The following is a 119,642-nucleotide window of genomic DNA, read 5'->3' as shown; positions in this document are numbered from 1 at the left end:
TACAAAGATGAAATAATCCATACGACGGGGAACAGTGCAGAGAAGAAGGAGAGGAGGACAGTTTTTAGACGTGGTTGTTGATAAATGATGGTCACTAAGTTTAATCTCTTTAGTTACAGTATCATGATATTTACTACAGCTCGTTAAATATTAATCACATTAAACAAAATCACACGAATAAAGTAAAAGATCCTGAACGTCACAGGAAGTCTATGAATCTACAGTATAAAAACACACAGGTGTGAACAGGGACAGAGGAGCAGACAGGTGAGCGCCCTCACAATAACATCACTTCCTGTGCGCAGATAAAACTTTGTTTTGTCTACACGCTGATAAATCTGTGTGTGTGTGTGTGTGTGTGTGTGTGTGTGTCTCAGGCGTGTCCGTACTCGATGTTCTCTCTTCATCTTGTCTCTAAAACAGTGGATCTGAACCCGCATCACCCTCAGTCTGTCTGTCTGTCTGTCTGTCTGTCTGTGTTTTCAGCTTTGTCCTGACAGAGTCTCTGTGAGTCAAATATTACCTTGCAGTTGATTCCAGGTGTTTCAAAGTGTCTGTGTTTCACTCGTTTGTCTCTGGAGAGAAAATGTTCCAGACTCCCTTAAAAAGTGTCTGAGTTTTGAGAGTTGTTGAGTCAGAGGAAACTTTGTAAACTTTGTTCAACACTGTCTGTGACAGAATCTGAATTATTTTCTCCCCTGTTGAAAATCCGGCGAATGTAACAGCTAACTTACAGTCGCTCCTATGGTGTTAAGTTGATGTGTTTTTCAGCGCATTAACAGACCTGTGTCTTTTCCTGAGTGGTCTGTGTTCTGTTCACTGAAGACGACCATGAGTTATAGATCCTTCAGACGTTCTCACCCGCCACATGATTGACTGCCTCACACTTTGAGATCCCGTCTGAAAACACACTTTTTTAAGCTGCCATATTAAGTCCGATTTAATGATGACACACATATCAAGACTTGTACTGAGACTAATCTAATAATGTCTAGTTATTTTATTAACTTCCTATTGTATTCATTTTCTGTAACTGCTTATTCTGGTGGAGCCTATCCCAGCTGACACTGGGCGAGAGGCAGGGTTCACCCTGGACAGGTCGCAGGGCTGACACATAGAGACAGACAACCATTCACAAGTTGAGCTGGCCACAACTTTTGCCAGCGCTCCAGTGACGCAGTGAAGCGTCCACTAATCATATGTTTTGTGACATTGAAATTGGGCTCAGATATTGATATTGATATCCTCACTCTGTCCTCTTCGTCTTCCTCTGTTTAATCCTCAGGTCGGAAGTTCTGAAGACTGTTTAACTTCCTCTACAGACCACCCTGGGAACTGCACTGCTAACAGCTAGCAGCTAACAGCTAACAGCTAGCCAGCGGGGCAGTCCTGTAGTTGGTGTTCAGGCTGTTGGATGGCAACAGGAGTGAACTACTGGAGCTCTTATGAACCCAGTTACAAGGTGAGATTTACTGATTGACTGATTAAAAAGGGAAATGAAAGGAGATAAAGATCCATTTTCAGCCTCTTATGTGGGAGGTGTTGGCAGCAGGTTAACGTCCAGACGTCCCTCTCCTCAGCACCGTCCTCCAGCTCCTCCTGGAGGATCCCATGCGTCCCCAGACCAGGGGTCTCATTTATAAAACAGAGCGTAGGGTCCACACTAAAAACAGACAAAAGCCAAAAATGGCGTGCACGAAACATATTCGACAGTTTCTACAATCAGGCTCCACCTCACCATCTCCAAAATCTTGGTCAGCGTGGGTCAAAGTTTCTCCCATCAGGTCTGATTTATAGATCACAGCTCTTACATGTGAAGTGGCGTGCGCCTGAGGCGAGGCCTGACAGAGGCGTTGGAGGTGTCTTCAGTTGTGGTCAGAACCTCTGCTGGTTGAGATGTGAAAGGTCTTAAAGAGAGTCAAGTCCAGCTGTGTGCGATAAAGCACTGAAGATCATGTGAGAAGATTTTGTTGAAGATCATTTCCTGGTTATGTGACATGAAGTCTGTGACGTCATGTGACGCTGTCAGCTGTTCTGGGTTCAGTTTGACCTCCTGTGTTGTTGTTCCTCTTGTTGGTAATAAAGGTTGAATTGAATGTGTTCTACAGGTGAGCGAGTGCGTGTGGGGCGGCGAACAGGAGTCCAGCAGTGAGGAGGGAGGAGGCGGGGTCACATGGGACACACACGCCATGGAGGTCAAAGGTCAACTCATCTCGGCACCTGGTGAGAACCGTGCATGTGTTCAGGTCCAGACACACTGAACTGACTTCAGAAAGCAGACGGTTGTGTCGCCTCACGTCAACATGTCTCATGTGTTCACAGACATGGATGTAAACTGTCAGACAAACTTAACTGGTGGGCGGAGTCAAGCTGCAGCGTGGTTATTGTAGTTTCTATCTGAAATGAATCTGGATTCACTGATGAGCCTGTAGCTGATTGTTATATAGACCTCTGTAACATTTTATTTCAGGGTATTTTAACTGATGTGTGAGATCAAGAATACGCTTCACTCATTCACACATCACCTGCTGTCCCACTGAGGCATGATGGGATGTTCAGGTCCAGTTCTTATAGGACATGTATGATGAGAACAAACAGCAACAGAATGATGTTTAATGTGTGTGTGTGTGTGTGTGTGTGTGTGTGCGCGTGCAGACCCTCTCACCTGTCCTGACAGGAAGCAGAGGGAGCGAATGGCAGAGCTGCAGGAGAGGAGGCGGGGCCTGCAGGCGCTGCTGAGCACACGACTGGCTGAGCTAAGACGCATCTGTCTGCAGGAGGCGGTGAGTGATGTCGTCATGTAACAGGGATTGTCCAATCAGAATGGACCGTCCTGTGCTGAGTAAGATGTAATGTGCGGTGTGTGTTGACTGGTCAGGAGCTGACAGGTGCGGTGCCCAGTGACTTCCCCCTGGAGGCGGGAGAGAAACCCCCCTGTGTCCGCCGGAGAGGGGGCGCGCCTCGCCAAGGAAACAGGAAGTGTCGAGTGGAGGTGAGAGTCGTGCTCCTGTTACCAAATCACACGTAGATTCTGATTGTGAAGAAAACACTGAATGATCATGATGATCGGCTATAAAGGGAAATTTCGGTTTATTTCAACCTGTCTCCTATCGTCCTAAATTAGTTTCAAGTGACTAGTGACATAGAAATAATAGTTAGCATGTTAGCCGTTAGCCTAGATACAGCCGGGGCGCATAGTAGCGTCAGACCTGTTAAAACGTAAGTGAACGGGCAACCTTCAAGTGCAAAGTTAGTCCACTAAACAAGCTTTTTCTCCACAAAGACCGCCTCATATCGTTAGGATAAATGTCAGAGAACATATAGAAAACGACATGTAAACGTGTTGTCTTACCTTACCGGTGTGCTGCCATGTTTGTTTACCATTTAGCTCTGCTTTCCAAAGCGCGGCCGAAATATATCTGGTGAGCTCTAGATAAAGCCCAGCTGGATACTACTCCAGGTGGAGGTGTCTCGTCCTCGGTCACATCCAGACCTTGAAAATAAGGCTGCAACCGGTCCCATTCCTTGCAACAGAGGCATTCCTCTTCTGTGGGCACTGGGGCACAGCATTCACAGGTACACCACCAATCTCCAGAGCTACGCAGCCTTGCAGCAGCCATTCCTCCTCTCTCGTCCTCTACCTGTTGCGCCTCTCTCTCTCTCCTCCTCCGTTCTTCAATTTCATATCTTTCATTTCGTATCCTTCCAGCTGTTGCTGCTTGTTCAGGCACGCTATGAGATCGCTGCTTGTTCTTGCAATATTTTGGCCGCGCTTTGGAAAGCAGAGCTAAATGGTAAACAAACATGGCAGCACACCGGTAAGGTAAGACAACACGTTTACATGTTGTTTTCTATATGTTCTCTGACATTTATCCTAACAATATGAGGCGGTCTTTGTGGAAAAAAAGCTTGTTTAGTGGACTAACTTTGCACTTGAAGGTTGCCCGTTCACTTACGTTTTAACAGGTCTGACGCTACTATGCGCCCCGGCTGTATCTAGGCTAACGGCTAACATGCTAACTATTATTTTTATGTCACTAGTCACTTGAAACTAATTTAGGACGATAGGAGACAGGTTGAAATAAACCCAAATTTCCCTTTAAGTGCGCCCACTGTGTGACCTGGTAGAGCAGGTACCTCATGTACAAAGGCTGTGTCCTCACTGCAGTGGCCGCGGGTTTGATTCCCACCCACAGCCCTTTGCTGCATGCCCCTCCCCCCTCTCTTTGCCCCTTTCATGTTATATTCATCCAATCAAATAAAGCCCCCAAAAAATCTTTAAAAACAGGCTCTGAATCAGAGACAGCATCACAACTATTTTTGTAATTTTCGCGTACCCTCCCTCACAGTTTCACAGGGAAAAAAACCTCGTTACATCACGCGTCGCAATTTTTAAAAAGAGCTGCCGTGAAATGAGACATTACCACAAGGCTGTCATCACCCTTCAGGCTCCATTGATCAAAAACTCAAAAGCATTTTTCATAAAAACTGAATCCAAGTTGTGAACATTGTCCTCAGTGTGTAGGCTCACTTCGTTGGTCGAACAGACCACATAAAAGTGTCCCACAGGTTTTTGGTGTATTTTTCACCCGCAGACAGCCCCTGGAGTAAAGCATGTGCTCCCAGGTCAGAGGGCAGATGGGCTGTGTCTCGTATCTCTGAGACTACGTACTGCAGATTAATGTCTCGCTGACAGTCTTTATGTAATGTGTCCTATTATGCTGAGTATATGGAGAACAAAAAGAATGCTGATATCAATAGAAAGCTAAGTCTTGTCTTCCTAACAGTGAATCACTCCTTTTTTTTATACTAAAACAACTTATACTTTTCATTTTAATTGATTTATCATAATATGTCATGATTTATTATAATTACGGCCGAGCGTTTCAGGCTGCGACAAGCCCAAAAACAGCCCGCGAAATCCTGGAGGGAGCAGATTTCCAGTCAGTATGTCTGCCAAGTCATTCCACCTCCTGTCTACTATTGTCCTGTGTGTGTGTGTGTGTGTGTGTGTGTGTGTGTGTGTGTGTGTGTCCAGGAGGAAGACTCTCAGCGTTCGAAGCCGAAGAAAACTTTATTTAGTGGAGCTCTGAGGAAACACAGCGACCCTGAACACAACACACACACACACCACGGCAAGAGGACCGTACACAGAGGCTGCCACACAGGTAACACGCACACACACACACACACACACACACACACACACACACTCAGCTGGCAGCAGATGAGAGGCCATTGTTTCAGGAAGGCGAGGAAACTTGTTTCTTCCTGCCTTTATTCTGAATCTGACTGTGTGTGTGTGTGTGTGTGTGTGTGTGTGTGTGTGTGTGTCTGCAGACGACACAGTGAGGTCAGAGAGCAGCTCCACGTCAGACTCAACAGGACTGGATAACGGTAACACTCCCCGCTGCAGCGCCTCCTGCTGGCTCACTGTGGAAACAACACACATTATTATCATGCTCTTATTTTGATAGTCTGATCCAGGATGTGATGTGTGAAAACACCAGAGGAACTGTTACTGAAAATAAACTGTTCCTTTGTCTGTCAGATGACGGCGTGTCTCAGTGTCGCCCCCCGCTGGTCGCTGCTGGTTCTCCAGTGGAGGTTTTCTACCAGAACAAAACCAGGAGGAACTCACTGCACAACAGGTACACACACACACACACACACACACACACACACTCACTCACACTCAGTGTTCTTGCTGTCTTAGTGGGGATATTATGACGGACAGACGTGCAATACATGTTGTACAGAACAGATCAGCATAATAAATTAACAGTGATCTATACGACACAATGATTAGAGATGCATTATATCTATCAGGCTGATAAATTATCAGCTAATAATGGGACATTTTTATGAGTATGCATTATTCTGATAATTAGAATTACAGCTGATAAATAGCACCGATGATATGAGGCCAGACAGCTTTTAGTGACTAAACAAGGGCAGAGTCTAAACACCGGACACAGTGGGTGGAGCTACATGTGCCTTTCAACTTGGTTGGTGAGCCGCCAATAAACACAGAGAAGAAGAAGAACAGCTGCAGCAAAACATGCCACAGTGTGGACGTCTTTCATAGTTCGAGGCGCCGAGGGTCTGATCTCCAACCGCCAGACACAGGTTAGACGCAGCGCTGAAGGACCGTCTGTGTTAGCACGAGCTAATTAGCAGCAGCAGCTAACATCCAACACCGAGCTTTTAAAAGGCTCGACTGTGTTGTTAGACTTATTAATAACCGCTCGTCATGTGACGCTACAGTTAGTGATTATTTGTTTCATTACCACTCTGACTGCGTGTGTGAGACACTGTGTGTGTGTGTGTGTGTGTGTGTGTGAGACACAGCTGCTTGTTTGTAACACTCAACTCAGTAACAAGCGGCTCTGTCTCACACACACACACACACACACACACACACACACACACACACACACACACACTGTGTCTCACACACGCAGTCAGAGAGGTAATGATACAGATAATTGTAGCATCACATTGCGAGCAGTTATTAATAAGTTTAACAGCAGTCGAGCCTTTTAAAGCTTGCTGTTGGGTGTTAGCCGCTGCTGCTAATTAGCTCGTGCTAACACTCTGGAGACGGTCCTTCAGCGCTGCGTCTAACCTGTTTAAAAGCTGCAGGAAGTTTGTTGATCTGGTGTGGTGTCTGGTGGTGGGATATCAGACCCTCGGTGCAGTCCTGTTGTCTACGTCCACACTGTGACATGTTTGTTCTCTAGACAGCTGCTGCAGTTGTTCTTCTTCTTCTCTGTGTTTATTGGTGGCTCACAAACCAAGTTTAAAGGTACATGTAGCTCCACCCACTGTGTCGGGTGTGTAGACGCTGCTCTTGTTAAGTCAGTGAAAGCAGTCTGGCCTCGTATTATCAGCACTATTAATCAGCTGTAATTTTAATTATCAGACAAATGCCTCCTTATAAAATGTCCCATTATCGGCCTGATATAAATCGTGCATCACTAGTTCACTCTGCTGGGTCTAAACGTTTGTATTCACTCGCAGCAGCTGCTCCTCTCATCCATTGATCTGTTTTGATCAGCTCTGAATGGATCGGCAGATCAATTGACCCTTCGCTAAGCCCCGCCCCCCTTAGTTACTGTTGCCGCGTCAGTCAAGCTTTCGCTCCTAGCATAACAAATATGGAGTTTTCAGCGATATCAGTGAGAGATATTCCAAAGGAAATAACATCAAATTTCCGGAAAAACTGTTCAGAGATATCAGAGAGAAGCCGACAGAAAGGTCTTCAATTTGCATGTGAGAGCTACGTTCACAATATCATCTGCTGGCAGTATAAACCATGAGAACATTAAAATAGAGGGAGCAGCTCACCAGTCGCAATGCAAGCGTCAGGCACCCCACGTCTTGACACTTCACGTGAAGGACAAAGAATGTTCTTGTACAGCAGGGTAAGACAATATATGGTTTAAATTTAAGTTAATGTTGAGTTATGTTCCCTCCTTGGGGCAGACAAAGGGAGAGCAGCTAGCACACAAAGCTAGCGTCAGCTAACGTTAGTTAGCATCTTAACTTTGAACAAACATATGTGTTTTTATTGATCTTTGCTGGATTCAGCTGTTCGTGTGGTCTTCCACACTGTTTTAGCCATATCTTCCTTGGGTCTTGGGCTTGGGGAAGGGGAAAAATTCAACACCACCTTTGACACTTTTTGGGTATCAGGTGTTGGACTTGAAGGTAACGTTACCGTGCGCACGCCGCTTTGGCATATTAGCTTCTGCTGAAAGCTTGACGGACCTCCCAGTTGCTACACACGGTTGCTAACGTAGGATTGGACAGTGACTGATTAAGGGAGAGGCTTAGCGAAGGGTCAATTATCCGCCCTGCCAGTCACAAACTCATGGAGAGCTCCGCCTGCGCTGCGTTCACTGACCCACATTAACTCTGCGAATTTAGAGACTGGACACAGAATGATACAGAGAGACACACGGGCATTTACAAAAGTAAAAACTAGTAGGTGGGATAACGGGGTCTCCTTCTGACATCATCATGATGTCATTCAGTCTCTCACCCGTCCCTCTTCTCTTTCAGGACTGACCATCCAGAGACTCTTCAAAAGCCCCCACCCCTGCCCCCCTCCCATCCTCCCCCCCTCCATCCTCCTCCTCCCCCCCCTCGCTCTCAGGACTCCTCCTCCTCGTCCGGCCCCTCTGATCCAGGTCCAGCGGGGGAGGGCAGGGTCAGGGTTAACGCAGCTCGCCACAGTAACAGCTCCGACGGCCTCCTGGAACGCATCACCCCCCCAGAGGAGGAGGGAGGGGCACAGCAGGGAGGATTGTGGGTAAATGGTCTGCAGGGGTCCAGAGGAACGAACACGGCAGGAGCACTGAGGAGCTCTGAGACACTGACGGACGGTCGGACGAGAGGAAGGGCGAGGACAAATAACAGCCTCACAGAGGGCGGAGGAGCGGGGCGAGGAAGAGGAGGAGGCAGAGGAGGAGGAGGAGGGTACAGCGAGGTCCTGCTGGACTACGTCTGGGGGAAACAGCAGCAGCTGCAGCGACAGCAGTCCCAGCCCAACAACAGGCAGCCAATCACATCACAGCAACAGCTGCTCTACAATGGCTACTCCTCCCAGCAACCCTCTGGAGCCCCGCCCACCTACCGCGGTCCCCTAGGCGACCAGCGGCGAGTCAAAGTGACCCGCACCAAGTCCTGCGGCCCCTTCCTCCCAGTGCAGCAGAGCCAGACTGATACCCATAATCCTCCTCTGTCTGCCATCCAGCCAGACCCCCACCCCCATCTGCTGCCCCCTAGACCACCACAGCTGCCCCCCGCCCAGGACGCACAGCTGGAGGAGGCCACCAGGAGCCTCCACAAGGCCCTCGCCCTGGAAGGTACGCATCAGAAAAGTAGTCTAACAAGAAAGTGTAGAGCCTAACCCTAACCATGCCCTCTTAGGTCCTCTCAGGCCCCCTCAGGCCCCCTCAGGTCCACTCGGTCCACTCAGTCCCCCCCAGGCCACCTCAAACCCTTTAGGTCCCCTTCAGCCCCTCCAGGTCCTCTCAGGCCCCAACAGGTCTCCTCAGGCACCCTCAGGTCCTATCTAATCTCTGAGGTCCCCTCAGGTCCTCTTCAGGACCCATCAGGTCCCTCAGGCCTTCTCAGGTCCTCTCAGGTCTTTTCAGGCCCCTGAGCGACCTCCTCAGGTCCTTTCATGTTCCTTGAGGTCCTCTAAGGTCCCCTCAAGCGCCATCAGGCCCCCGCAGGTCCTCTTAGACTCCCTCAGGTCCTCTTAGACTCCCTCAGGTCCTCTCAGACCCCCTCAGGTCCTCTCACGTCCTCTCAGGTCCTCTCACGTCCTCTCAGACCCCCCTCAGGTCCTCTCAGACCCCCTCAGGTCCTCTCAGGTCCTCTCAGGTCCTTTCAGGCCCCCGAGCGGACTCCTCAGGTCCTTTCATGTCCCTTCAGGTCCTCTCTAAGGTCCCCTCAAGCCCCATCAGACCCCCTCAGGTCCTCTCAGACCCCCTCAGGTCCCCTCAGGTCCTCTCAGGTCCTTTCAGGCCCCCGAGCGGACTCCTCAGGTCCTTTCATGTCCCTTCAGGTCCTCTCTAAGGTCCCCTCAAGCCCCATCAGGCACCCGCAGACCTGCTTGCTGCTGCTGTTAGTGAACAGATTGAACCTAAAGTTGAGCAGGTTATAAATCTGAGTGTGTGAAGATAAAATCTCATAAATGTTTAATGCAGAGCTGAAACTGGGTCACTGCAGCAGAAACCGTCTGACGGTCTGCTGCACCAAGGTCTCACTGCAGAGGGGAGGGGACGCCACCTGGTGGAGCTCAGTGAAACTGACCTGGACTAACACACAGAGACGACTCAGTTTGATGTCAGTTAAACTGTGATTCTGGGACACCTGTAATAAAAATACAGTTTTAGATATAAAAACTGTCCCAGGTGGACAAATAATGGAGGCACAAAGATGGTGTGTAGGTGGAGCTTACCTGCACACACACACACATTAACACCTACTGTACTGTTAATGTTTGCTGTGTGTGTGATTGACAGGTCTGAGGGACTGGTACCTGAGGAACACAATAGGCTCCACCCACCAAAACCAGACCAATGGAAAGGTCAACACGGGGGTCAGTACAAAGATGAACGGAGCGGTCAAAGGTCAGGCCGGAGGGGGAGGGGCTCTGCAGGGCAGACGGAGGACTCACGGTGGCGTCCAGCAGTCGACCTATCAGACGGAGACGAATCATCATCACGTTCCGACGCATCACAAAAAGACGCTGCCACATTCAGCCACATTCCACGGACATCCACTGCATGGCAGGTAGGTGTCCGCTCACCTGTACAGGTAGAGATCCACTGCTGTGAGAACACCTCTACAGGTACGGATCTCTCACACCTGTCTTACTCTCTTTGTCTCTCTCAGGTCTATGGACGGTTCTCTCTACCACGACTTCCCTCCTCAGAAACAGGAAGACCAGCCGTCTCCTGGAACTCTGGTCTGAGTCACCGACCAATCAGGACGCTGACGGACAGACACATGGGCCAATCCCGGGCTGGCTTCCTGGGATCACCACCTGTCTGGACTGTGTCCCGTAGGATCTTCAGGGGAACCAGGGGAACCAGGGGAACCAGGACCATGGTGGTTCTCATCAGGTCACACCAGCAGCTGCGTCCTGCAAACCCTGCCCACCATGATGTCACACAGTGGATGATGATGTCACTGTCCTGTTGGCGGCTGCAGTCTGACCTCAGGGTGGGGTCTGGACTGGACTCAGGAACTGGAAATGAGTTTAATGACATTGATGTGTGAACATCCTTGAACTGACCGGCCCAAAGGGTTTCTGGGTAAAAACTCAGCTGTCACGTGACACGTTAAAACTGACCTGCAGTTTTTTTTCCTGCGGAACGTTTTCTAAATTTTCTACGACGACGTCTTTGATCTGACTCTGCTCAGACAATCAGGACCAAACCAGAGTTTTATATCAGCTTTTGATAGAAGTGATGATGATGATGATGAAAGTGTTGCACTCTCACCAGCTGACATCACCAGCTCCGCCCACCAGACCAGCAGTTTTTAAAGAGTGAACCTTTTGATAATCGGACCTGTTTGATCCCTCAGGTGAGTCCAGGTGAGTCCAGACAGAAACCAGCAGGTGACACTCTTCAGGTATTCTCACGTCTCTGCACTAAAAGTCTGACGAGGTCTTCGGTCTGAGAGCAATAAGAGGACGGCGGAGTCCACGTCGTGTTCTGGTTGAACCCTTTTAACTTTTCAGGACGAAAATCGTTTGCAGCGACAATCAGACGATGATGTCACAGTGTTGATTGATTGATTGATTGATTGATTGATTGGTCTATTCATCGACTGAACGGAGCTTCAGTGAAACTCTTTTGTACAGATGTCCGTGAACTCAACTTGAATGAAATGCAACTTTTAAAAAACAAGTGAAATCAGTGTTTAATGGAGGTCGGATGGATTCTGATCTGTCAACATGTTGATTATTGAATATTGATTAGTAATCAATAACACGTCTCTCTGTGTGTTGTGATGAAAATGTGTTTTAGTTCCTGACTGATGACGTCTGTGCTTTTTATTCTGAGTCCACTTCAATCATTCAGCTCCATAAAAACCAGTCTGACCTCCAGCTGCCTCCGACAGGAAGCCACGGTCACATGACGCGTCACACGATGATGTCACACGATGATGTCACATTCAGACACATGAAGAGGAAACTCTTCACCCAGAACCAGAGATCAGTGGTGCCCTTCATTATGCTAACTTATGTCTCCTCGCCTCCTTTCTCCTCCTCTGTCATAGTCGTGCCTCCTCTTTCCTCCTCTCTCCTTCTATGTCCTCCTCTCTCCTCCTTTCACCTTCTCTCACCTTCTTTCTCCTCCTCTGTCCTCCTCTCGCCACCTTTCCTCCTCTTTTCTCCTCTTTTCCTCTCCACTACTCTCGCTTCCTCTCCCCTCTTTTCACCTTCTCTCTCCTCCTCTCCTAATCCATCCTCTTCTCTCTTTCTCTGTCCACCTCTCACCTCCTCTTTCCTTCTCTCTCTTGCCTCCTCTGTCCCCCTCTGTCTTTGTCTCTCCTTCTTTCTCCTCTTTCCTCCTCTGTCCTCCTGTGACCTGGAAATCTTTCCCCCTCCGCCATGATGGAGGGTCTTCTAATCCCTCAGACGCACCTCAAGGAGATGAGGAGAGAGGAGACATGGAGAGAGGAGGCTTCAGGAGGAGTTTAGAGTAAGGAAACACAGGTGTATCCTATACAGAAGTCTTTTATCAAGTGGTGTGACTACGGAGGCCCTCGAGGGTCATGGTCAGAGTTTTTGCTGCGGCACACAATGAATCTCTCTCCTCAGTCCTCACGTCTCTTCCTCGTCTCCTCTGTCCTCACGTCTCTTCCTTGTCTCCTTCACTCACATCTCCTGTTGGCAGGACTAAGCTGAGAGGAAAGGAAGCGAGTGAGTGAAATGAGGAGACATGTTAGCACGATGAAATGCACCTCGACCGTAAACGTCACACAGCGCCCCCCACAGGACACATATATGCAGCTTTCGATCCTTATGGCCAAACACAAGCCCCGCCCACCTCCAAAGGTTGCTGCTGCTGGCCAGCGTTAGTCTTCACGTCTGACTGGGTGATGTCATTTAACTTGACATCTGATTGGCTGCAGCAGCTGTCATGTGACCGCAGCTTCAGAGGAGCAGAAAGAGTCCCAGCATGCACTTCTTCTAACTCACACCAAAGCAGAACAGAAACATGTAAATACTGAACTCTGTGTCCGTCTGAATCTGATACGACCCTGCAGCTCAGACGCCCCCGCAGAACGTCACCAGCCACAAACCAAACCCTGTACGCATTTCTAAAGACGTCTGTTGATCGATGTGACTCACCTCTGTCTGATGTGTCACAGTGTGAAGTGTTTCCTGCTGCTGAGGACGACTCCGACGTGTCCTCAGTGTCCTCACAGTGTTTGTTCAGAGTCCATCAGGCTCAGTACTGTACAGTACCAGTACCAGTTCTGGGTACAGTGCTATGTCATACCAGTATTTGTTCCATGTCCCCCTTCAGGTCCAGAACCAGCTGTTGTCCAGCCATGTGGACAGCCTGTCAGTGTGACATCACAGCGGTCTCTGCGGTGATGCGTTCAGGTGCACTCTGTACAGTCCAAACTCTCTGTAAAAATCATTTTCTATCTTTTTGGACTCTTTTGTCATTTGTACTTTTTTCACTCTTTCCGCTGTTCGAGGTGAAAATTAAAAATGTAAATAGATGATTGACACACTGTAAACAGGATGTTTTTAAATAAAGCTTTCTCTTTACTGTTTCCAGATATCTGCCTGATAATAAATCAGTATGTACAGTTTCATTTGACGAGTGAGTTCACAGTCATAAATATATGAAGCCATGTTTATCCACGTGTGTAATCTTTGATTCCTCTGGGCCAGAGTGGAAGGACCCTGAATGCCACATGATAAGAATACTGTAAAACTTCAGTTAAACACCCAGTCCCTTTTACCAGCCAGGTGTGGCTGAACACCTGTCTCAAATAGAGGCCTGGTCGGGTTTCCAAGCAGTTCATTTTTATAGAAGGTCTTTGGATGTATAAATCCGCTTGTCGGCTTTCCACCTGAGCTAATGTTAGTTAGATCGTGCATACAAATATAAATGTGTAAACTTCTGTCATTATGCACATCGTTAGCTCTGTTAGAGCTTAAAGAGGTGACTCCACACGTTACCTCTGAGGGCTAAAACTGTACATTAGTAGTTGAGGTAGCACGTTGAAAGGCAGATAGTTAAAGTGTTCATATGTTGTATTGAATTAAAAGTGGGGCGCACTGGTAGACTGACTGACTGACAGAATGACACACTGACAGTTTCCGTGATTATGTACAGCATACCATACCATGACTTAGTCATACCAAACATTAGAAACAACACCAACATTGGTCCACAGGGGGAGCCACAGCGATCGGTCGCATTTTAGCCATTTTGAAGCATTTTTCTGTTGTTATAGCGCCACCCAGTTGCCAATTAGAGTTAAATTTCTCCAGGCATGGGTGAAACCCTTGAGATGTTCTACACCTTTATGTGATGAGCCACGCCCTCCGCAATATTCATTGCCTTATAGAAGCTCAGTTTTAGGAAGTTTTCCAACTTTTGCCAAGAGGGAACTTTAGATATTGATCCCTAGATTATGTTCACCCAGTTTCATGCAGATCGCTCAAACTTCCTAGGAAGAGATCCATTTGAAGTGTTTTTCAAAAAATTCAAAATGGTGGAAAATCTATATAAGCGGAAGTTATGGGTTCTTGAGGCAAATGTGTTCCTCATGAGGAGAGGCATCTCTGTGCAAAGTTTCATGTCTCTACGACATACGGGGCATGAGATATGCCCATTCAAAGTTTGACATTTCAATGGGTTGCTATAGCGCCCCCCTTTGGCCAACTGATGTAATATTGCTTCATTGGCATCCTCCCATGACCCTCTACCACTGTGCCAAATTTCACATGGATTGACCAAGTCAGTGAGGAGAAAAACGTGGAACAGACACACAGAGTTTTCCTCATTATATAGTAAGATACACAGACAATAATAATACAACATGACATAAGAAAACAAAAGGAGGAGAAAGATATACTCAATGTAAATAGATAGATAGATAGATAGATAGATAGATAGATAGATAGATAGATAGATAGATGATCTGTACCCACCTGAAGAGTTAAATTAAACAGTTAAACAACTGCACAGCTGTGTTTCCTTCAAACACATCAGAAATACTGAGGAAGAAGGTAGGATGTGTGTGAAGGAGAGGAAGAGATGAGGGGAGGAGTGAAGGAGTGAAGGAGGAGTGTGTTCAGTATTGGGATGCGGCCCGTCCTCTCAGGTAAACAGAAGTTTGTTCCGCGGTGACATGAAACACTTTAAACCGGTGAAATCTATCTAACGGTGGATGTGTGCGGAGCGGGGATGTGTCCCGGTGCTGTGTCGGTGCTGAGGGCTGATGTGGGTCAGATGAAGCAGATCAAACCGTTAAACTTTGAACTCTTTTCATGTTCACATCACACAAAGTTCCTGCTGTGTTAGCGGTTAGCTTCAGTTAGCATCGCTCCGTTAGCCTGCCGGGGATTAAAACCCGGGCTAAAGTTTTAGTTCGGTTTAGTGTCAGCTCCGTGGGAACCGGGACTAACGTTACCAGGTGTAACGGTACCGGGTACCTGTTGTCCACCGTTATTTAAAGTATGTGTGTTCATGCGGAACTCAGTTAATACCAGTTAGCTTTGTGCTGTTAGCCAGCTGCTACTCGTGGAAGCTAACTGAACTGTAACCGGAGCTAACTAGCGTTCAGTGACCGGAGCTAACGGGGGCAAAGTGACCGGAGCTAACGGGGGCAAAGTGACCGGAGCTAACGGGAGCTGTCTGCCCTGAGCTGGACCGACTTCACCGCTGTTGGTTTTATTCGGTGTTACCGGGTTTCCTCAGGCTGAGTGTTCAACAGGTCGCTGACTGAACCAAACTCTGTTCATATTGTGGTGAGTTTAACGGACGGAGACACAGACACACACTGTGAGTACCTTTATATAACTCCCATGAGTAGTGTTATATCTTAGGGACTGTTCGTTATTTATTGTGGGGGGATTAGGGCCAAGTTAAAGAAAAAAGACAAGTAGAATAAAGTCATAAATCTACAAGAATAACATCAAACTTTTATGAGTTTGTAATTTTAGGAGAAAAAAGTCACAGATTAAAGATGGAGAGTCGGTAACACGATATAAAAAGTGACAAAGTGTGTACCTGCAGTGTTTGGGTGACAGTAATATATCGTGTGGCAGTACTGAAATAAGAGTTCAGGTGACACAATTACATGTATGATGTCACATAACATGTTACCACCTAGAACAAAGTTTATTGTTTTTATTTTTCATTCATCCACACCGCTCCACCTCTGTCAGTGCACCAAGAGACAAAACACCATCCCAAGGTTGTTGTGTCATGGCACAGACTACATTATAAAAGGGTGCCGCCGGTGCTCAGCACCCCTAGGTCATGCTGCACTGTGTGTTATCATGTTCACTGTGTTTACATTCATCAACCCACACCGTATCCTGTTCAGCCTTTGTGCCCTGAGGCTACCTGAAAGCAGCGAGGATCAGGAGCTGGCATCTGGTGTGTTTTCCTCGTCCCAGTGATCAATACATCTGGGTGAAGCCATCGCATGTGCGTTTGTATGTTGGATGTGTTTCCATTCACATCTACAGCTGCAGAGCAACACCAACACACACCTGTTAGTCATAACTCTCTCTGTGGTGCTGCTGTAGCTGACCGGCACACTGGGAACCGGCAGACTTTGATCCTCTCTGCCTGTCCCTGTGTCCAAGGCTGTTGGTCACAATAGGCTGTCACGTGTTACATAACATATCACCTGAAATCTTGTTGGTAACACATCATATTACTCTGGTACTGCTGAAACATACATTACTGTCACCCCAACACTGTTTGTCACTTTTATACCGCGTTACCTGACTTCATTCATCTTCTAACCGCTTCATCCTCTTGAGGGTCGCGGGGGGGCTGGAGCCTATCCCAGCTACATCGGGCGAGAGTTCACCCTGGACAGGTCGCCAGACTATCGCAGGGCTGACACATAGAGACAGACAACCATTCACGCTCACACTCACACCTACGGACCAATTAACCTAGTCCCCAATCTGCATGTCTTTGGACTGTGGGAGGAAGCCGGAGTGTCCGGAGAGAACCCACGCTGACACGGGGAGAACATGCAAACTCCACACAGAAGGGCTCCCACGCCCGGGATCGAACCGGCAACCCTCTTGCTGTGAGGCGAGAGTGCTAACCACCACACCACCGTGCCGCCCCACGCGTTACCTGACTTTATGGTTTTAATCTGTGACTCTTTCCTCCTGAAATATAAGTTTAATCGCATAATATTTTGACTTTATTCCCGAAACCTAAGATTTTTTTTAACATGACTCTCATCCTCCTTTGTATAAAATAGTATATATGTTGTAATGTTTTCTTTTAAAATGGCCAAAATGACACAATTTATCAGCCAGAAACTGTAAAAACAGAAATTATCATTTGATTTTTAAATTTCTGACAGTCTCTGAACACATCATGTGTGATGAACGCTTCTGTCAGATAAAAACCACCATAACCAAATCTGATCTTAAAATAGTGATATTTCATAAAAATCACTTTATTCTATGTCTCATTTGAAATTTGTCCAAAAATAAACTGTTTGCACAACAAGAGTGAAAAACTGAGACTTTTTCCAACTCCAGGATTTCATCTTTTAACTCTCAAACATCAAAGGGTAAATTTTAAAAATCTAATAACTCATTTATGGAGGAGGGAGGGTCATGGAATAATATCTGGAGCTTCAGTCAAACCCCAGCCGCCCCCTCCTCTGATAAATAAAGAACAGTCCCTTAGTATGTACTGGGAAGATCTTGGTTTCTAAACTAGATTCAAAACTGTATTGACATTTTACTGAGGTGATGAGAAATAGCTTCAGCTCACAAACTGATAAACACACAAATACTGACCAGAGATTTCAAGTCAACACTTGTTTTTGCTCCCATTTTTTTTCTACGTTTAAGTTTAAGATCTCAGACTATTTTATGCACTCAGTAGATATATTGATTATTTGTTCTTTTCCCAAGATAGTCCCTCCACCTGACAGGTGTGGCACATCATCAGCATCATTACTACACAGGTGTGCCTCGGGATGGCTACAATTAAAGAATGTACAGTGTTGATCACCTGGTATATTTACAGTCACACTGTAGATGAGATCAACAGTAGAATTAACCTCACAGACAGAAGCCACGACTCTGTAAACAGCTGATCCAGGTGTCGTTCTGTCTGCTGTCTGAAACCAGGATCTGATGTCTAATTGTGCAAACACACAAACAGGATCATCAGTGTGCTCGTAAACACTCCCACGTGTCAGGGCTCAGACTCAACTGTGAAAAGCTGAGGAAGTATTGTACATAGTAAATGTAAGGATTACTCTCATCATTATGTTCTCCATTAATTGATCATCACATGTTCCTGTTTTAAAGCTCACAGCAACAACATCTTCAAACAGCCTGAAAATACTTTTATAGTGTATAGTTTATTAAATAGTTTTTTTTCCCACTAAAAAATAGACGAGATGAGGAAATGAGAACATGTTGGTTCCTGTCACTCTGCAGGTGGAGCATAGCTCTCTGACATCATCATGCTGTTTACGTGACGACCAAACTGCAGCCCGTGGTGGACCCCTCTGGGACCGTTACTGTCCTCTGATTGGTCGTCTGTCACCTGCCCATCACCATGCAGCTGACCTATCAGCAGCTGCCGGCTCAGCTGAGGCGGAGCTCCAGGCTCAAGAAACTGACGGCTGCTTTACTCGTCGCCTATGCCGTCAAGAAGCTGTCACCACACGTCTGGAGGAGGATACAGGTGAGACACACACACACACACACACACACACACTGTGACAGCCAGATGATGAAGAGTGATGGTGACATGTGTTTGTTTTGTTATCAGGGGAGTGCAGCAGGTAAACAGCTGGGTGGAGCTAACCTACCTGAGGGCGTGGTCAGCAGCTCCTCCTCCAGCTCCGTGGACAAAAAGAAGACAGACAGCAGGTGTGTGATATCTGTCCTGTCCTTACCTGCAAGCTCTTTAGAAGCGGCTGCAGCTGTGATGACAGCTGGCACTTTGTTGAACACTTTCAGAAGTGAAAACTAGCCTGTAAAACAGAAATCCATGAAATGACCATCTCCATGCTCTCTGCACTGTTTGGTGGAAATGTTATCGCAGGTCCAGTTTGTTCTCCTGGTCGTCCGTCATATATGTTACTGGTGCTGTCACTCTGGGTATTCAGACGCCAACCTCATCAGCTCCTCCATCTTGTCTTCCTTCTCCTTCTGTGATGCTGTTTGATTGGCCAAAGTCAGACTGCTACTCACAGAACTTCAACATGGTGAACTTTGCGCAGCAGAACAAAATCTGTATGTGGGGGGAAACTGATTCACCCCCCTACAGCTGTGTTGGAGACCACTTCCTCTCTGCCGCTCTCCCCTCACTGAAGGGATTCGAGGCGGCGAGTTACTGTGTGGTGGTGTGAAAGCTGCATCAGGCCCAAATCACAGAAAGCAGTTTGCAGGTTGCCAAACGCAAGGCGCACTGTAAGATAAGAGGAGCGTCTGTAGTATTATCCTACATAGTCATGAATTCAGATGGATTTAATGAACCTTAAGATACAAGGTTATTGTCTCCCGGCGGTCCCTGGGGACCTCTGTGCCACCTGCTGTCTTTACCAGGGAGTGGTGGCACACCTAACTGGGACACTTATCGAGCCTAATGCTATTATGGCCCTGTTCGGCCTTTGCCTAGACTTGAAGCAGATCTTGTAGCTTTTCTAACATTATTGGCGAGACGTCTGATACTAATGAGATGAAAATCATCAACACCGCTCTCCCACATTTTGTAGATTAAACAGATTCTCAGTAATTTACAGCTTGAGTCGATCCGATAAACACTGACAGGCTCTGCCAGTAAATTTAAAAAGATGTGAGGCCGTTCTTTGCCTGTGTGAAGAAAATGACCTTTCCAGCTGTCCATGAATTATAACCCACTGAATCTTGTCTGTTCTTGTTTCATATCTTTACTCCGACTCTGACTTTAAGGGCAAGTTCATTATTTACTGTAATAAGTGAAATATGACCAGGCTGAAGCTTCGAAGTATTGTATGTTTTTTTGTTCGTTTGTTTTCCTTTGTACTGCGCTACTGTTACATCACACTGCCATTGACGAGTGCTTTAACACTATTATCTATTTGTGTGTAAAAATCTATAAACAAAGTTTATAAGAAAAAAAGAAAAGAAATGGCGGCGCACCGAGCTACAGAGAGCCGGGGGCAGGAGGTGGGCGGGTGGACAGGTGTCAGATCTGTGCAGAGCACCAGAACACAAACACAGACACATCACAGACAGTCTGATAGTAACATCCAGAACACACGTTTCACTGTCAGCGGTTTCTGTGACATCATCAGAAATACTTCCAAAACTAGTACAGTCACCTGACGTCACCGTTTCACCACCACACGCAACGTGTGACAGCACATGTAAGGATACTGTTAATCGCAGCTCAGACCGTCCTCTGCGACACCTCTATCACATGTTGACGTCGTGACGAAGGTGAATTTTGGATGAATCAAAACCAGCTGACACACACCAGTTAGACCAGAATGAAAGCGAGCTGGTGAACTGGTCTCACTGCTGTGGTTCTGTCTGTCCTCAGGTCTCCATCAGTGAACAGGGACTTTCTCCTCAGACTGTCTCGTCTGCTGAAGCTGTTGTTTCCACGGTTACTGTGTCCAGAGATCGGCCTCCTCGCTCTGCACTCACTAACCCTGATGACCAGGACCTTCCTGTCCATCTATGTGGCTTCTCTGGACGGTCTGTCTATGTCTGTCTGTCCATCTATCTGTCTGTCCCTCTGCCTGTCTGTCTGTGTCTGTCTGTCTGCCTTAATGACAGGTGTGATATTGAAGTGTATTTATTGATGGTGCAGGTATGATAGTGAGGTGTATAGTCCAGAAGGATCCTCAGGCCTTCATCCTGCAGCTCCTGAAGTGGCTCCTCGTCGCCGTTCCTGCGACCTTCATCAACAGCGCCATCAGATTCCTTGAAGGTCAGCTGAGCCTCAGCTTCAGGAGCCGATTGGTCGACCACGCCTATCAACTGTACTTCACCAACCAGGTAACACACACACACACACACACAGACACACACAGACACACTACAACAGCACCTCATTTGTCCTCTCTGTCTCTCTGTCCGTCCCTCTGTGTTCCTCTGCAGACTTATTACCGTGTCAGTAACATGGACGGCCGTCTGTCCAACCCTGATCAGTCTCTCACGGAGGACATTGTGATGTTTTCAGCCTCCATCGCTCACCTCTACTCCAACCTGACCAAACCCATCCTGGACGTGGTGGTCACCTGCTACACCCTGCTGCGCACTGCCCAGTCCAAAGGTATATCTGCTACACCTGTTTACACAGCTGTCGTCCTGATGAGGAGTGTGATGACTGTCTTCTTCCTCTCTGCAGGAGCAAACACCACGTGGCCCTCCGTCATCGCCGGCCTGGTGGTGGCGTTCACTGCCAAAGTCCTGCGCTCCTGCTCGCCTCGCTTCGGGAAGCTGGTGGCCGAGGAGGCGAAGAGGAAGGGAGACCTGAGGTACATGCACTCCCGCATCATCACCAACTCCGAGGAGATCGCCTTTTATGGGGGACACAAGGTGAGTGCCCCCAAGTGGACAAACTGAACTGTAGCTTTAAATCATTACTAGAGTTTTATCAGGAAGTCATTACTATTACTTTACGATGTTTGGGTGTGTTTGTTTCGTAGGTGGAGATGGCCCAGCTGCAGAGGAGCTACAGGTCCCTGTCCTCTCAGATCCATCAGATTCTGCTGAAGCGTCTCTGGTACGTCATGCTGGAACAGTTCCTCATGAAGTACGTATGGAGCGCATCCGGTCTAGTGATGGTGGCTGTGCCCATCATCACCGCCACAGGATATTCCAAATATGGTAAATACACACCAACCAAACATCACACACACTCCTGACATACTTTATGAAGTGATAAAGAGCTTTCCCTTCTAGAAAAACACAAAGTGAGGTGAAATACGAGAGGCCTTTACTTTTAGTCCGGTGCTCCACTGACTTCCCACTGGGAAGGGCTAGCTAGAGGCACCGCTCATTTGGCGATTACGCTAATAACGCTTCCCCGACCAATGGTGGTGGGAGGACATTGCAGCAGAAATATGGTGTCCATCTTCTGGTCTCTCCCCCTCAGGTCATCACGGTGAGTAAGTGTATGTTAGCATTGTTAGCTCTATTAGCACCATTAGCCATGCTCACACTGCTAACAGAGCTAACAGTACTAAACAATGCAAACTACTACTCACTCACCAATGGGGACCAGAGGATGGGCACAGTGTTTCCACAGCAACTCCACCACGAGACAGGACAGTGTTACCAGCTTATTACCGAATTAGCTGTGATGCTAGCTAACTCCCGCTTGATCTTGGTGATGCACAGTGAGCTAACCAGTGTAGCATTTGTTGTAGCATGGTGCTGGTACAGCTACTAAACTAAAGAGCAGCAACATTACCTTTTAGACCAACATACGTAACAAGCGATTAATGCCTGACATTCCTCATCCTGTGCGACCCGTGACCTCTGACCTGTCAGACTCTGAGGAGGTGAAGCAGGCAGCCCTGGTGATGAAGGAGGAGGATCTGGTCAGTGAGAGGACTCAGGCCTTCACCACCGCCAGAAGCCTCCTGAACGCTGCTGCCGATGCTGTGGAGAGGATCATGAGCTCATACAAGGAGGTGCACATCCTTCCTACGTCACCTCCTCTTCTCCTGTTCACCCCCTCCTCCTCTCCTTCCTGCTGTTTTCCTCCTCTTTCTTCACCTCAATCAAACTCAAAATGGCAGTCCTTCATTTTCACACCTTGGCTGTGACTCCTCTCTGTCTCCTTTCAGCCTGTATATAAACTCCTGTGTGTCCTCCTCTTCTCCTCTCTGTCTCCGTCAGCCTGTATATAAACTCCTGTGTGTCCTCCTCTTCTCCTCTCTGTCTCCATCAGCCTGTATATAAACTCCTGTGTGTCCTCCTCTTCTCCTCTCTTTCTCCGTCAGCCTGTATATAAACTCCTGTGTATCCTCCTCTTCTCCTCTCTGTCTCCATCAGCCTGTATATAAACTCCTGTGTATCCTCCTCTTCTCCTCTCTGTCTCCATCAGCCTGTATATAAACTCCTGTGTATCCTCCTCTTCTCCTCTCTGTCTCCATCAGCCTGTATATAAACTCCTGTGTGTCCTCCTCCTCTTCTCCTCTCTGTCTCCATCAGCCTGTATATAAACTCCTGTGTGTCCTCCTCCTCTTCTCCTCTCTGTCTCCATCAGCCTGTATATAAACTTCCTGCCTGTGTGTGCAGGTGACGGAGCTGGCAGGCTACACCTCTCGGGTCTCTGAGATGTTGGACGTGTTTGAAGATGTGAATCAGGGAATATACCGGCGCTCTGCAGACAGAGAGGAGGTGTCAGGACGAGGAGCAGCAGGAGCAGGAGGAGCAGCAGGAGCTGTGGTCCAGCATGGTCAGAGAGTGTGTGGTCCTCTGGAGATCAGAGGTGAGAGCTGAGTTAAGTCACATTAATACTGTGCACTGGAAGACATTTTCCCCCTGGGTTTGAGCTGTCAGGCTGCCTACCTGCAGACACTACTCAGGGCTGAATATTAGAATATGGCGTAGTTATTTTTCCTGAATATCATACAGCACTCACAGAACGGAGCATCAGTCAGAGACGAGGCAGGAAATGAGAGACGTGAGAGTTACTGCGTTAATAAAAGAGGTTTCCCTCCTCAGTTAATAATTAACTTTATTTCACATGTCTTTTTCTCTACTGTCCTCATGAAGCACAATTACTAATTTAATATCACATATATAATGTTCCTGTGCAGGTCGGGTGATCAGTGTGGAGAAGGGGATTCGCTGTGAGAACCTGCCAATCATCACACCGACTGGAGATGTGGTGGTTTCCAGCCTCAACATCCAGGTAACACACACACACACACACACACACAAACACAGAGCTGGGTGATGCAGTGTGTGTTGGTGACCACATGGTGTCAGTGTTGAAGAAGAAACCGTTGATGACCACAGATGAATTGATGACTCGAGTGTTGATGACAAACAGCTGACTGTCAAACAGACTGTGTACTTAAATGTAATTATATTTTATCTGTCTGTTTTAATAAAAAACAATCAGGAAGTTGATTCTGATTGGTGCTGACGTGTTTATTGAAAATTAAATGAGTGATACAAATGAATATAAATCAACACTGAACACTTTCAGACAGTAACGACTGATTATAACATAAGTTTTATTGATTCTATCCACATAGGATGGTGATGATGTCACTGCGGTATGGAGCATGCTCAGTGCAGTCAGCCCTCTGCCCTCCTTTAATCTCTTCTTCTTCTTCTTCTCATTCTTTCCATCTCTGAGGTCAAAGGTCAGAGCAGAGACTGCACTCATTAGCATTTACTGAAACGTGTGTGTGTGTGTGCGTGCGTGTGTGTGTGTGGATGCACAGTAACACAATAGAGGGATTATGGAACAGGACATTTTTGTGGCACAGACTCAGACAGAGAAGAAGAGAGGAAGAAGGAAACAGAAGAAGAAGAACATTGATGGAAACAGAAACTCCTCTCTGTCGTCTGATTCTCGACCTTTGACCTGTGTGCTCTGACAGACGCTCTCTGATTGGTCCGTTCTGTCAGACTGCGGTCTTGAGGAAGAGTTTAGGGTCTGCAGTCCTCCTAGTCTCTTTTCAGCTAATACCATTACATGTGTTTATTATATTTTTTCCTATATCTGTTCATTAATCTATTATAATATTTTTTTTCCATCGTTGCATTCATGATTATATCTATACTTCTATTTATTCTAATATATACATTAATTTATTATACTGTAATTATGTTTATACACAAGGCTGAGCGGTGTGATTCACTGATAGTTTAACCTCAGATTCAGGAGGAGAGGGGGATCATGGGAGTTTGCCCATCCAGTCTACATGTGCTTTGTGGACCATGTGCCCCATGAAGTCCTGTGGAGGGTACTGGGGTTGTTGCTTAGAGCCATCCTGTCCCTGTATAACCAAAGTGAGAGCTGGGTCCGCACACTTGGCACAAAGTCAAACACGTTTTCAGTGGGTGTTGTTCCTCCACCAGGGTTGTTCCTTGTCACCGATTCTGTTTTTGATATTCATGGAGAGGGTTTCAAGGTGCAGCCGGGGGGAGGAAGGGGTTCAGTTTGAGATGAGAGTCAGTACCTCTAAGTCTGAGGTCATGGCTCTCTGCTGGAAAACAGTGGATTGCCCCCTCTGGGATGGGAGAGAGTTAGTGCCTCAAGAGAAGGAGTTCAAGAATGTCAGGGTCTTGTTCATGATTGAGGGTAAAATCAAGTGTGAGATGGACAGATGATGACAGGTGGATCGGTGCAGCATCAGCATTGATGCAGACACTGTGGCATGTTGTGGTGAAGAAGCAGCTGAGCCAGAAGGCAAAGCTTTCCATTTCCTGGTCCATGTCTGTCCCAACCCTCACCTATGGTCATGAGCTCTGGGTAGTGACGGAAAGAATGAGGTCACAGATACAAGCATTTGAAGTGAGTTGTCTCTGAAAGGTGTCTGGGCTCAGCCTTAGAGATAGGGGGAGGAGTCAGACATCTGGAGGGAGCTCGGAGTAGAGCCGCTGCTCCTTCATGTTGAGGTGGTTCAACATCTGATCAGGATCCTCCTGGACGCCTCTTGCTAGAGGATTTTGGAGCACGTCAAACTGGTAGGAGGTCCCGGGGCAGACCCAGAACACACTGGAGGGATTATATATCTCTGCCTCGGGATCGTCCAGGAGGAGCTGGAAAACGTTGCTGGGGAGAGGGACGTCTGGAGTATGTTGCTAAGCCTACTGCTGCTGATAAGCAGAAGATGATGGATGGATATCTGTGATAATATATTCTCATTATGTCTGTACATTTAGTTTTAAGAAGGTGGTCTTGTCTCTGTTTGTCTCTCAGGTGGACGAGAAGATGAACGTGTTGATCACAGGTCCAAACGGCTGCGGGAAGAGTTCTCTGTTCAGGATCCTCAGCGGACTGTGGCCTGTTTATGAAGGAGTGCTGTACCGTCCAGACCCACAGCACATGTTCTACATCCCTCAGAGGTACAGCACTTCTCTTTTTCCAAGATAATTTGTCCACCTGACAGATGTGGCATATCAAGATGCTGATAAAACAGCAACATTACGACATGCTCTAAAATGTGACATGATCACAACACAGTGGACCTGGACCTGACAGCAGGTCATCATTCTGAACGCATGACTTGTGAGACTGGTTGGATGTACTGTGAAATTCAGCGAAACTACATTGGACACTGCTTAAGGTTGTGAAATGAACATTCAGTTCCCGGGCAACAGCTCTGGTGGACAATTCTGTCGTCACAGGGGCCCCTCAGAGACCAGCTGACCTACCTGTAGTACTGTATTAATACTGTAGTACTGATGTTGTACTGTGCACTGTACAGGCCCTACATGTCAGAGGGGACCCTCAGAGACCAGGTGATCTATCCGGACTCAGTGGAAGAGATGGTTCAGAGAGGAGTCACAGATTCAGATCTGGAGCAGATCCTGAAGACCGTCCACCTGCTGTACATCCTGGACAGAGAGGGAGGTCAGTGTGAGTGTGTGTGTGTGTGTGTGTGTGTGTGTGTGTGTGTGTGTCAGTCAATAATAATGCAATTACTGTATTTCTGCTCTCCAGAAAGAGCTGAGGAAAGTTTGATGACATCATGTGGTACAGAGTTTATAGTGTGAACAGAATGAATGTGAATGTAAACACACAGTACTACATGTACTACTGTAATATCTGTATCTGTGTGTGTGTGTGTGTGTGTGTGTGTGTGTCAGGCTGGGAGTCGGTCAGTGACTGGAAGGACGTCCTGTCTGGAGGAGAGAAGCAGAGGATGGGGATGGCTCGCATGTTCTACCACCGGTACACTACAACACATAGTACTTTAATGGTCACTGAGACTGATAATAATAATAATAATAATAATAATAATAATAATAATTGTATAATACTGTGAAACCCTGATATTTTCTGAGATAGTTTTCGTACAGTAAAAATCTCATATTGTTGCATATACACGTGTTAATATGTATGTATCCTCCTGAGACCCGAACTTTTGTTTGGTTTGTATTTTTAATTTCTCCGAGCTATTTGGGATCAGTAGGACCTGATTAGTATGAAAAACTAAACATTGTCAGTGATAATTAAGTCCCAGTGTCTTCATATGAGTACTTTCTAATTAACAGTGTCTTAGCTTGTTACTGTTCCTAAAATTAGTCACATGTGTATTCCATATCAAAGTACAAACATAATTAATCATAAATAAAGTTTCAGCCTTGACCTGTGATCAAGTTTTGGACCTTGTCCACTTGTGTGTCGGGGTCGGCTGCAGACTGACTTGGCAGAGATGGCTGCCATCTTGTTTTTACATGGATTATTGTATTGTGCAAATTATCCTTCCACATGTTCACAGATGGAAACCTTGTCACGACTTTACTTCCTCTGGGTAGTCACGTTTGGTCGTACTCTCGGTGCTGCGCCAGGCCCACTAGATGGCACAAAAAAAGTGGCCACGAACGAGGACAACAGGTCTGAGTTCAGCAGAATGAAGTATGAGGTCAAGTAAACCCAAAATGAGACGTCCTCATATGAGGACACAGGGTCTCAGGAGGGTAAAGGTGGACGACACATCTCCACTTCCTGCCAATGTACAAAAAATGGCCGCACACGGCTGCTGCCATGTGACGCCGGTGATGTCATTTTTATAGCATCCAATAACTAATGAGACCAAAGTCATGAGAGAAACAGACACAGATCAGACAGCAGCCTGATAAGAACGACCTGAAATGACGGAAACCATCTTTGGGAAAAATGTATTTGACATGTTTGAGTTTCTATGTCCCGTCTGCTCACATGAAGGGGGCGGGGCTTATGACCTGTACAGCATATACCTGTCTGTCTCTGCAGGTCTGTCTCTTTCCACCCATCTGTCTCTCTCTCCACCTGTCTGTCTCTGTAGGTCTGTCTCTTTCCACCCATCTGTCTCTCTCTCACCTGTCTGTCTCTGCAGGTCTGTCTCTTTCCACACACATCTGTCTCTCTCTCCACCCGTCTGTCTCTGCAGGTCTGTGTCTCTCCACCCGTCTGTCTCTCGCCACCTGTCTTTCTCCACCCGTCTGTCTCTGTCCACCTGTCTGTCTCTCCACCTGTCTGTCTCTGCAGGTCTGTCTCTTTCCACCCATCTGTCTCTCTCTCCACCTGTCTGTCTCTGTAGGTCTGTCTCTTTCCACCCATCTGTCTCTCTCTCCACCTGTCTGTCTCTGCAGGTCTGTCTCTTTCCACCCATCTGTCTCTCTCTCCACCTGTCTGTCTCTGTAGGTCTGTCTCTTTCCACCCATCTGTCTCTCTCTCCACCTGTCTGTCTCTGCAGGTCTGTCTCTTTCCACCCATCTGTCTCTCTCTCCACCTGTCTGTCTCTGCAGGTATGTCTCTCTCCACCCGTTTTATCTCTCTCCACCCGTCTGTCTCTGCAGGTCTGTCTCTCTCCACCCATTTTATCTCTCTCCACCTGTCTGTCTCTGCAGGTCTGTCTCTTTCCACCCATCTGTCTCTCTCTCCACCTGTCTGTCTCTGTAGGTCTGTCTCTTTCCACCCATCTGTCTCTCTCTCCACCTGTCTGTCTCTGTAGGTCTGTCTCTCTCCACCTGTCTGTCTCTCTCCACCTGTCTGTCTCTGCAGGTCTGTCTCTCTCCACCTGTCTGTCTCTCTCCACCTGTCTGTCTCTGCAGGTCTGTCTCTTTCCACCCATCTGTCTCTCTCTCCACCTGTCTGTCTCTGCAGGTGTGTCTCTCTCCACCCGTTTTATCTCTCTCCACCCATCTGTCTCTCTCCACCCATCCGTCTCTCTCCACCCGTCTGTCTCTCTCCATCTGTCTGTCTCTCTCCACCTGTCTGAGTAGGTTTTCTCACACAGGTCAAACACCTGCAGGTCATCAGTGACCTGACAAGTGTACAGCGCACACATGTGGGCTATTCATGCCAAGAGCAGTGAAACTTTATTTAAACAGGCTGTCTCTGTCAGTAGTTTGAACTTCCGGTGAAACTTTATTTAAACAGGCTGTCTCTGTCAGTAGTTTGAACTTCCGGTGAAACTTTATTTAAACAGGCTGTCTCTGTCAGTAGTTTGAACTTCCGGTGAAACTTTATTTAAACAGACTGTCTCTGTCATTAGTTTGAACTTCCAGTGAAACTTTATTTAAACAGGCTGTCTCTGTCATTAGTTTAAACTGACAGTGAAACTTTATTTAAACAGACTGTCTCTGTCAGTAGTTTGAACTTCCAGTGAAACTTTATTTAAACAGACTGTCTCTGTCATTAGTTTAAACTGACAGTGAAACTTTATTTAAACAGACTGTCTCTGTCAGTAGTTTGAACTTCCGGTGAAACTTTATTTAAACAGACTGTCTCTGTCAGTAGTTTGAACTTCCAGTGAAACTTTATTTAAACAGGCTGTCTCTGTCAGTAGTTTGAACTTCCAGTGAAACTTTATTTAAACAGACTGTCTCTGTCATTAGTTTAAACTTCCGGTGAAACTTTATTTAAACAGACTGTCTCTGTCATTAGTTTGAACTTCCGGTGAAACTTTATTTAAACAGACTGTCTCTGTCATTAGCTTAAACTTCCGGTGAAACTTTATTTAAACAGACTGTCTCTGTCAGTAGTTTGAACTTCCGGTGAAACTTTATTTAAACAGACTGTCTCTGTCATTAGTTTAAACTTCCAGTGAAACTTTATTTAAACAGGCTGTCTCTGTCAGTAGTTTGAACTTCCGGTGAAACTTTATTTAAACAGGCTGTCTCTGTCATTAGCTTAAACTTCCGGTGAAACTTTATTTAAACAGGCTGTCTCTATCATTAGCTTAAACTTCCGGTGAAACTTTATTTAAACAGGAGGAGAAACATCGACTGGAGAGTCAGCTGTCCGGGATTCCCAAGATGCAACAGAGACTGGCCGAGCTGTGTGGGCTTCTGGGAGAGAGAGAGGGGGAGGGGGGTGAGGAAGAGGAGGAGAGGGGGATGAAGAGTGAAGAGGAGGAGGATGAGGAGTGAACTACAGATGAAGAGGAGTCACTCTCCTGAGTTTAACTCCGAGTCTCTGTTGGAAGAAATCTGCTGCTCTTACTGGTTACCGTGGAGAGAGACACACACACACACACACACACACACAGTGATTTTAAACTCAGTGGACTCTGCAGTCTGGATCATGAAGGGGGTCAGCAGTGATCCAGATCAGAACTGGTGTCATGAAGCTGGTTTACTGATCAGCTGGAAAAAATAAAAGAGACAACATGTGACAGTGACAGGTGACGTGTCTGACAAATAATAGGTGACGCGACAGTGACGGACGACAGGTGACAGTGACAGATGACAGTGGCAGGTGACAGGTGACAGTGACAGATGACAAGTGACAGGTGACAGTGACATGTGACAGTGACAGATGACAGGTGACAGATGACAGGTGACAGTCACAGGTGACAGTGCCAGATGACATGTGACAGTGACAGGTGACAGTGCCAGATGACATGTGACAGTGACAGATGACAAGTGACAGGTGACAGTGGCATGTGACAGGTACAGGTGACAGATGACATGTGACAGTGACAGGTAAAGGGGGCAGTGACAGATGACAGTGGCATGTGACAGTGACAGGTACAGGTGACAGATGACAGGTGACAGTCACAGGTGACAGTGCCAGATGACATGTGACAGTGACAGATGACAAGTGACAGGTGACAGTGGTATGTGACAGGTACAGGTGACAGATGACATGTGACAGTGACAGGTAAAGGGGACAGTGACAGATGACAAGTGACAGGTGACAGATGACATGTGACAGTGACAGGTACAGGTGACAAATGACAGGTGAAAGTGACAGGTGACAGTTGAGAGTGACAGCAGACAGATGACATGTCACAGATACAGTTGGCAGATGATAGGTGACAAAGCTGAGCTCAGCTCCACTAACATGAGTCCATTGTTAAATCTGTATTCAGTTTGATCTGATTTGGTGACTGAAGATTTATAATTAACAGCTGATTGTCAAAATAATTATTGTTTTTATAACAGAGTTTAGTTTTTCATAGATTTTTAATAATATCATCGTACCACATGTTAAGATAGCTCCTATTACTCGCCTTGTGCATACACCAAAAAAAGTTTCTGGCCTCCTGGTTTACCTTGAGGGTATGCAGCTCACTGAACATGTGCAGTGATATTTCTCCTACTGGCCCCGCCCACAAGTTCCCGCTCAGCTCATAGACTTTACATTGTGATGATGTCACAGATTTTTAAATCACTTCTCGGCTCATATAAAACTTCCATGGATCAAAACTTTAAAGTAGAAAGAGTCACGTCAGGTTTCCAGCTATCTGATTGGTCTGTGTTCTGATCTGTTACCATGGTGATCTGTGAGCCAGCTTCATGACACCAGAGAGTCTGACGGCAGTGATGTCAGCGATGATGTCAACAGTAATGAAAAAGCCTCCTTTTGTTTCGATAAAAAATCAATTCTCTTATCAATATTAGAGTTTCAGGGTCAATAACTGATGTTTATCTAACGAATGAAAATTAATCTATTTTTAGATGGACAGGTTTATTTTACTAATACAACACAAATATTAATAATAAAGATAAATATTTATATTCAGATCTTATTGACGAGCACTTACTAGAACTGATCAATAACTGCCTGATGGTCACTAATCAGCCATCGATAATGTGTTCATGTTGAAACCACTGAGAGTTCTCTGCTGTGATTGGCCGACAGACGGTCGAAGTGAACGCCTGTGACCATAGATACAGAAACACAGGTGCCTCATTGGCCGCTGGATCATATGTCAAAGACGCCGCCATATTGGAGAGGTCAAGACTTCCTGTACACAAATGACAGTAAACAGAAGCTGCTGTTTTACTGATTTAAAATCACTGTAATGTTTATATTTCTCAACCGACTGCAATGAGTTGTTTTTATATTAATGGGTTTATGATTGTTGTGTGTAGACAAGATAAAAGTTTTGTCTCTAGTTTATTATAATGTTGATATTTAGTCTATAATCACTGCTGGACGCTCAGCAGAGGAGTGTTAGACTGACAGGAACTGAATTACTGACGTGCTGGAAAATATTTTATTGTCATGTAAAACTGTAAAATCTGACATCTGTCAAACATGAATTTTTCCTTGCTTAATATTTGTGGAGACGTCCCTATATAATCTAATTTTATGTGAAAGTAGGCAACTCATCAAATAGCTAGCATGCTAGCAAGCTAACGCTGTCCGGTTATTAACTCCTTGATCATAACAGAATATATTAACTTTCATCACCGAGGACACTGAAGACAACATGTTCTCTATTTATGTTGTGTAACTGTCCTGTAGACTGGTCTCCCTCTGCGTCCTGCCGTAGCGCTGTTTACTCTCTGTCTTGCGTTACGTGATTAACCAGGCACAGACTTTCTCTCTTTGGCTCCAACCAGCCATTCATTGACGGGGACGGCACACTGGTGACACCACAGTGACATCAGATCTCACAGCAGCCCCTCGTGGTAATGAGCTCCATAAATTGTTTAACCACAGAAAGAAAGAAGTCTTTCAGCCAGCAGTCAGTGAGCAGGAAACACTGCAGATTTTTTCTGAGACAACATGCGAGCTACCAAAGTCACAGTGTGGCAAGCCCAATAAATGACTTCACAGCACGACAGTATTGGCACCAAAACACTTGATACTGAATGAAGACGTCTTTTTTTAGCATTGTGAAGTGTCAGACATGGAAGTTTTACAAGGGATGCACGATAATATCGGCATGTCATCAATATCAGCTGATATCATCTTTTAAGTGAACTCTCAATCAGCCAACATGCTTTTTCCTATTTATCACAATGAATGAATATCACAGACACTGAACAGTGTTTCATGTCTCCACCTGCTGGTGGGCCGTCACCATCACAGTCTGTATAATATGATGTTAATCCACTACAGAAGAGACTTGATGATGATCACTCACATCAGGAGGGGAAAATAGTGCATATATCAATATCAGTATTGGTTATTGGTCAGATGAGTTCAGATATCATGTTGGATATCTGCAAAAAATCCAATATGGTGCATCCCTGAATTTTACAACTCAACAAAAACAGTGTTTTATACATTTTCAGAGAGCTAATCAGAAACCACGATGACAACAGACTGGCATTTATAAACGGGGTGTCCCATTCAAGTTTGCAGGGATTGATCTGTGGGGCGCACCCTGCGGTCTGCAGAGGCCCAGCAGAGGGCACTCACTGATAACACCAGTCCCAGTGGAAAACTATTAAATAAAAACTATACAGTATTGATAAAAAATAAGATAACTACTGCTACACAGGTACGGGAAAATAAAAGGCTTGATAACAACAGCACGCTAGCTACGTTAGCTACAGCTCATTGCTGGCAGCCAGAAACAAACATCTATGATCCATCGTCCAGTTGATCATCTAAATCAAGAACATGTTTTCTCTCTAAAATGAGCGGTGGTGAAAGTTACTTTATTCTGTTGATTGAAGAGTTAATGATCAGCAGACAGAGCTAACATGCTAGTTATCTACTTCCACATTAGATTATAGTCTATAGAGACGTCTCCACAAATATTAACCAAGAAAAATAATCTAATCCATGTGAGATTTTACATCCCTCATCACAACTGACCTATGGCTAAGCCACGCCCCCTCCACTCACCTGGACAAACTATCAACATTCAGTGAGCGGCGCTATGGCAGGTGTCACAGTACACGGCATTTCACAGGAGGCAGTTGATGATTTTTGGAGACATAACGATCAGATGTCATTGAGAAGTAACCAAAAGGGCCTAAACTACGCATTGGAGGGATATATTCATCATTTTATTGTTGAGAAGGTCGATGAAAAGCTTAAATTACAAGCCAACATTTACAGGTCACAGTGTACGCTTGTGAACCGCATCTGGTTGCCGTCACCATCAAAGACAACAAGTTAAAGTGCCACTGAAGTTAAGGTTTTTGGCTCAGAATATGAGAAAAGGATAACGGCCTTTTTACCATCTTTACCAAGAGTGTCTCTCCGTTAGTTTGGTGCTACAGTATTTACACTGAATCATTCAGCATAACGTTTGCCAACCTTTGTTATCTCTGCCATTACAGATAAGTTAATGAAGCTAAGCTCCAGAAGTTAACGTTAGCTTAACTAGAGCCCTTTGGACAACAGCTAACAATGATGTACCATCACCAAAGTACAAAACTAGAACAAAATAGGCTAATGAACTCCCAGCAAACAAGGTGACATGATGAACAACGCAGCTAGGAGCTAACGTTAGGCTAACTTTAGCTAACGTTAGCTAGAGATGTTAAAGATAACTTTATATTTCTTTGCAGCAAAGTGACAATATGTTGCCTCAAACACAATGTTGACTTACCTTAGAACAGATGTAGACATCATTGTTAATCTTATTCACGTTGAGTTGATGTTGTGGTCTAACGTTACCACACAACTTTATCCAAAGGAGACACTTTTCTCGCTTGAGATGTGGTTTAAAGTGTAAAAATACACCTGGTCGCCCAGCCTCTCAGGATACCTTGTGTCAGAGTTGCATGTACCCCATGCACACCGTTTGACCATTTTTAAACTTCAAATCTCTGAAAAAGCTGTGATTGGCTCATCGCGTTTGAGGGTGGGACTTAGCCATAGGTCAATTGCTATTTTACACCATGAAAATAATTGAGTGATTCATTATAGACTAAATATCAAGATTCTACTGAACTGGAGACCAAACTCTTTTCTGATACACATAGATCATGGACCCAGGAATATAAAAACGAATTCATTGTGGTCGACTGAGAAACATAAACATTAAAGCTCTGCTTTTTACTGTCATTTGTTTACAGGAAGTCTTGCTCTCTCCAATATGGCGGGGTCGCTGACATGTCACAGCAATGGGCTGACACAGTCAATGTGGCGTCTGCGTGTTCATGTCTATGTCTGTGACGATCACTGATCAATGTGCCTGTATTTGTGAGTCTGTCAGAACACAGGTGACCTACACTCTGTACTGTACCTGAACGCCTCCTGTGTATCATTATTCTATGTTTCATAAAGGCTGATATTTCAGTCTGTTTCCATGGTTACGGTGGAGACGGGAAGTGCCAACAGTGACTTTACAAAGACTCTGAGGTCATGATGAGGTCATGTGACACTGTAGATTGTGCCAACTATAAGATTATTAACTGTTAATATAATCAATCAGTTTGTATTCAGCTGATCAATAAATCAATCAATCTGCTGCTGGAGACTTTCAATAAAACTTTATTTTAATGTGTTTGACGACAGAGACGTTTGTATTGACTGTGTGAGGATGATGATGATGATGAGGATGATGATGAGGATGTTTAGAACTTTACTCAGTAGAAAATGAAAAATAACGACCGTCGTTTGTCCGGAGCTTTTCACAATAAAGTTTTAAAGAAGGATTCACCTTTTTATATTATTGATTATTGATTATATTACAGTGTATTTTCATGTTTAGAGTTTAATGATGAAGATGTTTATATTGCCTCTGTGATGGTCAGATGATGATGATGATGATGTCAGAGGATGATGAAGATGAAATATGGTTTTAATAAAGAGTTAAATCTGAAGTTTGATTTTATTTTTTACTATAATAAATCATATCAGCTGAGCTGCTGTGTGTGTGTGTGTGTGTGTGTGTGTGTGTTAGAGGTACTGTACTTTTAAATTTTTAAATATTTTAAAAAAATAAAAATTAATATAAAATATATTTATTTATATAAAGATAACACATTTAACTGTGATCATCTTATTTGTTCTATATATATATAAATTAAATAAATATATATTATAATAAATATTTATATTAAAAATATATAAATATATATTTTGTTTAAAATGTAGAAATAAAAGATAAATATAAAATATATTTAATCAGCTGTGATCATCTTATTTTGTTTTGTTCTATTATAAACTGACCTTTAAATATTTATTTAATATTGAACTGACTGAATATTTGTTACTGACACTCTTTGACCTCCTGACATGAACCCTCTGAGCCAGGCAGCAGCTGCGGGTTGTCGGTTCTCTTCCCTGCCCAGGAGCCAGGCAGCAGCTGCGGGTTGTCGGTTCTCTTCCTGCCCAGGAGCGAGGCAGCAGCTGCGGGTTGTCGGTTCCCTTCCTGCCCAGGAGCCAGGCAGCAGCTGCGGGTTGTCGGTTCTCTTCCTGCCCGGGAGCCAGGCAGCAGCTGCGGGTTGTCGGTTCCCTTCCTGCCCAGGAGCCAGGCAGCAGCTGCGGGTTGTCGGTTCTCTTCCTGCCCGGGAGCGAGGCAGCAGCTGCGGGTTGTCGGTTCCCTTCCTGCCCAGGAGCCAGGCAGCAGCTGCGGGTTGTCGGTTCTCTTCCTGCAGGAGCCAGGCAGCAGCTGCGGGTTGTCAGTTCTCTTCCTGCCCAGGAGCCAGGCAGCAGCTGCAGGTTGTCGGTTCTCTTCCCTGCCCAGGAGCCAGGCAGCAGCTCCGCCGCTCAGGAGCGTCAAAAAAGCCTCCCGGCGCCGCGCGGAGCGGAGCGGGGCGGGGTCTCTGTCGGACCTGTTGTGCGGCTCTCGGTGCGGATCGTGCAGGTTTGTGTCTCCTCTGGACTCTGTGCGGGTTTTCTGGAAGTGGCACCGGGCCGGTCGGACCCCGGCGGACCACAGAGCTGCCCGCCGAGCTCAGGTGAGTGTGACCCGGATCACATTGTCGCGTTTTCACGGCTCTAAGTTGGACCGAGCTGCAGCTGCTGCAGGAAGGAAAGAGCGTGTTTGAGTCAGGCGTGTCTGACAGCGACGCGCCAGACTCCATTCAAAGATCTGAGCGTTTTACATGTTGTCGCTTTTCTGTCTTCTCTGAGCGCTGAGAGAACACACTGAGTGTGTTTTGTGAAACAAGGTGAGACGGTCTTTCGTTCGGCCGCAGCTGTTTGATAAAAACTCAGTTTTCAGTGTGTGTTTGGATTCACAGAGCTGTGTAACACTCAGCCGCCGAGCTGCAGATCAGCGAGTTTAAAAGTTGAGATTTCTGTAACGGTGTCTGGTTGGTGGTTTGTGAGGGAGCCGAATGTAACAGCTGAGTCTGAAGACTGAATCAGTTCAGTTCGGTTAATGTCTCAGTCCGACCGGAAACAGTTTTCATCAACTGTAAAAGTGTGTGTGTTTGTGAGTGTGTGAGTGTGTCGGGTGTTCCCAGCCTGTCCTGGCACGGCACGGCTCGGCCCGCAGCCGCATACTGAATAGCTGACATTCCTACACACACACACACACACACACACACACACACACACACACACACACACACACACAGTTGTGTTTTAGGGCAGAAGTGAATTTAGAAGTCACCTTTGCTGACGCTACCTAAGGGAAGTCTTCACGTCACATGACCCCCTGAGAACACAAACAAAAAACAGTACCCCCGCACACACACACACACACACACACACACACACACACACACACACACACACAGGAAGTTGATTAACCTGCTCAAAGTTTCTCTGGAAAACTGTCACATAACACACATGTGGTTCATCCATGACAGTCAGTGCCGTCACTACCACCACCATGAGTCAAGGTTCCCACAGTCATGGAAGACCTGGAAAAGTCCTGCAGTCTCATTTTCCAGGCCTGGAACAGTCCTGGAGCTTTGTTGTGTATTATGAAATTGTTACCGCAACTCTCCGTGGATAATCTCCCACATATTTATTTATTGTCTGTAACTCTAATGTGTGGGAAAATATGACTACAGGTCCTTGAAAAGTCCTGGAAAAGTTTTGGAACTTTGTTCATGAAAACGTGTGTGAACTGGCCGCCAGTTAACCTCAGAGCTGATTTTAAGGTTCTTTTAATAACCGTTAGAGCTCAACATGGTTCAGCACTGAGTCATACATCTGAGCGTCTGACTCCCTACGCTCCAAGTCATGACCTGAGATCCTCGAGTCTCCCCTCACTAGTCGTCCCTAGGTCAAGGCAGGTAACTAAAGGTGACCAAGGCGTGCTCAGGCTGGCGGACACATTATCAGTTATTACATCACTGCTGACAACATGTGTTCATAGCACAGTTTCTCTTTTGATGCCTGACTCGTAACTTTCGTGTTTTATTTCCTCTGTCTTGTTTTGTTCCTGACCCTCAGTCATTCTGCTGAGCTTCATTCATAAGATGATGTTTCATCTCTGCATTAACCCTTTGTTGTCTCCAGTGTGTCAGGATAACTCCACAGTGATTAGACCCAACTTTTCAGAACAGCACAGTTTTCATCAGCTGCAGACACACATCGCGTTACTGTGCATCATCGTTATAGTTCAGAGTGTGTGTGTGTGTGTGTGTGTGAGATGGTTGTTTACAGTTTGTCATATTAAACAGTTAGAGTGAGTCAGTCATTGTCAGGCTGTTACTAAATATGGTCTCTACGTACAGACTGTGTCATTGTTATCCTGTTGCCGTGGTTACAGCTTTGGTCCTTGTTTACTTCCTGTCCGCACTAACTAACAGTCCTACAGGAAGTTGAAAGGGAGCCATTTATGGTGTCTGAGATGGTTTATAAAAAATCACATCAGTCAGAACAAAAGAGAATCGACAGCATGAACACAGAGTGAACTGTAACATCAGATACGATCACAGAGGGTCGACTGGAGGATCAGTATCATCAAAGACTGACGTGCACCGCCAGGTGTGTACTTAGTGTGTAGTTAGTGTGTAGTTACAGTAGCCCAAATTTGCAGGAAAGCCCAAGCAGTCTTCTTTCAGCATTGGCAGTATAAAAACAAAATCGGGGAGTGCAGCAAAATGCCGCCTACCTACTTTTGTTTATACAGAATGTGCCTTTTTCGGGGCAATGGGGGGCGTGAGCAAGTAACAAAACGTGTAGCTCAGCGTGTGACGTAAACAGTGACGTGGGAGGGAAGCCGCGGCTGGTCAGTCCTTCGGTGATTCTCTCGTAAGTCGGCCCGTTCTTCACCGTCCCCGTCATCTGACGGTTAATGGCCTCTTCGTTTGCGAGGACAAGGAGGGCGCGCAATTCCTTGTCTCCCCAGTTGCTCATCTTTACAGTGTCTGTCAGGTTTGTGTTTCCCTCTTGCTACTAGCTGCTCGCTAATTCCTGCTATCAGCTGTTTCCTGTTTATCCACCGCCAGTGGCTCGCACGTGCAGCGTCATCAACAGCTCCTCCCACAAGTCATCAACAGCCCCTCCCACAAGTCATCAACAGCCCCTCCCACAAGTCATCAACAGCTCCTCCCACAAGTCAACAGCTCCTCCCACAAGTCATCAACAGCTCCTCCCACAAGTCATCAACAGCTCCTCCCACAAGTCATCAACAGCCCCTCCCACAAGTCATCAACAGCTCCTCCCACAAGTCATCAACAGCCCCTCCCACAAGTCATCAACAGCTCCTCCCACAAGTCATCAACAGCTCCTCCCACAAGTCATCAACAGCTCCTCCCACAAGTCATCAACAGCCCCTCCCGTTGCAGAAGGCCGCCTTGTCTGTTTAAACTAAAAAGGTTCCACCAATATGTCTACCCTACGAGGAGGAAAACTGGGCACCTCGGATCAACTCGCCAATCCGGCTCTGTGTGTCTAAACACTCGCAGCTTGCCGGCAAAACAGCCCAACATTCACCGAAAATCTGGCAGTGTAAAAGGGGCTTGTGTGTACTTACAGTGTGCAGTAACTTTGTTTAGTAACATGTAGTCATGTTGTGTACTTATGTTTTGCAGTAATGTTATGTTTTAACATCGTGCAGTAATGTTGTGTAGTAATGTTGTGTAGTTCCTGCTGCTGCAGAGTCATTTATCTAAACAGAGTGTAAATGTGTAACCTGTTCAGTTACTGTGTGATCAGTAGAGCTTAGGTTCTCTGCCCGAGCCCAAACCTGACCCAAGGGGCGGGTTCGGGTGCTGCCCCCCTTGACAGCGGCACTGGCCGTGCACATGTGAGTTGTTGATGGTGGCAATGTGTGTGTTGGCTTCGTGGAGTGTACCAAGTGCAGCGCCATGCTGGTATATGACAGCAAATAGACGGGGACCTCTACACTGAAGAGGCACATGACGAAGGCTTGCCATGGGAAGAAAGATGAGAGTCAGCCTTTAAACCAGGCTTGGACTCGTAATTACAGGTAAAGGGCCGGACCGGGCTCGGCCAGAACACGCACGGGCTCGGGCTGGATTTTTTGGGCCCGATCTAAACTCTAGTGACCAATAAGATAAGTTTGTGTGTGGTTCAGGCAGGTCGTAGTTTGTCGTACTTCACATCTGTTGAGTCTTTTCTTCCTTTTGCGCAAAAGAATTATCTTCAATAATGAATCGTTGACATCGTTGCTGATTGGCTGATCAATATATTTTCAGGACTGAGAGCTGATTGGTCGGTTGAGACTCTGGTCAGATGTGATTGGCTGTTCATAGTGTAGTTTTTTAAACAATGACAGTAAATTAAATGAAGTTTGGTGTGAGATGAATGACGTCTGCAGACTGAAGACCTGCGAGGATGATTTTTCTTCTTCATGTGTTTCTGTGTAAAGCAGTAAAGCTCCTGACAGACAGAGTTCAGGGACGCAGTGACATCACTGAGATGTGTTCTGAATGAAGTTTGTTTAAAGCAGGACACAGAGTCCCTTTAACCCAGAAACATATGTGAAGTCACACACTGACACACAGGTCATGTGACCTATATGAAGCTGCATCAGCTGTGACGTCATCATCATCATCATCATCATCATCTGTGTGATGAAGATTATTTAACTGAAACGTCCATTTGACTAATCTGAAGGATTTAGTCTGAGTCCAGATTCAGATTACTGTTTAATCACCTCTAATCTACACACACACACACACACACACACACACACACACACACACACACACACTGTGTTAATGTGCTGTAATCTGCAGGTTGACTTCAGCCTTTTCACACAGTCAGAATGAACTGGACTCACACCAGTAACACCAGTAACACCAGTACAGTCAGAGTGTGCTAACAGTCAGAACATTTACTGAAGAGTCTCACAGTGTGTTTGGACTCAGAATTTAACATCCTCGTCCTCGTTAACTGATGCTGATGAAGATCAGAGTTGTGTTTGGACGTGAAGTTCAGCCGCCATGTTTGTTAATCCTGAGAGAGACGAACGGAGACGCAGCTCGTCTCTCAGGAGACGACCACATGTCACGTGATCAGAGGTGGAACAGAGTCACGCTACGGTTCAGTGGAATAAAGAACAAAGACAGACACAGTCCTGCTGCTGAGGAACATTCATGTAGATGTGATTTCATTATGAGGATTAATTTAATTTTAATAATTAATAGCCAGAAATCTTTGATCCTCGTCGGTCAGAACTGAACTTTGAACAGTAGAAACTTTGTCTGCAGAACAACAACGTAGGAAACAACAACAAACACAGTTAAAACAGAGAAAAAGAAACAGTGAATCTGACTCACGTCTTCCTGATCAGAGTTTTAGTGTGTTTTGCTGAGCGCCTCACGTTTACATAACCGTCTTCAGAGAACTGGTGACAACGATAGCTGAGTACTGCGTCGCCTCACGTCCCCGTGTGTCCGCCAAAAAGTTGCACATGCACACATAACAAACAACAACACAATCCAGTGTTGAAAGATCAAAGCATATTTACCGTGTGCCAGTGAACGATAACTATCAAACTATCAGGAAATGTTTCTGCTAAAGAAAAATAATCTGACTTTATGGAACAAGTTTGTTTTGGACTTTAGCTCCTTGTTGACTCAACTCAGTGACGTTTCTCTTCCTGTGCGCTGAGCTCAACTCACAATCAGAGTGATTTCAGTCACCGACGGGCTCCACTGTTGTCGTCACCAACATGCTGAATCGAGGGCCAACAGTGCGGCGCACATCACACTGACGAGGACGACAGACGCTCACTGACGGCCCAACGTTGACTGGCAGCTGACATCAGTTTGGTGTGTCGGGGCCTTCACAGTTAAGATGGAGGTGAAGAAACAAAAACAGGGACTTATTCATCCTCTGTTGTGTCTGACATTAGTGGATCATAACGTGTCAGGTATTAGGGATGCAAAATAATATAGGCACATCATCGGCATCAGCTGATATTGGCTTTAAGAATCAGTGCAACAGTATTGCTTTATCGGTGGCGGTTATCGGCCAAATCTGTTGTTATATATCAGCAAAAAATCCAATAAGTTGCATGACATTGATCTGCAGATGCTTCTGTTCAAAATAAGACCAAACCTTTGTCTGGATGTCAGTTTTTGACCCACAACAAATGCCAAGATGTGTCCTGTACCAGACGGTAAGGCTCGTTGTGTTTAGCCGAGACCATTCCCTAAAAACGTCCAGCTCCAGTGAGCGGCTCAGAGGAGTGAGGAGTCAGCAGGAGCTGACGTGACAGACAGTCATTTAAACAGGTTTTTCAACTAATGGGAATCACTGCAACCACAGGAGGTCCTTGAGCGTACAGTCAGACATGTGCACGTTAAATAAGAGGCTGATCGGTCCAGTAGTTTGTGAGATTCACTGCAGACAGACAGAAACACTCACGCACCTCCAGGATCACACCTGGGGAAGAAATTAGGGAGTGTTTCAAACACAAAACAGCTAAAAGTGTTCAGGTTAACCTCGCACTTGAGAACTTCCACATCACCTGCAACAATCTACAAATGTGTATCTGCGTGTGGCGGACACACAACGGCTCAACACCAACACATGAACCGTTTCAGGCCTGCAGAGTGTGTACGAGACGCTCTGTTGGTCGGCTGCAGTTTGTTTTGTTTTATTGTTCTGAGGAACTAATGAATGTGTTGTGATGAAACTGCTCCACACAGATCCTGAATCAGCCGTCTGATGTTCACACAACAAACTGTTCTGTGATCAGTTTGTTTTCAGCTCGTTTCCTTTAACCCTCCACAACACAGAGTGTGTGTGTGTGTGTGTGTGTGTGTGTGTGTGTGTGTGTTTGTTGGTGTGATTAACAGTCAGTTTCTGATACAATCTGCTCGACCATCTGTTTAACTCAACTTTACACACTCTGTCCTGTGTGTGTGTGTGTGCGCTCTTGGGAATGTGTCATCATGTATTATGTATGCGCACATACCAGCACAGGTGCTGCTGTTTGTGTGTTTCAGTGTGTGGTCATTACCTGTGTCGTCCTGGAAAAGTTGTGACGCTGTGTAAAACCATAAATAAAAACAGAATGCAGTGATTTGTGAATCACATTTCACCAATATTCTGATGAATTCAGTCCAAAAACAAGATATAAACTTTATTGTTCTCTGTAAATCTGCACTCACTCTGCAGCAGGTTGTAATGGAGGAGCCTGTTTCCTGTCACGGCGTGACATCATCACCTAGCCCGGGAGACAGTAACTTTAATCCTTAATAAAATACAAACAGGTGAGTTCTATATAAACTCAGTCTGTACAGTCGTCATGAATGTTGAAATGAGCTCCAGAGACCAAAGTGTTTTTGTACCAGGCTGTAAACATGTTTATTTCTACATGTGAACATGGAGGTCTGTGGGGACTGACTCACTGTTGGAGCCAGCCTCTAGTGGACATTAGAGGAACTGCAGGGTTTGGCTTCATTTTAAGCCCTGGAGGTTCTTCCTCTGTAACGACAGTTTGTGTGTGTGTGTGTGTGTGTGTGTGTGTGTGTGTGTGTGTGTGTGTGAGATTCATCTGTTCCTGCAGATGAAAGAGTTGCTGGTTTGATTCCTCTGAGAATTCCAGCAGCCGCCTGCTGTTCTGAACTACGACACACTAAGCCTTAGGGACAGTGTGTGTGTGTGTGTGTGTGTGTGTGTGTGTGTGTGTAGTTGATCTCCATCTGAATCAGATCTCATCATGTTTTTCTGGTTTTACATGAACTCTCTCAGAGTGATCGTCAGATTCTGAATCTTTGGTTCCAGCAGAGTGAGACGTCTTCGCTGTTGATGATCTCAGGTCAGTTTCAGGCTTAAAGTTCACTCAGATCAGATTAATAATTCAAACTGCTCAGCTGTATAGGTTAGAGCCAGGACCTTTAGTGACGATAATGTGTGTCAGATTTATTATCCACAGTCAGTGGTGTGTTGGAGTTGATGAGGTTGGTGTTCCTCTGGGTAGGTGAGAACATTACAGAGGAGGAAATGTGGGCGTACTCTGCTTTATGTTCCAGAGGCTTTCTGGCTGATAGTCAGTGGTTGTTCTGCTCACTGATTATACCCTCCACTACACCGCTGTCTACAGCCGTTAGTTTATTGTGTCAGAAACATATTGATTCAACATTTAGAAAAATATTAGGGATGCACAAAAATATTGACATGTCATCAGTGTTGCTGATATTGACTTTAACATGAGAACGTTGGTACAGCTGGTGGGCGGGGCTGCGTTTTGGCTCAGCTGTTTTCAACATGGCCGCCGGGTCACAAACTTTCTCATGTTACAGCGGCACAGTCACTAAAATCTGTTTGTGTAAGCCCGGGGGTGATCGCTGAACGTGACCTTTACCATTAAACACAAATCCAGATGTTGGAGGGTAGGGGCGGGTTTTGTGCGGTGGGAAGGAACACAGTCAGAGAAGAAACCGGTCAGACTCAGTGACAGGAAGTGGACTCTGAGCAGGACCGGGACTAATGATGGACTTCCTGTTGATAGAACATGAGGCTGCAGGACGCTGCAGAGTCTGAACTCATTCTTCTTCTTCTCTTCCTGTCGTTGTGTTCTTCTTCTTCTTCTTCTGCAGCAAGTGTTTGATGTTTGTTGATGTTTCTGTGACGCCCCGAACCTGAACTGATGGCGGGGGGGTGTTTGGAGGACGAGCGGAGGACGAGTTGAAACAAACAAGAAACTCACAAAGAGAAGTGGAGGAGGAGGAGGAGGAGGAGGAGGAGGAGGAGGAGGGGGGGGTCTATTGTTGATCCAGATTAGGGCGTGGCCTCTGAACAGCTTAGACTAACACACACACACACACACACACACTGACAAGTGGTGTGTGAATGAAGCGTCCTTGATCACACCAACTGGTGAGACCCCCCCCTCCCCCTCACACACACATGCACGCACACACACCTCCCCCCTCCTCCCCCGTGTGTGTGTCAGATCACACACACACACACCGACTGTGTGTGTAGCTGGAGGTGATATTAATAATCCATAAAGAAGCTGGTTTCTCCCGATCGCTCCCTGTGGAGTCAACACACACACACACACACACACACACACACACACAGAGCGTGTCTCACTGCCTGGCAGACAGACAGGACGGTGGAGTCATCACTTTCTTTCTTCAGATGTCTTCTAGAACTTTTCCAGGATGTAAAGTCGAACTCAGATCACCTGACGTCAGATTTAATCATGAACACTCGGCTGCTGACGAGCTCAGAATCAGCTGTTAGACACTGACGTTACTCTTTCCTTCGATGATAACCATGGTAACAGAGATATAGCCCGACTCAAGAAAAGTCGGGATGTTGTGTAAAACCGTAAATAAAAACACAGTGCAGTAATTTGTGATTGAGTCCAGCCTAAAAACAAGATATTTAATGTTCAAACTGATAAACTTTATTGTTTTTGTGAACACACACTCATTCTGAATTTGATACCTGCAACACGTCACAAAGTCAGGACAGGAGCATGTTTACTGCTGCTCTCGTGGGAGTATGTTGTCATGTATTATGTATGTGCACATACAGCACAGGTGCTGCTGTTTGTGTGTATCGGTATAAGTACGTGTCAGTGTGTGTGTGTGTGTGTGTGTGTGTGTGTGTGTGTGGTCTTTACCTGTGTTGTTGGTTCAGTTCTGGTTCTGTGCACCTGCAATCCCAGAGAAGTCGGGATGTTCTGTAAAACGTAGCTAAAAACACGATGCAGTTATTTGTGAATCCTGTTTGACCTGTATTCAAGTGAATTCAGTCCAAAAACAAGATATTTAATATTCAAACTGATAAACTTTATTGTTCTGTGTAAATCTCCCTCACGCTGCAGCAGGTTGTGATGAAGTCGTGACAGGAGCCTGTTTCCTGTCACTGTGTGACATCATCACCTCAGCCAGTGTTTGGGAACTGAGGACACTAACTGTTGAAGTTCATCTGACTTCAGTGTCTCAACAGTCCCATGATGCATCTCTCTCCGGGCTCGACGCTTCATCATGCTCCACACATGTTCAGTGGGAGACAGGTGTGGACTGCAGGCAGGTCAGTCTGGTACCTGCACTCTGTCCCTACGGAGACACGCTGTTGGGACACGTCACAGTGTGTCTCATTGTCTCGCTGGAAGAAGACGGGACGTCCCTGTTACTGCCTCAGGCGAAGGAGTTCAAGTATCTTGGGGTCTTGTTCATGAGGGAGGGTAGAATGGAGCGTGAGATGCATCAGTGGTTTGGTGTGGCGTCTGCAGTGATGCGGGCACTGAGCCAGACCGTCGTGGTTCAGAGGGAGCTGAGCTGGAAGGCGAAGCTTTCCATTTCCTGGTCCATGTCTGTCCCAACCCTCACCTATGGTCATGAGCTCTGGGTAGTGACCGAAAGAATGAGATCACAGATACAAGCGTCTGAAATGAGTTTCCTCTGTAGGGTGTCTGGACTCAGCCTTAGAGATAGGGGGAGGAGTCAGACATCTGGAGGGAGCTCGGAGTAGAGCCGCTGCTCCTTCATGTTGAGGTGGTTCAACATCTGATCAGGATCCTCCTGGTCCAGCTGGTAGGAGGCCCCGGGGCAGACCCAGAACACACTGGAGGGATTACATACTGTATCTCATCTGGTCTGGGAACGTCTCTGGGTCCTCCAGGAGGAGCTGGAAAGTGTTGCTGGGTAGATGGATGTCTGGGGTGCGTTGCTCGGCCTGCTGCTCCTCTTAACCCAAACTCTTTCAGTCCAGTACCTTTGGAACCAAAAGTAACCCTTCAGACGTGGTACCTAGACCCTGGATCCGTTTAAACAGTACTCTTAAATGTTAGACAGAGTGAGCGTCCTCTACTGACCAATCAGACTGCAGGGTTTCTAGCTCCACCTTTTAGTACCAGATCTGTGTGCTAGGTACCCCAACAGAGGGGGGACCAAACATGGGGACGCTAAGGAACGCTTCTGTTGGGACCATCCACAACTTTCACTGTGGAGACAGAAACAATGAACTGAACTGACAGTGGTTTTCCAGAGTGTAGTATCCTTTACACAGACATGTTGGTTTTTAATGCAGAGCAGTCTGAGGGGTCAAAGGTCACGGACAATCAGCCTTGTCCCTTACGTGCAGAGATTTCTGCAGATTCTCTGAATCTTTTGATGATATTATGGGATGTAGATGTGAAATCACTAAATGAGAAACATTGTTCTTTAACTGTCGAACTGTTTGTCCTCACAGTTTGTCACTAAGTTTCTGTCCTTGCTTGTGAACAGCTGAGCCGTTCAAGGACGTCTCTTTCAGACCAGTCATGATACTTTAATCTAGTTACTAGTTAACCCTTTTATCTGTGGAACGTTTCAAACTGGTGTTTTTTTTAACATTCCACAACTCTCTCAGTCTTTTGTTGCTCCTGTCCCAAGGTTGTAAAAACAGTCTGATTCAGACACCAAATGTTTTACTGACATTTGAAAAGACAAAGAATGAAATAAGTGGTCGTCCCCTCAGTGTCTGATTCATGGGACAATACTGTGTGAACTCTGATGTAAATATTACTTTGCTCTCTTCAGTCGACTCACTGCGGAGGTCGGAGCTGTGATGTTTCAGATAACTGACTGTAGGTGTGATGTCATGGGACGGTTGTGTCTCTGCAGGTAGAGCAGGTCCACTTATCACAGGGTCAGTGGTTCCCTCTGCGGTTCCCTCTGTCCACCTGTCCAGGTGTCTTTGGACCAGACCCTGAACCTCAGTTTGCTCCTCTGATCACTGAGCCCAGATCAGAGATTCTCTGTTGTTCTGCTGGAGTCCGCTACGTACGAGCTGACATCACTTCCTGTGGCTCCAAAGTTCAGTAACTATTTCATTAAGTTTTTCACTAATACAGTGAGGACACAGTCCGATCATCAGGACCAGTTTAAGTATCAGGACCATGTTTGGTTTCAGGACCAGATTTAGTTTCAGAACCAGGTTCACTTTCAGGACTGTGTAAGGTTTTAGGACCAGCTTTAGTTTCAGGACCAGGTTCAGTTTCAGGACTGCTTTCAGTCTCAGATCCAGGTTTAGTATCAGATCCAGGTTTAGCTCCAGGACCAGGTTCAGTTTCAGGACTCTGCAGCAGGTGAACTAGCACCGCAGGACAGAAAAACCTGGACAGAGAGGAATAAAACTGTCTTTATGGTGAAAGTCAGGCGTGTCCCTCTGATGGTCGAGGTTTCCATGGCGACGGTTGAGGTAACCATGGTGATGAGGCGTATGGCTGACGGCGAGGAGAGGCGGACCTCAGACTGATAGTAATACCAACCCAAGTGTGTGTGTGTTTGTAATTGGCTGAGATGAAATATTCTCTTTGATGTTGAAGTGAAGTGAGAACGCCTGGAGAACCCCGAACAGAGGAGCTGCTCCACAACCAGTCAGCTGCTTCAAGACCAGTTAGGAGAGCTGCTCCACAACCAGTCAGACACTTATCACACCAGTTTACAGACCAGTTAGTACAGCTGCTCCAGAACCAGTCAGCTGCTTCACACACCAGTTTACAGACCAGTTGACAGACAAGCCGACCAGAAACAGTCAGTAATTGGAAGCTGAAGGTTTGGCTTCAGAGCAGTGACCGTACAGCGTGAAGTGCATTGTGTGTGTGTGTGTGTGTGTGTGTGTGTGTGTGTGTGTGTGTGTTCCCATATCTCCGGAGAGAAACACTTTTCCTGTGACAAACAGCTGACTTCCTGTCTTTCTTCAGTGCTGGACAGTTTAGAGTCAACACACAGACAGAGGCATTCTGGGTAATGCAGTCTGGATGTTAGTTTTGATAAATGGGGCCCAGGGACTCTTTGTTTCCACATGTGAAGGCAGAACAGAGAAAACACACACACACACACACACACACACACACACACAGTCAGTGTTTGATATGAAGATGAAATGAGTCAGCAGGCTCACCTGTGGTGAACAGGTGAGTTTCTGAAGACGCAGCGTTACAGATCTCTGCAGGGAGACAGTTCAGACGGAGGAGGCTGTAACACTGAAGGATCTGTGAGGGGAGTGGGGAGCAGACCTGAGTCTGAGGAGGTTCAGGGGCGGAGTGTGTGTGTGTGTGTGTTGGGGGGGGGGGGGGGGGGGGTGTGATGTGTGATGGTGGAGGTGGGGTTGTTGAAATGTTTTATTTCTAATCAATAACAAATATCAGCCTGTTTGTGTCTCTGCAACACGTCAGAGATCAGCTGATCGCTGCTACACAGCTGATGTTATGTTTAACCGCAGTCAGTGTCATCATCACTCAGTCTGTGTCATGTGCCTGAAAATATGTGTAGAATTAGATTTTTTTTAAAATTTGTTTGTAATCTCTTTTTACTTAATCTTAGTGTTGTATTCAATTATTTATTTATAATTTTTTAAAAACTTTTATTTGATAGTTTTTTCTGAACCTTTTTGCATTTGAATTTTTATTTTATTTTATCATTTATTTATTTTTAAAATTTGAATCTCTTGTGTTTTATTTGATTAATTCGTTTTTTGTATACTTGTTTTTTTTTTTTTAAACTTTTGTTATTAGAGTTTAGAAACATGCAGACTAAAGAAGCTTTGAGTCATCAGACAGTTCGTTCTTTGTTCTGAAGTTTCAGACGCTGACAGGATGTTTGTTCAGTGAGGAACTCTGCAGCCTGCAGGTGACGAAACTAACAAAGGTGAATACTCAGAGCTGCAGTTACTGTGGTAAAAGTACAGAAGCATCATCAACAAATTATAATTATTATTATTATTATAAGTGTTTTATTATCATAGAATATTATATTATTTTGTTGTTTATCACTGATGGATACATATATGAGTATTTTAATGTTATTTTTAATCAATTTGGAGCCAGTTTTAGATTCTACAGTCAGAGCAAACTTTATGTCCATGTGCAGTATTATATTTGGCGGTATGGCTCTGTTCTGGGTCCTCTCTGCCCTTCCACATGCCTATATGGGAAGCCTTAAGATAGAAAGAGCATACATCTCTGCCCTTCCACAGATCTACATGGAAAGCCTAAGGTGGAGAGAGCACACCTCTCTGCCCCTCAATGCACAGATGAGGAAAGCTTGACGCAGAGTGAGCAAACCTCCCTGCCCTTCCATGCGCCTACATGGAAAGCCTAAGGCAGGGAGAGCAGCAGCAAAGACCCCTGGGAACAGAGCAGAGCAGCATCAATGACAAACAGAGATGACATTGGTAAGTCAGACACAGCATGAAAAGGAGGAGCTGGGGTGGAGGCAGGTTGCAAAGCAGCTTGCAGAGGAAGCAGCAACAGTAGGCAGGACAGAGCAGTTTAAATAGGGCGCCATGAATGAGATCTTGGTTTCATTAGTTTCATAGAAAGGAATCATGTGATCTATCAGCTGATTGATGAAAGGCAGTCAGCTTAGGCTGTTTGAGATCAGCTGATGTAGCTGTGAGCTGAGCCTGACATCGTGTCTGCCTGAACTAACACTAAGCTCAGTTTTGTAAACTACTGAGAAGAGTGGGAGTGCTGGTGCTGCATCATATGTTTATATGTCAAACAAAAACCTACAGCCGTCAGATGAATGGAGCCTGGTGCAGTGACAGGTTCAGTATTTACCTCTGAGATGTGATGACGTATAAAGTAACAGGAAATGGAAATATTAAAGTACAAGTATATGAACATTGTACTTAAACACGGTAGTGGAGTAAAAGTACTTAGTTACTCTCTGGCAGTGTAAACCAGGAGACCATGAGTGACAGCAGCTGACGTGATGTGTTCAGGGCCTGCTGGGTATTTCATTCACTGACTGAACTTTATTGAAAACAGGATCTTCACAGAACAGTTTTTATTGAAACTCCGAGTCTTTATTGAAATGAGCTCCGTTAACAAAGAGCGTCTGAACAAAAGAGTGAATTTAAATGAACTTTATTGAAAGGCTCGGGGTGAACAGTGTTAATGAACAGTTCGGCTTCAACAGAGAGGCTTTATTTAAACACAGTCTGCGAACAAAGAAACAAAACCTCATTCAGCTGATTCAAAAAGCTTTATTGACAGCACAGAGCGGCAGTGGTGACAGTGCGACGGAAGTCAGTCACCACCGTCAGAATGGGTCTAACAGATTTATGGTGGTTGTATATGTTTGTTTAACGTGTGCGTGAGCTGAAACTGAAACACTCGATCATAAATAATTATAATTAATAATATTATAATTCTGGAGTTTCTGTATGTTGTTTAGTTTTAAGTTTCTGGACTGATGTCTGTGTGTGTGTGTGTGTGTGTGTGTGTGTGTGTGTGTGTGTGTCTGTGTCCCGCTGTGTGAAATGAGAGAGGAAGTTCCTCCTGTGTGGTAAAATGAGCTGCATTTACTGTCCCTCTGTTTCCATTTCCTCGGCTGACTGCCTCTTCCTTCCTCTCTGTCTCCCTGATAAATGTTAGAGTGAATTTTGGGGACGGTTATGGAGACTCAGTGTCGGGTAATATATTAATATTATACTGATATGAGACTAGTAATGGCCTAAGAGTTTGGATATAGTGTCATGGTGAGTGTTGTCTTCTCCTGGTTTTAAAGCTGTGTTACAGTAAAGTGAAGTCGTGTTATGTTTTATTCTTAGTTTTTACCCACTCATTCGTCATATTCACATGACCAGTGATTACTGATCAAAACTCTCACTGTGGAGCTGTTTTGTGAAAGACTGAGTAGACTTTGGATTTTTTGCTAAGCTAGGCTAGCGGATTCTCCCTGTTTCCAGTTATTGTGCTAAGCTAGGCTATTGAGCTCGGCATGTGATACATGGATCATCGCCTCTTAAAGGAGAAGACTGTCTCGTTTTTAATGTCACACAAACAAAATACACGACAGCACAAAGTCCAGGTTCTGTAGCTGCATGAACACACAGATGTGGAACTATGGGGTTTATATGGGGTTCATCTAAATGTTGGACTGTTCCTTTAAGCCCCTTAGCCCCCCCATTGGGTCTCAGTGTGACTGTTCAGATTACAGACCGGAATAATGTCACTGCATCACACTGAAGATTACACACTCTGACTGACACACTGAGGGTGTGTGTGTGTATAATTGGTATCTTGGAGTGCAGCTGTCCTCCGTCACTGGCATCAGTTACACCCCCAACTTAGAAACACACACACACACACACACACACACACACACACACACACTCAATGTTAAAACATTTTACATGATGTGTGTGTGTTTGTATATATGTGTATATTAAGTGTGTTTAGGTGTGTAGTTGCCACAGTCTGATACCATACAGTGATGTTCGTTACGTCTTTGAAAGAGCAGAAAAATAGAAATGATAAATTTCCTTGATTTTTAAAAAAGAATTGTTTAATTCCATGTCAGTTAAATTAATTTATTTATTAAAATTAACCTCATAAAATATGATGAAGAACAGAGAACAGTCATTTGGAGTTTTCTTCTCAGCAGCATTTAAAACAAAACAGCTCCTGATAAAAAACAAAAGCAGGATAATAGTTATAAATAATTACAAATAAAAGAAACCACACTGTTTCTGACATACCAGAGGAATTCCCTTGGGTTTTTTTTATTTAAATGTAAGAAATTAATGTAATTTGGGCTTTTGCCTTTTTTTGTACAAAGCAGTAACGACAGTCTGAAATCAGCTCATTAAAGTCTGAGTGAAATGAAATCAGTGATTTCTCTCTAAACACATTAAAAATGTTAGAAAATGTTTGTTGAAAACGTGTTCGCAGACTGTGAGCTGTGTCGCACTGACCTGTGGAATTAGACCATTAAACTGTTTTTCACCATTTCTGCGTCCAGGATTTTTTGGGCGGGGCTAAAAGTCTGCTTGACGACTCACTGGAGACATCGTTAACATAACCCCTCCCGTAAGAACTAGCTAACAAGTTGTGTTGTCTTGTTTTAGACGATGGAGGAAGATGAAGTGAGTGTTGCGTTCAGAAACACTCATTGTGAGTGTGGGAGCGCACACTGACACAAACTGGAGCGTTGATAAATTGGGAGCGCTGTCTGAATGTAGCGTTGGGTTATCCAGAGCAGCGCACTCTCAGAGTGGCAGAGCGCACTCTGGACACTCTGTCTGTGGAGACGGAGCAGCAGAGCGCCGAGCGGAGTGAATGTGTGATTAACTTAACCGTTGGTTCATTCATGTAGAAATATAACGCTGCGTTTCTTCCACCAACAGGGCTCTCATTTTAGTGTAGAGCGTCAGACTGAATTTACCAACGCACCATGTCAGGTCACTCACTCTCCGGGACCGCCAGTGTTACTTGAATAAGTAAACACTGACCAACGGGACCAGACTGGCCGACCCGTATGCTCTCACTCAGTGGATGGATGATGTCACAGGAAGCCAATCTTACAAAGGAGGACCACACTTGTTTGTTTTGCTATGGAAGCTAACGTTAGCTAATGTGCTAAAAAGTTAGCGTTGCAGAGAAATCCAATCTTCCTCTTAATCCCTCCCCAGTTTCTGATGAGGTGGACATGATAACCCTTAATACACATAACCTTATTCATCCCTACAACAGGAAATACTTTTTCCCTAACCTGATATGAAGTGTGCGCTGCACATGTGAGCATTTTTGATGATGGCCTCCGTCCAGTCCTTTGGTCTTATCACATTTAACCATAGTTGTCTTTGTTTTTGTTGACGGGCAGTGGCGGCTGGTTTTGAGCCATGACTCCTTCTATTCTGGCTCCCAATAACACAACAAGACAAACACATTTTAACACTCCTATGGAGCCTACAGCCCTGTGGGGGAGAGGCTACAATCATTGGAGCGCTGTTCACTACACTTTACTGTTCGCTGCGGGACACTGTTGGTTATGCCTGTGTATTCTTCTGTATCTTCATTGTGATGGATTGTGGGTAAAAATAGGCTGTTATTGATGTATGATTCATAGATGAGGCTGATTCATCACTAATTCACTTTAATAAGTGACATCGACTGAGTGTCTGTTGATCCTGGGAGAGGGATCCTCCTCAGTTTCTCTTCCTGAGGTTTTTTTTTCCTGTTAAAGGTTTCTTTTTTTTTTTCGGGGAGTTTTTATCTCTCAGCTGTGAGGGTCTGAGGACAGAGGGATGTCGTATGTTGTAAAGCCTCTGAGGCAAACTGTGGTCTGTGATATTGAGCTCTATAAATCAAATTATATTGAACTGAATAAAACATGCATGTTATTCCTGCTGTCACCATGGGAGCGTGGTGGCACGACATCATGAACTTCACTCACTTTAAAGGCGTACTCTGCAGGATTGTTGGTTACTGTTTGTTAACACGCTCACCAGTGAGCGTGAAATAAACGCCAACCCCAGATTCACAGGGGACACGCCCATAAATGTCCCAACACGGAGAATAAGAAGAAAATAATGAACTCCAGACAGAGGGCGGAGTCTCTGCAGATTAATACACCGTCACACACTGAGTGGCTCACAGTGATGAGTTAGAGCGGTTGGTTTCACTCTATATCCTTAACTCAAAAACAGTCTGAGCACTGATTTTCTGTCATTCATCTCTCTGTTTCTGCAGTTTTCATAGATTCTGTATGTCATGATTTCATGCTCAGACCTCTACTCGTCATATTTGTGCTGATGAACTGTACCATCCCGTCCGTCATCTGCAGAGACGCTGCTCCTGTTGGCGTGTTGTGATGTGTGTGATCCTGTGCGGAGGTTTGATGTGGTCATTAACTGATTATCATGTATCAGATGTGCTGACGTAAAGCGAGCAGGCCTGCGTGCGATCAGCTGTGAATGATTCTCTCACAGTCAGTAAACACCCCCCCCCCCCCCATGGAATAGATCACACACTGGTTCTTCTTCATGTCTTTATAAACGCGTTGCTGTCTGATTATTGGTGATGGAGAACCGAACAGTCACTGACGCTTCGAGCTAAACTCTGTTAGAGAGCACAAACACAACTCTGAGACTGCTGCACATATGGCTGAGTGTGCGTCACTGTGTGTTAGTGTGTGTGTGTGTGTGTGTGTGTGTGTGTGTGTGTGTGTGTGTGTGCATGTGCGTGTGCGTGTGCATGTGTGTGTTCCATATATGCAGATTACAGCTCTATAATGTCTCAGTTTGCAGAGTTACAACCCTCAGATTAACTGCACAGATTAGTGAATGAAGGCAGGCAGCCTAATCTACTGACTGTGTGTGTGTGTGTGTGTGTGTGTGTGTGTGTGTGTGTGTGTTTCAGGGTCAGGTTTAATGGGGATTAAATCGACTGGTGGCCTATTTGGAGACATCAGTTTTAATTTTTTTCACTGATAATAAAAACTAAATTCGACTTTGATGTCTACGAGTTCAGGGACAACAAACAGGAGAAACTGTAGAACAACAGAACCAACAGAGACAGAACAGACGTTCTCACCCAACCTTAGATGAAGGTCTTTCATAAAGCAGAATAACCCTGCACAGAAACAAACACACAGAGTTATGATGATATGATACTCAAAACTCATTTGATGATAGCCTTTACTAGTCCATACCCACTGAGTGCACAGCTGCCCACGTACAGTTTCACATGGTGTGTGTTTGGGATACAGGTCATAGGAGACTGCAGATTAAATAGTCAACTGAAGCCATTAAGAAGAGCAATGTATTCAGACAGAGTGTTTGTGAAGTTGATAGTACGATTGCTTTATTGAAAGTACAGTAGTACCATTGCATACCATACCATGACTTAGTCATACCAAACATTAGAAACAACACCAACATTGGTCCACAGGGGGAGCCACAGCGATCGGTCGCATTTTAGCCATTTTGAAGCATTTTTCTGTTGTTATAGCGCCACCCAGTTGCCAATTAGAGTTAAATTTCTCCAGTCACCTTGAGGCGTCCTGTTCTACATATCTACCAAGTTTATTAAAAATCCATATGGCGGTTAGGCCTAGATAAGAAATGAGCTCTCTAGCGCCCCCATTTTGTTTGATGGGGTCAATAATGGAGGGGTCCCCTCAGATTATGTGTGGTCATATGCCTACAAAGTTGCGTGGTGATGGGTGAAACCCTTGAGATGTTCTACACCTTTATGTGATGAGCCACGCCCTCCGCAATATTCATTGCCTTATAGAAGCTCAGTTTTAGGAAGTTTTCCAACTTTTGCCAAGAGGGAACTTTAGATATTGCTCCCTAGATTATGTTCACCCAGTTTCATGCAGATCGCTCAAACTTCCTAGGAAGAGATCCATTTGAAGTGTTTTTCAAAACATTCAAAATGGTGGAAAATCTATATAAGCGGAAGTTATGGGTTCTTGAGGCAAATGTGTTCCTCATGAGGAGAGGCATCTCTGTGCAAAGTTTCATGTCTCTACCACATACGGGGCATGAGATATGCCCATTCAAAGTTTGACATTTCAATGGGTTGCTATAGCGCCCCCCTTTGGCCAATTGATGTAATATTGCTTCATTGGCATCCTCCCATGACCCTCTACCACTGTGCCAAATTTCACATGGATTGACCAAGTCAGTGAGGAGAAAAACGTGGAACACACACACACACACACAGTTTTCGTCATTATATAGTCTTTATTTTTAGGGGTGAAACAGTTCATATAATTTATGGTTCGGTACATTTTTGAAACAACAGTAAAGGAGAGATACCTGAGAAATATCAGTGTTTTAAAAGAAATCTTGGTGGAGCTGTACCTAACTGTCTTCTTAGCAGCATATAAACCAAAAACAGCCCCTTGTAAAATATTAAATGTAGTATTGTAGATATAAACAAATACAAACAAAATAAACAATTCTGTTTCTGAAATTATAGAAAATTTTACTTGTTTTTTTAATCTTTCGAAATTTTTTTACATTTTTAAATGCATGAAATCTAATGTCATAATTTGAGCTTTTAGGTGTTGTTGTTTTTGTACAAAGTAGGCTGACCAAACGTCCTCTTTTGCCCGGACATGTCCACTTTTCACGTCCCGTCTGGGGCGTCCGGGGTTTTTTTATAAACTGATGATAATGTCCGGTTTTCCGTGTGTTTGTGTGTGTGTGTGTTAGAATGTGGCATGGGCCGCATATTTCTGTCCAAACCTGAACCGAGCCCGACATTATTTATGACCAAAGCACTGAGTTTGTGTCACACAGTGGTTACAGGCTATTTAACAGGCCGGGCGTGCTCAGCGGAGAGGGAGACCTCCGTGTTTGAGACGGGAGCGGGAGGTCCGAGGCTTCCAGCGAGGGGAGAGGTAGAAACAAACAGCCAATGTGTGTGTGTGTTATGTTCAGGTGTTGTCACGTAAATAACAGTGCCCAAGCAATAAACAGGACAGACAATAGGATTTTATTTATTTTTACACTACATTTTCACTGAAAGCTGACCGAATCCGACCCGAGCCCGAATACAATTTATAGCTACATTTTTGACCAAACCCGGCCGACCCGTCGGGTACCGTCGGGCTCAGATCGCCACACTCTAGTGTGTGTATGTGTCCCCTATTGGGGCCTATCTGAATTTCTGTCTTTGAGAGATATTATTTTGTAATATAACTGAATTTTCTATCCATACATATGAATTTTAAATATATTAAAATTATAAGGCATCTTTGAGTAAACTGCGAGTATCATTTGTATGTGTCCTCTTTTTTGGAAATCAAAATATGGTCACCCTAGTACAAATCAGTAAATACGGTCTGTCTGAAATGTTCATAAAGCCTGTGTTTTCCACTACAGAGTACAGCCTCATATCTGCGGCTAGAACTGTAACGTTACCAATCCACACAGTGATTTCTTTTGAATCAGTTGTGATTCGCTGCCTAAATGCTGCGTTGATAACGTTAGCATGTAGTGTTTGTGTTGCTCCTTGTTTTCATCTCGTTCCTCTGACTGACACCTTGCCTACATGTGTTGAGTGTCGTGTAGCAGATGTGACATACTGCTGCTTATTTATCCACCACTCTCTCTTGCTATCGTCCTCATAATTCACAGTGAAACCAACACATCCTCACTCTGACCAGTCACATGACCACGTGTCTGAGTTTCACTTTCCACGTCCACATATGACGTCCCAGGTACCCTGGGGTTGTTGGTTGTTGACGATGTTTGATGCCAGAAGTCACTGACCAAATGGCAGATTTCAACAACTTTGGAGTGAGACAAAGTTCCTGAAAGCAAAGTGGCTCTAAACATCAGAGGAGCTTCTATATCTGGTCTGGTGATGGTGTTACTAACCATCTTCAGTGAGTTAGCTTAGCGTTGTGTCTCCCTATATTGCTGCTTCAGCTGCTGTGCTGCAGAGTGGACATCAGTGGACTGGGAGGCTGCACTGGTCTTACTGGACTAACTGGACTTTATAATGATATTAATCTTGTTTGCAGGAGGAACAGACTCTTTGATCTGACTGATGTGTTCAACATTTATTTTCACAAATCGGACTTTAGTTTGAAAGTTTAAATGCGACATTGTTTACTTCCTGTTTACCTGTGTGCACTCTTCTTCTTTGTTGGTGTCTGACTTTGTGTGTGTGTGTGTGTGGTTGTGTGTGAGCATTACGGCCTCCTGTAGGTCACCTGGAGAAAATCTCCCATGAATAGTTTCTCTCAAAGATGACATCATGATGACATCATATGTCCCTCATCTCCACAGTGATTGGCTCATATGAGAATGAGGAATTCATTCAGTTCAGTTAAATTCCATTAGAAATATTTCATAAACATTAAACAGTCAAATATTTTAGGATCTGACATCATCAGTATGTCGATGTTTATAAACATCAAACGTGTTTAAACAAACGGTTAAATATTGATGAAAGAGCACTGAATGACTTTTAGTCTGAAGATCAATCAAATGCTGCTGGTTTCACTGGATGCTGTGTGTGTGTGTCTGTGTGTGTGTGTGTGTCCGTGTGTGAATAGAGTCTCTGTGTGTGTGCCTGAGACCTCCTGACCTCACCACAGCACCACTTCCTCTCACACACACACACACACACACACACACACACACACACTGTCAGATCTTACTGTCACTGTGAGGACCTGACTGATGTCATGAATTCACTTATTATCAGTGTGAACTGTCAACACGCTGACAGCACTGTACACACACACACACACACACACACACACACACACACACACACACACAGGGGGCTGGGCTGTTGAGGCCTCCTGCCTCAGCTGGCTCTATAAACCATCTGAAGCAGTGTTTGTGTTGGACTGACAGGAGGCGGAGCCACAGACAGCGTGGCAGGTGTTCACGTGATAAAACGTAATGTGTGCGCATTAATTATCAGACTATAACAATAGTTTACATCTATTTAAGGTAAGATAATGTGAGGGCTGCAGTAACCACGACAACCAGTTCATAAACAGTGACATCATCATCTTCATCGTGTCAGTAGAGTTCTGCAGGAATGAGTCCAGAAATGACTCAGCATGTTTGCACCATGGATGTATAAAGAGACCTGGACACAGCGTTACACGCGGGGCTCCGTTCATTGCTATGAAAGTTACTTAGTGGTGCATGAAGCCAGAACAGCTGAGCTGCTGTGGATGGAAGTGCCCTGATGATCTGGGGATTATTGACACTCTTCTGCACCGTGCGGCCCATAGAGACGGCGCAGTAGAGCCCTATGGCGGCCATGCATCTCACTTCTGGTTTAGCACTCGGCTAACTGGGATAAAATGACTGAATGTTGCAGCTCCTCCAGACTGTCAAAATGTTATCGGACTGAAGGAAATAAATGCTGATAATGAACCAATTCATTTTGTGCAGGTCATCCATCCACCCATTTTCATTCGCTTATCCAGGGCGGGGTCTCGGGGGCAGCAGGCCGAGCAAAGCACCCCAGATGTCCCTCTCCTCAGTGATGCTTCCCAGCTCCTCCTGGAGGACCCTGAGGTGTTCCCAGACCAGATGAGATATATAATCCCTCCAGTGTGTTCCGGGTCTTCCCCGGGGCCTCCTACCAGTGGGACGTGCCCAGTGCACCTCTAACACGAGGTGCAACTTATATGCGAATCAAGTGGTGCGAATCAAGCAAGTAGTGAGTTTTCATGTCATATGTTTATCCGAGAGAGTCGAAAAATCCGAACTTCAGCAACCAATTTGTGCCGCGATAGCCAATCAGCACTGACATCCTCCAGGGAAGTATGACGCACCAGCGGAAGTTCACTTATCGATTTAGAGATTTGATGATGATGATTTGATGATGCGAGTCAACACAAAATATTGTAGTGTTCAACTGATGGGAGTATCGTAATGTGAAAATTTGCATCACATTCGGTGTGAACACAACATAAATATCATAAACGTCTGTTTGTCACAGAGTTTATTTTCTGCAATAATCCAAAGCCCAGTCTGCTCGTTCAGTCTGTTAATTGGTGCAGAGTTTGTGTTGGAAACCATTTATAAAGTCAAACGTGTTTGTGTTATTTGTGGACGCTTTGTATCGACGCAAAGGTTCAAACACCTTCAGTCTGAACTCGTCTGACAGATGGATGTGTGTCTGAGTAAACACGTGTTTATTCTGTGAGGTTCTGAACACGTTGTGTTGAGTTATGAATCAGTGATTAACAGGAAGGAGCTGAGGTGTTGGAGCAGCGGCTGAATTGACGAGGACAGATGAGTGTGAGCAGCTCAGTCTATAGATCATCAATCAATATGCGCGGTGATTGATTAGCTGTGGCTCTGTGCTGCTCATTAACTCATTATATGCTCCAGCAGACAAACAGGAAGTGATTCATTGCCTGACCTCACAGCTGACCTTGAAGGCAGATGGCTGATGAAGAGTGAATAAAGGAACAATCCGCCCAAAACAATCAGGCTGTGGCAGAGAGACAAAAGATGATGAGGAGAGATCTGGTTTATTATTGGATGTGAAATGTTTAAATACGTTAAATCCCTCTGTGAAAACATGAAGCACGTGTTGGTATGATCCAGCGTGACTTCTCATTATCTCTCATGTCCATCCAGAATAAACGTCCGGAAATCCACTTTGAAATCAGAGACAAAAGAATCAGCGTGTTTTAAGTTTCCTTCAGTGTCGCAGTCGTGACGGTCGTCTGTGCGTCGATGAGTTCACTGCAGCTGCTCACATCATTCAGATCACTGTGAAAATGTCTGAATGAAAACTGGACAATAAAGTTTACTGAATCGAACTGAGAACAAAAAAACAAAGATAACATTTGTTCATGATTCTTTGTGTTCAAACTTTTTGGCCATTTGAACAAAATTTAACATATTTCACATTTTTGTTTCTTAAAAATATTCTTTCAGTAAAATGATTAATTTCCTCCTATCAGAGGGTCATTGAAGTAAACACGTGGTCAGTGGTTTCAGAAACTTTGGATTAAACAAAGATTCATGTCACAGCTGAGACGTCTGACGTGCGTCTGTTTCTGTGTTCCTACAGGAAACGTCCTCCTGATGAAGAACGTTCCTCCTCTTCCTCCTCAGAGACGCAGCACGTTGCCTCAACAGGTTGGTGCAACTCTAATCCCTCTTTCTACTGAGTCAGGGCATCCAGCTGGTTACCATAGCAACCGGTGACCTCAGAGACCACCGCCACATGGCGACCGATGATGTCATCCATCCTTAACAAGAAACGGTCGGTGAGATTAACTTTGAGTTCAGATGTTTGTGGCTGCAGCGCAGAGGAAGTGCCGCCATGATGGGTCGGCGCAGACAGGTGAACTGATGAACAGGTGAACAGGTGTTGGCGCTGGGAGCAGTCCAGTAGTCAGGTGGTAGTAAATGTACAGTGCAGGTTTCTCCCCTAGAGAAGGAAAGTTTTCAGCTGATGTTTGTGATCATTATGGGATGCAGCCTCAGTCTGGTCTGTTTCACAGTAACACAAACCACTTCCTGTCCACTGAGACATCACAGAATCTAAGGAGGCGTGACATGTAACACAACAGTGTCGGCCTCTAGTGTGACATATAACATACGTGTCAGCAGCTCTTTATAAACAATAACAATGACATCACATGTCAATAACAATCATTTAGCGTCCCTGTTATATGGCGGCTGATCTCGTCCTCTGCTCAGAGGGTAAGGAGCTCCTGTTAGCTGCTAACTGCTAACAGCCGCTGTTCTTCTTATTTGAGTTAGCTGCTAACTGCTAACAGCTGCTGTTCTTCTTCTTATTTGAGTTAGCTGCTAACTGCAAACAGCCACAGTTCGTCTTCTTTGATTTAGCTGCTAACTGCTAACAGCTGCTTTTTAAATCTCCCACGGTGTGTTGCACACCTGACACGTCATCAAAACTTTCTACCTGTCCCCTTCATGGTGCCGTCCTGCCAGCTGTCCCTTTTACACAGACGTAGATTTGGCGCTGTTATTGGCTCTGCCACCAGCTTAAAGGTGAGACAGCTCTGACATAACAGACAGTGAAATGTGGCTTTTAATTTTTAGGGTTCACAAATTCAGACATAACAGAATTACTACTACTGATAATATTTACTGATTTATTTTTTTCAAAAATAAAATATCAGTGGCGTTTAAATATCCAGGTCTGATTAAATCTCAGTTTATTTTTTCTGTTTGTTTTTTTTTCGCTCTGTGTGATGTCATTTTATTTTTTTTCACTGTCAGCACCAGAAACAAAGGATATGAATGAATAAATGATACACATAAAGTTCAGTGAGATTTTGTCTGTTGAACACATCGTCTCTCCATCACACACATTTCCCCCCAATTACTGTGCGTCACCTTTCACCTCCTCCCCTCCCCCGCCACTCATTACTCCGCCTGGTTGGTTCGTCTCTCCACAAGCTGCTTTTCACGCTCTCTAAACCTCACCCCCCCCATCACCCGTCCTCCCCCTTTAAAGCCTCTTCACTTGTCCTTCATCTTTTGTTTCTGCTGGGAGCCTCACATACCTGATAAACAACACACACACACACACACACACACCACACCCAGAAATATAACAACACTTTTTATTATATTATATTATATTATATTAATAGAATAAATGATATTAATAGAATGAGTGCAGCCCCACCGAGGATTTCTAATGTTTAAAATTCACATTAACTGTATTTTTAAATATATTTTGAAAGCATTTTGCTGAATTTCCACCTGAATTTAAAGATTTGTCAGCTACACGTTTTTTTTAAAGTCATTTTTTAAACTCTGTGCAGAAAAAGAGTTAAAATCCTTCAATTATTCACAGTTTTTAAATGAATGTGTTTTAATAACAGCATTATTAATAGGTCAGACTCGACTCGAGGAGCTCAAGACCTCTAATAAAGAACAGAGATGGGAACGTTCTTCAGGACGGACCGACAGGAAACAGATGAACAACAGTAACATTAATCTCTGGGTCGTTGTAGTTTAAATCAGCGTTGCAGTTTATTTTCAGTCCAAACTGATCCAAAACAGACGTTTGTAACAACACCAGCGCAGATCAGTCGGATACTTCTGTACTAATACTTGCTGTTTTCAGTGCGTTCACACTGAGAAGTATGGTTATAGCTCCTTTTGCACAGGCAGCAGGACGGGATCATGAGAGGCATGGGTGTGACACGTGTTATGCAAACCGCTGAGTTTTTCTGCTGTGCATATGACAACAAACCTCTTGAATCTTGAATGTGTGGGACCTGCTGCAGGAGATTTAAAAAGCAGCTGTTAGCAGCTAACTCAAACAACGAGGTCCTTGAGCTCCTTACCCTCCAGGCAGAGGACGAGATCAGCCGCCATATAACAGGGACGCTAAATGTTTGTTGTTGACACATTCTTTACGAATTGCTGAACTCTTCAAAACAACATTGAACTATCCTATAACATCTGGAAAATAAAATCTATAACTTAAACTGTGTTTAATACAATGTTCTCAACGAGGCAGCCCACAGGCCCGACCCCCAAACCAGAACATTCTGCTCCAGGCAGCTATGCTAAGCTAGTTCATATCAAGTTAGTTAGTAACACCATTACCAGACCAGAAATGGAATATTTTCTTCAGGGGCCATATTAAAGCTTTTATTTGGAGCCACTTTGGTTTCTCTGTGAATTATGCGAGTGATGGTTAGGGAGAGAGTGGTGATAAAAACACACCAAGCTGAACAACAAGCCGCCGCACAGCTGCAGACAGAGCAGTTAACCCAGTAACACAGTAACATACATGACGTCTGGGCCGAAGCATGAGCCGCTACGCAGCCACGGAGCTAAGCCAGTCGCACACACAGTCACGGCACACGTAACTCCCCGAACCAGGGCACAAGCTGTTTGGCTACAGCCTCTCTTTCAGCCGCTAACAGGAGCTAACATCAGTGAGTGGTAACTGGGAGCCGCTGTAGCTAATGTGCTAAAAAGTTAGCGTTGCAGAGAAATCCAATCTTCCTCTTAATCCCTCCCCAGTTTCTGATGAGGTGGACATGATAACCCTTAATACACATAACCTTATTCATCCCTACAACAGGAAATACTTTTTCCCTAACCTGATATGAAGTGTGCGCTGCACATGTGAGCATTTTTGATGATGGCCTCCGTCCAGTCCTTTGGTCTTATCACATTTAACCATAGTTGTCTTTGTTTTTGTTGACGGGCAGTGGCGGCTGGTTTTGAGCCATGACTCCTTCTATTCTGGCTCCCAATAACACAACAAGACAAACACATTTTAACACTCCTATGGAGCCTACAGCCCTGTGGGGGAGAGGCAGCTGCACCTCCAGATCACAACATGACGGCTCTATATTGTCATTAAAAAGAAATCACTGATTTTGCTGCAGCCAGATTTGAAAGAGCCCATTTCAGCCAGACTGTAATTATGCTTTGTACAAAAAAAACAAGGCCAAATTATGTTTTCATACATTTAAGATTTTGATTATCAAGGAATTTCTCTGCATTTCTACTTTTTTTTTTCTGTGTCAAAAACGTACCGAACCGTGTATTTCATGAACCGTTAAACCCCAAATATTTATAGAGATCTTATTTTATTTTTGCATTTTGTTTTTATTATTATCATCATATATATATATTTATTTATTTATTTATTTTTTTTTTTTCGGACAGTGAAGCGAAGTCCTCGAGCACATTAACTCAGTGAATTAAGTCTGATCCTGAATCAGATCCTGACGGACGTTAATGCACCAGCTGTCCACACACACACACACACACACACACACACGCACACTCTCTCTCTCTCTCTCAGACCTCAGGCTGTGTGTGTCTTCTCTTTGTGTGTTTGATTGATGTGTGTGTGTGCAGCGGTGCATGTGACCCTGTGTGTGTGTGTGTGTGTGTGTGTGTGTGTGTGTGAGAGAGATTAATATTGCATGAGGCTCCTGATGAGAAGGTGGACAAACACTCCCAGCTGAGCTCCAACACACACACGCACACACACACACAGGAATGAATGCATTGTCACATGAGGTCACACACACATGTTTTACTAGCACTGTGTTGTGTCACAGATAAGATGAGGTTGATAACACACACACACACGCACACACATCACATTTAACTGTCTGTGGTTACCATGACGACCTGAACAGTTTCTGATTCTCACCTGCTGTGACCGCTGAGCTGTGAACCAATCAGACAGCAGGAAACAAAGAGAAAGTTTGACTCACCTGAGCAGAGACGTTGTGACAGCCAGAGTCTCACTCAGACACGTTTCCACTGACTGATCAGCTGATCACTATTGATCCTGATAATCATGTTCCACAGTCAGAGAGCAGGAAGGACGGGATTTATTTTGGCGTCAAACCAAAGAAGAAGAAAACAAAAAAAGAGATGACAGAGGCAGAAGAACCGGAACATGAACAAGAAGGAACATGAGAGCCGTTATTTTTACTCTCAGGCTTCAGTTTTCTGCAGAAACTGTTTTATTAGTTTCATTTTGTGTTTCTACATGTTCATGTTCATATTTAGCAGCTGCTTCCCATCATGCACCGGGGCACACAGTGGGATTATTGAACCACCCACAGCAGCAGCTGATGGAGGAGAATCAAAGGGACGGATGAGCTGTGGGACCATAAAGCTCCATACAGACCATCCAGGATCTCACCAGGCTTCTTTAACCCTTTGAGCACAAACACTGCTGCTGCATGGCGTCCATGTTTGTTTTGGTAAAAGAACACGTGACAGTTGCCGGCTGTGGCTCGGACGTACAGAGGGTCGTCCACCAATTGGAAGATCAGCGGTTTGATCCTGGCTCCTCCGCTCTGCATGTAGAAGTGTCCTGTTTTAGTACAAGAACACGATAGTTAGCATCTGTGTTGGCATCCATCTTTATTTTGATGCCAGGACGTGTTACAGTTGGCATCATTGTTGGCGTCCAGCTTTGCTTTGGTTAGAGAACATGTGACAGTTGAAGTTGGCAGTGACGTCCAAAATTATTTTAGTACAAGAACACTTAACCGCTGGCGTCCGTGTTGGCGTCCATTTTTGTTTGGCGAGAAGGACATGTGACAGTTGATGTCGGTTTTGGCATCCATGATTATTTTAGTAGAAGAACCCTTTCCAGTTGGCGTTTGTGTCCATCTTACTTTTGGTACCTGAACATGTGACAGTTGGCGTCTGTGGTGGACCTGGACGTCTCCCTGCAGAGGGTTCAGTGTGTGTGTTGTGTTCACTCAGTCGTCAGATCGATGTTTCTCTCTGACTGTCGATCACTGAGATGTTTTTATGTTTTGTTTTGTTTTTTCTTTTTCAGCTGTTGCTCAGATCACACGTCGTCTGTCTCCAGAAACCTCAGGACTGAGTGACATTTATCAGACTAACAGAGACAGAGACAGAGACAGGGAGGGACAGTGTTGTGTAGAGACAGAGACAGTGGTGTCCCTCAGACGGAGCCGTAAACCCTCCCTGTGACCCCCCCCCCCCCCAAGCCCCCCCGTCTCTAACTTCACGCCTCTAACCGCTGATTAAATATTAATGACTCTGGCTCCGCCCACAACCCTGTGTGCAATGAAGCCCCGCCCCCCTCCATCCCCTCTGGGACCCTCCCTCCCTGTGTGTGGATGTCTCTCGCCCTCTCTCTCTCAGAACAATGTGTCGTTCACAATAATGGGATTACTGCTCGCTCGCCCGCCCTCTTCTCTCTCTCTCTCTCTCTCTCTCTCTCTCTCTCTCTCTCTCTTTTGCTCGCCCATGTGCAGCTTCTTTCAGTCTGTTTTTGGAGGAATGAACGAACGACGGGCGTCTGCTGAATGAAGTAAGTCCCTGTGTGTGTGTGTGTGTGTGTGTGTGTGTGTGATTGACAGCTGACTCGTTAATTTGCTGTGGTTTAATTAGCGGAGCAGGAAGCAGGTTGGTGCTCGACTCTGAGTGTGTGAGTAAGTTGGATGCTTCGTCTCTCAGGGATCACAGACATGATGTTACAGACGTGTCGGACGTCTCAGATCAGCTGTGTTGTATCAGTCAGGTCCTCAGTGTCAGATCATGAGACGCTCTGCAGACAGAGAAGAAACCATACGAGTCTAAAATGTCTCCTGATGAAGAAACTGTGTGAGGAAGAGGAGGAGTAGAACGCACCATATCATCAGGAACTTGTTCGGTTTGTCTGATTGTACGTGGAAACATCTTGTGTCATTCTGACATAAAGACCTCACAGAGAGGAGGAAGATCAGAGTTCCTGCAGTCGTGCGTTTAAAATCATCATTTCAACATTTTGACTGATGAAACTTTGATTATAAATTACAGGCAGTTTCCTCTGTGATCACTCGTCAGCATTTATCGTATTTAAAAATCTTTATCCGTGGAGTCAAAGTATAGAGTTACGGAAGATAGAAATACTTTGTGTTGAACCTCTCCCCGTCACAGTATTGTTTTTAGGTTTCCAGCCACCGCCAGCGTTTTTGATCATATTCACTGATCTAATCATCAGGGCTGTAAATCACCAGTTTCATCACGATATTATATCATATCCATTCTTTGGACAACAATACAATATTTTCCGATATTACAAAGATAAGGTGAGGGGCTCAGACGTCTGAATGGAGCTCAGAGCAGAGCCGCTGCTCCTTTGCCTTCGGTTCAGTTGAGGTGGTTCAACATCTGATCAGGATCCTCCTGGGCGCCTCCTGTTAGAGGTGTTTCAGACACGTCCCACTGGTAGGAGGCCCCGGGGCAGACCCAGAACACACCGGAGGGATTATATATCTCATCTTGCCTGGGAACGCCTCGGGGTCCCCCAGGAGGAGCTGGAAAGCGTTGTTGGGGAGAGGGACGTCTGGGGTGATTTGCTCGGCCTGCTGCCCCCGCGACCTGGCCCTGAATACAAGGATGAAAATGGATGGATGGGGAAAGTCTGCCATGATACGGTTTCGATTCGATTCAGGGGTTCGCGATTGATATGAGACGACATCATCTGATCATTTAACACAGTCTGTTACAGAGGAAGCTGCTGCCTCCTTTTTTCACTTTTGGTCATTGAAAACAACACATAAATAATAAGTTCAGTAAAGGTGACTTTAAACTGACTGCACTGACACATGGGGAAAGTTATTACGTAAGATATGTTTCTTCCTCGCCGCTAGTTTAAGTGTCTGCATCTCCTGACAGAACAGCGAAGTTGAATTTCAGCCAGCGTGCACGTTTTTCAGCTGAACATTGTTGAAACAGCAGCTGATGTTGCTGTAGTGAGAAGTTAGCGGAGTGAGATGTCGTCCAGGCAGGAACGTCGAGTTTTATCCTGTGACATCATTGTTTACATACGACATGTGTTCTGTCTGTTAGCATGTATTTTCTCCAAAATGCAAATTATTTCCACTCTGCTGATTTATTCCCGAGTAAATAACATTATCCTCATCGTCTTTCTCTCGGCTGCTCTCTGTCTGCCTGCCGCTGTTTGATGGTTACACAGACTTTCAAAATAAAAGCCTGTGCTAAAGATGATGACGTGGATCCATGTTTTCATTTTGCATCGATGATATTGGATCGTTAATTATTAAATCGATATATCAATCCAGATCGATGGATCGTTACACTCCTACTAATCATATTCACTAATCTTTCAAGACAAACAGAATATTTTATTTCTGTGAATATGTAAACAGTGTGTACATGAAACTAAATCAAAATCTAAATGAAATCAAGTTTATTCATATAGCACATTTTAAAACAACTGTAGATGAGCAAAGTGCTGCTCAACATAAAAGACTGACACACAGATATATTGCAATATTAAATGTACACAAATATAAAACAGAATAAAACCAGTAAGAACAATTAAATACATAAAAAAAGATTATAACAACACATCGTCACATATTGACGTTTTGGTCGTGGACTTTCCTCGTCCACGTATGACGTGCAAGGTACCCTGGGTGTGCTGGTTGTTGACATTCGGGGACACCGAAGTTCTTTCAAGACACACTTCAGTTTTCACAGGAAAGTTAACGTTCATACAGTGTTTTTGAAAATAAAAGCACTGCGTCAGTAAAACACTGCAAATTGATGTTTTTTCCCTCCAACAACAAAACCATGTGGTTAGGGTTAGGAAACAAGAACAGGCTTTAGCTTTAGAATCTTACGGGACATAAACACCGCTCTCTTGGGTGAAAGTTGGTGTTTGTTGGACCCATCCACCACCCCGCCCGCCTGCCTGCCCGCCCGCCCACCCGCCTCATTTGGACTTTAGCCGCCTCAAATTTTGTCCTTGTCCTGCAACGTATCCCCCTGACGCCGCCTGGTACCCTAAAACTGTGGCGCCATGTCATTGGTCCGACGTCCCATTAGTCCGATGTCCCGTTGTTCCGATATGTGATCATACTAGGCTATACTGTATTTGTGTACCATAGAGGATCAGCAAATGCAACAAAAGTAGGCTACTGGTCGAGATACAAGTGTCATAGAGAGGAGAGAGTGAAACACCATAACCTCCTGTTATTAACTCTGGGGTCGGGGTTGTGTGGGGAGCTCTCTGCGGTGCTGAACGGCTCCCGGCGGACGTATTTCTGCCTTGATGGTGCGCCGCGACCGGCTCTGGGTCAGCTGGGAAAGGCTTGAGGCGGAGCAGGCTCACAGCTTATGTGTTGGTCACTTTCTTTTTCATTTTAACCCACACCATGATCTTTTCCTGACCCTAACCAAGTGGTTTTTGTGCCTAAACCTAACCAGACCTTAACCACAGGGCATCATGATGATTTCGGAACAACGGGACTTCGGAACAATGGGTTTAATATGGTCGGACCAACAGGCAGACCCCAAAACTGTAACGGTAACCGGCTGCGTATCATGCACACCGTAGCACAATTGTTGCCAAATTTTTTATGAATTATTTTATTACCAGGCTCATTAAAGTGAATCAAAAGCTTGGTATTATCTCATTGTGTTCTGAAGATATTGAGCAATGAACTTCAAAAGTGACATGGCTCAGCACATGAATAGAGCTAAAGCGGGATTTAAACTTCTGCGTCTATTTGACGCTGTACATACGGCGTAGTCTGACGTGCAGCTCCTCATGAATGTAACTCCACAGTGTCACAGTGACGCAGACCTCCTGTCTGTCTCTGTGAGCTGAAACCATTTCCCTCAGTGGAAACAAAGCTTTGATTCACTTTAATTTCACAGATAAGAAACAATAAATTGTGAAGACAATAAAGCCTCCACACACTGTGTGTGATTTATCCTGGCTGAAATATGAGCAGAGGAAATCTGCGCTTGTTGCTGTTGTTGAAATACATCCCCAAAAGGTTTTCTCCGTTTCCAGTAGGGGGCGACAGTGCTGCTGAAGGAGGGCGTGGCGTGTTATTTATCTACAACGCAGGTGTGGTGACCTATTAGAGGTCTGGATCCTCTGCAGCTGTGAACCTTGAGCAGTCTGTGAGTGGTTGAACCCTGAATTACAGCTGTAGTTTAATTTTGTCTTCATGAGATGAGTAGAAAGGCAGATACAGAGAGGGTGACAACATTGTGGAACTGTATGTGTTTAACCACTCGAAATATCTGCTGTTATTTTCAGAGGTTCTAACTTTATTGTGGTGAATTATGTCACAAATGAATGACAAATGAAATCCAGTTTGTCAGATCCAGTGAGGAGGATCCTGTTAGGGGAGGCAGTGGACAGGATCTAGTGATGAGGATTCAGCGAGGGAGATCAGTGATGAGGCTGCTGTCAGAAAACAGAAACTTAGTAAAGGGGGTGATCTTGTCCTTCTCAGGTACCTTCTGTCTTCCTGTGGTCACAGACTGATGACCTGACACAGATGTAATGTCTGTGTGTCTGTGTGTCTGTGTGTCTGTGTGTCTGTCTGTGTAAACAGCAGAGACAATAATGGAAACAAGTTCAGGGCCTTATCGATCTGTCGCTGACAAACTTGAGTGTGCTGATCTTTACATGAATCAGTACTTGAATGTCAGGACTGGGGGGCTTTGATGGACCAGAGGAGTTGCATCATTTATCAGGAGTCCTTTAACCGGACCAAACCGTCATCAAGCCGAACTCCAGTAGAGGTTGAAGTACTTGAACCTCACACAGCGCCACCTGCTGGTTTATGATACATCAACAACCTGTCTGTCAGTATTTTCAAACACTGATGAAACACATCTGTAACACGTGAACCCTGCAGTGAGCTGCTGGCAGCCGTCATGTCCCGACACTGGGAGACTTTATGGCTGACCACGAGACGGACCACTTATCTTTAACAGCCAGTGGTCGGCCGTTCGTCTGCTCGCCGCTCAGAATACAGATGTGGTTTTTTGATGGACATGAAGTGATTTAATGGAGCAGAACTTTGTGTTTCCTCCAGAGTTTCAGTTTGTTGTTGGAGAGGCAGAATGTGGATACAAAACATACAGAGCAACAATTAAGTGTCCAGATTGTTTCTGTAGTGCAGGCGGACCTTCGTGGACTTGGACAAATGAAGCGACCGTAAACTGGGCTGAAGACCAAGAACATGTTGGGAATCCAGTGTTCCCAGTTCAGGTCTGGTTCAGGGTCTCGTCTCTACAGAGGTCAACATGTTTATCTGTCAGGTCATACTCAGCTGTTTGGGACGGTGGTGGAAAGGAACTTTTCCACCTGGGGCTGGGCGATATGGCAAAAAACATAATAATTTTCCTGTATTGTTCGATATTGATATCTATCACGATATTTAATTTGATAATGCTGAGTTTATTAAATATCCCGATAACATCTGACACCTGAAGAAACCAAATGATTTTCCAGCTTCCCACGACATTCGTCATAAAGCTGAGGCAGAGCAGTTTGAGAAAAGGTTTCCTTCCTGGGAGCTCGTACCTGCAGTCTCACACTTTGATTGATTTCTTGAACCCGTATTTTTCCCACAGTGCTTTGGCTAGAAAGTATGACACTGCGTCTGTTTTATATCTGCTCCTTTATCATCACTTCTCATACAGGGTTACGGCGGCAAAACAGGACGCTATTGATCGCTGTTTTACTGCAGCCCCACTAGCCCCGCCCACAGCAGCAGAAGTGCTCAGCTGTTGAACACTTGTTGGTGGACTTACTGCGTAAGATTGTAGTCGCTGGGACGGCACCTTTTCAGGGGATGGAAAAGGTTTGTTGTGTTTCTCGTCCTGGTTGGCACCAACCAACGACATATTTTGCAGACCGTCTTTGTCCGTGCGCCGTCACCTTTCGAGTAGCCAAACCACTTCCACATTATTTATGTTTTTTAACCTTTTTTTATCCACAATTTCGTCCGAAGCTCTTCTTCAGCTTCACTGCCAGTTCGCTCCTCACTTCCACTCATTTTCCCCTCTTTTCATCATGTCTATGCTACTTTCAATTCCTCCTCACCTCGGCACAGACTTTTCAGTAAAAAATGGGCGTGTACAATCATGCGTATCCCCAACACTGCAGATTGACTGACAGCTGTCTGTTTGGATCTATCTCGGTCTGCCCATATCCAGTAAAAATGACTATAGTTTATCATCGACATACATTTTATTAGGATCCCGTTTCAAGATCGTTTGATCACTCAGCCCTGTTTTCCACAGCTTTATCTGTACGTCACTACATTTATCTGCACAGCTTTAGTTACTTTGCAAACAAAGATTAAGATAAATGCATGTATCTATCTTATTATGCTTGATGAGTACTTTTACTTTTGGCATTTAAATTAATATTTTGAATTCAGGACTTTTACTTGTAATGGAGTATTTCTTCAGTGTGGTATTACAACTTTAACTGCAGTAAACTGTGAACACTTTGTGCTCCAGTTTGGGAGGAGGTCTGTGTTCGGTTGGAGGTGACGGAGGTTTAGTTGATGGATGATGAACTCTTTTGTTGTTGGTTTTATCTCCTGTGAATGAAGCTGATTGTTGTAGTTCCTCCTCTCATCGCCCCCTCCTCTCTGTTATTACAGTATTTCTGTCGTTTATTGCCCCCCCCCCCCCCCTTCTCCTCTCCTCCTCTCCTCCTCTTCAAAGCCTTGTTTTAATGGTGTAGAGATTCTGCTCTCATAAACACATTATGGAGCTCATTCACGCCTGTTAAACTGCTGAAAGAACCAGAGAGGAGAGAGACGGGGAGCTGTAAAACCCAGTCAGGGTTTGTTTTAATAGAACTGCACCTCCTCCTCTTTCTCCTCGACACAGCGTCTCCACCCTGATGCAGGAAAATTAAAAATCATCTCTTCTTGTCTGTGTTTCGTTCTCTGTATTCACTCAAAGACGTCTCAGGTCGCTGACTCGTCGTCTTCACACCGGATTATCTCATGTCAGCGTTTAGAGGTCGACTTCCTGTTTGACTCTTATTTTAATGTTTCACTCTCTCGGTCCAGCTGTTGTCTTTGACTCGTCTTTGTGTTTGTTGTCATGACAACTGAATCAGAACCAAACATGTGATTTAATGGAGGGTCTCAGTGCAGCAGCTCCGAGTTATTACCAGCTGCAGTTATGAATAGATGAAGTGATCATGTAGCTCCAGGTGGGTCTCAGACAAACTGGTCTCAGGGTGGACTGGTCTAAGACGGACTGGTGTTGACCTGAAAAACAGTGGTACCACTCGAGACTCATCTAAAGGCAAGACAAGCGTATTATAGAGCTCCTTTCAGCAGTAAGGCAGTGCAGTGCTTTACATGAGAAAGAAAAAGGCATCAAGAAAAGATATAAAACATAAGGCACATATAGATATAAATAGGATTTAAAGGGGCAAATAAAATAGAAGATTAGAATAAGCTGAAATAGAATAAAGACCTTGAACAAAAACAGGCTCTGCGACCGGCTGCCCCCGCCCATTATAGAGAGAGAGAGAGAGAGAGAGAGGGAGAGAGAGAGAGACGTCTTTAATGTCCCTGTACAGACACCTTTTTTTAATACTAACTCTGAAAGGCGTCTGAAGGCAGATCTACTCTTTCTCCCTCAGTGAGAAATTTTCTCGCTGTAAGTTTTGCTTCTTGTTATGTCTAGTGTCGCTCGCACTTGGTTGACTAGTAAAGAGCAGTGTGCATCAAAATGGCTAGCACTAGCATTAACGTTACAGGAAGATTCAGCCATACATGATTGAGCCTCAGTCAGGCCCAGACTAAGATGAGGAGTCTGTTGCGCATACAGATTGGCAACTAGCACATGTATCAGAATAATAATCTTTTCCTTCAGTTTATTTTTATTGTTGTATAACGTACAGTTCTGTCAGCTACCATGGGGTTTTTGATACTGGAATAAAGCACTCGACAATGTTAACTGTCACAACTTACGCTATGCTAATGCTGTCTGTAATGTGATGCGAGTTTTTTGATACAGTGAGGAGTGTTTGATACAGTGAGAAGTGTTTGATACAGTGAGGAGTGTCTGATACAGTGAGAAGTGTTTGATACAGTGAGGAGTGTCTGATACAGTGAGAAGTGTTTGATACAGTGAGAAGTGTTTGATACAGTGAGGAGTGTCTGATACAGTGAGAAGTGTTTGATACAGTGAGAAGTGTTTGATACAGTGAGGAGTGTCTGATACAGTGAGGAGTGTTTGATACAGTGAGGAGTGTTTGATACAGTGAGAAGTGTTTGATACAGTGAGAAGTGTTTGATACAGTGAGGAGTGTCTGATACAGTGAGGAGTGTCTGATACAGTGAGGAGTGTTTGATACAGTGAGAAGTGTTTGATACAGTGAGGAGTGTCTGATACAGTGAGGAGTGTTTGATACAGTGAGGAGTGTCTGATACAGTGAGGAGTGTTTGATACAGTGAGAAGTGTTTGATACAGTGAGAAGTGTCTGATACAGTGAGGAGTGTTTGATACAATGAGAAGTGTTTGATACAGTGAGGAGTGTTTGATACAGTGAGGAGTGTTTGATACAGTGAGAAGTGTTTGATACAGTGAGGAGTGTTTGATACAGTGAGGAGTGTTTGATACAGTGAGAAGTGTTTGATACAGTGAGGAGTGTTTGATACAGTGAGGAGTGTTTGATACAGTGAAGAGTGTTTGATACAGTGAGGAGTGTTTGATACAGTGAGGAGTGTTTGATACAGTGAAGTGTTTGATACAGTGAGAAGTGTTTGATACAGTGAGAAGTGTTTGATACAGTGAGGAGTGTTTGATACAGTGAGGAGTGTTTGATACAGTGAGGAGTGTTTGATACAGTGAGGAGTGTTTGATACAGTGAGGAGTGTTTGATACAGTGAGAAGTGTTTGATACAGTGAGAAGTGTTTGATACAGTGAGGAGTGTTTGATACAGTGAGAAGTGTTTGATACAGTGAGGAGTGTCTGATACAGTGAGAAGTGTTTGATACAGTGAGAAGTGTTTGATACAGTGAGGAGTGTCTGATACAGTGAGGAGTGTTTGATACAGTGAGGAGTGTCTGATACAGTGAGGAGTGTTTGATACAGTGAGGAGTGTTTGATACAGTGAGGAGTGTTTGATACAGTGAGAAGTGTCTGATACAGTGAGGAGTGTTTGATACAGTGAGGAGTGTTTGATACAATGAGAAGTGTTTGATACAGTGAAGAGTGTCTGATACAGTGAGGAGTGTTTAATACAGTGAGGAGTGTTTAATACAGTGAGGAGTGTTTGATACAGTGAGGAGTGTTTGATACAATGAGAAGTGTTTGATACAGTGAGGAGTGTCTGATACAGTGAGGAGTGTTTAATACAGTGAGGAGTGTTTGATACAGTGAGGAGTGTCTGATACAGTGAGGAGTGTTTAATACAGTGAGGAGTGTTGATACAGTGAGGAGTGTCTGATACAGTGAGGAGTGTTGATACAGTGAGGAGTGTCTGATACAGTGAGGAGTGTTGATACAGTGAGGAGTGTCTGATACAGTGAAGAGTGTTTGATACAGTGAGGAGTGTTTGATACAATGAGAAGTGTTTGATACAGTGAGGAGTGTTTAATACAGTGAGGAGTGTTGATACAGTGAGGAGTGTCTGATACAGTGAGGAGTGTCTGATACAGTGAGGAGTGTTTAATACAGTGAGGAGTGTTGATACAGTGAGGAGTGTCTGATACAGTGAGGAGTGTTGATACAGTGAGGAGTGTCTGATACAGTGAGGAGTGTTGATACAGTGAGGAGTGTCTGATACAGTGAAGAGTGTTTGATACAGTGAGGAGTGTTGATACAGTGAAGAGTGTCTGATACAGTGAGGAGTGTTGATACAGTGAAGAGTGTTTGATACAGTGAGGAGTGTCTGATACAGTGAGGAGTGTCTGATACAGTGAAGAGTGTTTGATACAGTGAGGAGTGTTGATACAGTGAGGAGTGTCTGATACAGTGAGGAGTGTTTGATACAGTGAGGAGTGTCTGATACAGTGAAGAGTGTTTGATACAGTGAGGAGTGTTGATACAGTGAGGAGTGTCTGATACAGTGAGGAGTGTTGATACAGTGAGGAGTGTCTGATACAGTGAAGAGTGTTTGATATAGTGAGGAGTGTTTGATACAGTGAGAAGTGTTTGATACAGTGAGGAGTGTTTGATACAGTGAGGAGTGTCTGATACAGTGAAGAGTGTTTGATATAGTGAGGAGTGTTTGATACAGTGAGAAGTGTCTGATACAGTGAGGAGTGTCTGATACAGTGAGGAGTGTTTGATACAGTGAGGAGTGTTTGATACAATGAGAAGTGTTTGATACAGTGAAGAGTGTCTGATACAGTGAGGAGTGTTTGATACAGTGAGGAGTGTTTGATACAGTGAGGAGTGTTTAATACAGTGAGGAGTGTTGATACAGTGAGGAGTGTTTGATACAGTGAGGAGTGTCTGATACAGTGAGGAGTGTTTAATACAGTGAGGAGTGTTGATACAGTGAGGAGTGTCTGATACAGTGAGGAGTGTTGATACAGTGAGGAGTGTCTGTTACAGTGAGAGTGTCTGATACAGTGAGTGTTGATACAGTGAAGAGTGTTTGATACAGTGAGAAGTGTTGATACAGTGAAGAGTGTGTCTGATACAGTGAGTGTTTGATACAGTGATGAGTGTTTGATACAGTGAGGAGTGTTGATACAGTGAGGAGTGTCTGATACAGTGAGGAGTGTTTGATACAGTGAGGAGTGTATGATACAGTGAAGAGTGTTTGATAAAGTGAGGAGTGTTTGATACAGTGAGTAGTTTTTTATAGAGTGAGGGGGGTTGGATCCAGTGAGAAGTGTTGATACAGTGAGAAGTGTTTGATACAGTGAAGAGTGTTTGATACAGTGAGGAGTGTTTGATACAGTGAGGAGTGTTTGATACAGTGAAGAGTGTTTGATACAGTGAGGAGTGTTTGATACAGTGAGAAGTGTTTGATACAGTGAAGAGTGTTTGATACAGTGAGGAGTGTTTAATACAGTGAGGAGTGTCTGATACAGTGAGAAGTGTTTGATACAGTGAAGAGTGTTTAATACAGTGAGGAGTGTCTGATACAGTGAGGAGTGTTTGATACAGTGAGGAGTGTTTGATACAGTGAAGAGTGTTTGATACAGTGAGGAGTGTTTGATACAGTGAGGAGTGTTTGATACAGTGAAGAGTGTTTGATACAGTGAGGAGTGTTTGATACAGTGAAGAGTGTTTGATACAGTGAGGAGTGTTTGATATAGTGAGGAGTGTTTGATATAGTGAGGAGGGTTCGATACAGTGAGGAGGGTTTGATACAGTGAGGAGTGTTTGATACAGTGAGGAGGGTTTGATATAGTGAGGAGGGTTTGATATAGTGAGGAGGGTTTGATACAGTGAGGAGGGTTCGATACAGTGAGCAGTGTTTGATACAGTGAGGAGTGTTTAATACAGTGAGGAGTGTTTGATACAGTGAGGAGTGTCTGATACAGTGAGGAGTGTTTAATACAGTGAGGAGTGTTGATACAGTGAGGAGTGTCTGATACAGTGAGGAGTGTTGATACAGTGAGGAGTGTCTGATACAGTGAGGAGTGTCTGATACAGTGAGGAGTGTTGATACAGTGAAGAGTGTTTGATACAGTGAGGAGTGTTGATACAGTGAAGAGTGTCTGATACAGTGAGGAGTGTCTGATACAGTGAAGAGTGTTTGATACAGTGAGGAGTGTTGATACAGTGAGGAGTGTCTGATACAGTGAGGAGTGTTTGATACAGTGAGGAGTGTCTGATACAGTGAAGAGTGTTTGATATAGTGAGGAGTGTTTGATACAGTGAGGAGTGTTTGATATAGTGAGGAGGGTTCGATACAGTGAGAAGTGTTGATACAGTGAGGAGTGTCTGATACAGTGAAGAGTGTTTGATATAGTGAGGAGTGTTTGATACAGTGAGGAGTGTCTGATACAGTGAAGAGTGTTTGATACAGTGAGGAGTGTTTGATACAGTGAGGAGTGTTTGATACAGTGAAGAGTGTTTGATACAGTGAGGAGTGTTTGATACAGTGAGGAGTGTTTGATACAGTGAGGAGTGTCTGATACAGTGAAGAGTGTTCGATATAGTGAGGAGGGTTCGATACAGTGAGGAGTGTTGATACAGTGAGGAGTGTCTGATACAGTGAAGAGTGTTTGATATAGTGAGGAGTGTTTGATACAGTGAGGAGTGTTTGATACAGTGAAGAGTGTTTGATACAGTGAGGAGTGTTTGATACAGTGAAGAGTGTTTGATACAGTGAGGAGTGTTTGATATAGTGAGGAGTGTTTGATATAGTGAGGAGGGTTCGATACAGTGAGGAGGGTTTGATACAGTGAGGAGTGTTTGATACAGTGAGGAGTGTTTGATATAGTGAGGAGGGTTTGATATAGTGAGGAGGGTTTGATACAGTGAGGAGGGTTTGATACAGTGAGCAGTGTTTGATACAGTGAGGAGTGTTTAATACAGTGAGGAGTGTTTGATACAGTGAGGAGTGTCTGATACAGTGAGGAGTGTTTGATACAGTGAGGAGTGTTTGATATAGTGAGGAGGGTTTGATACAGTGAGGAGGGTTCGATACAGTGAGGAGGGTTCGATACAGTGAGAAGTGTTTGATACAGTGAGGAGTGTTTAATACAGTGAGGAGTGTTTGATACAGTGAGGAGTGTCTGATACAGTGAGGAGTGTTTGATACAGTGAGGAGTGTCTGATACAGTGAGGAGTGTTTGATACAGTGAAGAGTGTTTGATACAGTGAGGAGTGTTTGATATAGTGAGGAGGGTTCGATACAGTGAGGAGGGTTTGATACAGTGAAGAGTGTTTGATACAGTGAGGAGTGTTTGATATAGTGAGGAGTGTTTGATATAGTGAGGAGGGTTCGATACAGTGAGAAGTGTTTGATACAGTGAGGAGTGTTTAATACAGTGAGGAGTGTTTGATACAGTGAGGAGTGTCTGATACAGTGAGGAGTGTTTGATACAGTGAGGAGTGTTTGATACAGTGAGGAGTGTTTGATATAGTGAGGAGGGTTCAATACAGTGAGGAGGGTTTGATACAGTGAAGAGTGTTTGATACAGTGAAGAGGGTTCGATACAGTGAGGAGTGTTTGATACAGTGAAGAGTGTTTGATACAGTGAGAAGTGTTTGATACAGTGAAGAGTGTTTAATACAGTGAGGAGTGTTTGATACAGTGAGGAGTGTTTGATACAGTGAAGAGTGTTTGATACAGTGAGGAGTGTTTGATACAGTGAGGAGTGTTTAATACAGTGAGGAGTGTTTGATACAGTGAAGAGTGTTTGATACAGTGAGGAGTGTCTGATACAGTGAGAAGTGTTTGATACAGTGAGGAGTGTTTAATACAGTGAGGAGTGTCTGATACAGTGAGGAGTGTTTGATACAGTGAGGAGTGTTTGATACAGTGAAGAGTGTTTAATACAGTGAGGAGTGTTTGATACAGTGAGGAGTGTTTGATACAGTGAGGAGTGTTTAATACAGTGAGGAGTGTTTGATACAGTGAAGAGTGTTTAATACAGTGAGGAGTGTTTGATACAGTGAGGAGTGTTTGATACAGTGAGGAGTGTTTAATACAGTGAGGAGTGTTTGATACAGTGAAGAGTGTTTAATACAGTGAGGAGTGTTTAATACAGTGAGGAGTGTTTGATACAGTGAAGAGTGTTTGATACAGTGAGGAGTGTTTGATACAGTGAGGAGTGTTTGATACAGTGAGGAGTGTTTGATACAGTGAAGAGTGTTTAATACAGTGAGGAGTGTTTGATACAGTGAGGAGTGTTTGATACAGTGAGGAGTGTTTAATACAGTGAGGAGTGTTTGATACAGTGAGGAGTGTTTAATACAGTGAGGAGTGTTTGATACAGTGAAGAGTGTTTGATACAGTGAGGAGTGTTTGATACAGTGAGAAGTGTTTGATACAGTGAAGAGTGTTTAATACAGTGAGGAGTGTTTGATACAGTGAGAAGTGTTTGATACAGTGAAGAGTGTTTGATACAGTGAGGAGTGTTTAATACAGTGAGGAGTGTTTGATACAGTGAAGAGTGTTTGATACAGTGAGGAGTGTTTGATACAGTGAAGAGTGTTTGATACAGTGAGGAGTGTTTAATACAGTGAGGAGTGTTTGATACAGTGAGGAGTGTTTGATACAGTGAGGAGTGTCTGATACAGTGAGGAGTGTTGATACAGTGAGGAGTGTTTGATACAGTGAGGAGTGTCTGATACAGTGAGGAGTGTTTGATACAGTGAGGAGTGTTTAATACAGTGAGGAGTGTTTGATACAGTGAGAAGTGTTTGATACAGTGAAGAGTGTTTAATACAGTGAGGAGTGTTTGATACAGTGAGGTTTGATTTTTTACAGTGTGTGTTGTGTGTCAACATTGTCTGGGTCTTGATGTGAAGAACCTGTGAGCGGAGATGCAGGTGAACACCTGTCATGTGATCACCTGCCGATCACAACCAGTTACACACTCTGCTAATTGGAGAGGAGGCTGCAGTGATAATATATTCAGACACACACACACACACACACACACACACACAGTGTGGGCGTGTGTGTGTGTGTGTGTGTGTATGAGAGAGAGGGGAAATGTGTGAACAAGCAGGAAGAGGTGATGGGCGTTAATGATATCGATGCTAATTCCATCACTCTGTGTGTGTGTGTGTGTGTGTGTGTGTGTGTGTGTGTGTGTGTGTTGTAGTGTTTGAGTATCAAAGTCTTGTAGTTATTAATATTTAATGTTTGCAGTGATCAGTATTCAGTTTGTGGAGGTTTAGTTCAGATCAGCCTGCTGCTGCTGCTGCTGCTGCAGAGAACTCCTGCAGTAAAATACAGTAGAAACATGTACAGTAGAATACGGTAGAAACGCCTACAGAACTCTACAGTAGAAACATGAAGAGTAGAATACATTGTGAAGTCTTACGGAAATATACAGTAAAGACACTAATAGGAGCATACAGTGAGACATTTACAATAAAGTACAGCAACACCTACATTAAAGCACGGTAGGAATACTGATGATAGAATAGAGTAGAAACACAGGAGAATATAGTCCAAACACTTCATGGAGAATGCAGTAGAAATATTTATGGGAGACTTTCATTTTTATTTTCTATTTTATTTTTACACTTAGATTACAGTAGAAACACTTCAGTAAAACAATATTAAAACAAATCTGCTGCATCATCATAAATAAAAATCTAACAAATCATGTGCAGTTCATAAAGCAAACAGACAACAGCATATCTTTGATGCATCATGGACGGACAGACTCAGCTGTGGACAGACTCGGCTGTGGACAGACTCGGCTGTGGACAGACGAGACATACACTTTGCTGTTTTTCCTCACAGAGATGTTTGAGAAGAACAGTCTGTACTGAGTGTCGGGGGGACTGAGGACAGATGACAGACACTGATGTCAAACGTTTACACTCTGTATGCAGCTGCCTCAGTCTAAATGTACTGAGTCCAGGTTTCTGATATTTTTAGTCTGAAGTTTTTGTTTCCCTCCTGCAGCGAGTTAATCTGCTGTTATTCTCTTATTATTCTGATCTTCTGTCCTGGATTAAACCGAACAGAATCTTTAATTCTTCTTATTCTGATCTGATCCTCCTGTCAAACACCGCTCTGTGTGTGTTTACATCTGCTGTCAATACAAACAGGTTTTAATCCAGATTAAGCACAGAGAGGCAGGAATAGCAGCTCCGCAGCCTCGTCACCAATAAAACAAACGGGCATTAACTGATGGTTGTCGCTGTGTAAAACCCAACAGACGCTCCCTCTGTCTGAGGAGAAAAGAGGAATTAGCTCCTTTCAGCTCGGATCGGATCAGAACACAACGACCCAGAATCAAACTGAGAGTCCTGCTGCAGGAAATAGCTCCGACTGAGACAAAGAAATCTGCTGAGGACGAAGAACAGTCCTGCAGTTGAACACAGACAGACGGAGTTATTGTGTCCAACATGAGTGTTGACGTGCCGTCAGACTGATGGAACTTCAAAGTTTCTGACTATTTAATTTCACTCTTGATGGCGCTGTGATGTAACAGGCTGTAATGGGATCCATGCTGACTGCAAGTGACAGACGCAAACTGTGGGACGGGGACAGGCTGATGTGGACTGTGAAGGAGTTGCAGAGGTGGATCGTCTCAGGTGTCTCTCAGTCTGCAGTGTGTCGTCCTTCAGTGACACCCTTTAGTGTGTTTTAGAGAAGTGACACGTTTAATAGGTTTGATCAAAACTCTGATATTGATTCTGTTCACAAGCATCCACAAAGTGGGAGTCCTTATGTTTAAATCGTTGTGGGAACTGTTGGAGTTAAGATGGAGGAGGATGGGATCTGCCTCCCCGGGTCCTTTAACTCCTCGTCTGGTCCGGACTGTCGGACTTTTCAGTTTGATCTGAACCAGTGTCACAGGTGTGAAACCGCAGTCTGATGAAGACGATGGAGACGCGTACACCTCAGATTCTACCTCTGACTCCACCCTCCATAAATGAAGAATATCTTGGATATGCCACGCCCCTCTCCGTCTCCATGGCAACCATGTTAATAACTCAGGGCGAGGTGTTTGTGTTTAAACAGTTCATTTTGTCCCTGCGGCAACAAGCTGCGTCACCACGGCAACAAATTGACTTCCTGTGGCTACAGTGATGATGATGATGATGAAGGTGTGTGTACAGTCAGCTCTGTGACTCACATACACACTGAAACACGCACACACACTGAGAAACGCCTTTTTTGGGAAATGACTTTTTTATTTGTGACAACCGCTGACAACATCCATAACACACACACACACTTTAAATCCCAGCGGGGTTTAAAGAGTGTGTGTGTGTGTGTGTGTGTGTGTGTGTGTGTGTGTGTGTCAGAGTTGTCACACACCCTCGATGATATCAAACCGTCCTCGTCTCTCTGAGCGCCGAAAAATATTCATGAGCTCACCAGGGGAGAGTGTGTGTGTGTGTGTGTGTGTGTGTGTGTGTGTGTGTGTGTGTGAATAATAAAGCAGAACAAATGACAAAATAATCCTGAAACAGAAAAAAAGACAAAGAAAGAAAAATAAGAAAAAGAAAAACAAACAGAGTCAGGTGGAAGAACTGCAGCACTGAGTGTGTCTAACAGACACAACTGAGGGTCGTCCTGAGCAGCACTATACAGACAGACAGACAGACAGACAGACAGACATATAGACAGACAGACAGACAGACATATAGACAGACAGACAGACAGACAGACAGACAGACATATAGACAGACAGACAGACATGCAGTATAGTACCATGGTGTCTTTTGTTCAGTCATGATGACCTCATGTTTCGTCACATAATCCCTGAGCAGGTTCACAGGTTCCAGCAGATCTGCAGGAACGCTGCTCAGCCTCGCTTCCAATTTTTCCCAGTGGCCACTCACGTTAGTGGAGCGGCCTGAAAACCTTTTTCCCCGTAGACCACCACTGTATAGCCCCGTTTCCACGGAGCAGTCCAGTTTCTGTTCCCACAGTGAAAGTTGTGGATGGTCCCAACAGAAGCGTTCCTTAGCGTCCCCATGTTTGGTCCCCCCTCTGTTGGGGTACCTAGCACACAGATCTGGTACTAAAAGGTGGAGCTAGAAACCCTGCAGTCTGATTGGTCAGTAGAGGACGCTCACTCTGGTTTTATGTAACCTCTGTTCATACATCAGTAAACTACAACTATAAAATGAAAGAGAAAAAAATCACTTCATTCACTGGGCCGACTGCCGGCAACTTTTAAGGTGGAACGTTAACTTGTAATGTTACTCAATGCATGAGTTGATGACGTGAATCCATCAGCACACCTTAAATTTCACTGTGACAACTTTGACCATCACTTTAGTTTTTATATGACACACACTTTTAGTAATGACTTTAAAAATATAGATTCATTTGGAGCGGATTATGTGAAGGTCACATTTAAGAGTCTGTCTGAACAGACCGAGGGTCTAGGTACCATGTCTGAAGGGTCACTGCTGGTTCCAAAGGTGCTGGACTGAAAGGGTTTGGTGGAGACTGTGGACAAACGCCTCCAAACAAGGTTGATAATGACTCTGTCTATTCTTTCTATTTTTGATTTACGAAACTTTACTCAAGCTGAGAAAAGACGATTTGTGTTGTCATCACAATGAAATGTCTACAAGAGGAGCTGGAACTTGTGGGCGGTGCTAGTGGGAGAAATACTACTGTGCATGTTCAGTGGTCTACATACCATGGTGTATGTGCCAGGTGGTACTGAATAGGCGCCACCTTGGGGTCTGATCCCAAAGTGTAACGATACATCCTTGGGTTCAACACAAGGCGCTGGTAGCTGATTGGTCCTGCGTACAACTGCGTATCTTGCCAAACTTCAGGTGTGTCTCTGTGTGGATGTCAGGGTGATCACCATGAAGTGTGGCTAAGGATCGATAGCTTCTATTCACCTGGGGGTCGTTAGATACCCGTGAGCGATATTTTTCCAACTCTCTGCCTGAAAGACACAGAGTCACTCACAGAGCAACATTTCATCCAGCACATATCCAACCACAGGCTTCATCACTTCTCTGTGTCTGCAGCTGTCCACCAGTAAAATCCACTTTGGCTTGTTGAGCCAGTGTCGAGCTACAGCCGACCTCAGCGGCCGAGGAGGGCTCTCCTTTGGTGGGGTGTATTTCCTGGAGCTTCAGGTCATAGTCGGTGTCTCAGAGCGGAGGTTTGAGGACGTGTTTTTCACAGTGTAAAGAGTTTTAGTCCGACTACCTGCAGCAGCAGAGTTCCTGACGTCTTTCCTCCAGACAAAATTAGAGTATTGGAAATATTTGCAGCCGTTGAGGTCAGCGTTTCTAACTAGCCTGCTGCTTTATGACGTGCGTGTGAAGCATGACGATTAATCAAATAAGTCTGCTGATGTGATTGTCTCAAGTCAGTAGTGATGTGAAAACAAAAGTAAAGTTGTAAAAAGTTGTTTGGTTTTGGAGTAACTGAAAATTATTACTGAATTTTCATTAGTAACTAGTTACACTACTCATTACTGGGGAAAAGTAATATTATTACTGTAGCACGTTACTGCCCAACACTGGTTCTCAATTTCAGCAGGTAGGTTGGTTCTGATTGGTCCTCTGAGATGAGGTGACACAAGCCTCAGTAGTTTTGATGAAGTCATGTCTCTACAGCTGATGATCACAACCTTTAACAGACTCACGTGTGTGTTCCTCCACTGTACCACTGCTCCACTGTACCACTGCTCCACTGTACACTGCTCCACTGTAGTACAGGGTTTGATCTCAGTGAACTGGACATCTTCAGGTTTACAGTGTGAGGCGTGTTTCCTTGCTGTCTGATTGTTTAATGACAGAACGATGTATCGAGAAAATAACTGACAGATGAGTCAATAATGATCATCATCATCATCATCATCATCATCACTGGTTGCAGCCACACTATAGGGCATAACATCAGATTCAGTGTGAAAGTCAAGAGACATAAAATAGAAACATATCTGTCTTTAAAGTGCAGAGCTGTGCAGCTGACGGTGTGTGTGTGTGTGTGTGTGTGTGTGTGTGTGTGTGTGTGTGGAGGAGGTGGAGACGTGCTGAGGTCAGTGTGATGGTGCCTGGCTCTGAGGCTCTGAGGCACAGAAAGTAGGACACACTGAGACAGAGACACAGAGAGAGTCCCCGAGAGTGAGGAGGAAGAAATGAACAAAGAGGAGACATTTAACTGTAACACACACACACACACACACACACACACACACACACACACACACCTCCACCCCCATATTATCTCTGCTGACTCTCACACTCACTCTTCAAAGAGACGACAGAATCCGACACACACACATACAGCTGTGTGTGAGTGTGTGTGCGCCTGAGGTAAGGCAGCCTGTAATCATCACCTCGACGTGTTGAAAGCAGCCTGTTCATTTACATACAGAGAGGGAGGGAGGGGGAGGGGGAGGGGGGGAGCGGACCCCTGAGAAAATTAAAAGGGAGGGTGAGGGTGGGGGGGGAGGTGACAGGAACAAGAGAAGAGCGACGTACAAACTGCTGCGTTTAACAAAGTAAACTGCTGAATATTCCACTGTAGACACACCTGCAGCATCAGTCCTGTTGCCATGGTTACCTAACACACCTGCAGGTCTGATGTAGCACAGAGGTCAGACTGACAGCCAATCAGAGAGCAGGATGTCTTTGTGGTCGGGGTTACGTTTACTTCAGACTGAAAAATTGGAGAATGTTTTAGGTTCCAGCAGAAGATGTTCCAGGTGTTCGTGCTGTGGTTCCAGAGGTTTTTAAGGAGGTTTCAGGGGTCCTGGACGGGGTTACAGTGGTCCATGAAAAATTTCCAGCAGCGCTTGAAGATGTTGTATATTTCCATGTTGAGGTGTCACTGGTCCTTGAGAAGATTCCAGAGGTCCTTAATTGGGTCTGTTCCTGGGGTCCTGAGAAGACACCAGAGGTCTTTGAGAGCGTTTCAGGTCATTACCGCGCTTAATCATGATGATGAAGAGTCAGGTGAAGAGGTTTGTGGTGACACACCTGTCAGGCAGGTCAGAGTTTACCTGTGAAGAGGCTAGTTGAGTCCTGAGACAATCAGAGACCTGCTGCTCATTTGGGATCATCTGTGATGGTCAAGTTTGACAGGTGAGCTGCAGGTGTGACCTCTGACAGGTGAGCTGCAGACAGGTTAGCTGCAGGTGTGATGTCAGACAGGTGAGCTGCAGGTGTGACCTCTGACAGGTGAGCTGCAGACAGGTTAGCTGCAGGTGTGATGTCAGACAGGTGAGCTGCAGGTGTGACCTCTGACAGGTGAGCTGCAGACAGGTTAGCTGCAGGTGTGACCTTAGACAGGTGAGCTGCAGGTGTGATGTCAGACAGGTGAGCTGCAGGTGTGATGTCTGTTAAACTGTTTCATGTGTTCTGAACGACTTAATTTGAATCCTCTCACGTGCGCTGAGCGTCCTCAGTGAGGTCAGGTTACTGTCCAGGTGTCTTCAGGTGTCTTAATGTTGTCGTGCATAGTAAAAAAAAATGGAGGGGCGGAGTTTAAGTGAAGCTGCTGTTCGTCTCAGCTGCAGGACACGTTATCTGCTGTTAGCATAACTCACCGCCATCCACCACACAGCTGTCAGAGGAGAGGTGCACTGTGGGTAATGTAAGCACCAGGTTTTGACAAAGAAACATAAATGTGGAATGAAAACAAGGATATCTCCGCTCTGCTGCGATTTACAACCTTTTTTGAACAAAAACTTTCCACCGACAGAGTCACAGAGGTCACATGATTCTATTAACGTATTTAATGAATTAATTAATGTGATAGAGTCGTTACTGACGAGTCATGTGACATCAGAACAACAGAGATGGAAAATCTTTGAAGTGTTCATGTTGCGGCAGATTCAGGACGTCATGAGACGACTCTAACAATGGATGGATGACCTTTGACCTCGACACACCAGCTGCTGCGTGCGCACACACACACACACACACACACACACACACACACACACACAAAGGCTGATGGGTGTGGCTCGTTGATCCTCAGGATCCTTTGAGTCTGAAATAAAAGCACATTTATTCTGTCGACAGACACAGAGAGCTGATCTGAATTCAGCAGATCAAACATGAATTTATTTTCTCCCCATTTTTGAGTTTAACGCTCCATCGCCTCCACCTCCCTCTGCACACCCCCACCTCCCTCTGCACACCCCCACCTCCCTCTGCACACCCCCACCTCTTACTCTCCTTATTCTCCTGTCATTTTAAGGGACTGTTCGTTATTTATGAGGGGGGAGGGAGCGTTGCAAAAAGGGGGAAGGAATGTCAAATAATATTTTTAGCACTGGGGAGGGACTTATGTTTTTTATTTTGACCAAGGGGAGGGACACACAGATTTAAATGGTTTTATTCTGTATTTATTTTACTACACAGCGTTCAAGAAAACATGCCCTCCAAACCTGTGAGTGGTGTTCCTTAAAAATCATCAGAATGACACCGTTCATCGGCCAGTGACTGTAAAAACAGAAATGATTGTAGGACTGTGCAACAAATGCTTCCGTCAGATAAAAAAAAAACATTTTTCTTCTAACATAAAGAAAATAAGGAAAAAATAAGAAATGAAAATAAAAGACAAAGAAAATAAAGAAAGACTGGAAGGCATGTTGTCTTTGAAAATAAAAGAGAAAACTGGCTAAAAACATGCCTTTCAAAATAAAGAGGAAAGAAAAGTCTGGAAGGCATGTCTGCTTTAAAAAATGAAGAAACATGATTTTAGTAATAAAGAAAAAAAGAAAAATACAGTGAACATGGCTTGAAGTCATGTGTTTGCCAAAATGACTCATTTATCAGCCCAAAACTGTAAAAACAGAAATTACTGTTGCATTTACAAATTTCTGACTTCACATCGTGTGCAATGTGCTCTGTCCGAAAAAACACCATTACCTTATCTGAGCTTTAAATAATGATATTTCATCAAAAACACTTTATTAAATGTCTCGTTATATATATATGTCCAAAAATAAACTGTTTGCAAGACAAGAGTTAAAAACCAATCTAATAACTCATTTATGGTGGAGGGAGGGTCACACCCATTCTCATCTCGACTCGTCACATATTGCTGCTCGGTCAGCTCTACTCACGTCTGCGTGTTACACTCTGGGTGTCCTGCTGCATTTTGTTGATGTTCTGGGACAGAGCGTTTGTTTATCGTGCAAAGAAAGCACATGGTTACACTTTAAAATATCTGACTGTGCATTTACAGTAAATGACTGGCTCCTAGCTGCATCACTTTCACAGTTACTGTTTTATTTTACAGTAACTTGTTGTGAGCTGACAGCTGCATACTGTGACCTCACAGGAGTTATACCTGTGCATCACTGTGATGTAGCAGCAGAGTTATTTTATTTACCTGAATGAATTTCACAATGAAATTTGGTTTAATATGACAATAAAGGGGCAGCACGGTGGTGTACCACTGTCGCCTCACAGTCACACAGGAAGTGAACAGCAGCCTCCTGGGTGGAAGTCCAGGGTTTGTTGAACCCATCGGCGGCCGTTCCTCTTCTCGCCTGAAGGAACTTTCCAGCTGCTTATATTACATCATTACCGGCGGTGTTTCAAACTGATGCCGTCCATTGGTGTGTCCTACCGCCACAACAGGTGCTGTCCGGTTCAGCAGAGGGGTATCATAACGCTGCAAAAGGGGCCGTACACATGCTGTGTTTTTAACCGCCTGGTAAACAGGAGGTCGGGTGCTTGTCGATAATCTGGCCGTTTCTCTGCTAGCTTTTAAGAGCAGCGCGTTGCGTCTGAGGTTGCTAAGAAACCTTAACACACAAACTGTCTGTGGAACAGATGTGACGCTCTGACAGCTCTGCACCAACATGATCAACTTCTCCTCCATATTTATCATAGACTGGTATTTACTGAAGAAGAAAAGATGTCTGTCAGCTGTGATTGGCTGGTCCTCATCATGTGACATGTGATACACACAGCTGCATTCCAAAAATTGAACTTACCTCGAGGTTTATCTCAAGGTGCAGCCGTCGCACCCTGAAAAATGGGCGCTCAGGAACGCGTGCATGTCGTGACGACATCGCTCTGGTGGTGAGTGTGCCTGCCAAACGCCTACATTGAAACCCATGAATTTGAGGGCGTAAAAAATGCGGCATGTGTACGGCCCCTAAGGGTAAACTGACGCCACCCAGTGATGTGTCATACCGCCACAGAAGGTGGCTTTTGGTGTTGGTGTCTCCAAAGTCATTGAGCAGTGATATTTGACGAGTTTGGAATTATAACAGGCTGGAGGGTCGTGCATTTTATATCTGTAGCTTCAGAGAGTCACACTCAGCTGCCCCTCTTCCTCCTCCTCTGATAAATAAAGAACAGTCCCTAATCTCATTGTCTCTTATTGTTTAAACTGTCTTTACTTACTGACACCCTACAGCTGCCTGTCTGTCTATCTCTGTCTGTCTCTCTCTCTGTCCGTCCGTCTCTTCTACTCAATGAATAATAGATGACCCTCTGTGTCTCCGTCAGGCTGAAGGAGGAAGTTATTACCATACGGACACACTGACTGTGTGTGTGTGTGTGTGTGTGTGTGTGTGTGTGTGTGTGTGTGTGTGTGTGTGTCCTGAGGCCTCTCTGGGTGTTTCCCAGCATGCACTGGGGCGAGTTAAACAGCGAGTTTCAGTCTGAACCAACACACAGCAGGAGGGAGGGACGGTCGAGTGAGCAGGAGTCAAACAGGAGAGAGAGAGAGATGAATAGTGTTTTGTAAGAGACGAGTGTGTGTGCGCATAGAGCCGTCAGCGCCCCCCAGAGGCTCCACCCACCACTGCATCCATCACTGCACCACCTTACATGCAGATGATGTAAATGAGACACAATGAGACACATACAGAGCAGTGTCAATGATCCACGTCATCTCAGCTGAGTCACATGACGTCAGGTGATGTCTGTGAAGCTCAGGGGAGAGAAAGTGATAAATAAATGTGATCAGGTGATCGATCAGCAGCTGTTTGTCCTCACTGCAGCCTGTTGACTGATTCCTGGTTTAAAACCATTATAAGACGACTGTAGTAAAAGAACCTTTGGCTGTATAAAGGAAAAAGAACCGGTCCCAGAGCTGAACCCTGGGGCACTCCGCAGGTTAGAGGCCGACACAACAATCAGCTGCGTCACACCCCCCAAGGCAGGTTGTCCTGCTGGAAGGGGGGGTTAACAGAGGCTTCAGGAAATGAGATGGAGAATATACTGAAACCAGTTTGACACCAGTTTAAAAACCCAGTCAGTCTCCACTCTGTCAGGAACCAACCCACCGGAGAATTGAGTTTGAGTTTCACTGCGTTGCCATGGCTACGGGTGTGTTGCCATGGTAACGTTACTACAGGCAACCACAGTTTGACCGTCAGAGGGAAATATTTTATTAATAACTTGACAGAGAAGCTGCAGCAGACGGGCTGCAGAGCATCCGCAGGGCCGGGCTTCACCTGCTCAGGTGTGAATCAAAGTTTTCACCTCACATCAGTTTCTGTCCTGTCAGAGTTAAATCCTTCATCACTGTCAGAGAGGTCCAGTTATTCCTCCAAACATTCTCCAGTTTCAGCCTCTTAGATGGGAAGATTTGGTTTTTGTTAGGGATGGTTCTTTATTTATCAGAGACGCAGGATGGCTGAGATGTTTTTTTTTCCTTGACCCTCCCCGAGTGACTGGAGGGAAACCCATGACCCTCCCTCCGCCATAAATGAGTTATTAGATTTTTCAAAACTTACCCTTTGATGTTTGAAAGTGAAAAATTGAAGATGAAATCCTGGAGCTGAAAAAAACCCTCCATTTTTCACTCTTGTCGTGCAAACAGTTTATTTTTGGCCAAATTTTAAATGAGACGTAGAATAAAATGATTTTGATGAAATATCACTGTTTTAAGATCAGACGTGTTTATGGGTTTTTTTCTGGTGGAAGCGTTCCTCGCACATGATGTGTCCAGTGACCGTCAGAAATGTGAAAATCTAACAATCATTTCTGTTTGGTTGATATACACGGTGGTGTAGTGGTTAGCACTGTTGCCTCACAGCAAGAGGGTTCCTGGTTCAGTCCCAAGAGGGAGCCCTTCTGTGTGGAGTTTGCATGTTCTCCCTGTGTCAGCGTGGGTTTCCTCCAGGTGCTCTGACATGTTCTCCCTGTGTCAGCGTGGGTTTCCTCCAGGTGCTCCAGCTTCCTCCCACAGTCCAAAGACATGCAGGTTAATTGGTGACTCTAAATTGTCCGTAGGTGTGAATGGTTGTCTGTCTCTATGTGTCAGCCCTGTGTCAGTCTGGTGATCCACAAAAATGGATGTGTTTTCTGTATTTGTATTTTTTTTCGTCATTTTCTTAATTGTTTCTGCATGTTTTCTTTTTTATCCTCAAATGAGCTGTGTGGCTCTGTGGCGCAATGGATAGCGCGTTGGACTTCTAGTTGAACACAAGAGAAGTGATTCAAAGGTTGTGGGTTCGAGTCCCACCAGAGTCAAACTTTATCAGCATCACATTGACTGAAGAGTTGAAAGATGTGGAGTTAGATCACTTTGGGGCAGCAGTAGATCAGTCCATAGGGACCTGAGTTGGGAACCGGAGGGTCAGCAGCTCAAGTCCCCACATGGAGTGTGATCTGGTGGCTGAGAGGTGCCAGCGTGCATCCTGGGCACCGCTGAGGCATCCTTGAGAAAGATGGTGAACTCCCAACTAAAGTATTTCTTCTTCTTTTCTTTATGATTTTTAAAGAAAACATGGCTTCCATACCTTTCTTCTTTATTTTGGAGGGCATGTTTTTTGTGCATTTTCCTTAAAAATCGGTGGTGAAATAAATACAAAACACAACCATGCTCCCTCCCTGAGATAAAATAAAAGGCATAAGTCCCTCCCTGTGCTTGAAAACATCATTTGACACGCCTTCGCCTTTTGGCTCCACCCCCTCCACCCTCATAAATAACGGACAGTCCCTAACCATAAATGAGTTAACTGATTATAAAAGACATTTGACATGTCTCTGTGGGACTGAGAGTGTGTTTTAGATATGTTCAGTTGATTGACTGTAAAAATAATTTGTCGATTAAAAAGCTGAGGAAGATTTTCAGACGCAACATGTAACTGTGTCAGTATTTACACATGTGGCAGGTTCTTCATTCAGTGAACGACTGTAAACTCTACCGCTGCAATAACATGAGGGATCAGGAGGGAGGAGGTGATGAAGGATCTAACCAACCGCTGGGTGGTGGTTTGGTGGTTGTCGTTCAGGCAGAGGGCTCTGGTGTTTTGGGGGACAGGGACGATGGTGGTCTTTTTAAAATGTGCGGACTTCAGACTGGAGCAATGAGGAGGTGAAAATATCTGTGAAGATGTCTGCCAGCTGGTCAGCACGCGCCATGAGAACCTGCACCGTCAGGTCAGTTGTGGATCTGGTCAGTGGGCAGGAGGTCTTGGACCTGGTGAAGCTCCTCAGCCGGAGAGTTGGTCTCAAAGTGTCACTGACGATATACATGCCACTAATGACCATGCCACAGCGTTTCCTGGTCTCAGTCCCTGCGTGGTCTAAACTGGATCAGACTCTCAGATCAGAACTGCTGCCATGTTGGCTGAGCGATGTGTGATTATATTCTGATGTTACTGTCAGTGTTTAATGAATGAACGTTCTCTGTCAGTCTCCTGATCCAGATCGTGACGAGGATTCAATCAGTAGATTTAACGCCTCTCTGTCTCACCTGTTGCAGGTAAAGAGGAGCTGCCATGTTGGCCTCCTCCATCCCCCCGTCACTCCTCCTCCTCCTCCTCCTCCCCCCTCCCTCCCACCCTGCTGATGTCATCAAGCTACACGGCGCCCCCCTCTCTCATCTGGTGCTGGACCCGGGGGCGGGGCGGCTCTACGTGGGCGGGGTCGACCACTTGTACCAGCTGACCTCTGACCTGGAGGTGATGTCCCACGTGAGGACCGGTCCTCAAATGGACTCCCCAGACTGCCTCCCCCCGATCAACCCACAGGACTGCCCCTCGGCCACGCCCACTCACAACCACAACAAACTGCTGCTGATGGAGGCGGGGGCGGAGCCAGGGAGCCTCATCGTGTGTGGTTCACTCTACCAGGGGATCTGTGATAAGAGGTAACGGCTCTTTGTGATGATGTCAGTGTTTGAACCTGTGACTCATTCAGTCAGATTAACATCTGCACTTCAGATGATGTGATCCAGGTTAACGTGATGCTGACATGAGGTTAACGTGATGGAGGCGTGGTCGTAACTTTAACTTAAATTCATGTTATCATCATGTTAGCTTCATGTTATCACCACGTTAGCATCAGGGTATCACTATGTTAGCACCATGTCATCATCACATTATCACCATGTTAGCATCATAATATCACTGTATTAGCATCACGTTATCACCATGTTAACATCATGCTAGCTTGGATTAGCTGAAACAACAGAGTAATTTCTTCTTCTCTGGTCCTGCAGGAGTCTTTCCAACATCTCTCAGCTCATCTATCAGACCTCCAACCCCGTCGACACTCAGTACGTTGCTGCCAACGACCCTCGAGTCTCCACCGTGGCCGTGGTGATAACAACAGAGACCAAACAGGAAGGGGGTGGGGCTGGTGGTGTCCTGCGTTTGATGCTGGTTGGTCGAGGTTACACCAGTAAAGGTCCCGGTGATATCCCACCAATCACAACGCGGCGTCTGTTCCCAGTGGTGCCACCTCGCCGTGCGTTCTCTCAGGAGGAGGAACTTGGAAAACTTGTTGTAGGGAGTTACTCTGAGTATAACAACCACTTTGTGAAGGCTGTCGCCCACGGCACCCACGTGTACTTCCTGTTCTCTCGGCGGGACATGTGGCACAAGAAGGAGTACCGGACGTACGCCTCACGGCTCTGCATCGCCGACCGAAGCTTCTACTCGTACGTGGAGGTGCCGCTGCAGTGCAATGGGTACAACCTGGCTCAGGGAGCGTGGTTAGGGAACCACTCAGGTGAGCCTGCCCTGTTTGTCGTCATGGCAGCCGGACAGGCGTCCACACCTGTAGCCACAGGTCGCTCAGCACTGTGTGTTTATGGGATGGCGGAGCTGGACGCCATGCTGCAGAGAGCACAGAAGGTGTGTTACACAGAGGGAGGGCGAGGCAGCAGCGGACAGGAAGAGGCCTACATCGAATACGCCGTGTCATCAAAGTGTCTCAAACTACCAAAGGTAAACACACACACACACACACACACACACACACACACACACACAGTTTCCTGTCTCACATAAACAGGTGGATGATAGGTACGTGTGTATGTAAGGAGGCAGGTGACTATAATGACATCACAGATTAGCAGCTGGTTTGGTAAGAACTCACTGCTGACCTTAATACTGTGTGTGTGTGTGTGTGTGTGTGTGTGTGTGTGTGTGTGTGGTGCAGGGGGGATTACAGCTGTTATCTTCAGCAGCTGGATTTATCATGAGACAGCTGTCACTCAAACACACAGCTGGTAAAACTGATCTGACCCACATATGACACACACACACACACACACACACACACACACACACAAACACACACACAGATTAAACAGGGAAATGTTTGTGCAGAAAGTGAATCAAACAGATGAATAGAAACAAACTCTGACGTCTCTGATATAATGAACCTGATCAGATCTGTAACATGACTTCACCCTATGTGTCCAAAAGTATGTGGACAGTCTCGTCCTCACGCAGCAGTTCACTTTGGTCTGTTTGTCCTGGTCTGTCTTTTAAAGAGTAAAGACCTGCTGAACGCTGTAACCGAGTGCTGCTGGCTGTTTCTGGGCCCACAGAGCGTGCTCACGAGAGACTGTGTATAGGTTTACATACAGTGTATATATATATATATATATATATATATATATATATATATATATATATATATATATATATATATGTATGTAGTATATATTAAACTTGTTAAATTTTAAACTTTTTATTTTATAAACACATTGAGCTTCTGCTGAATAAACAAAGTTCATTATTATTATTATCATTATGATATGATTACTGTTACTATCTCCATTAAACATGCAGAGATGGAAAATGCTAACGTAGCTTCATCACCTCTCTCAGGAATCTGTGAAAGAGTACCCCTGTGGGGGAGAACACACGCCGAACCCCATCGCCAGCACCGTGCCACTCCCAGCCATACCTACCTTCACCGCCACCACCCAGCTGACTGCTGTCACCACGGCAACAGAGGCAGGGCACACCATCGCCTTCCTGGGAGACCGAGAGGGACGACTTCACAAGGTGATGACCTCACTGAGTGTAATATAATATCTGATATATCATCTTTATAACCTGTCAGTGTGACACACACACAGCAGCTCCACTGGACACACCTTTGCAGCCTTTATGCTAAGCTAACTGTTTCCCACTGTGTTCAATCTTTATGCTATCCAATGCTGACTGTTTCCTCCGTTTCTAGCCTTTATGCTAAGCTAACTATTTCCCCCTTTCCTGTTTTTATGCTAAGGTCATTATTTACCCATTTCTAGAATTTATGCTAAACTAACTGGCTGCCCATATCCAGTCTTAATGCTAAGCTAACTGTTTCCCCCATTTTGTGCTAAGCTAACTGTTTCCCAGTTTTTAGTTTTTATGCAAAGCTAAGCTACGTTTCCCCGTTTCCAGTCTAAGCTAACTGTTTCCCCCTGTGTCCAGTCTTTATGCTATCCAATGCTGACTGTTTCCTCCATTTCTAGTTTTTATGCTAAGTGTTTGCCTGTTTCTAGTCTTTAAGCTAAGCTAACTATTTCCCCATTTCCCGTTTTTTATGCTAAGGTCACTGTTTGCCCATTTCTGGAATTTATGCTAAACTAACTGGCTGCCCATATCCAGTCTCAATGCTAAGCTAACTGTTTCCCCCATTTTGTACTAAGCTAACTGTTTCTGAGTTTCTAGTTTTTATGCAAAGCTAAGCTACGTTTCCCCGTTTCCAGTCTAAGCTAACTGTTTACCCCTGCATGTGGTCATTATGCTAAGCTAAGCTAACTGTTTCACCCTGTTTCCAGTCTTTAAGCTAACTATTTCCCCATTTCTCATGTGTTTCCTGCAGTATATTTTAGCTCTGTGCGACTTTAGAAAACACAGTTCAGTTTTTAACTTTGACAGTTTGACGTCTCAGTTTTCAGGTTTTTCAGCAGAGCACTTTAAGATTCCTGTGTTTTCATTAATGCTTTGTAGTTTCAGCTGTAAACATGCGCACACACTGGTCGTTCCTGCAGGCAGCTCGTTTGTCTCAAAGATTAAACGCACGGCTGCTGCAGTGAAACAGAACGCCTCATTAAATCAGGCATCGACATTGTGTTATCATTATTTCAGGGGTCTGCCCCCCCACCCCGTGTCCCTCTGAGGGGCCCCTGAGCGAGGCCCCGACCCCCCCACCTGCCGCCCAGACACCATCAGACCAGGCTGTGGTTGGACTGGTTTCACTGGGCAGCCTCAGTGGTGAATGTTTCTCTGAGCCTGAAGGAAGGAATCAGCTGTTTCCTGTTTGTGTTTGTGTGTGAAGAGAACAACAACAACAACAACAACAACAACAACAACAACACACACACACACACACAGTGAATGTTTCAGGGACTTTCTCCTGGATCCTTACCCAGAGTGCACCTGGGGGACCAATAACCAATCAACAACAAGAGTCTGAGCACGCTCCCCTGTGAGGACACCCCCCCACCCCGCCCCCACTACCGCCCCAAGCTAAACGCCTGTTTGTCAGGACACACACACACACACACACACACACACACACACACACGGTGAACAGTGAGCAGCTTGTTGCCTGCAGCTCTTCATCAACAAAACAACACACATACAGTGTGTGTGTGTGTGTGTGTGTGTGAGATATTAAATATTAACAGGAAGAATCAAAGCTCTGCTGTTTACCTCACTGAGGCTCTGAGGCAGGATTAGACCTCATTAACACACACACAGAGTAACACCGCGGTGAGTTGAGTCTGACTCTGCCGCCGTTTACAGAGTGTGAATCAGATCCCAGCTGACACACACACACACACACACACACACACACACACACACACACACTGGTCATGATGTTCCTCCACAGTTTGGTTGTACAGGTGGAGTTGTTGGGGTGATGCAGCTCTACCTGGTGGCAGCTTGTTGCTGCAGCAGACTGTGTCAGGTTCTTCTTCGGTGGTGTTTGTGAAGGTGCGGTAAGTGTCGCTGTGAGGCTGCCAGCAGGAGCGCTGGATTTTGAAGTCAGTTTTCATAGTGACAAACAGTCGCACTGCAGTCAAGAAGAGTCTTCATCCACCACTGACCAACTGTATCCAGGTCTCTCAATACATCCATGGTCACTACCTGATCCACACCTGATCTGTTAGGTCCTGTCTGAACGATATGAGCTGAGTGTGAACACACCGAACACTGTGTGCACTGATGATGATGATGATGATGATGACGATGACCCTGCGAGGTCTAACGCCAACCATCTGTTGTTAACCTGTGTGTGTGTGTGTGTGTGTTGCAGGTGTTGGTGCACTCTGATGGGTCAGGTGACCTGTACGGCAGTGTGTTAGTGGACAGCAGCAGTGCCATCAGCGCTGACCTCCTATTGGACGACAGCCAGCAGCATGTTTATGTTTTAACCAGCAGCAGGGTGAGACCTGTCTGTCTGTCTGTCTGTCTGTACTTTATTTAAAAGTAAACATGAACACATAGAGGTAACCCCTACACATATGAAGATTTTGTTTAGAAAAAAGGTATTAATATCTCTCGAAAAGATTATAATAATGTTATTAAAAGTATATCTCCTAAGTTACTGTTCCTTATCAAAAATGCAGTAATATATGGTTCTTTGAATTCAGAAATCCCCAAGCTTTTAATTGGTGGAAAAGATATTTCAGGTGGTATATGTAGCAATCTGCATATCAGAAAGACACTTACTTCATTTCAGAGTTGCTTTCCCTAATCTATTCTATTATGGAAAATAACTTTTCCTGATATCTCAGCAGAAAAAGTTTGGACAGACCATCATAAGTTCCTTTTACCAAACAAAATAAAAGAAGTCCATCTGAAGGTCTTACATAGGTATTATCCTTGTAATGAACTATTGCATAAATTTAAAGCAGATGTCTCTCCACTTTGCTCTTTCTGTAAAGCTGAAAGCGAATCGATTTCTCATCTATTCTACACTTGTTCCTTTTCTCGAGAATTTTGGACTGATGCTGCTCTACTGATTTTCTCAGCGTTTAATACAATGACACCAATATCAGAAGAAATGGTCTTGTTTCTGAGCTGTAATACAGACATACAACCTATTAACTGTGCTCTCAAAGCCATCTGTCTTACTGGCAAGTTTCACATTCATAAATCTAGAATCACTCAGACTAAACCTAACATAAATTTATTTCGTGTCGAATTACAATATCTCTTTGCTTCTGTCTCCAAAATAACTAAAAACAAGAAAGCTTTTAAGACCTCTCAAATAATTGGTAAAATCCTATGTACTGAATGATCTAAATGTGTGATATGTAACAAAACTGATGAGGCTGTTCGGCATATGGTATAGTTTTTCCCTCGTACACCTTATTGTTGGTACATGTTTTCTTTTCCTTCTTATGTTCTTAGCATATTATATTTGGTCCATTTTCTGTTCCTTTTGTTTATGTCATTTTACATGTTATTAATGTCTTTTTGAAGGATGTTACAGAGTAGCAACATGTTAATCAACAATGCGTTGTTATGAATACACATCCAATGTTCTGCAGTACATTGTTATAATTGCATTTAATGCAATGTTAAGTCTATTAATAAAGGATTAAAAAACAAACAAACAAAAAGAAAACATGAACACTGACCTCTGATCTGTTCCTGTCTGTGTCTCAGCTGACGAAGGTTCCCGTCTCATCATGTGAGAGACAGACAGACTGTCAGTCCTGTCTCGCCGTCAGAGACCCATACTGTGGCTGGTGTGTCCTGGAGGGGAGGTAGGTCCACCCGTCCGTCTGTCTGATCTGTGGCGACCCACAGGTGATGTCACTTAGCTCTGTGACATCATTCTGAGCCTGGAGTTTGTGGGCGGAGTTACGTGTTTGTCTCACTGACCGAGTTATTGTTTTGTACAGATGTTCCCGTAAACATCAGTGTCAGCGCCACGCGCAGCCCAACCATTGGCTCTGGAGCTTTGAACCAACCAATCAGTGTGTGACGGTGCAGAGCCTGCAGCCGGCCAATCAGAGCAAAGACGAGCAGACACAGGTATGTTGTTAAGTACTGATTTGTGCTCAGACCAGTCACAGCTGAACCTGTCAGCCAATCGGTAATCAATAATCACATCCATGTGTTTGTTTACATGTTTGTCTCCAAGGTAACCCTGTCAGTCGTCCAGCTTCCTGCCCTCACAGAGGCGGAGTCTCTGTCCTGTGTCTTCGGCCTCCTCCCACCCCAGCCCGCCATTGTCACAGGCACCAGCATCACCTGTCAGTCACCTGCCCCAGAGCTCCTCCCACCCATGCTGACAGGAAGTGGTGAGTAAACAGCTGATCAGTCCAGTCTCAGGGTCGACCGCTGAGGGTCTCTCACTTCCTGTTCCTGTTTCTCTGCAGATCACATGATCCTGCCCGTGTCACTGATGTTTGGTCATGTGACCATCACCATGGGAAACCTGACCTTCTACGACTGTGGAGCTGTGAGCCGCCTGAACCAGAGCTCCCAGTAAGACACCATCATACACTCTGTTTAACCAGTACACCATAATTATGATACATGTTACTGATGATGATGATGGTGATGATGATGATGATGATGATGGTGTGTTGCAGGTGTCTGGCCTGTGTCAACAGTGTGTGGAGGTGTAACTGGTGTCCTCTGGATCAGCTCTGTACTCACAACCACAGCTGTCCCAACCAACACATCATCCTCAACCAGAGGGTAAGAGACAGCCTGTCTGTCTGTCTGTCTGTCTGTCTCTGTGTCTCACTCTGTCCCCTGTCTGTCTGCAGGACTCTCCTGGTCCCACGTCCTGTCCTCTGGTCTTCGCCCTGCAGAGTTCTGCCTTGGTGCCGTTGGGTCTGAGCACCACTGTGGTGCTGCGGGGACGAAACCTGGACGTGTACACGGTGAGACCAGCTGCTGTTAATGATGGGCTGTTTGAGTGCGTGTCACACGGGGCAGGAGAGTGTCCTGTCCTGTGGGGGGCGCCACAGAGACACAGCAGTGTAGCTGTGAAGCTCAGAGCAGACACACTGAACAGCTGTGTGCGACCTCTGCTCATCAACAACAGTTAAACACACGATGGCAGCGCTCAGGAAAAACACTACAGTCTTTATAATCTGTGTGTATCGCTACCATCTCTTTGTGACTTATAATAATCTGTGTGATGTGTCTGCGTGCAGGATGAAGCTCAGTATGTGTGTGTGGTGGAAATCGAAGGAGTTCAGTTTAATCTGACGGCAGCTGTAGAGAAAACACACGACAACACACACACCTTCACCTGCAGCCCACACCAGGTAACACACACACACACACACACACACACACGACAACACACACACCTTCACCTGCAGCCCACACCAGGTAACATAATGCTAATGCTAATGCTACATAGCACAGTGGTTGATCCAAACTGCTGCAGATCTCCACCTGTGAGTCTGAACAGGACACGTCTCTGTATTAATGCTGCTGTCCCTCTGTCTCCACCTGTCTGTCCCTCTGTCTCCACCTGTCTGTCTCCACCTGTCTGTCTCCACCTGTCTGTCCTTCTGTCTCCACCTGTCTGTCTCTACCTGTCTGTCCCTCTGTCTCCACCTGTCTGTCTGCACCTGTCTGTCCCTCTGTCTCCACCTGTCTGTCTCTACCTGTCTCCACTTGTCTCCACCTGCCTGTCTCTACCTGTCTCCACCTGTCTGTCTCTACCTGTCCCCACCTGTCTGTCTCTACCTGTCTGTCTCCACCTGTCTGTCCCTCTGTCTCCACCTGTCTGTCTCTACCTGTCTGTCCCTCTGTCTCCACCTGTCTGTCCCTCTGTCTCCACCTGTTTGTTTCTACCTGTCTGTCTCTACCTGTCTGTCCCCATCTGTCTGTCCCTCTGTCTCCACCTGTCTGTCTCTACCTGTCTCCACCTGTCTGTCTCCACCTGTCTGTCCCTCTGTCTCCACCTGTTTGTTTCTACCTGTCTCCACCTGTCTGTCTCCACCTGTCTGTCTCTACCTGTCTGTCCCTCTGTCTCCACCTGTCTGTCTCCACCTGTCTGTCCCTCTGTCTCCACCTGTCTGTCTCCACCTGTCTGTCCCTCTGTCTCCACCTGTCTGTCTCTACCTGTCTCCACCTGTCTGTCTCCACCTGTCTGTCTCTACCTGTCTGTCCCTCTGTCTCCACCTGTCTGTCTCCACCTGTCTGTCCCTCTGTCTCCACCTGTTTGTTTCTACCTGTCTGTCTCTACCTGTCTGTCCCCATCTGTCTGTCCCTCTGTCTCCACCTGTCTGTCTCCACCTGTCTGTCTCTACCTGTCTGTCCCCATCTGTCTGTCCCTCTGTCTCCACCTGTCTGTCTCCACCTGTCTGTCTCTACCTGTCTGTCCCCATCTGTCTGTCCCTCTGTCTCCACCTGTCTGTCTCTACCTGTCTCCACCTGTCTGTCTCCACCTGTCTGTCCCTCTGTCTCCACCTGTTTGTTTCTACCTGTCTGTCTCTACCTGTCTGTCCCTCTGTCTCCACCTGTCTGTCTCTACCTGTCTGTCCCCATCTGTCTGTCCCTCTGTCTCCACCTGTCTGTCTCTACTGTAGTTTCAGTATGCTGTCAGTCAGCTTCAGTACTCCACTGCTGTCTACCTGCGTAGAGGAGAGAGACGCATCGACACCTCACCTGGCCTCCAACGTAAGAATCTCACCTGAGAGAGAGTGTGTGTGTGTGTGTGTGTGTGTGTGTGTGTGTGTAAATTTCATTGGCTGATTTTTGTTTTCTGGCTTCTTCAGTCCAGCTGTACGACTGCTCAGCCGGCCAATCAGATTGCTCACAGTGCAGGGCGGTGCCGGAGGAGTACGGCTGCGTTTGGTGCTCAGGAAGCCCCGCCCCCAGCTGCGTCTACAACCAGTCCTGTACCAGTGGACCTGCAGACACCTGCCCGCCTCCTTTGATCACACAGGTGAGTCTAATGATGGCTCAGTCCGTTTGTAGAGGTCTCGTTTGTTGCCATGGAAACCTTCAAACTGTCTGTCTGCAGGTGCTTCCCATCTCTGGTCCTCTGGAGGGCGGAGTCATGGTGACCATCACAGGGTCCAACCTGGGCATGAAGTACCAGGATGTGTTGGGCGGAGTCACAGTGGCAGGTGTTCAGTGTACGGCCCAACCTGAAGGATACCAGATTTCCACCAGGTAAATCGCACACACACACACACACACACACACACAATTCTGAATAACCTGCGTTGACCTGTGTGTGTGTGTGTGTGTGTGTGTGTGCGTGTGTTCAGGGTTGTGTGTGAGCTGCAGTCCAGTGGGAAGCCGAGGGAGGGGCCTGTGCTGGTTACCGTGGGAACAACTCCACCTGGAAGGTCAACACAGATCTTCACCTATCAGGTGAGTGACGGGTGTCCTGGCCGTTCTCACTGTGTCCTCAGGTGAGTCCTTTGAACCTGTTCTCTGAGGCCTCGTACACGGGTTTCTATGACTCCCCGCCGGTGATAGCTGAGGTCGGAGGCATTATGTTTTCGGGTTGTCCATCCATCCGGCCGGCCGTCTGTCCGTACTGTAAACATCAATATCTCAAGAACACCACGAGAGAGTTTCTTAATATTTGGCACAAACGTTGGCCTCAACAATGAACTGATTAGAATTTGGTAGTCAAAGGTCACTGTGACATTCATCTGTCTCATTCTTGTGAACGTGATATCTCAAGAACACCTTGAACATTTTTTTTTTGGCACAAACGTTCAGTTGGACTCAATGTTGGTTTGATTAGACTTTGGTTAGGGTCGAGGTGACTGTGACCTTGCATTCATCTCATCCTTGTGAACACTATCTCAAAAACACCTGGGGGAAATTTCTTCAAATTTGGCACGAACATCCACTTTGACTTAACAATGAACTGACGAGATATCAGTGTTCATAGGTCAAAGGTCAAGGTCACAGTGACCTTGTCTGTTTCATTCTTGTGAGTGTGACATCTCAAGGACACCTCGAGAATGTTTTCTCCAAATTTGACACAAACATCCACTTTGACTCAAGAATGAACCGACCTCAAAGGTCACTGGGAGATTCACAAAACATGTTTTTCGCCTTTCTCAAGAATTCATACACTGATTATAACAAAATTTCACACAAGCTTTGAACAGGATAAAATGTTGACATTTTTATCGGGTCAAAGGTCAACTGGGAGCTTCACAGTTGTTGGTTTGACTGTCCAGTTTTGCCTTCCCTAGTACCACACTGTTTTTATTTTACTTGAACTTAATTTTTCCGTATCACTTTTTTAAATATATTTTTTCCCTTTATTTATTTAGTGTTATCCCGATTATTATTATTATTATTATATATTATTATTATTATTATTATATATTATTATTTTATATTATAAAATTATTATTATTATGATTATTATTATTATTATACTATATATTACTATATTCTTCAGTTATTCTATTCTCTCTCTCTCTACCTCACACAAGGTATGCCAATATTATTTCTTTTCTTTGCTTAAATTATTATTAGGTCAAATTGAAGTCACTCTATAAGCCTTTCGGGTTTCTGACCTCACCTGCACATTTCCTTATCTTCCTCTCTACCAAGACAGATATGTATATGTATTTGTTTTGTTTCATATTTATATATGCAAAAAAATAAAAAAGTCAACTTCACTGTGGCTCTGGTGCTCTGTACTCACACTGTGTGTTATTACCAAGTGACTACATATATATTTAGTTCCTGTGTCAGTCTGTCCAGCTCCTCCCATCACAGAGCTGATGGTTCCTGCCCCCCAAGTCTCCAGGACCTGCAACCCCCCCACAGTCAGGTGGCTCCTCTCAGGAGTGTGTTAAGGGTCCTGAAGTTGAGCTTTCACCCATCACAGTGTTTTTAAATATACGTCTCCTCTGTGTGTCTTCAGGACCCTCAGCTCCTGGATCTGGTTCCTGATAAAGGTCCGGTCTCTGGAGGAACAAGACTTACAATTAGAGGACGACAGCTGCTGACGGGACAGAAGTCCGACCTGAGCGCCTTCCTGGGACCCCAACCGTGCTACATGTGAGTAATACTACTACTGTTACCACTGCTAATATTACTACTACTGATACTGCTACTGCCATGGCTTCATGTCAGCACTACTACCATCCACAGTTCAGTGTAACAGAGCTTATTCATTAATCTCTGGCTCCACCTGCTGGAAACGTCCTTGTCTCCTCAGTGTGGAGGAGGTGACTGACACCCAGTTGGTGTGTCAGACTGGTTCCAGTTCTCAGACCAGTGAGGTTCCACTTCGGGTTCTGTTTGGTAAAGCGGAGAGAACCGTTCCCAACGTCACCTTCCGTTACCTTGACGACCCCGTCATCACTGATGCCACACCTGCAGAGAGCTTCTATGCGTAAGAACCTGATCACTGATCAATAATCAATTATCTTATGACTCAAATCAATGTCCTAACAAGGTGACGACTTCCTGTCCTCAGAGGTGGGCGTGTCGTCATGGTGACCGGCAGGAACCTAGGCGTCGTGCAGCAGCCAGTCATATCGGTGTGGGTGGAGCCTGTGGAGATCCAGAGGGTGAAACGGAAGAAACGATTGGCTCTGCTCACCGCCAAGCAGCAGCTGGTCTTCAACAGCACCATGACAACCGTAAGATCAACCAGCCAATCAGAGATTAGCTGGACCCAGAGACAAGACAGACAGGGTCAAAGGTCATCCTGAATAATGATCCTGTCTCTGTCCCTCCACCTGTCTGTCTGTCTGTCTCTCAGGTGTCAGAGCGCTGCGCCGTCCAGTCGTCCTCTCAGATGACCTGTCTGACCCCCTCGGTGTCCCAAGATGTCAAAGTGAAGGGTGTCTGGTTCCAGTTGGACAACGTCCGAGTCCACTATGAGACCATCAAGGTACCTGTCTGTCTGTCTGTCTGTCTGCGACATGGTGTTAAAATCAACTGCAGACACACAGTCTTTAAGATGCTTCACAGTGATGATAAGGGTCTGATTGAAACACCTGTCTGTCTCTCTACCTGTCTGTCTCTCAGGGTAAAAGCTTCACGTATTATCCGAACCCGGAGTTCTTCCCTCTGAACAAAGAAGATCCAGACGCTCCATATCGCTTCAAACCAGGAGGAGTGATCGCTGTGGAGGTAACTTATCCACTGACCGCCGCCCTCTCTGTTCACTGACTGACTGACACAATAAAACATGTCTGTGTTTCCATGGCGACCTTCAGGGTCAGGACCTGACCAGAGCCATATCCAGACAGGAAGTGACAGCTCGACTCGGAGATCAGGAGTGTGAAGTGAAAACTCTGGACAACACTCACCTGTACTGTGAACCTCCAGAGACCCAACCAATGAGTGTGGACGACACCAACCAGCTGCCCAGCCTCAAGGTAATACTCAACTCGAGCAAAAGTTAGCACAAATGTTGCCCAAATGTGACACAAATATAGCTCCAAAGTTTGCACAATTTTAGCTGAAAATTTTCCCCACATTTAGCATAAACGTAGCTCCAACTTTTGCCCAAATTTACTACAAACTATAGCATCAAATTTTGCACAATTATAGCCCCAAATTAAGCACAAATTAAGCACAAATTTAGCACAAATTTAGCATAAATTCGCCTGTGAGGTTTATGTTTTGTGTGAACCCATCAAAGCTCATTAAAATATTCTCTGTCTGTCTCTCTTTCTGTCTGTCTGTCTGTCTGTCAGGTGTTCATGGGGAACCTGGAGGTGGACCTGGGCTTGGTTCAGTACGACAGTGATTCTTTGCCTGTCGTCCCATTGGCTGCTCAGATTGGTCTGGGGGCAGGAGCAGCTGTCATCATCCTGTCAGTGCTGGTCGTCATCCTCATGTACAGGTACAGTGTGAGTTTGTGATGAGCGGCCACAACAGGAAGAGTTCGTTATGACCCACATGACTTCCTGTTTGTGTGTTTGTGTCTGCAGGAGGAAGAGTAAACAGGCTCTCAGAGATTATAAGAAGGTTTTACTGCAGTTGGAAACTCTGGAGATCAACGTGGGAGACCAGTGTCGCAAAGAGTTCACTGGTACGTGGTTTTAATTCAGATGCACCAAAAAGCTACAGATGGTTCAGTCTCAGCAGGTGTTTCATTCAGGAGTGGCGAGGCTGGACAAAGGACAGTGGCGTGAAGCGTCATAGGGTGGCACGTCCATGAGCACCTTTAAGTAGGCTTGTTGGGGTGGAGTCTAAGACAGCGGGATGGCTTAGAAGAAGAATTCATTGATGTTAGTTGGTGAAGGTCGATAGGAAGATGAAGTGGATGAAGTCATGGCTCACAAACAGGCTCAACAGAGTTGTGACTCTCAGTCAGCCTGGCTACAGTGCTGAACAGAAAACTTTGCTGATATAATACTCGACCTGTGTATGCCCAAGACAGAAGATATTCAGAGCTAAGCACTGCCTCTGGTATGCATCCTGTATCCATAGAACCCTAGTTACATCAGTAACTTTTGTTATGCCCCTGCACCAGGGATAGCCACGGCCGAAGGGCTTATGTTTTCAGGTTGTCTGTCAGTTTCATTCTCGTGAACACAATATCTCCCTTGAGGGAATTTCTTCAAATGTGGCACAAACATCCATTTTGAAGTGGTGAGATTTTGGTGGTCAAAGGTCAGCGTGACCAAACTTGACACAAATGTCTAACAGGATAAAATAATGAAGGTCAAAAGGTCAAAGGTCAGCTTGACTGTGACATCATCATGTTTTAACGTCATATCTCAGGAACAGAAGGGGAGACATTTGGTCAGATACTGAATTGGTGACTCTAATCTTGAAACTGTGCTGATTGTATAGATCGTCTGTGCTGATGGGGGGATGATGTGTATGAGGCGTCCATGTTTTCACAGACATGCATGTACACAAGGCTGTAATTCTAGTTTCTTTGAGCCTGGAGGCCAGACGCTGCCTCCAGCTGTAACATCCTCCTCTTGGTGTTTGTCTTGTCTGTGTTCAGACCTGATGACTGAGATGATGGACCTGAGCAGTGATGTAGGAGGACCTGGACTCCCCCTGCTGGACTACAGGACGTACGCAGAGAGAGTCTTCTTCCCTGGCCAGCAGGTGGCGCCGCTGAGCCGCCAGCTGGACCTCCCGGAGTCCAGGAGGCAGACTGTGGAGCAGGGCCTCCAACAGCTCAACAACCTGCTCAACAACCGACTCTTCCTCACCAGGGTGGGTGTGGGGGGGCAAGACGAGGGTCATGTGATGCTGATGTAACCAGGTGGACCTGCAGGTGACGGTCTGTTCTGTCTCTGTCTCTCAGTTCATCCACACTCTGGAGGCCCAGCAGGGTTTCTCTCAGAGAGACCGAGGTTACGTTGCCAGTCTGCTCACTATGGCCCTGCACGATAAGCTGGAGTATTTCACCGAGGTCATGAAGAGTCTACTGCAGGACCTGGTCCAGCAGTACGTTGCCAAGAACCCCAAACTCATGCTACGCCGGTATGTAAAACAAACTCACCTTCATCTGTTAAATGGAAATGTCAGTGAACTGTGAGTAGATTTGCACATAACAAACCTTGGTACTAAGAACCTACCCCTGCACCACTCTCTGTCCGTCTGTCTGTCCGTCTGTGTTGCAGGACAGAGACAGTTGTAGAGAAGATGTTGACCAACTGGATGTCGATCTGTCTCTACTCCTTCCTCAAGGTAAATCTGTCTGTCTGCCCCCCCCCCCCCCACACACACACACACTTGTCTCACCCTCACCTATCTGTCACTCTGTCTGTCCGTCCGTCCGTCTGTCTGTCTGTCAGGAGGTGGCGGGGGAGCCTCTCTACATGCTCTACAGAGCCATAAAGTATCAGGTGGATAAAGGACCCGTCGACACGGTGACCGGTAAAGCCAAACGAACGCTGAATGACAGCCACCTGCTGCGAGAGGACATCGACTACTGCTCAGTGGTAACCATGGCAACACACACAGATAGGCATACCTGGGCACACCTGGCAATACAAGTCAGTCATAATGGACAACAAGGCAACGTGATGTACTGTGCAACAGCAACAGGAGCTCGCTGCTGTGTTCTTTAACATTTTCATCTGGACATGGACACCTGTCTGTCTGTCTGTCTGTCTGTCTGTCTGTCCAACAACACTCAGGGACAACAGATGAAAATATATGGTGTGAGACATGTACTGTCCACTGTCCTAGTAACTGTCTCTCTGTCTCTGTACCTGTCTGTCCCTCAGACTCTGACAGTGTTGGTGAAGAACGGAGTCGAGGTTCAGCCTTGTCCTGTTAAAGTGCTCGATACCGACACTATTACACAGGTAGGTACCTGTCTGTCCATCTGTCTGTCTGCCTGTCTGTCTGACTGTGTGTCTGTCTGTCTCTAACCCCGTGTGTCTGTGTGCAGGTGAAGGATAAGATCCTGGATCAGGTGTACAGAGGAGCTCCGTTCTCTCAGAGACCATCAGCAGACAGTCTGGACCTAGGTACACTCACACCTGTGTCACCTGTCTTACCTGTCTTACCTGTCTCTGGTTTGATGGACAGCTCACACTGACCTGTGTTTCTGTGTTTGATTGACAGAGTGGCGTTCAGGTCAGGCGGGTCACCTGACCCTGTCGGATGATGATGTCACAGCTGTGGTTCAAGGTCGCTGGAAACGACTCAACACTCTGCAGCACTACAAGGTAACAACCGACCAATCACAGGGCATCTTATGTTTCTCCTCTTGTTGTTCTCTTTCACGTTTCCTCTGTACATGTGTAGAACCTGTCTGTTAAACATTAAACTCTGTGGTTCTTCAGGTTCCAGACGGAGCAACAGTCGCTCTGATTCCTCGCTCTCAGAGTTCAGGTGGAGTTGGAGTCAACCAGGTTTTCCAGACTGGAGAGAGTAAGAACCCAAAGCATCTAAACAATCTAGAACACATAGAACATGTGGTATATCTGCAGTCCAGCACAACACAAACAGAACCATATAAAACATCTAGAACATTTAGGACACCAACAAACCAGAGGTAGCAGAAAGAGGTCATTTTGAACTGAGAACCAACACTATAGTATATAGAACATGTAGAAAATCCAGAAATAACACACAGAGAATCATATCAAACATCAAGAACAGCAACAGAATTTTAAGAACATGTGGAACATCCACAACACAAACAGAACCATATAAAATATCTATAACATTTGGAGAAAACATCAGGAATCTAGAACATCTGAAACCCAGAGCCAGTGCAGAGAGAATCATTGGGAGGAAAATCTAGATCCAAAACCAAACAAAAAGAACATCCGAGAAAATGTAGAACCCAGTACCAAAACAAAGATGATTTTAAAGAACCCAGAAAAGACATGGAGAATTATGGAGATCATCTAGAACTGATCATCAACACAAAGAGAACTATCTCTGCATCCATAGAGAACACTTAGAGAACCATGTCAAACATCTAGAATATGTAGAACATCTAATATATCAAGAACATCTGAAACCCAGAGTCAGCTCAGAGAGAACCATGTAGAACATGAAGAACACAAAAACAACATCTATGATCCAGAACCAAAGCAAAAAAGACCACATAGACCCCTGGAATAAAACATGGAGAGTCATGTAGAACCCAGACAAAACACAAACTAGACCAGGTAGAACCTGGTCATACTCACAGAGGGTCATCTAGACTATCTAGAACCCAGACAAAACACAAACTAGACCATGTGGAACCTGGTTATACTCACAGAGGGTCATCTAGAACATCAAGGACCAAGACACAACACAAAGAACGCCACATAGAACCTGGTCATACTCATAGAGAATCATCTAGAACACCTGGACCCAAAACAAACAAAACATCTAGAACCTCTGGAACATCTACAACATGTAGAACATCCAGAACCCAACACAAAAAGAACCATCTTGAACATCTGGAACCCAGAACCAACTTGCATATACATTGTGTGATGAAAACACAGAGAACAATTTATACCACATAGATCCTTTAACAAATAAACCGTATGACCATTTAGAACATTTAGGATCGTAACAACACATAGAACCTAGACCCAACACAAAAAGTGTCACCTAGAACTTTTAAAATTGCGAACCAACACATAGAGCGTCCACAACCCAGTACCAACTCGAAGAGAAGCATCAAGCACATTTAGAATCCTGAAGGAATATCTAAACTGTCTGTAACATTTAGAATATCTAGAATTCATTTAGAACCCACAGTCAGTGTTAGGAGAACCATCTAGTACGTCTAGAGCCCAGACCAGCACAAACATAACCTTATAGAACCTCTACAACACCAAGACACCAGGCCCAAGAACATCTAGAACCCAGAACCAACACAAAGACAACCATGTAGAACTGTGTTGGTCGTCGTCCTGGTAACATTCTGTGTGTGGTTGCCATAGAAACGCCAATGCTAGAGGGCGAGGAGGAGGAGGGTCTGCGTCTGTGGCACCTGGTGAAGAGCAGCGAAGATCCGGAGATCCCAAAACACAGAAAGAGCAGCATGAGGGAGCGGGAGAGGGCCAAGGCCATACCTGAGATTTACCTGACCAGACTGCTGTCCATGAAGGTAACACACACACACACACACACACACACACACAGTAACACACCTGAGATTAACCTGACCAGTCTCTGTCTCTGTACCTGTCTGTCTCTCTGTAGGGGACGCTGCAGAAGTTTGTGGACGATGTCTTCGTGGCGATCCTCAGTACGAAGCGTCCTCCTCCAATCGCCGTCAGATTCTTCTTTGACTTCCTGGACGACATGGCTGAAAAACACGGCATCGACGACCCAGAGACCGTCCACATCTGGAAGACTAACAGGTACAAAGACACACATGGACACCCGTCTGTCTCTCTGACCTGTCCCTCTAACCCGTCTCTGTCTCTGCAGTCTCCCTCTCAGGTTCTGGGTGAACATCTTGAAGAACCCTCAATTTGTTTTGGACGTTCAGGTAACCGACAGCATCGACGCCGTTCTGTCCGTCATCGCTCAGACCTTCATCGACTCCTGCACCACCTCCGAGCACAAAGTGGGACGGGTATGACCTGTCTGTCTCTCTGCCTCTCTGTCTGTCTCTGTGTTTACTATCATCAGCGCTGTGCGGTTTAGTCATGTGACCTCATGGTAACTTTCTGTCCAACCAGGACTCTCCTGTCAACAAGCTGCTGTACGCCAGAGAGATCCCCCGCTACAAACAGCTGGTGGAGAGGTGAGACAACTTCCTGTCAGAGATAATGTACAGTTACGGTCACCACTGAAACGCACAAACTTTAGCAACGCTGTTATTGTAAACGCATCTTAATGTGTGTGTGTGTGTGTGTGTGTGTGTGTGTGCGCAGGTATTACAGTGATATCCACAGCGCTGCATCAGGCTGTTATCAGGAGATGAACTCCACTCTGACTGAATTGTCCGGGGTCAGTGAACACAACTAAACTACTGGTTTGACCGAAATACACATGTACAGTACACACAGAAGGAAACAACTGAAGTTAAACCTCATACTGTCTGTCTGTCTGTCTGTCTGCAGAGTTTTGCCTCAGAGATGAACAGTCTTGTTGCTCTTCATGAACTCTACAAGTACATCAACAAATATTACGACCAGGTAACACACACACACACACACACACACGTTTGATGTCACTTATTTCGTTAGTTCCACTTCCTGTGTTGTCTCTTAACTCCTGGGGCCGTATTAAAGCTTCACAGTACCCAGAGTTGCTCCTAGTTCTAGTAGAAAAGTCTTAGAATTTAATCTTAAAGTTAAGACTAGTTGTTGGTCAAGATAAAAGTTATTCACAGAGCATCTCAGCCCTTAAGAGAGCTCCCAAGGTAAAATACTGTTCGGAGAGAGAGGAGGACTTTTCAGGCAGATCACACACAAAGCATTTCAGCAGCTGGAGGCTTTTTGTAACAGTTTTTAATGAGAATTAAACTTTTTGCTTGCTGTTTTTGCGTTGCTACACGCCTCGTGTTTATGCGCTCTAGGCGCCTGGCGTTTCTGCCGCAGAACTCTGAACTTCAAGTCAGAGCAGTAAAAAGGCCCCATATCATCTCAGCTTTTTCCTCATTGTCCAATGGGATGATGTGAGAGGCGGGGCTTCTGTGGTGGTCACGACAACCAGTTTACAGCTGGTAACCAATGGAGGAGAAACTGGTGGTAGTGGTTGCTGGATACCCAGAGCTATACGACTTTACAAAGCACAGTTAGCACCATCTGAATAGAAAACAGCAGATAAGTGCAGTACTGTAAACGTCCATGATGGAGGAGAAGCTCCTGGACCAACTGGTGGTACTCCCCATGATCCAGCCTCTTTTTTAGGGTCTCATGTACCCACACAGATCTCTGTTTATCTGCTGACAGCCTCTCACCCTCAACCAGAGCTACAGACAGCACCCTCTGCCTCAACATGGCAGCAGCTACACACTGATCACTGCAGGATACACAAACTGTAGACTGATCACACAGGAAGGTTAGGGTGAGGAGGTGATGGGGTGGTTGCCTGGCAACAATAACAAGGTGCAGCAAACGTTTTTTTCACTAGTGACATACGATTTTTAAAAAAAAAGGCAGTGCGGTGCGCCTCACGTTTTGGGATCTGCAGAACTCTTTCTGTGTGATCGAGGCCGAACACAGTAACAAGTCTGAGAGAAAAGAAAAACATCTCAAACTGTAGAAAAACTACAAACATTCAACACCTGAATCCACCTGTCTCCCTCTGTACCTGTCTCTGTCTCTGTCTCACCTGTCTCTCAGATCATCATGTCTCTGGAGGAGGACAGTTCAGGTCAGAAGATGCAGTTGGCCTATCGGCTGCAGCAGGTCGCCGCCCTGGTGGAGAACAAGGTCACCGACCTCTGATGACCTCTGATGACCTCCAACCCAGTGACCCTGAAGACACTCGGAGCTCCCACTGAGGAAGAGGAGGATAATGAAGCTTCTTCAGCAGCTCTGAGAGACTGAAATTCTGGAATTCATGGACTCTTGTTAACACTGTGTCTTCCTGCTGTGTGTGTGTGTGTGTGCGCGTGTGCGTGTGTGTGCATCGGGGATATACGAGGTTTTTATAGTCAGACTCAGGAGATCCCAGTTCTTTAGATTCCTACGCTCCACAGCAGCACTCAGAGTAAACCTGAACTAAACCTGAACCTGGCGGTGGATGACCTCACACCTGCCGGCAGTGAAAAAAACGACAATCTAACCAATCAGATCAAAGAGCATCATCAAGACCTGCTGCCTTGCACTACATTTCCCAGGATTCCCTGCTGTCCTGCTGTCTGTGGAGCCCAAAAGCACAATTGTAATAGTTTCTATACTGATCACGTGTATCGATTATCGACCTGCTGATCTCAGACATGCTGGACATTTTTTATCCACGATATTTTTTGCTTGTACGACTGAAACCAGCACGACTCTGCATCAGGAGCTTTAACCAGTTTATATTAACGCAATAAGTGAATCAGGGAGTGTTTCTCAAATCACATTTTCAGTGTGACTCCAGTTTGTAAAGCTAACATCTCAAACTAAACCCTCAACCTGGAGCTTCTCTGGTGACCTCAACCCCTGACGACCTCAGGACCAGACCCGCACTGGTTCCCATTCTTCCCAGTCTTCCTCAGTCCAGATTGACTCACCAGGGTTCTCAGGTTTAAGAGTACATTTTGATCGGACCTGACAAGTGCTGAAGTTTCATTTATCAGCCAATCAGCACACAACAGAGTCTTGGCGTGAAGAAGGATGGAGTTTAGCCCAGTGATGCTACGGAGACAGTTGTGCTACCGTAGAGCTACAGAGGTCACGTCCATCGTCTGATTCGACAACGATGTGTTTGATGGAAAATTAATAATTAACAGTTCAGACAGGAAAGGATTGTAAGACTGACTTCACATGTAGACTCAGTTTCTAAAGCCCAGTTCAGACCAAAGATTCACATTCTCTAGTCAACAACTCTCTGTGCTTCTGATCTGTAACGTTGACAGCAGCGACCCACCGTCTGACACCGGCACACCGTGAGGACGGAAACAGAGGGCTCTGTGGGGACGGAGCACCTGCTGCAGCAAGCCAACATGCCGTCTGTGGTAATTTTGACTTGACCAGCGGACTTCACTACAAGCTGATTGGCTGTTGAAACAGGTGACGTACTTTAAAACCAGCCGCCGGCCATTTGACCAGCTGAGTGTCAGGTGACACCATCAGCCGGCTTGAGTCCAGCTCAGACCGACCAGTTCACACCGCTGACACTTTTCTCTGCAACGTTCTTAAATGGTTTCGTCTTGTCACCAATCTTTGGTCTGAACTGGACTTTAACAATTACCTCGATGCAGGTGGGATTTTACCTGGAGAGCCACCTGACCAGCTGCCTCAACATGTAGTTTACAAGCTAATGATGTAGCTAAGTTGTTAGCTAGCTTCCTCAAGAGCAGACGAAGGAATCTGTGCATTTTTTATATTTGACTGAAAAACAATAATGACTAACGTGAAACTCGAGTCACACTGAAAATAAACTGAAACATTAAAGTTGCTGAACAAACAAAGAGCTGACAGACGATAAAAACAATCTGAAATCTGGGGGGGAGGAGTTTAAACGGTGTGTTCGTGTGTATGTGTGTGTGTGTGTGTGTTAGCTAGTTACTAACTTATTACGTGTACATACTGTAAGTCCTATTTATACCTATTTATCCCAGCTGTGCCTTCACTCTTGCAGCTAGGTGGCGCTGTCTGTTCTTACAGCAGCCTTATTGATCATGTGTCCCAGTGCATCATGGGAAGATAAATGCATTTTAATGTTTAACTCTTATTGAAGCAGGGAGGAAAAACAACAACAGACTCATCATGTACAGAAACCCCAAACAGCCAGAGTATCACTGGACACACAGATAGCATAGCATCACTCACTGGACTGAGCCGGAATTGTTTTCCAACGTCAAGAATAGACCCTCTGGAGGTGCAGCTGCCCCTCCCCCACAGGGCTGTAGGCTACACAGGAGTCTTAAAATGTGTTTGTCTTGTTGTGTTATTGGGAGCCAGAATAGAAGGAGTCATGGCTCAAAACCAGCCGCCACTGCCCGTCAACAAAAACAAAGACAACTATGGTTAAATGTGATAAGACCAAAGGACTGGACGGAGGCCATCATCAAAAATGCTCACATGTGCAGCGCACACTTCATATCAGGTTAGGGAAAAAGTATTTCCTGTTGTAGGGATGAATAAGGTTATGTGTATTAAGGGTTATCATGTCCACCTCATCAGAAACTGGGGAGGGATTAAGAGGAAGATTGGATTTCTCTGCAACGCTAACTTTTTAGCACATTAGCTAACGTTAGCTTCCATAGCAAAACAAACAAGTGTGGTCCTCCTTTGTAAGATTGGCTTCCTGTGACATCATCCATCCACTGAGTGAGAGCATACGGGTCGGCCAGTCTGGTCCCGTTGGTCAGTGTTTACTTATTCAAGTAACACTGGCGGTCCCGGAGAGTGAGTGACCTGACATGGTGCGTTGGTAAATTCAGTCTGACGCTCTACACTAAAATGAGAGCCCTGTTGGTGGAAGAAACACAGCATTATATTTCTACATGAATGAACCAACGGTTAAGTTAATCACACATTCACTCCGCTCGGCGCTCTGCTGCTCCGTCTCCACAGACAGAGTGTCCAGAGTGCGCTCTGCCACTCTGAGAGTGCGCTGCTCTGGATAACCCAACGCTACATTCAGACAGCGCTCCCAATTTATCAACGCTCCAGTTTGTGTCAGAGTGCGCTCCCACACTCACAATGAGTGTTTCTGAACGCAACTCTCACATCATCTTCCTCCACTGTCTAAAACAAGACAACACAACTTGTTAGCTAGTGCTAGCTAATGTCTGTGGAGAATTGTTTTGCCTCCAGCTAAGCCCCGCCCACCAAAAACATAATTCTGTTTACTAACAGTAATAGGCTCTATTAAGTGTCTAGTTAAACGATGCTCTGAGTTTATAACGCACTGTTTGGACCTATATGCTCTTATGTTATTCTTGTATGTTTGAATTGTTGTCGTCAGGAGAATCAAACTGTGACATCAGTGAACAAACAGCTACAGCCGCCACGCCACCAGACACCCACGTATCAGATATTTGAATCAAGACGCCTCAGTGTGTGTTCTCTCTATGAAGATGCTGTTTTTAGTCCGCTGATGTTACAACAGCTACAAACCTTTTGACTGTCGACAGCTAGCATATGATTTTATCTATTTTTACTTGGCTGACAGCTACATGTTACGTTGTTTCTGATATTAAGGAGTTGTACTGTCAGACAGGCTGAATCCAAATATCTGACGGACTCACAGTCGTTATCTTGTATAAAAAATCAATACTAATCATTGGAAATGTTTTTTATTGAACCAAGACAAAAACCGTTGGGCCACATGTGATGTGAGGGTTTGATCTGTAGGTTTACTGTAGACCACATGTCCACCTATCTCTGGTTCGATGTAGAGCAGCACAAATAACTGTATAAAGCAACAAACTTTGAGGTTTCAGGTCAAAAAGCTGGAAACATTGATGTGATGACGTCTGCCTGCAGGTCCAGTTAGAGTTTTGGATTCAGCCTTGAGATCATCGTCTGTGTCTCCATGGCAACAGTTTGTTGTTTTAGCTATTGGTTGTTGTTGTTGTGTTTTGTTTTTTTTGTTTGTTTTTTCACAAAGTGATGATTCAGCTGGTGTGGAGTTTTATTTAGTTTTCATGTGCAACTCTGTGGGACAGGATACTTCCTGGACTCTCCTAAAGGTGTGTTCACACCGAACGTGAAGCGAATATTTTGCATGGCGAGTTTACGCACAAAGTCAGTGATGTACAGAGACGGAACAAAACAGGAGAGGGCTCTGAGATATGTGAGCGAAGCCATAGAACTTCATACTGAGTTCTGAAGATGTGTATCTGTGTTTTGTGTAAAGCTGTTTTGTCAAGTTGCTTTTTAGCAAAATGTTCTGAGAAATTAAAACTGGTCTTTTATTGTGGAAGGCAACAGAAGGGGGAAGCAGTAACATGCAGCTGTGGCAGTATGAAAAGTAAGTGTTGACATCTTGGTTCAGAACACGTTCTGTCGGGTGTACTTTGCTGTAAACCAAGTTAGCTGTTAGTTGCCTTCCAGTCAGTTACAATGCTGTTAAGGGCGAATATTCGCCAGTTGGGAAATACTCCAAAAATCACCACAGTGGCCATTTTTGTGTGGCTAACACACGCAAAAATTCGCTTCGCATTCTGTGTAAACACGGCTTACATCCTGGACTCTCCTGACAGGATACTTGCTGGACTCTGCCTACAGTATACTTCCTAGACTTTCCTGACAGGATACTTCCTGGACTCTGCCTACAGGATATTTCCTGGACTTTCCTGATAGGATATTTCCTGGACTTTCCTGACAGGATATTTCCTGGACTCTCCTGACAGGATACTTCTGGACTTTCCTGACAGGGCACTTCCTGGACCCCCGTTGTATGTTTTCGGTGTAAATGGACACCAGCTGAAACCGAACCCATCGGCCGATAAATAACTGGACTCTTTTCTGCTGCTGAACTGAACCAGAACCAGATGTTGTTATAAACGAGGCGTTTGTGGAACGATCTTCCTCCTGCTGGTCCCAGCTTCTCTACTTTTCTTCTTCTAATATTTCTGATGATTATCGCTGTTTAATCTGAACATCTCTCCTCTGTGTTTTTGCCTGGTGTGTTTTTTGAGCCTGTGTTTGACCCGTAGTTGTAGTTCTCTGATCATATTAGAATTCTGCATGCGTGTGATGATGATGATGATGAAGATGAAGATTTACGGTGCTTCTTTAAGCTAATTTCTTTTCAAATAAAGACACACGTCGGTGTCACTGATGATTTATGTAGATGGATGACGAAGGTCAAGTTTGACCTTTGACCTCCTGATCTCTGTACAGTTTTCTAATCTTCTGGGACAGGATGAAACAGATCCTCAGCTCTGATTGGTCGAGCTCTGTTTGTTACTGAAACGTTTTTTCTACAAGGGAATAAAAACTTTAAAGGGTTTGTATAAAATGAATCCAGAATCAGTTGTAAAGAAGCACAGACTGCTTTTCTACTGATTGTGTACAGTTTGCTAACAGTGTGTAAATGTGCCTGTAAATACCTGTCTGAGGATGATGATGATGATGAAGACGAGTCAGTCTGCAATGGAAATGCGTTTTTATTGTGAAGAGGCAGGAGGCCAAACACAATTTGTATCATGTAAAAATAAAGTTATAATTTTAACAGTTGATCCTGGAGCCTGGTGTCATCTTTAAATGTTTTAACACTGTTGTCATGTGATGCCATGCGAATGCAGGAAGTTCACTCACACTAAAGTATTTTTACATAACAGTAATTTTTCTTGAATGGAGGATGTGAATACTTGAGTGTCTCTGACTGAATATGACCAGAGACAAGACATAGAGTTCCCACATATAAAATATTTTTTCACCAGTTTCGTCTGATCGTAATGTT

General features: G+C 45.2%; 3 protein-coding genes, 1 long non-coding RNA gene and 1 other non-coding gene across 9 annotated transcripts in view; all 5 read left to right on the top strand.

Moving 5' to 3' along the window:
• Positions 1-13,320, top strand: part of ccdc120a (coiled-coil domain containing 120a) — a 32,419-nt gene extending 19,099 nt beyond the window's left edge. For both annotated transcript variants that reach the window (XM_049581464.1, XM_049581463.1), the window contains exons 2-11: positions 1,286-1,462; positions 2,109-2,223; positions 2,656-2,783; positions 2,879-2,992; positions 5,039-5,168; positions 5,341-5,397; positions 5,552-5,651; positions 8,068-8,873; positions 10,041-10,311; positions 10,414-13,320. In XM_049581464.1, the coding sequence (XP_049437421.1) occupies positions 1,415-1,462; positions 2,109-2,223; positions 2,656-2,783; positions 2,879-2,992; positions 5,039-5,168; positions 5,341-5,397; positions 5,552-5,651; positions 8,068-8,873; positions 10,041-10,311; positions 10,414-10,492 (1,848 nt within the window). In that variant the 5' untranslated portion in view covers positions 1,286-1,414 and the 3' untranslated portion in view covers positions 10,493-13,320. The remainder of the gene's footprint in view (positions 1-1,285; positions 1,463-2,108; positions 2,224-2,655; positions 2,784-2,878; positions 2,993-5,038; positions 5,169-5,340; positions 5,398-5,551; positions 5,652-8,067; positions 8,874-10,040; positions 10,312-10,413) is intronic.
• A 1,539-nt stretch (positions 13,321-14,859) lies between these two features.
• On the top strand, positions 14,860-26,736 carry abcd1 (ATP-binding cassette, sub-family D (ALD), member 1). Its single transcript, XM_049582334.1, has 14 exons — positions 14,860-15,563; positions 18,215-18,464; positions 18,552-18,652; positions 20,310-20,467; positions 20,583-20,770; positions 20,873-21,047; positions 21,123-21,313; positions 21,424-21,604; positions 22,271-22,413; positions 23,024-23,216; positions 23,548-23,642; positions 25,668-25,813; positions 26,176-26,321; positions 26,558-26,736. Exons 2-14 carry the CDS (start codon positions 18,336-18,338, stop codon positions 26,734-26,736), a joined length of 2,025 nt encoding a protein of 674 aa, XP_049438291.1. The 5' UTR covers positions 14,860-15,563; positions 18,215-18,335.
• Positions 26,737-27,822: 1,086 nt separating this feature from the next.
• Positions 27,823-35,419, top strand: LOC125891345 (uncharacterized). Of its 3 annotated transcripts, none has more exons than XR_007449626.1 (3): positions 27,823-27,843; positions 29,669-30,155; positions 30,316-35,419. It is a non-coding gene; the product is annotated as an uncharacterized LOC125891345 (long non-coding RNA). The 3 variants fall into 3 exon arrangements; XR_007449625.1 differs by lacking the exon at positions 27,823-27,843 and adding an exon at positions 28,232-28,252; XR_007449624.1 differs by lacking the exons at positions 27,823-27,843; positions 29,669-30,155 and adding an exon at positions 30,156-30,282.
• Positions 35,420-36,341: 922 nt separating this feature from the next.
• Positions 36,342-119,418, top strand: plxnb3 (plexin B3). Of its 2 annotated transcripts, XM_049580279.1 has the most exons (40): positions 36,342-36,499; positions 61,231-61,298; positions 93,737-94,123; positions 94,475-95,204; positions 96,096-96,275; positions 98,524-98,652; positions 99,882-99,982; positions 100,121-100,253; positions 100,363-100,522; positions 100,601-100,709; positions 100,817-100,925; positions 100,997-101,113; positions 101,390-101,503; positions 102,779-102,869; positions 102,968-103,137; positions 103,216-103,367; positions 103,466-103,571; positions 105,097-105,233; positions 105,394-105,570; positions 105,655-105,820; positions 105,943-106,074; positions 106,212-106,316; positions 106,403-106,564; positions 106,886-107,034; positions 107,123-107,223; positions 108,151-108,368; positions 108,460-108,638; positions 108,779-108,845; positions 108,953-109,099; positions 109,388-109,468; positions 109,555-109,633; positions 109,731-109,834; positions 109,952-110,039; positions 111,560-111,726; positions 111,822-111,982; positions 112,053-112,200; positions 112,307-112,371; positions 112,502-112,577; positions 112,691-112,765; positions 113,918-119,418. In XM_049580279.1, the coding sequence occupies exons 3-40, from the start codon at positions 93,753-93,755 to the stop codon at positions 114,020-114,022; spliced, it is 5,661 nt and encodes a 1,886-aa protein (XP_049436236.1). In that variant the 5' UTR covers positions 36,342-36,499; positions 61,231-61,298; positions 93,737-93,752; the 3' UTR covers positions 114,023-119,418. The 2 variants fall into 2 exon arrangements, with proteins under 2 accessions (XP_049436236.1, XP_049436237.1); XM_049580280.1 differs by lacking the exons at positions 36,342-36,499; positions 61,231-61,298 and adding an exon at positions 66,938-66,978.
• On the top strand, positions 92,408-92,499 carry trnar-ucu (transfer RNA arginine (anticodon UCU)). The gene is given in 2 exon segments: positions 92,408-92,444; positions 92,464-92,499. It is a non-coding gene; the product is annotated as a tRNA-Arg (tRNA).
• Positions 119,419-119,642: the final 224 nt, after the last annotated feature.

Source organism: Epinephelus fuscoguttatus, linkage group LG7 (assembly GCF_011397635.1).
Source record: "Epinephelus fuscoguttatus linkage group LG7, E.fuscoguttatus.final_Chr_v1".
NCBI lineage: Eukaryota > Metazoa > Chordata > Actinopteri > Perciformes > Serranidae > Epinephelus > Epinephelus fuscoguttatus.
Note: the sequence above shows the minus strand (reverse complement) of the source record. Positions and strands in the feature narration are given on the sequence as shown.

Bases quoted from the DNA above. Each gene is read 5' to 3' on its own strand.
- abcd1 (XM_049582334.1), top strand. From the start codon at position 18,336: ATGCAGCTGACCTATCAGCAGCTGCCGGCTCAGCTGAGGCGGAGCTCC. The intron at 18,653-20,309 runs GTGTGTGATATC...GTCTGTCCTCAG, and splicing joins AAAAAGAAGACAGACAGCAG to GTCTCCATCAGTGAACAGGG. The intron at 22,414-23,023 runs GTGCACATCCTT...CTGTGTGTGCAG, and splicing joins TCATGAGCTCATACAAGGAG to GTGACGGAGCTGGCAGGCTA.
- plxnb3 (XM_049580279.1), top strand. From the start codon at position 93,753: ATGTTGGCCTCCTCCATCCCCCCGTCACTCCTCCTCCTCCTCCTCCTC. The intron at 100,926-100,996 runs GTAAGAGACAGC...GTCTGTCTGCAG, and splicing joins ACATCATCCTCAACCAGAGG to GACTCTCCTGGTCCCACGTC. The intron at 103,138-103,215 runs GTGAGTCTAATG...GTCTGTCTGCAG, and splicing joins CGCCTCCTTTGATCACACAG to GTGCTTCCCATCTCTGGTCC.